Source organism: Bombina bombina, chromosome 7, assembly GCF_027579735.1.
Source record: "Bombina bombina isolate aBomBom1 chromosome 7, aBomBom1.pri, whole genome shotgun sequence".
NCBI classification, from domain to species: Eukaryota; Metazoa; Chordata; class Amphibia; order Anura; family Bombinatoridae; genus Bombina; species Bombina bombina.
The window spans coordinates 170,608,428-170,752,606 of NC_069505.1; the positions used below are offsets into that span (position 1 = coordinate 170,608,428).

Consider the following 144,179-nt stretch of genomic DNA (forward strand, 5'->3'; position numbering starts at 1 on the left):
TTACTAAAGTAAGGGCTGCAATTCTGATGTCAGGATTGATTCAGGGCCCCATGAGTTGAATACACATTTCAGGACTCAATTGCAGACAGGATGTCTCCAGAGACTTTGACACTAAAGCATTTGCTCTTTAGTTGGAAGTGCAAAAATTCAGAGCACTCTTTGCCCCATGCTGTGGTGAGAGAGACGCTGAGTCTGTAATCAGCAGTGGAAACGCTGGTCAAAATCAGAGGGAGATGGTAATTAGCACAGGCATGTTAATTGCCCCTAAACATCAAATACACGTCTGTATTGCTAGCTAAACAGAAAACATGTTGTATTGTGACTTTTACAACTACTCGTAAAATGATCTATGGTGTTTATGAAGTCTCCATGTACAAGAAACAGACAAATTGGCATTTGCAATTCCCTGTGTGATCTGCTGGATTTTGTATGGTTTTGAACACTGCATAAAAATTAATATATATGTGGGAGATGGATTAAAATTTTGTAATAGATTAAATGACAATTGAAATAAACCCATTGTTAAAAGACAGCATAGAAATTAATACATGTGTGTGTATTTATATATATATATATATATATATATATATATATATATATAGTCAGGAAAGGAATGTCCAGACAAAGGCTCAAAGCAGGGTGAGTTTATTAAAATTGAAAGCTCAGTGTAACTAGGCAGTAGAAAAAATGGCTATGAACAAGGCCGTGAGGGGAGAGAGGCTGGGGGGGGGGCGTCTGACGCGTTTCAGCTCCTATGGAGCCTTAATTATAGACAGTTAGTTGCCCTAATGCCCTATTCTAGTTTATATAGACACACCTCACTTGTAATTAGTAATTAAAGAGGGGCCTGGCTACATGTGCTAATGACCTTACTTTTAAAGTGAAACTCCCACAATAAGCTGTATACCTGCATAGAACCCAACTTTAACCCTATATGGTTGTTGCAAGAGAGAGAAAAACTCAATTGTAATAACTCTAAATTTGTCTATCTTGACCAGAGTGTATTATCATATTAAAGCATACCAACTAATGTTATTCAATTTACTCGATCATTTTAGTTTGTTCATGTCTGTATGAATATATATTAGTGGCTGTCAAATAGCTAACCTTATGTTTGGTACTTAGGTATTTACAGTGGAGAGTACTACTTGAAAAGTATGGGGCTAAGATACAATAGACCAAATGAAATGGATAAAGAGTTAGGATAAAGATCCTAAAGACAAGTGAATTTAAATACACAATGATATTATTACTGATTCAAAAAGGGGAGACTGCTGCATATTATTAGTAAGCTATTACAAGGGTTGTTGTTAACCTCTAATTATTAGTTTGAAAGGAATAATTCCTTATTGCCTTATTATCTTATCGATCCATCATTTTATGGCCAAAAAATGCCAACCTTACTAGATGGAGAGGATAACTAAGGAGCTTATTACAATAAAATTTGAACTCACTATACTAAAATATGTCTGTGAAGTGTCCTATCCCCCTATTTATCAAAGGATGAGAAGCTTGAGCAAATTAAGAACAATTGTTCTTGATATTGGTAAAGATATTGGTTTGGAATTCCAGAACCATTTATTATTCCCAATAGTTGATTAAGTCTGTCTCAATATTGAGACCAAGCGGTTGTCGACTACCTAGGGTAAAGATCCAAAAGACCTCCTTTTTAAAGAGGTCCTTTGATCTATCCCCTCCTCTTGGATTTTTGTTTATCTGATAAACCACCATCCATGAAAAGCCTCTTACGTCCTTACTGTGTTCCTCCACAAAGTGTTTGGAAGCTCCAGTTGTCACATTACCTTGTTCAATATCATTGAGGTGGGCTCTTATCCTCTCCCTGACTTCACGTGTGGTGCACCCTATGTATTGTTTCTGACATAGTGAACATGTAATCATATAGATTACATAGGTAGACCTACAGTTAGTACATTGTAGGAGTGAGTACACCTTCTGTGTGGCCAGGGATTGGAAAAACTTACCTGTAGTGACGACGTGTCCACACGCCTTACAAGTACTGTTGCCACATTTGTAATGTCCTTTTTGTGACAACCAACTACTTTGTGGTTTAGACTTTTTAATCATTGAGGGAGAAATTTGGTTACCAATAGTGGTATTTCGTCCTGCTACGCAAAAAACATAATTTATGCTTACCTGATAAATTCCTTTCTTCTGTAGTGTGATCAGTCCACGGGTCATCATTACTTCTGGGATATTACTCCTCCCCAACAGGAAGTGCAAGAGGATTCACCCAGCAGAGCTGCATATAGCTCCTCCCCTCTACGTCACTCCCAGTCATTCGACCAAGGACCAACGAGAAAGGAAAAGCCAAGGGTGAAGTGGTGACTGGAGTATAAATTAAAAAATATTTACCTGCCTTAAAAACAGGGCGGGCCGTGGACTGATCACACTACAGAAGAAAGGAATTTATCAGGTAAGCATAAATTATGTTTTCTTCTGTTAAGTGTGATCAGTCCACGGGTCATCATTACTTCTGGGATACCAATACCAAAGCAAAAGTACACGGATGACGGGAGGGATAGGCAGGCTCTTTATACAGAAGGAACCACTGCCTGAAGAACCTTTCTCCCAAAAATAGCCTCCGATGAAGCAAAAGTGTCAAATTTGTAAAATTTGGAAAAAGTATGAAGCGAAGACCAAGTTGCAGCCTTGCAAATCTGTTCAACAGAGGCCTCATTCTTGAAGGCCCAAGTGGAAGCCACAGCTCTAGTAGAATGAGCTGTAATTCTTTCAGGAGGCTGCTGTCCAGCAGTCTCATAAGCTAAACGAATTATGCTACGAAGCCAAAAAGAAAGAGAGGTAGCGGAAGCTTTTTGACCTCTCCTCTGCCCAGAGTAAATGACAAACAGAGAAGACGTTTGTCGAAATTCCTTAGTTGCCTGTAAGTAAAATTTTAGAGCACGGACTACATCCAGGTTGTGCAGTAGACGTTCCTTCTTTGAAGAAGGATTTGGGCATAAAGAGGGAACAACAATCTCTTGATTGATATTCCTGTTAGTAACTACCTTAGGTAAGAACCCAGGTTTAGTACGCAGGACTACCTTATCCGAATGAAAAATCAAATAAGGAGAATCACAATGTAAGGCTGATAATTCAGAGACTCTTCGAGCCGAGGAAATAGCCATTAAAAATAGAACTTTCCAAGATAACAACTTTATATCAATGGAATGAAGGGGTTCAAACGGAACGCCCTGTAAAACATTAAGAACAAGGTTTAAACTCCATGGTGGAGCAACAGTTTTAAACACAGGCTTAATTCTGGCCAAAGCCTGACAAAAAGCCTGGACGTCAGGAACTTCTGACAGACGTTTGTGTAACAGAATGGACAGAGCTGAGATCTGTCCCTTTAATGAACTAGCAGATAAACCCTTTTCTAAACCTTCTTGTAGAAAAGACAATATCCTAGGAATCCTAACCTTACTCCAAGAGTAACCTTTGGATTCACACCAATATAGGTATTTACGCCATATCTTATGGTAAATCTTTCTGGTAACAGGTTTCCTAGCCTGTATTAAGGTATCAATAACTGACTCAGAAAATCCACGTCTTGATAAAATCAAGCGTTCAATTTCCAAGCAGTCAGCTTCAGAGAAGTTAGATTTTGAAGTTTGAAGGGACCCTGTATCAGAAGGTCCTGTTTCAGAGGTAGAGACCAAGGTGGACAGGATGACATGTCCACCAGGTCTGCATACCAAGTCCTGCGTGGCCACGCAGGTGCTATTAGAATCACTGATGCTCTCTCTTGTTTGATTCTGGCAATCAATCGAGGAAGCAACGGGAAGGGTGGAAACACGCTTGTTTCCACCCTGGATCTGGACCCGTAACGAGGAAGCTTGGCGTTCTGTCGAGACGCCATGAGATCTATCTCTGGTTTGCCCCAACGTCGAAGTATTTGGGCAAAGACCTCCGGATGAAGTTCCCACTCCCCCGGATGAAAAGTCTGACGACTTAAGAAATCCGCCTCCCAGTTCTCCACTCCCGGGATGTGGATTGCTGACAGGTGGCAAGAGTGAGACTCTGCCCAGCAAATTATCTTTGATACTTCCATCATAGCTAGGGAGCTTCTTGTCCCTCCCTGATGGTTGATGTAAGCTACAGTCGTGATGTTGTCCGACTGAAACCTGATGAACCCCCGAGTTGTCAACTGGGGCCAAGCCAGGAGGGCATTGAGAACTGCTCTCAATTCCAGAATGTTTATTGGCAGGAGACTCTCCTCCTGACTCCATTGTCCCTGAGCCTTCAGAGAATTCCAGACGGCACCCCAACCTAGAAGGCTGGCGTCTGTTGTTACAATTGTCCAGTCTGGTCTGCTGAATGGCATCCCCCTGGACAGATGTGGCCGAGAAAGCCACCATAGAAGAGAATTTCTGGTCTCTTGATCCAGATTCAGAGAAGGGGATAAGTCTGAGTAATCCCCATTCCACTGACTTAGCATGCACAGTTGCAGTGGTCTGAGGTGTAAGCGTGCAAAGGGTACTATGTCCATTGCCGCTACCATTAAGCCGATTACCTCCATGCATTGAGCCACTGACGGGTGTTGAATGGAATGAAGGGTGCGGCAAGCACTTTGAAGTCTTGTTAGCCTGTCCTCTGTCAGGTAAATCTTCATTTCTACAGAATCTATAAGAGTCCCCAGGAAGGGAACTCTTGTGAGTGGAACGAGTGAACTTTTCTTTTCGTTCACCTTCCATCCATGTGACCTTAGAAATGCCAGCACTAACTCTGTATGAGACTTGGCAGTTTGAAAGCTTGAAGCTTGTATCAGAATGTCGTCTAGGTATGGAGCTACCGAGATTCCCCGCGGTCTTAGTACCGCCAGAAGAGCACCCAGAACCTTTGTGAAGATTCTTGGAGCTGTAGCCAATCCGAATGGAAGAGCCACAAACTGGTAATGCCTGTCTAGGAAGGCAAACCTTAGGTACCGATAATGATCTTTGTGAATCGGTATGTGAAGGTAAGCATCTTTTAAATCTACAGTGGTCATGTATTGACCCTCCTGGATCATAGGTAAAATTGTCCGAATAGTCTCCATCTTGAACGATGGAACTCTTAGGAATTTGTTTAGGATCTTTAAGTCCAGGATTGGTCTGAAAGTTCCCTCTTTTTTGGGAACCACAAACAGATTTGAGTAAAACCCCTGTCCCTGTTCCGATCGTGGAACTGGATGGATTACTCCCATTAACAAGAGCTCTTGTACGCAGCGTAGAAACGCCTCTTTCTTTGTCTGGATTGTTGACAATCTTGACAGATGAAATCTCTCTCTTGGAGGAGAGTATTTGAAGTCCAGAAGGTATCCCTGAGATATTATCTCTAGCGCCCAGGGATCCTGAACATCTCTTGCCCAAGCCTGGGCGAAGAGAGAAAGTCTGCCCCCCACTAGATCCGATCCCGGATCGGGGGCCCTCAATTCATGCTGTTTTAGGGGCAGCAGCAGGTTTCCTAGTCTGCTTGCCCTTGTTCCAGGACTGGTTAGGTTTCCAGCCTTGTCTGTAGCGAGCAACAGCTCCTTCCTGTTTTGGTGCAGAGGAAGTTGATGCTGCTCCTGCTTTGAAATTACGAAAGGAACGAAAATTAGACTGTCTAGTCTTGGCTTTGGCTTTGTCCTGAGGCAGGGCATGGCCTTTACCTCCTGTAATGTCAGCGATAATCTCTTTCAACCCGGGCCCGAATAAGGTCTGCCCTTTGAAAGGTATATTAAGCAATTTAGACTTAGAAGTAACATCAGCTGACCAGGATTTTAGCCACAGCGCCCTGCGTGCCTGAATGGCGAATCCTGAATTCTTCGCCGTAAGTTTAGTAAGATGTACTACGGCCTCCGAAATGAATGAATTAGCTAGTTTAAGGACTCTAAGCCTGTCCGTAATGTCGTCCAGAGTAGCTGAACCAATGTTCTCTTCCAGAGACTCAATCCAGAATGCCGCTGCAGCCGTGATCGGCGCAATGCATGCAAGGGGTTGCAATATAAAACCTTGTTGAACAAACATTTTCTTAAGGTAACCCTCTAACTTTTTATCCATTGGATCTGAAAAAGCACAGCTATCCTCCACCGGGATAGTGGTACGCTTAGCTAAGGTAGAAACTGCTCCCTCCACCTTAGGGACCGTTTGCCATAAGTCCCTTGTGGTGGCGTCTATTGGAAACATTTTTCTAAATATCGGAGGGGGTGAGAACGGCACACCGGGTCTATCCCACTCCTTAGTAACAATTTCAGTAAGTCTCTTAGGTATAGGAAAAACCTCAGTACTCGTCGGTACCGCAAAATATTTATCCAACCTACACATTTTCTCTGGTATTGCAACTGTGTTACAATCATTCAGAGCCGCTAACACCTCCCCTAGTAATACACGGAGGTTTTCCAGTTTAAATTTAAAATTTGAAATATCTGAATCCAGTCTGTTTGGATCAGAACCGTCACCCACAGAATGAAGTTCTCCGTCCTCATGTTCTGCCACCTGTGACGCAGTGTCTGACATGGCCCTAATATTATCAGCGCACTCTGTTCTCACCCCAGAGTGATCACGCTTACCTCTTAGTTCTGGTAATTTAGCCAAAACCTCAGTCATAACAGTAGCCATATCCTGTAATGTGATTTGTAATGGCCGCCCAGATGTACTCGGCGCTACAATATCACGCACCTCCCTCTGAGCGGGAGATGTAGGTACTGACACGTGAGGCGAGTTAGTCGGCATAACTCTCCCCTCGTTGTTTGGTGAAATTTGTTCAATTTGTACAGATTGACTTTTATTTAAAGTAGCATCAATACAGTTAGTACATAAATTTCTATTGGGCTCCACTTTGGCATTGCAACAAATGACACAGGTATCATCCTCTGAATCAGACATGTTTAACACACTAGCAAATAAACTTGCAACTTGGAAATACAATTCAATTAGAATAATATTAAAACGTACTGTGCCTTTAAGAAGCACAGAAGATCTATGACAGTTGAAAATTAATAAATTGAAACAGTTATAGCCTCAATCCTTGTAAACAACACAACTTTAGCAAAGGTTTAATCCCATTAGCAAAGATAACAAATTCTGAAAGCAGGAAACAAATTACAGAATAAACGTTTTTTATCTCAGTCAAACTATAATTCTCACAGCTCTGCTGAGAGAAATTACCTCCCTCAAAATAAGTTTTGAAGACCCCTGAGCTCTGTAGAGATGAACCGGATCATGCAGGGAATACAATGAGTTGCTGACTGAAATATTTGATGCATAGAAAAAGCGCCCCTCCCCCTCACACACAGCAGTGAGGGAGAACAGAAACTGTCAGAAAAACAGATTAAGCAACTGCCAAGTGGAAAAATAGTGCCCAAACATTTATTCACACAGTACCTCAGCAAATGAAAACGATTTTACATTCCAGCAAAAACGTTAAACATAATCTCTAGTTATTAAACAGCTTTATGTATTTCTTACAGTGTAATTCTAGTGAAGTACCATTCCCCAGAATACTGAAGTGTAAAGTATACATACATGACATTATATCGGTATGGCAGGATTTTCTCATCAATTCCATTGTCAGAAAATAAAAACTGCTACATACCTCTATGCAGATTCATCTGCCCGCTGTCCCCTGATCTGAAGTTTACCTCACTCCTCAGATGGCCGAGAACAGCAATATGATCTTAACTACTCCGGCTAAAATCATAGCAAAACTCTGGTAGATTCTTCTTCAAACTCTGCCAGAGAGGTAATAACACACTCCGGTGCTATTTTAAAATAACAAACTTTTGATTGAAGATATAAAACTAAGTATAATCACCATAGTCCTCTCACACATCCTATCTAGTCGTTGGGTGCAAGAGAATGACTGGGAGTGACGTAGAGGGGAGGAGCTATATGCAGCTCTGCTGGGTGAATCCTCTTGCACTTCCTGTTGGGGAGGAGTAATATCCCAGAAGTAATGATGACCCGTGGACTGATCACACTTAACAGAAGAAACAACCATCAATTACCTCACCCTTCAGTAGATCATCCGCCAATAGTATTGCCAAATTTCTACGCAGAATCTTACAGATAGAATAGTATTGCGGACTGTAAGTTGTCACAAATGTAGGTTTATGTCTGGTTTATTTAGGACTTCTCCTGACTCCCTGTTGTTGTAACTGGCATCATTCAGGGCTTTTTGTACCACTTCAATGTCATGGCCACATTCTAACAATTTGTTAGTAAGTTTTTTGCTTTCTACTAGGAAGGTATCATCCTCTGAGCAATTCCGTCTGAACCTTAGAAATTGCCCTTTTGCTATACCATAACTGGTATGCGGCGGATGATTGCTCTTCGCGTGTAGAAAGGTATTTGAGGATATGGGCTTAACATATAATGAGGTACTCACTCTGTTTTCCCCCGGGAGCCCTATAAGGATCAAGTCCAAATAGGGAATCTCAGTCTTCTCAAATTGAAAGGTGAATTTCAGTCCAATTTCATTATCGTTCAAATAATTAACGAAAGATTCACCATCAGTCTGTGTACCTGACCACACAACTAAGAGGTCATCAATGAAACGTTTATATCCAATAATGGAACCAAAGAAGGGGATGGAGTCAGTATAGATGTACTGATGCTCCCACCAGCCCATGAAAATATTTGCATAGGCTGGCGCAAACTTTGCCCCCATTGCCGTACCTCGTTTTTGTAAGTAAAAGTCTCCTAGAAACTCAAAATAGTTGTGTGTCAAGGAAAATTTTAAGACCTGGAGAATGTATTCTTTCAGATCTGTAGAGTAGTCACTAAACAAATCAAGCATACATTGAGTAGCCAGCAAACCCTTTTCGTGAGGGATTGCTGAGTACAGCCCTAAAACATCTATAGTGAGCCAGCCCATATTACTATCCCATGCACACTTACTTAGTATATTCAATAGGTGTTTTGTATCCCGTAGGAAGGATGGTAGTTGATATACCAGAGGTTGGAGTAGGGATTCTAGCCAGTTGCCCAGGTTCTCAAGGAGCGATCCTATTCCTAAGACTATAGGTCGTCCCTTCACCTCCTCCAAGCATTTGTGCACCTTGGGGAGGTGATGGAATATAGGTACCACAGGATTCTTAACATATAGAAATTCAAAGGTGTCATCATCAATTAGACCAAGATGCCCACCGTCGTCTAACAAATCCAAAAGAAGGGCCCCAAAGTGCCGTGTGGGATCGCCTGTCAATTTTTCATAGACTTCAGTGTCCCAGAGTTGCCTATGTGCTTCTTCGATATAATAAGATCGATCTAGCACCACTACAGAGCCCCCCTTATCAGATTGTTTGACTATGATGTCCTCTCTCTTTTGTAAATTTGTTAGGGCCAATCTCTGCTCCCTAGTGAGATTGTTCTTTGTTACCTTCTGTTCACGATCTAATTTAATAAGATCTTCCTCCATGCGTTTCTGAAATGATTCCAGAGCATGGCCCCTGTATTGTGTAGGGTAAAACACTGATTTGGGCTTAAAGTCATTATGTGAACCAGTGCCATATCGCTCGCTCAAGCCCTCCCTTTCCAATGCATAGAAGCTCAGAAAATCACTTGCTTCAGCAATATTAAAGTAATCGTGTTGTGGGGTTGTAACTAAATCAGGAATCATCACTTCTGTAGTGGGATTGTAGAATGTCTTCAAAGTTAAGCCACAAATTTAGAGCAGGGGACAAAGTTTAAGCCTAGACTGAGGACTTCTATCTCTGGTCTAGTCAGTATCACACTTGATAAATTAATTATGTTTGATCCCTGTACTTGTTGATCTGTTTTCCCCTCTGTAGCCTGTATTGCTCTCTCTGAGGCCCTTGCCTGAGTATGCCTCTTCCTCCTCCTTCTTCTTGGCCCTGTGCAATCTGAAAAACCTGCTGCCCTGTCTGAGAATCTTTTTTTATACTTGTTACCCCTAGGTGGTTTTGGGGGGTCTGGGTTTTTAGATAAAACAGGTAGGCCCTCTGGCTCATTCATTGATGTGGGGGGTATGGCATCTTGAGTTGACAGAATCGGGGGGGGGGGTTATGTGTGTTTCAGCTAATATAGCCATTTGGCTAGATGCACCTCCATCTTCGTCAGATATATACACATATATTCAGGGACATCTTATATTAAAGGGATAATTGCTGTGTTGGATATATATATGAAAAATAGATTCAAACCTGTAAATAATTGATTGGAAATTGTGATAATCCCATTGTTTAATTACATATAACATAATTTTTCTATATTTAGGGCTAGAGGATACCATGCAGGATTGCCTGCATGGGATATCTGAATCATGTCATATGATTATATACTAGATGTTTGTGAAAGTTTAAACACAGCTCTAAAAATATAACAGATGTATAAATGCTATTAATTTTGGAATAATTAGCAGTATAGTTTTTTTGATATGGTATGGTGTTGAGGGCATACTGTGTTTCATGTCAAATTGATCAGAATAAATAATGTGATATAATACAGTACATATAAACATATAACTTATTAATATAAGGAAATTATGGAATTTATTACACATTTTAAAGAAATATTTTCTTTCAATGTTGGATAGTAAATGATTGCTGTGTTTGTTTGTCATGCTGCCCCCCGGTGTTATGATGCGAGAACTACAGAAGGCTTTTTAGGCTGTTAAAAATAAGATATTTCAGATATCCAATCAGAAGGGACAAGGCTTCCGTTTGGGCGTTTCCAATCCTCACCAATGATTGAAACATATATAAGTAAGGCAAGAGAGAGGAACACAAAATATACTTATTGGTATTTCTGAGGTGAGATTAAAACCTGCTGAAAGATATTGGATATCAATTGGTGTTCATCCTGGTAAGTATTAAAAAATTGTGGTAGATTGAAAAGAGCAAATTGTGTTTTTAAACTATATGTCATAGCTTGTGTATTGTTAAACATATATAATTGATACTAAGTAAATTATCTGTGAACATTTTGATATTTTAAAGTAGAATTGTGTTAGAGTAAAGTGTGGGTAAATAGCTGAGTATTTTACTTAGAATTCCATTGTGTTAATTGAATGAAAGGCTATTTGTAAATAAGGCTGGTTTTAAAGGTAAACTTTTTTTGAGCTTTGTAAGAAGTATAGCATATCTTAATAGCTTTGAAAACGTGTATAATATTGTTTCATGTCCTGGTATTACAAATATATTCCAATAAGTTCATAGATATTAACTAATAAAAATAATTCAGATATTTATATTAATTTAATGGTTTCTAGTAGATGCATATTGATTAAGGATTTATATTTTAAAGGATAATTATTTAAATATATTGTGTTATAACCCTGCCATAGACTGATATATTATTTGGAGAGCACTACTGCTAAGATTCTTATAAATATACTGACATATTGTATGGAGGCACTTGCATGAGATTTATTAATATTTATCATATTGATATCATATATTTGTAGTAAATAGAAATTATTATAAAAGAGAAACAATTTCATATTTCGAAATTAATATTTTGAAAATAAAGATTTTTTTTTTTGAAGATTGAAATATTGATATTCATATTTCGAGATTGATATTGATATATTGAAATATTGTTAAAGATTAATTTTTGAAAAATTAATAAAAATATAAATTTTTCATATTTCAAAATTCATAAAAATATTGATTTTTCATATTTCAAAATTAATATTAATTTTTTTTTGAAAATATAATTTTTTTTTCTTCTCTCTTTTTATTGGTAAAAATTGTATTAGCGTTTTAATTTAACTAAATACTAAACCAATATAATAATGTCTATCACTAGGAGTGACTCAATTAATTCTGTACACAGCGTTGAAAACGGTCCCATCACAATTCCCATTACTAGAGGTCAGGTCCTTAAAAAAGACATTATAAGTCACATTAAAGAGAAGTTTAATATTGCGGGTGAATTAAATGATTTTATGGATATGCTTGAAATTAGGGCTAAAAATATTACCGTTAATAATAATATGTGGAATGAAAACAATGAATTTTTCCAAGAATTATTAATGATTAATCAATGCAAGACTCTCAAAAAGCGAGACAAACTAATACTAAAATCTTGGCTCCTTGTGATATGCATTATTGACGAAATGTCGCTTTGTGTCAGAGACAAACAATTGCAAATACAGGAGCTAGAAAGTAGTATTCGTTCCTCACGCAGATGCGAAGAGGATTTAAAAATAGCCAAAAATAAAATGGATGAATTTGCCCAAAACCTAACCGCCTTAGATAAGCATAACATAGACTTACTCGCACAGATACAAGAATTAAATAAACAGCTTGCGCAAAGCCAGAGATAATTAAGTGATTTAAAAAGGTCATATCGCCATAATGAAAACCCCTATATTAACAGTGAGAATAATGCAGATAATGCTAACTCCCTTAGAGAACGCGTCAGGGACGAGGTACAAAAGTATATGGAAGAGTATAGACAAATGACCCCTACTGGGTCAGAAATAGATTTCCCAAATAGACAACCACCTCATGATGTAAATCCAGAGAACTGCTGTAACTCGGCTGGTGCGGGTGAGGGAAAATCTAATAGAGAATCCCAAAGTAAATCTAATAAGGTCTATGATTCCCATAAAATAGTTACTTTCATACAGGGTGCAGTACCTATATTCTCCAATAAGGGAACAAAATCTGTAATTGATCACTTAGAGGCTTTTGAAAATGCATTAGCTATAATGAATGTTACAAGTGAGAAATTAAAAATTGAACTTCTGCCCTGGGTATTTGACGATAAGCATCACAAATTCTTTACTTCACTAAAGGATATGAATATTCATTCCTGGTGTGAAGTAAAACGACAATGCAGAAAAGAATTCAAGGCAACATCGCACTAAAATTGCAGAGAAAATAGCGGTATATGGTTTAAAATGTAGTGCGAATCAAAGTCCCATCGAGTTCCTTTCTGAATTGAAAAATGCATACAGTATGGCTGAAGATAATCCCAGGTTTGATTGCTCAGAATTTGTAAATTTATTTTTTGAAGCACTGCCTACACCCATCAAAATTAACTTAGCTAGAGATTGAGATGAGGACTGCTCATTGGAATGGCTGATCAAAGAGAGTACAAAATTATACTCTATTCAGCAGTCCAGTGAGCAGAGGGTTAAAAGGGAATCAAAACCCAAAATTGTGGCAGAAACTAGGGTGTCACCTGGGCCCCTCAATTTGGAGTCTAAAAAGAAAACCTACGCGGAGGTGGCCAGTCAAAACAGGCCATCTCCACAGAGGTTTAACTCTGCCCCTTCCCCTACATGGGCTGAGGCGCAGAGAGACTATAACCAAAGTGGAGGACACAATCAGGTGAATAATTACTCACAAAGAGAATACTCACCAAATAATTGGTATCCACGCAAGGGTAGATACAATAGATGGCGAAGATATTCTCAGGGTAACCAGACACCCCAAGTATATAATGCTCCCCAAAATCTAACTGAACCCCAGGGGCAACCACACCAGAATAGAAGTAGCGGCACTGATTCTGAGGGAACCCAATGGTCCAGGAATCATTATTATGGGGCACCAAGAGATAGGCCCAGGGGTAGAGGTATTTTGTACAATCAGGTAGATATGCTTTTTACCCAGTTAAATCGGTTGAGCAAACAATTCGCTAATATGAGTCAACCTTCTACGGCTCAGCAACCGAACAATACTTTATTAGGGGGTACAGCCAGTGGTCAGCAGTGGACCACAGGCACAGTCATAAATACTGCTGTATCACCTGAAAGGGAGGGGAGAGATATCCAAAATGTAATAATAAATATCAAAAATGAAACTAATCATGTTATCTCCCCACAGACCGGAAACTGACAATTTAGCTGTGATGACGAGCAACCTCGGCCTGAAAGCATTAACCAATTTTTCCCTTTGCAGTGTTCTCTTAACCTTATTTCCACAGATGCAGTACACAAGAATCCAGCCAACCCTGTCATAAAGGAGGCCAGTAGGTATGAAATTCCTTCTGCACGGGAAAACATTGCGGATACAGGTAACACGTGGCGAAGCCCACAGATGTACAATAATGCAAATTTTATGTGTGAAATGGTAGAAACTGCAGGGAGATATTATGTATTAGCTGAGCTGCAAGTCTCCAACCCTATCATGGGATTAATTGATACTGGATCTCAGGCAACTATTTTATCCCACAAGTACTACACACAGCTAAATGAGCGAACACCCCACAAACCTAAAATAAAAGAATTTGATGGTTCTCTAATAGGAGTTGGGGGTGACTCTCTAAAAGTCTACGGTACGGCCTGGCTAAAATTTAAACTAGGGAACAGGGTCATAAGACACCCTGTCATTATAGTGGATCTGCCAACTGATCGTTTAATTATTGGTAGTGATCTCCTGAAGCGACTAAGCACCATAATTAATTGCATAAATAATGTAATTTGGTCACAAGTAAAACGGCCAATAAATTATGAGCAATCCAGTATATCTCGCACCCGACATAGCTGTCACGTGGTGGAAGAGAAACTAGATGTTGTGGAGATTCATTTCAGGAATAACTCTGTACCTGAAATCACTATTTTACAAATAGATGATCAGACTCCTTTAAGTGGCTCTGATGGTAATACTTTTAAAATTTCGCCTGGAAAGATAGCGCATATTTCCTTAGATGGCGATGTATTAACCATATCTCTCCATAAGGGGGATCATAAAATCCCTAAAGGGGGGCCACGCTCAATACCTCACAGGGATTGAGAGAGTTAAAGAGGATCTATTTATCCCTATACAAGTGCATGACTTTGGCACAACAAAATATGCCAAATTAAACTTAAAACAGGAAGCTAGCTATATAAGCGAAGGCTTATTAGCGCAGATAGCTGAACCTAAAGTGATTAAATATCTTTCTCCCCAAGACCAATGTGTCCACAACCTGGATAACAGGTTTGAAAGCTATAACATCACAGCTAAGTGCTTATTATCTGTATCTAGAGGTAATAAATCAGTGAAGCACCTATTTTTAGTTTTAAATACTCCCCATAATCACATATACATTGGCAATGATATCTTAAATAGATATGCCATACAAATAGATTTGATTAACTCTTGCCTCTGGAGCAGGTTAAAGGGGGACCCTGAAATTTTTCAGGATGAAAATGCTGCCCTGAAATCAAACCAGCAATTGCCATATGCTGTGAATATGCAGGTGTCTAGCGATGTTGTAATTCCTGCAGGGGCTAATAAATTTCTTTTACCCTTGCAGGTAAAGAGAGGTCAGAAATTAAAAACTTCTGAAACACTAATTTGCCTCTCCCATAGAATACACAATCTGGGTGTTACTATGGCCCACACTCCTTTGGTGAATATTGAAACTATTCCAATACATGTTATTGTGCATAACATGACCCCACAGGATATAACATTATCTAAGGGAACCACTATAGGATATGCGCTGGAATCAAGTTATTACACTTTTGGATTCCAGAATAATGTAATTGGGCTAATACCTGAAGGATACTTAACTGAAGAAAAGTTAATAGAACAATCCTTTGCATCTATGTCAGAGGGTCTATTTAATATTCAGTCTATTTATCCCTTCAGCTCAGAGGAAGGTATCTGTAAAATTGAAGAAGCCTCTCTAGTGTTTGATCAGCCAATCAAACAGCAAGATTACCCCAATACCCAGAGTCATGTGGGCAATGTAAACTATAATCAAGGGGATCTCACCTCTAGATTGGAAGAAGCCTATGAGATAGGACAGTCTGAAATCTTTCCAGGATTTCAGCAAATAGTCGAAGAGCAAATATCCTTAGCTAATGGCTGTTCCAGGCGTGATGAACGCCAACTGCTGCGAGAACTCCTGATGGAGTACAAAGATATTTTTGCTAGGGATTCTTATGACTGTGGTACTACAGACTTGCACATTGTAAGAATACAAACAGATCCCAATGCACCACCTGTATTTGTTAAACAATACAGACTTCCTTTAGCCTCATATGATTCTCTTGCAGAAATCATAAGGAACTTGGAAGAAAGAGGTATTATCAGACAGGTACACAGCTCTTACAACAATCCTATTCTAGGTGTTCTTAAGCCCAATGGACAATGGCGTTTGTGTGCTGATTTAAGACAGCTAAACAAACGAGTGTACATGTCTGGCTGGCCTGTACCATACATTGACCAGTGCCTTGCACAGATGCATGGATCCAAAATATTCACTGCCATTGATTGTGCACAGGGATATTGGACCATAAAGGTACATGAGGAGGACCAGTATAAGCTGGCATTCTCCTTCCAAAAGATCCAGTATGCATTTCAGAGACTTCCCTTTGGTTACATAAATTCTGGACATGAATTTGCTGTATTCATGCATAAGGCTATGCCTGATGCACTGGAAAGGGGGACCTTATCTTATGTTGATGATGTTTTGATCAAAAGCACAGACTTTGAAAAACACATCGCAGAGCTTAAACACATTCTCAGCCAACTTAAAAGGGCAGGTGTCACATTATCCCTACAAAAAGCTCAATGGTGCCGCACTCGTGTAAACTTCTTGGGACATGAAGTTACTTCTGAAGGGATAAATCCTCAGAAGAAAAAGGTGGAAGCTATAGTAAATTCTAAAAACCCAACTAACTTAAAGGAATTGAGATCCTTCCTGGGTATGAAAAATTATTCTCGCAAATTCATTGATAATTATGCAGAATTAGCTAAACCACTACTACTTCTTCTAAAGAAGGATGTGAAATGGCACTGGAGTGAGTCTCAAGAGACAGCCATAAAAGAGCTGAAAAGAAAACTCACTCAAGCACCTTGCTTAACGTACCCTGAAGGTGATAAACCTTTCTTCTTAGAGACAGGTTACACGGATGTAAGCATGAGTGCTGTTTTATACCAGAAGCATGATAATTTAAGCAAAGCCATTGCTTATGTGAGCAAAACTCTATCCCCAGTAGAAATAAAATTTAGTGATTGTGAAAAAGCCCTCTTATCTACTGTATGGGCTCTACAAAATTTCCGCAGCTATATACAGGACGAGAAAATTATTGTAGAAACGGCCCACGAGCCTTTGCTATATTTGCAAAGTGAAAGAATAAGAGATGGGAATTTGTCAAATAGCCGCATAACAGCGTGGACTCTTTCCTTACAAGGCTGGCCTTTAGAAATTCGCTACAAGCAAAATAAAAAGAATCCAGTCACACAGGGGCTTGCTGAGCTCCACGACTGTACCGCTAGAGATCCTGGGGAAGAATTATCAGAAGATGATTTCCTGGAGGAACAACTGCTTTCCCCATATAAAATGTACACTGAGGACAATTGTCAAACATTACCCTGGGTATATGTTGATGGTTGTTCTTACCATGCCACTATTGATAATGAGCGCAGATAAGTCGCTGGCATTGGTATAACTTGGGCAAATGGATTCCCAAATATATCTATAGGTTTCAACATTGGACCAAGATCTAGTCAAGTTGCAGAACTCACTGCTGTTCTAAAAATCATTGAAATGGCTATTGAACATGGTATTCATGAATTTGTGATCATAGCTGACTCAAATTATGTGCGTGACAGTTTTGTTGAATACCTACCAACTAGGAAAAGTAATGGCATGCAGAAAAGCAATAACAAACCAGTCAAGCATGCCAAGTTGTTCTGCGAGATTGATAATCTGGTGGTATCCAATGATTTGACAATACACTGGAAAAAGACCAAGGGTCATTCCAGGATTCTAGGCTCAGATAAGGAAGGCAATGATCTTGCAGATTCATTAGCCAAACAAGGAGCCATAACTGGAGAACTCCTTAATATTGAACACTTAATGGGTGCAATTCAGGTAGAAGCCATTACCAGAAACCAAGCAAAACAACAGAGTGAGCCTAACCTGGTACAATGGAGTCAGGAGCGAGGACCTGATCACTAGTCAAAAAGAAGACCCCATTGTCGGCATCTTTTATAAACACATAGAAGATCCTGAAAGCAACCCCATCTCAAAAGATGATTGTATTGGTAAAGAAGATCTTAGAATCTTAACAAAGTCCAGATCACAATTCAAGTTACAGAATGGTTTGTTAATTAGAACCTCCAAAACTGGCATCCAGCAATGGGTAGTACCCACCAAGTTCAGAGGTCTAATGCTTCAACATGCCCATGATGCTCCCACATCTGGTCATCGTGGTGCCCAACTCACATATGAAATATTGCGTGATTACGCTTTTTGGCCACACATGTTGAAAGATGTTCAAACCTACTGCAAAGGGTGTTTAATCTGTCCACAGTTCCAACCCACTGCACCAACGCATAGAGCACCATTGCAGAAAAGGGGGATGGTCATGCCATGGTCAGATATACAAACTGATTTTATTGGTCCAGTAACAAGGTCATCAAGAGGTAACAAATACATGTTAACAGTGACATGCCTGTTCACTAAATAGGTAGAGTGCATCAGTGCACCTAACAATAGTGCTGAAACATGCGCAGCATTGCTCATCAACCACGTATTCTCCAGATTTGGTTTACCCCAAAGAATCAAATCAGATCGGGGAACCCACTTCACTAGCGAAGTGATGACAAAAATGTGGAAAATACTAGGGGTAAAAAGAAAGCTCCATATTGCTTATAGAGCTGCCTCAAGTGGTGGTGTAGAGCGTTACAACCAGTCCATTGTTAAAATCCTCAAAACGTTTGTGAGTGAATCGGGTAAAGACTGGGATGTAAAACTACCTCTAGTCCTAATGGCATTAAGAGCAACTCCAAGTAGTGCTACCAAGATGTCACCTTTTGAATTTATGACTGGTAGAAGAATGGTTCTACCTCAGCATCTGCTGTACCGTACATCAGACCAAAATTTGATAAACGCTGCCAATACACATCAATATGTGGAGAACCTAAGAAAGCACCTGCAATATGCCTTTGCATTTGCTCAAAGGAATTTAGAAAGAGCTGCAACTGCCACTAAAACCTATTATGATCTCAAAACGTCCAAAAAGGAATATGAAATAAATGATAAAGTTTATCTTTATAACTTTGGAAGATATCAGGTTAGGGAGAAGAAATTTCTTCCATCATGGAAAGGTCCTTTTGTCATTACTGACAAAATATCTCCAGTGGCCTATAAAATACGGATCCCCAAAAATGAAAGTTTCATAGATAAATGGGTCCATATCAATCAGCTGCGAGCATGTCATCCTAGGTCCCAACTACAAGTCATAGAGGGAGAATGAAGTGTCATATCCCTAAATGAAATAAAGACATATTGTAGCTTAAAGATGCCTAACTGATAAACATGAAGGCTCAAAAATGACGGACTCTCTGCATGAGAGACTGTCTGTGATGTATACGGCCAACATCCTCACCCAGTACCACTGACTTTGATCCAATTCAAATACATGTGTCCTACATATATTTGAATTTGAAAGGGGGAATTATGTCAGGGTACAGGTAAATGACATATATATTTTATATATATATATATATATATATATATATGTGTGTGTGTGTGTGTGTGTGTGTGTGTAAATAGGACAAGGGAATGTGTTTATGTATGAAACCATCTTTCTGTCAGATATTACTAAAGTAAGGGCTGCAATTCTGATGTCAGGATTGATTCAGGGCCCCATGAGTTGAATACACATTTCAGGACTCAATTGCAGACAGGATGTCCCTAGAGACTTTGACACTAAAGCATTTGCTCTTTAGTTGGAAGTGCAAAAATTCAGAGCACTCTTTGCCCCATGATGTGGTGAGAGAGACGCTGAGTCTGTAATCAGCAATGGAAACACTGGTCAAAATCAGAGGGAAATGGCAATTAGCACAGGCTTGTTAATTGCCCCTAAACATCAAATACACATCTCTATTGCTAGCTAAACAGAAAAAAAGTTGTATTGTGACTTTTACAACTACTCGTAAAATGATCTATGCTGTTTATAAAGTCTCCATGTACAAGAAAGGCATATTTACCGCCACTTCAACTCCCAATACCAGCGTTGCTTACGGTAGCGGCTAGCTGGAAAAACGTGCTTGTGCACGATTCCCCCATAGGAAACGCAGCCCCATTGTTTCCTATGGGGAAACACTTTCTAAGTCTGCACTTAACACCCTAACATGAACCCCGAGTCTAAACACCCCTAACCTTACACTTATTAACCCCTAATATGCCGCCCCCGCTATCGCTGACACCTGCATTATATTATTAACCCCTAATCTGCCAACGGGACCTCGCCGCTACTCTAATAAATGTATTAACCCCTAAAGCTAAGTCTAACCCTAACCCCCCCCTAAAGTTAAATATAATTTTAATCTAACAAAATAAATTAAATATTATTAACTAAAGTCTTCCTATTTAAAGCTAAATACTTACCTGTAAAATAAACCCTAATATAGCTACAATATAACGAATAATTATATTGTAGCTATTTTAGGATTTATATTTATTTTACAGGCAACTTTGTATTTATTTAAACTAGGTACAATAGCTATTAAATAGTTATTTACTATTTAATAGCTACCTAGTTAAAATAATTACAAAATTACCTGTAAAATAAATCCTAACCTAAGTTACAATTAAACCTAACACTACACTAACAATAAATTAATTAAATAAATTACCTACAATTAAATAAACTAAATTACAAAAAAAAACACTAAATTACAAAAAATAAAAAAAGATTACAAGAATTTTAAGCCAATTACACATACTCTAAGCCCCCTAATAAAATAACAAAGCCCCCCAAAATAAAAAAATGTCCCTACCCTAATCTAAATTAAAAAAGTTAACAGCTCTATTACCAGCCCTTAAAAGGGCTTTTTGCGGGGCATGCCCCAAAGAAATCAGCTCTTTTGCCTGTAAAAAAAACCACAATACCACCCCCCAACATTACAACCCACCACCCACATACCCCTACTCTAACCCAAACCCCCCTTAAATAAACCTAACACTACCCCCCTGAAGATCTCCCTACCTTGAGTCGTGTTCACCCACCCGAGCACCGATGGACCAAAAGAGGACATCCGGAGCAGCAGAAGTCTTCATCCTATCCGGGCAGAAGAGGACATCCGGACCGGTAGACATCTTCATCCAAGCGGCATCTTCTATCTTCATCCATCCGGAGCGGAGCCATCTTCTTCCAGGCAACGCGGATCCAATCAGATTGAGCTCAAATTCTATTGGCTGTTTCGATCAGCCAATAGAATGCGAGCTCAATCTGATTGGCTGATTGGATCAGCCAATCCAATTGAACTTGAATCTGATTGGCTGATTCAATCAGCCAATCATATTTTTCCTACCTTAATTCCGATTGGCTGATAGAATCCTATGAGCCAATCCTAATTCGAGGGACGCCATCTTGTATGATGTCATTTAAAGGAACCTTCATTCGGCGACTAGGCGTCGTGGAAGAAGGATGGATCAGCGTCGGCTGGAAGAAGATGGAAGATGCCACTTGGATGAAGATGTCTACCGGTCCGGATGTCCTCTTCTGCCCGGATAGGATGAAGACTTCTGCCGCTCCGGATGTCCTCTTTTGGTCCATCGGTGCCCAGCTGGGTGAACACGACTCAAGGTAGGGAGATCTTCAGGGGGGTAGTGTTAGGTTTATTTAAGGGGGGTTTGGGTTAGAGTAGGGGTATTGTGTGTTTTTTTACAGGCAAAAGAGCTGATTTCTTTGGGGCATGCCCCGCAAAAAGCCCTTTTAAGGGCTGGTAATAGAGCTGTTAACTTTTTTAATTTAGATTAGGGTAGGGATTTTTTTTTATTTTAGGGGGCTTTGTTATTTTATTAGGGGGCTTAGAGTAGGTGTAATTAGCTTAAAATTCTTGTAATCTTTTTTATTTTTTGTAATTTAGTTAAGTTTATTTAATTGTAGGTAATTGTAGGTACTTGTAGTTAATTGATTTAATTTATTTATTGATAGTGTAGTGTTAGGTTTAATTGTAACTTAGGTTAGGATTTATTTTACAGGTAATTTTGTAATTATTTTAACTAGGTAGCTATTAAATAGTAAATAACTATTTAATAGCTATTGTACCTAGTTAAAATAAATACAAAGTTGCCTGTAAAATAAATATAAATCCTAAAATAGCTACAATATAATTATTCGTTATATTGTAGCTATATTAGGGTTTATTTTACAGGTAAGTATTTAGCTTTAAATAGGAAGACTTTAGTTAATAATATTTAATTTATTTAGTTAGATTAAAATTATATTTAATTTAGGGGGGTGTTAGGGTTAGACTTAGCTTTAAGGGGTTAATACATTTATTAGAGTAGCGGCGAGGTCCGGTCGGCAGATTAGGGGTTAATAAGTGTAGGTAAGGTAGCGGCGACGTTGGGGGGGCAGATTAGGGGTTAATAAATATTATGTAGGTGTTGGCGATGTTAGGGGCAGCAGATTAGGGGTTCATAGGGATAATGTAGGTGGCGGCGGTGTGCAGTCGGCAGATTAGGGGTTAAAAATATTTATTATAGTGGCGGCGATGTGGGGGGACCTCGGTTTGGGGGTACATAGGTAGTTTATGGTTGTTAGTGTACTTTAGAGCACAGTAGTTAAGAGCTTTATAAACCAGCGTTAGCCCAGAAAGCTCTTAACTACTGACTTTTTTTGCGGCTGGAGTCTTGTCGGTAGAGGGTCTACTGCTCACTTCAGCCAAGACTCTAAATACCGGCATTAGGAAGATCCCATTGAAAAGATAGGATACGCAATTGGCGTAAGGGGATCTGTGGTATGTAAAAGTCGCGCCTGGAAAGTGAGCGTTAGACCCTTTCCTGCCTGACTCTAAATACCAGCGGGTGGCCAAAAGCAGCATTAGGAGCCCTTAACGCTGCTTTTGACGGCTACCGCAAAACTCTAAATCTAGGCGTAAGTAAATTATCTGTGAAATTTTTGATATTTTAAAGTAGAATTGTGTTAGAGTAAAGTGTGGGTAAATAGCTGAGTATTTTACTTAGAATCCCATGGCTATTTGTAAATAAGGCTGTTTTTAAAGGTAAACATTTTATGAGCTTTGTAAGAAGTATAGCATATCTTAATAGCTTTGAAAACGTGTATAATATTGTTTCATGTCCTGGTATTACAAATATATTCCAATATGTTCATAGATATTAAGTAATAAAAATAATTCAGATATTTATATTAATTTAATGGTTTGTAGTAGATGCATATTGATTAAGGGCTTATGTTTTAAAGGATAATTATTTAAATATATTGTGTTATAACCCTGCCATAGACTGATATATTATTTGGAGAGCACTACTGCTAAGATTCTTATAAATATACTGACAGCCGATAGGATTCTATCAGCCAATCGGAATTAAGGTAGGAAAAATCTGATTGGCTGATTCAATCAGCCAATCAGATTGAAGTTCAATCCGATTGGCCTCGCATTCTATTGGCTGTTCCGATCAGCCAATCGGATTGAACTTCAATCTGATTGGCTGATTGAATCAGCCAATCAGATTTTTCCTACCATAATTACGATTGGCTGATAGAATCTTATCAGTCAATCAGAATTCGAGGGACGCCATCTTGGATGACGTCATTTAAAGGAACCGTCATTCAACGTTAGTCCGTCGTGCTGGAAGGATGCTCTACGCCGGAGGTCTTCAGGATGCTGCCGCTCCGCTCCGGATGGATGAAGACTTCAATTGGATGGAGGACCTCTTCTGCCCCGCTTGGATGAGGAATTCGGCTCGGCTGAGTGAAGGCGACTCAAGGTGGGGAGATCTTCAGGGGTTAGTGTTAGTTTTTTTTAAGGGGGGTTTGGTGGGTTTTAGAGTAGGGGTATGTGGGTGGTGGGTTGTAATGTTGGGGGGGTATTGTATTTTTATTTACAGGTAAAAGAGCTGATTACTTTGGGGCAATGCCCCGCAAAAAGCCCTTTTAAGGGCTGGTAAAAGAGCTGATTACTTTGTAATTTAGGATAGGGTAGGGCATCTTATTATTTTGGGGGGGGCTTTTTTATTTTATGAGGGGGCTTAGATTAGGTGTAATTAGTTTAAACTTCTTGTAATTTTTTTTTCTTTCTGCAATTTAGGGTTTTTTTTTTTGTATTATAGTTTAGTTTATTTAATTGTATTTGAGTTTAGATAATTGTAGGTAATTTATTTAATTAATTTATTGATAGTGTAGTGTTAGGTGTATTTGTAACTTAGGTTAGGATTTATTTTACAGGTAATTTTGTAATTATTTTAACTAGATAGCTATTAAATAGTTATTAACTATTTAATAGCTATTGTACCTAGTTAAAATAAATACAAAGTTGCCTGTAAAATAAATATAAATCCTAAAATAGCTAAAATGTAACTATTAGTTATATTGTAGCTATATTAGGTTTTATTTTATAGGTAAGTATTTAGTTTTAAATAGGATTAATTTATTTAATTATAGTAAATTTATTTAGTTTAATTTAAATTATATTTAAGTTAGGGGGTGTTAGGGTTAGGGTTAGACTTAGGTTTAGGGGTTAAAAACTTTATTCTAGTAGCGGCGACATTGGGGGCGGGAGATTAGGGGTTAATAATTGTAGGTAGGTAGCGGCGATGTTAGGGAGGGCAGATTAGGGGTTAATACAATTTATTATAGTGTTTGCGAGGCGGGAGTGCGGCGGTTTAGGGGTTAATACATTTATTATAGTGGTGGCGAGGTCCGGTCGGCAGATTAGGGGTTAATAATTGTAGGTAGGTGGCGGCGACGTTGGGGGGGCAGATTAGGGGGTAATAAATATAATATAGGTGTCAGCGATGTTGGGGGCAGTAGATTAGGAGTTCATAGCTATAATATAGGTGGCAGCGATGTCCGGTTGAAAGATTAGGGGTTAAAAAAGTTTATTATAGGGTTTGCGATGTGGGGGGGACTCGGTTTAGGGGTTCATAGGTAGTTTATGGGTGTTAGTGTATTTATAGCACAGTAGTTAAGAGCTCTATGTTCACGCGTTAGCCCATAAAACTCTTAACTACTGACTTTTTTTTGCGGTTGGAGTCTTGTTAGTAGAGGGTCTACCGCTCACTACTTCCAAGACTCGTAATACCAGCGTTAGGCAAATCCCATAGAAAAGATAGGATACACAATTGACGTAAGGGGATCTGCAGTAGCCTCGAGTCGCAGAAAGAAAGTGAGCGGTAGACCCTTTCCTGCCTGACTCTAAATACCAGCGGGCGTTAAAAAGCAGCGTTAGGACCCCTTAACGCTGCTTTTTAACCCTAATGCAGAACTCTAAATCTAGGCAAAAGTATCTAATAGCATTGGAAGGTAGAAAATAGTAGTAATGCCATAAAACTACTAACTGTTAAACAATTAACGGACAAACCAGCCTATAAATTAATCAAATATTAAGGAGTTTGTACATTCAAACAATCAATATGCATTGAAGCCATGTGACAGAATTGTGCTTAAAATTGAATAGCATACCTAGGTGTTACAGGAGAAAATGAACCTAGTTTTTTTTTAGGTTTTTTTAGAGCTAAGATATAAATAACAACTGGCCAACAGAGAATATACAAATGTTTCATGATTATAAAACTTCTGATGGATTTAAATGAGGTGTGGGTTGTTAAAGAGCAGAATTAATAATAATGGCATATATTGCTCAATAAGGGGAGAGACAGAATGGGAATTAGCTGTCAATAAAATAACTGTCAAATTCCCTATTCAGGCCTAAAGGGACTCTGGTTTGTAATTTTAAAATCCAGAATAGATCTTTTTTGTCCAAGATATTATTTTTGTTACCTGCTCTTATTGGCACTCTTGCTAGATCTATAATTTGTGCTGAAAAATCAGCTACATTAGTAAAATGTGTTCCATTAAAATGATTTGCTACTGCTGACTCTTTTACATAATTTTTCACATCTCTGATGTGTTCCCCGATTCTTTTCCTGAACTCCCTAGAAGTTTGACCAGTATATTGACAATGACAGATATTGCACGCAAGCACCACCCACTGGGTTCCACAATTGGCGTAAAATTGGATTTCAAATTTTTGATTGGTTATACTCGAATTAAAAGAGTTACCTCTCAAGATAGTAGCACATGTATTACAATTTCTGCTACCACATTTATAATTGCCCTTATTTTTAAGCCAAGTGGGTTCCCTGTAATGACTAGTATAACTAACCATGCTAGGTGATAAAGTTTGACCTAAGGTTTTAGGTTTCTTACGGACAAACTTGCAATTTTTGACATATGGTTTCAAAATTTCGTCCCCAGTCAACAAATGGAGATGTCTTTTGAGTATTTTTACAATCTGATCATACTGTGTGGTTTACTCAGTTGTGAAAACTACAGAGTTACTGAAATCACTGCTACTTGTCTTATTGTTATGTCTCCTTATTGTACTTACATCACTGGTTTTATCTGACTGACGGCATTGTGAAAGAGATTTCCTATTGTACCCTCTTTGGACTAGTCTGTTTTCTAGATCCATAGCTTGCTCATCGTATACCATATCTGACTTAGTGTTTCTTCTTAGTCTTATAAATGACATTTGGGTATTGCTTTCACTAGATGTTTGGGGTGTTGTGAGCTGGCGTGTAGAATGGTGTTGCCAGCAGTGGGTTTTCTATATGTTTTTGTACATATTTGATGATTTTCTGCTTGTAAAGTAATGTCTAAGAAATCCACTGATGATCTGCTTAAAATACCTGTGAATTTTAGTCCCATGTGGTTATCATTAAGATAATTCATGAATTCACTGTGTGAGGACTCGTCCAAAGGCTTGTTGACTATTAAAATCAGGTCATCTATATATCGCGCGTAAAAGATGATGTCCTCACACCATGGATTCAAAGAAATATAAATGTACTTAAAGTTCCCACTTGGCAACAAACAAGTTGGCAAACGATGGGGCAAATTTTATCCCCATCGCCGTGCCGCATATTTGCTGGAAAAACTAATTGTTAAACATGAAGAAATTGTGGGATAAAAGATCTCAGAATGTCTCCAATATAATGTTTGGAAATATCATCCAACCCCAATTCTACTGTCAAGAACGATTCCACAGTTTGAACCCCCAATGTTTGGGGAATACAAGTGTACAGGGAAGACACGTCAACTACTAACCATGTGTAATGTTCCTGCCACTCCACATCCTCCAATTTATTAAGGAGGTGGGTACTATCCTCCAGGTAGCTCAACTGTCCCTTAGCAATGGGTTGTAAGATGGCATCCATCCATGCTCCCAGAGGTTCAAAAAGGGACCCAATGCCAGAGACTATTGGTCTACCCGGAGGGCACTCCATACTCTTATGTACTTTAGGTACATGATAGAAGATGGGAGTGACAGGAAATTGAGGGATGAGTGTGTCTAGGTCATTAGTGTTGAAAACACCCAGAGAAATACCCTCTTGAATCAACTGAATTAATTCTTTCTTAAAAATTGAAGTTGGATTTGAAGGTAATTTTCTATAGGTGTTGTCATCAGAAAGCTGTCTATAAGCTTCTTGGAAGTAAAAGCTTTTATCCATGACAACAATGCTGCCACCCTTATCTGAGTTTTTTATCACAATATTGTGATTATTCTGTAATGACTTGATTGCCATCCGTTGTTTAAATGTAAGATTAGGGGTAGCAGCATTGCCGCCAGTAGCAGCCTCCAAAGTCAAAATATCATCTTGTACCGCTTTTTGAAAAGCATTAAGAATAGCACCTCTATGTTGAATTGGGTAGAAATCAGATTTTACCCTTTGAGATCTTAGTATTTTTCTCAAGCAAGGAAAGTATAAGGTTTTCTATTATTTCTTCTTTTAATTTTAAAACAGTTTGCTTGTGTATAGTTCTATTTGTTAACATTTTTTTTAATAATAATAATGCACTGTGCATAATTTTTGGCATAATAAATCATTAAATTATTAAGTTTTTTGCATTTGTCTAATATTTGAACTTCGTTACTGAAAGAGACTAGTAGTTTTATTTTAGGTCATTTTTTTGCTAAATTGTATTCTGGGAGTTAAGATGTTAGTCTTGGTTTTTCCTTAGGATTTCCCATAAATAAAATCGTAAGTGGTGGCAGCTTAGAGATAGTTTTAGTTTAGTTTGGGTAGCAGTAAAAGGGGAATTTGGGAATTTTTTCTAAGTCTATGACAGACTAGAGAGTGTTGTCACCCCTTGAACCCACTTAACCAAGTCACAGGCTTGACAGATTAGTGAAAGTGGAAAGGGTCTGTTAACCGTTTATGTGCCAAACAAGTGACTGGCGCAGGGTTGGTTAAACCTGGTCGTCATATTTGGTGTGATAGACGCATGAGTGGGGTTAGAGAAGCAGAGAGAGAGAGGTAAGACGTCATGAAGGGATAGGGTCAAGTGGGCAGGTTTTGAGATGAGTATAAGATTGGAGTATTTATTTATTGGGTAGTTTTTGGGGGAGAGTGGGTTGAGAATTAGAATTTAGTGTCTCTAACCAGAATAAAGCATTGTTTTTTTTTATAAATGTATTGCACCTGAACAGAAAATGTTGGACTCTTTGTTTTTGCTTGTAAACCATTTGAAAGTTTGTATTTTGTCTTTGTTCAATCAGATTTATTATAAAATTATATTTCAAAATATATGTAAAGCGGTTTGATTTTGTGCTTCACTTATATGAACATATTGTTGCTGTAAAGTGCGTTGTATCACTGCAATAATATCTAGACAACCTGCACAGGTCTTAGGTGGGGTAACACAATGGCCCATCCCGGAAGCTCTACCTTGGGTTCTACACACACACACACCTATATATATATATATATATATATATATATACCCCTACAATATTATATAAATATATATATATATATATATATATATATATATACACTAGTGTTAAAGCCAGTGTACACGAGCCAAAATGTCCCCCTCCAAGATCCTTTCCCTAGCCTTTATTCCCCCTCTCCACTGGAGGTGTGGGTTTGGACCAGCGCCAACTTAGCCCCTGTGTGCCTAAGGGTGGTGGCACCTAGTAGCCACCGAGGTAGCAAACGATATATGTAAGAATATCCCTTTGGCGCCTATCAAAGGATGGCAGAGGGGAAATAACTGGTAGTTAGGACTGGAAAAACTTTGTGTTTGGGTCAATGTGAGAGTGTGGGCAAATCCCAAAGATTGGAACTAGTGTGGTCCAAAAATACAATTTTAATAGGTTGACAAATCTAAAACAATGTATCATAAAAACAGATCATATAAAAATAAAATACAAAATATAAAATATAGATATATCTCTATAAATCATGGATCCATGATAAACAACAGCTGTATAAAAACCAAAAAGAGTACACAAAAATGATGCAGGGATATATAACAATAAATCGTGCAAAGATATTTAAAAACAATTAAAACTCTATTCAGGTAATCTAGCAAAGATATTAAAAACAATAAATCTATTTCACAATGAATCTTATGATGTGTGTGTTGCACTGTGCATCAGATATGAGAAAAAATGAATCAATATGAGGAAGAAAAGATTGTCCTTAAGCTTCAATCAATCCTGGGATAATAGTTTATAAAGTGCTAGTGGTCCTGCGTGTAAATGTCACAAGGTGAAAGTGTCCAAATCCTACGTGTGAAAATTAAAAGTTCAAATGGTGTTCAATCCGGTGTTGATCAAAAAAATATAGGTATACAAAAATGAAAAATCAAAGGATAATATAATAAAAAATAAAAAATGTGTCCGTGGTTCCAAAAAAGGTACAAAAATTGGGTGAATAAAAAATGAGTGGTACTGGAAGGTATAAAAAGATGAAACTGTTTTAAAGTTTCAGATCCAAATAAATACTGTGCTCAAGAGTGAGACTGTGTGACAGCAAAGTGGTGCTGACAAGGCAGAATCCTAAAATCCTCAAACAGTGAGCTTTCTAAGAGACGAAAATCAACCTAAAAGGAAAACAGAAAACAACATAGTGCAATAACGTTTTTAGCATTAAAGAAATATGGAAATAGGCTTACCAATCGGTCAACACGTTTCGGCCCTGGAGCAGGCCTTTATCAAGACTGATTGTAAGGTGAATTTGGTAGCCTTTTAAAGCCCCTGTACCGGAAGTGTTACTTTGTTTCATTTCCGGTTTTCCGTTATTTGGGGCAACATTGTGTGTGTTAATTTGTGTTTATTAGCATATCAGATGATGTTGGTTCTGCTCTCAGATTAGTGTGCAGATTTATTCAATAGTTAATACATGTAAACCGAATACAAATCGGACTTCACGTCCGAAAAACGTTGTTGTTTACCCCCATGTTTTGTGACGTCACTTCCGGTGTCTTTTACGGAACATCAATCGTTCCCGATAACTATGTAGTTCTAATTGTTTAGCCCAATAATATCAGATGTGTAATTTGGATTTATATTGTACCCATATGGTCTATAGGCTTATAACTAATTTGCTTTTAAGATCGCATTATGTTGAGCCCGATATTCCTGGATTCTCATTGGTCGTGACGTCACAGAGGGCGTTACAGTGGGCATTAGATCATAATTTTTTGTCTAAATATGGACCACAGTGGTCCTAATTTCTTAGCCTGATATTAACCAATGTGAGGTTTGGATTTGTATTGGACCTGTGTGGTCTATTAGACTTGTAGCTAATTTGCTTTCTAGATGAACTATTTCGAGTCCGATATTGCTGGAGTCTCATTGGTCGTGACGTCACAATGGGCGTTGGATAATCAATTTTATGTGTAAATATAGAGCGGTGATCGCTGTAGTAGAAAATAAGTTTTCTAATATATATTGTATTTTGGAAAGAGAGAGGTGATCTTCTAGATGTATATGCATCTGGTTATTGTGTGCGCAAGTTATTTGTGATAGACGATTTTATTCTTAGTTTGTAAGTTATCCATTATTGTAAATATTGCAATAATTCAGGTCTAAATAACCCTGATTCTCTGTATGTTAGAGATTTGCCCTACATCTTTATCTTCAAGATTCCTGAGACTGTTATATGTAGTATTCATACTGTGTTCTTCTGATTTATATTATATAACTTGTTCTTAACTGTAAGGGGTTGAATCGGTACACTGGCGGTATATTCTTAATATATTGGAATAGGGGGGAATATTTAATAATTTGATATAGTATGTTTACTCAGCTAGTAGCTAGTGTATTTGTGGGAGGGTTTTCGGAAGGTTGGATGTATATCTCTCCAGGGGTTTTAAAATATATTCCCCTAGGGGTGTATACCATAAACTTTAATAAATCGACCATGTGGAGTAAATAGTATGGGGACTGTTTCTTTAATAGATGGGTGATAATAAATAAAAAATAGAAGATAATAAGGGTGTTAAAGCGTTGTATCAACTTTCTCGACTATCAGGCTGGGTTGGAAATCCCAAGTAAAAGAGGGTTGGGTATAATCCCCAGTGGTATATAACTGATTAGACCATTGGAAATATATAATTCGTAGACTAATTCTTGAGTGTATAAACATGCTGTATCTTCCAAAGCTCTAGGTTATTACGTAGTACGTGTATAATATAGAGAATTAGATGTAGATCTAAAGTCTAGAGTTGGGGGTAATCGCTTAACTCAATACAAGAGTTGGTTCTTCTGTAATCCTAAATATACTACAAAGACAATGTTGCTGACAGATAAAACAGGAATAAATAGTAATAATTTATCAAAGTGGGATTAATTGTTGAAGAGGCCATTATTTAATTCATAATGCCATCTTGTTGACTATTCAAACAACAACATCCATTTTTCGGGCTGTATGATTGGGTATCAGAACAGACAGTCATATTTGAAGCTTATATATAGATGGATCTTATCGCCCAATGTTGCTTTTGATGATAAATTTCTAAATAAGGCTATCACAATTGGGTGACAGTGGATCGAAAATGAGATTTTCTGGTGTGGGTGAATCAATTCACCAGACTGATCTATAGTTAAAAAAGATCACCAAGCTTATCTTTATACCTTTCCGAAAGTGGACATTGGGCGTACCAATATGAGGTTTAGAGAAGAGTAACTATTTGTAGATTAATCCAATAGTTTCCGTATTATGTCATATTTAGGAGGTGGGATAGATCTTCCTTATTATTTAGCCCTTTAGGGTAGAGACAGTCTAAATTGAAGATCCATTTAGATTCAGTAATTAATAGGTTCTTTTCAGAATCACCTCCACTCCATTTTTTGTCCACCTTCTGTATGGCGAGAAATTTCAAATCTTTCACATTCCCATTGTGTTTCGTTGTAAAGTGTTTATACAATGGAGTATCCATACTGCCCTTCTCGATTGATAATAAATGTTCACGTACCCTGTCCCTAAGGTATCGTGATGTTTGGCCTACATACTGTAGTCCGCAAGAGCATTGTAACAGATATATGACACCTTTATCATGGCACCTGATTAAATCATAGATCTTGAAAGTTTCTCCAGTATTGTGACATTTAAATGTTGAAGATTTAATTCCATGTTTACATGCCTTACAGGATGGGCATGGATAGAAACCCTTAATCTTTTTTCCAAAGACATCTGTCACTCCTGGTTTTCTTTTTTTCTGTATGCTTGGTGCTATTATACTTTTAAGGTTTTTTGTTCTCCTGTAAATAAACCTAGGTTTTGAAGGTAATCTTTCTCCAATAATCTCATCTTCTTTAAGAATTTACCAGTGCTTGTTGAAAATATTCTCGATGATGTTTTTATTTGCACTATACTCAGTGATCATTGGTATATTGAGTGGTCCATTCAATGTGTCTTCAGTTGGTCCAGCTTTGATCTTGTATTTTGTCAGCTCTGTCCGTTCTATATTGCCCACTTCTTCAATTTTTTCTTCAAGTAGACTTTCCGAATATCCTCTTTCTAAGAACTTTGTTTTAATTATTTTGGATTGTTTCTCCCAACCTTCTTTAGTGGAGCAGTTCTTCCTTATTCTTAGCAGCTGTCCTTTTGGAATATTGTTCTTCCATTGATCATGGTGACAGCTTGTTTTATGGATATAGCTGTTACTGTCTACTGTCTTAAAATGTGTGGAAGTTTCTATCTTTCCTTTATTTACAGCGATCTTTAGATCCAAAAATACTATCTCTGTAGTACTTGTTTCATATGTAAACTTCAAGTTATTTTCGTTCTTATTCATAACTTCAAACGTGAAGTCCAGGTCCGCCTTTGTCCCCTTCCAGATGATTAAAATATCATCGATATAGCGGCGGTAGAGGACCAGGTCCGCGCCAGCTGGGCAAGATTCCCAGAAAATGCGTTCCCATTTCCCCATATATAGGTTCGCATAACTTGGCGCGAACCTGGTCCCCATTGCTGTACCACAAATTTGTTTATAGTATGTTCCATTATTACAAAAATAGTTATGTTCCAGAATGTATCTGATACTTTCCAAAATGAATTCCATCTGTTCCATGGGGATTTCTGTGTCTCTTTCCAGAAAGAATTCCACCGCCTCAATTCCTTGCTCATGTGGGATACATGTGTACAACGATGTGACATCACATGTTGCCAAGATGAAACCTTCTTCCCAATCGATTGGTTCTAATAAGTTGAGTACTTGGGTCGAGTCCTTAAGATAGGACGGAAGTTGTTTGACATATTTTTGTAATTTTAGGTCTACATATTCTGATAGGTTACTGCTCAGGGAGCCTATTCCTGATATTATTGGTCTCCCTGGCGGATTCTGCAGAGATTTGTGGATTTTTGGTAAATGGTAAATGATTGGAGTTATAGGATGGCGTACGTTAATGTAGCTGAACTCCTTTTCATTTAGGATCCCCATATCCTTAGCTTCTTTTAAGTTTTGTTGAAGCTTGTGTCTGTACACATCTATTGGATTAGATGGTAGTTTCTGGTACGTATTTCTGTCTCCGAGAATTCTTTCATTTTCGAGTTTGTAGTCTTTTTCGTTCATAATGACGATTCCTCCCCCTTTGTCCGCTGGCTTGATTATCACCTCATGGTTTCTTTCCAATTTCTTAATAGTATTTATCTTTCGATTAGTTAGATTATGTTTCTGAATTTTCAGTTTCTTCTGTTGTAAATCTTTTATCTCTTTACAGACAATGGTTTCGAATGCCTCGATAGCCGCCCCCTTACTTTGTGTTGGATAGAAGCTTGACTTGGGTTTCAAGTTTGTATGGGCGTATTTATCTGTTTTCTCCATGTTTGTTGTCCCGCTCTGTCCATCTGCTGTTGCTTTTGAGAAGAACCGTTTTAGGGTTAATTTCCGGACAAATTCTTTCGTATTCACGAAGGTTTTGAATTTGTCCAAACTCCTACTCGGGGCGAATGATAGACCAAAGTTCAGAACTGAGGTTTCCTCTTTTGTCAACTCATATGTGCTCAGATTAAAGATGCCATTGGATTTCTTTATGGCTCCTTGATCCTCGTTTTCTGAGTCGCCTGTTCCCTTGGTCTCCTTGTCAGAGTTGTTAATCTTCCTTATGTTATTTACTTTGTTCCCCCCTCTCTTTCCTCTATGGGTTTTCTTCCTGATTTTGATGTTGCTGGCTCTTCCCATTCCACATTCTTTGGTTGTCTTGGAAACCTTTCCCCGTTGTGTGGCTGGTCCCGCCCTAAAAAAGATGGCGACTCGGTGCCATCTGTACTAGGGTAATGGTGGAACCCTGTCTCCATCCTTTTGTTATGGTGCTGGGTATTTATCCCTTCTCTTTCAGTCTGTATCTGTGATGGTTTTATTGGTCGTTCAATATTATTCCTTATCCCCATCTCTTTCTATACTGGTGTTCTGTATGGTTCTCTGTGATCCCAATCGTAATTTCGATTGGTCTTTTCATATTCCTCTGTAGCTTGATTTTTTCTATGTTGATGATAAGGTCTCTCATAGAATTCCCTTTGATAGGGACTTTCTCCATAATATGGTCTCCTTGGTGGGTCATAGTAGTTGCTTTGTCTATAGCCATTTCGGGCTCCTCCTCCTTGGGTATAATTCCTCCTATTATACCAGTGGCCTCTTCTTCTGTCTGGTGAATACTCATCTCTCCACCTCATATTTCTGCCGTATTCTCTATACTCAGAATTTTGGAGATTATAGTTGTCTCTCGGTAGTCTCCTTTCATCTCTTTTCAAATATGGCTGTCTATTATAGTTTTTGTCATACTGTTGTGTGTAGTGGTCTTTGCGTGGGTAATAATTATTTCCTTTATGCTGACCATCTCTCATTGAGTTGTTGAAATATCTTGGTTTAGGAGTGTTTGGCCCATCCCTATAGTTAGATATTGGTGTATCGACTGTAGCTGGATTCCCAGCATTTGAGTTTACATTATCAATTTTTTCTTCAGTCCCCTCATCTATTTCCTTACTGGCTCTATTAGTTAGTTCCCTTTGTAGTTTCTTAGTTTTCTTTAATATAACATCCTCTCTAGTTTTTGTTACTTTCTTTATCAGAAGATCTTTCTTTTCTGTGATTTCTTTAGATTCCTGTCCTAGACTACCTAGATTTAGTAGGATCTCTTCATTTTCTTTGATCTCTTTATCCATTTCTGAAGCCAGAGATTCCCTGTATTCTATAATTAATTTCATTAATTGTCTAGATGTGTTCACAAGAACTAGTCTCCATTTTTCGGAAATTGATTCCGATAAAGGGAAGGCACATTCCTTATGGGTTATTAGGCCCTTGGGTATGATATCTAACTCAAGGCATTTTTTAAGAAAGGATATCTCGGCTTTAGATTTCACCTCAGATATCAGTAATTTCTCTAGATCTTTGAATAGGGTTTGGATATCCACTGTATCCTCTGTGTCATCATCTGGATACTTGGGTTTTGTGTTAATATTGACATCTATAAGAATATCTTGTCGAATGGCCATTAGGGAATCCATTTTGAATGGTTATCGCTAGATATATAGATGTATAGATAAAATGGTATAATCGAACTAGGTGTAATAAATGTAATTAATACACTAATGGAAGAGGTATATAAAAATGAAATGATTCAATAAATAAAATGAAATAAGTTGGCTGCTAGGTACCTACTAGGAACTAGACAGTGTTCACTGTCTAGTTCCTAGTAGGTACCTAGCAGCCAACTTATTTCATTTTATTCATTGAATCATTTCATTTTTATATACCTCTTCCATTAGTGTATTAATTACATTTATTACACCTAGTTCGATTATACCATTTTATCTATACATCTATATATCTAGCGATAACCATTCGAAATGGATTCCCTAATGGCCATTCGACAAGATATTCTTATAGATGTCAATATTAACACAAAACCCAAGTATCCAGATGATGACACAGAGGATACAGTGGATATCCAAACCCTATTCAAAGATCTAGAGAAATTACTGATATCTGAGGTGAAATTTAAAGCCGAGATATCCTTTCTTAAAAAATGCCTTGAGTTAGACATCATACCCAAGGGCCTAATAACCCATAAGGAATGTGCCTTCCCTTTATCGGAATCAATTTCCGAAAAATGGAGACTAGTTCTTGTGAACACATCTAGACAATTAATGAAATTAATTATAGAATACAGGGAATCTCTGGCTTCAGAAATGGATAAAGAGATCCTACTAAATCTAGGTAGTCTAGGACAGGAATCTAAAGAAATCACAGAAAAGAAAGATCTTCTGATAAAGAAAGAAACAAAAACTAGAGAGGATGTTATATGAAAGAAAACTAAGAAACTACAAAGGGAACTAACTAATAGAGCCAGTAAGGAAATAGATGAGGGGACTGAAGAAAAAATTGATAATGTAAACTCAAATGCTGGGAATCCAGCTACAGTCGATACACCAATATCTAACTATAGGGATGGGCCAAACACTCCTAAACCAAGATATTTCAACAACTCAATGAGAGATGGTCAACATAAAGGAAATAATTATTACCCACGCAAAGACCACTACACACAACAGTATGACAAAAACTATAATAGACAGCCATATTTGAAAAGAGATGAAAGGAGACTACCGAGAGACAACTATAATCTCCAAAATTCTGAGTATAGAGAATACGGCAGAAATATAAGGTGGAGAGATGAGTATTCACCAGACAGAAGAAGAGGCCACTGGTATAATAGGAGGAATTATACCCAAGGAGGAGGAGCCCGAAATGGCTATAGACAAAGCAACTACTATGACCCACCAAGGAGACCATATTATGGAGAAAGTCCCTATCAAAGGGAATTCTATGAGAGACCTTATCATCAACATAGAAGAAATCAAGCTACAGAGGAATATGAAAAGACCAATCGAAATTACGATTGGGATCACAGAGAACCATACAGAACACCAGTATGGAAAGAGATGGGGATAAGGAATAATATTGAACGACCAATAAAACCATCACAGATACAGACTGAAAGAGAAGGGATAAATACCCAGCACCATAACAAAAGGATGGAGACAGGGTTCCACCATTACCCTAGTACAGATGGCACCGAGTCGCCATCTTTTTTAGGGCGGGACCAGCCACACAACGGGGAAAGGTTTCCAAGACAACCAAAGAATGTGGAATGGGAAGAGCCAGCAACATCAAAATCAGGAAGAAAACCCATAGAGGAAAGAGAGGGGGAAACAAAGTAAATAACATAAGGAAGATTAACAACTCTGACAAGGAGACCAAGGGAACAGGCGACTCAGAAAACGAGGATCAAGGAGCCATAAAGAAATCCAATGGCATCTTTAATCTGAGCACATATGAGTTGACAAAAGAGGAAACCTCAGTTCTGAACTTTGGTCTATCATTCGCCCCGAGTAGGAGTTTGGACAAATTCAAAACCTTTGTGAATACGAAAGAATTTGTCCGGAAATTAACCCTAAAACGGTTCTTCTCAAAAGCAACAGCAGATGGACAGAGCGGGACAACAAACATGGAGAAAACAGATAAATACGCCCATACAAACTTGAAACCCAAGTCAAGCTTCTATCCAACACAAAGTAAGGGGGCAGCTATCGAGGCATTCGAAACCATTGTCTGTAAAGAGATAAAAGATTTACAACAGAAGAAACTGAAAATTCAGAAACATAATCTAACTAATCGACAGATAAATACTATTAAGAAATTGGAAAGAAACCATGAGGTGATAATCAAGCCAGCGGACAAAGGGGGAGGAATCGTCATTATGAACGAAAAAGACTACAAACTCGAAAATGAAAGAATTCTCGGAGACAGAAATACGTACCAGAAACTACCATCTAATCCAATAGATGTGTACAGACACAAGCTTCAACAAAACTTAAAAGAAGCTAAGGATATGGGGATCCTAAATGAAAAGGAGTTCAGCTACATTAACGTACGCCATCCTATAACTCCAATCATTTACCATTTACCAAAAATCCACAAATCTCTGCAGAATCCGCCAGGGAGACCAATAATATCAGGAATAGGCTCCCTGAGCAGTAACCTATCAGAATATGTAGACCTAAAATTACAAAAATATGTCAAACAACTTCCGTCCTATCTTAAGGACTCGACCCAAGTACTCAACTTATTAGAACAAATCGATTGGGAAGAAGGTTTCATCTTGGCAACATGTGATGTCACATCGTTGTACACATGTGTTACAAACTGCTATTTGTGACTGGCCCTTTAAATGGAAGGTTGCCCTGCTTCCCTGGATTTTGGAGAAGCCTATTTGCCAGCCTCCTTCCTCATGACTATGGCCCCTGGAAGATTGTGCCCCTGAGAGTATATTGACTTTTGTGGGGTGTGTGTGGCCCTTTGGGAAACGTCTGGGGACATATTGTGACTCTGGTGAACAATGCCCCCTTTAAGACTATGTCCCCAGACCTGTGAAATGACTTGTCCCTGGCTTTCTCCCACTTGGTTCAGTTTCATTGTGTGCCATTAAGAGTTAAATTTTGTTCAGCTTCAAGAAACCTATTCTACATACAAGTCTGCTGGGATTAGCTCTAATTAGGTTTAGTGATCAACTTTCCCATTGTCTAATCAGACTAGTATTGATAAGGTGGACTGCATTGTTTTATTGTGTGTAATGTTATCTGCTGAAGTAATGTTGTGGCCTGTCAAAGGGAGTGTCTCTCTATCTAATATCAAATGTGTGATGGGGGATTTTATGCCTCCCCCTGAGAGTGTCCTGTTTGCATGTAACCTCAATAAAAAGGAGGCTGTGTGCTCCAGCACATCAGACCTATTTTCTGTCCCTCTAACTTGCAGCTTTGACTCATGTTTGTAGGGGACAGCTTCAGCTAATATCACTACAGGGATTGCTGACTATGGTGCTGATGATTCTTTGGTGAGCGCTAGGAGCATCCTTTTCTACGGTCCAACTTCCAGCCAGCCTGGAGGCAACCGTAACAACATGTATCCCACATGAGCAAGGAATTGAGGCGGTGGAATTCTTTCTGGAAAGAGACACAGAAATCCCCATGGAACAGATGGAATTCATTTTGGAAAGTATCAGATACATTCTGGAACATAACTATTTTTGTAATAATGGAACATACTATAATTAAATTTGTGGTACAGCAATGGGGACCAGGTTCGCGCCAAGTTATGCGAACCTATATATGGGGAAATGGGAACGCATTTTCTGGGAATCTTGCCCAGCTGGCGCGGACCTGGTCCTCTACCGCCGCTATATCGATGATATTTTAATCATCTGGAAGGGGACAAAGGCGGACCTGGACTTCACGTTTGAAGTTATGAATAAGAACGAAAATAACTTGAAGTTTACATATGAAACAAGTACTACAGAGATAGTATTTTTGGATCTAAAGATCGCTGTAAATAAAGGAAAGATAGAAACTTCCACACATTTTAAGACAGTAGACAGTAACAGCTATATCCATAAAACAAGCTGTCACCATGATCAATGGAAGAACAATATTCCAAAAGGACAGCTGCTAAGAATAAGGAAGAACTGCTCCACTAAAGAAGGTTGGGAGAAACAATCCAAAATAATTAAAACAAAGTTCTTAGAAAGAGGATATTCGGAAAGTCTACTTGAAGAAAAAATTGAAGAAGTGGGCAATATAGAACGGACAGAGCTGACAAAATACAAGATCAAAGCTGGACCAACTGAAGACACATTGAATGGACCACTCAATATACCAATGATCACTGAGTATAGTGCAAATAAAAACATCATCGAGAATATTTTCAACAAGCACTGGTCAATTCTTAAAGAAGATGAGATTATTGGAGAAAGATTACCTTCAAAACCTAGGTTTATTTACAGGAGAACAAAAAACCTTAAAAGTATAATAGCACCAAGCATACAGAAAAAAAGAAAACCAGGAGTGACAGATGTCTTTGGAAAAAAGATTAAGGGTTTCTATCCATGCCCATCCTGTAAGGCCTGTAAACATGGAATTAAATCTTCAACATTTAAATGTCACAATACTGGAGAAACTTTCAAGATCTATGATTTCATCAGGTGCCATGATAAAGGTGTCATATCTGTTACAATGCTCTTGCGGACTACAGTATGTAGGCCAAACATCACGATACCTTAGGGACAGGGTACGTGAACATTTATTATCAATCGAGAAGGGCAGTATGGATACTCCATTGTATAAACACTTTACAACGAAACACAATGGGAATGTGAAAGATTTGAAATTTCTCGCCATACAGAAGGTGGACAAAAAATGGAGAGGAGGTGATTCTGAAAAGAACCTATTAATTACTGAATCTAAATGGATCTTCAATTTAGACTGTCTCTACCCTAAAGGGCTAAATAATAAGGAAGATCTATCCCACCTCCTAAATATGACATAATACGGAAACTATTGGATTAATCTACAAATAGTTACTCTTCTCTAAACCTCATATTGGTACGCCCGATGTCCACTTTCGGAAAGGTATAAAGATAAGCTTGGTGATCTTTTTTAACTATAGATCAGTCTGGTGAATTGATTCACCCACACCAGAAAATCTCATTTTCGATCCACTGTCACCCAATTGTGATAGCCTTATTTAGAAATTTATCATCAAAAGCAACATTGGGCGATAAGATCCATCTATATATAAGCTTCAAATATGACTGTCTGTTCTGATACCCAATCATACAGCCCGAAAAATGGATGTTGTTGTTTGAATAGTCAACAAGATGGCATTATGAATTAAATAATGGCCTCTTCAACAATTAATCCCACTTTGATAAATTATTACTATTTATTCCTGTTTTATCTGTCAGCAACATTGTCTTTGTAGTATATTTAGGATTACAGAAGAACCAACTCTTGTATTGAGTTAAGCGATTACCCCCAACTCTAGACTTTAGATCTACATCTGATTCTCTATATTATACACGTACTACGTAATAACCTAGAGCTTTGGAAGATACAGCATGTTTATACACTCAAGAATTAGTCTACGAATTATATATTTCCAATGGTCTAATCAGTTATATACCATTGGGGATTATACCCAACCCTCTTTTACTTGGGATTTCCAACCCAGCCTGATAGTCGAGAAAGTTGATACGACGCTTTAACACCCTTATTATCTTCTATTTTTTATTTATTATCACCCATCTATTAAAGAAACAGTCCCCATACTATTTACTCCACATGGTCGATTTATTAAAGTTTATGGTATACACCCCTAGGGGAATATATTTTAAAACCCCTGGAGAGATATACATCCAACCTTCCGAAAACCCTCCCACAAATACACTAGCTACTAGCTGAGTAAACATACTATATCAAATTATTAAATATCCCCCCCTATTCCAATATATTAAGAATATACCGCCAGTGTACCGATTCAACCCCTTACAGTTAAGAACAAGTTATATAATATAAATCAGAAGAACACAGTATGAATACTACATATAACAGTCTCAGGAATCTTGAAGATAAAGATGTAGGGCAAATCTCTAACATACAGAGAATCAGGGTTATTTAGACCTGAATTATTGCAATATTTACAATAATGGATAACTTACAAACTAAGAATAAAATCGTCTATCACAAATAACTTGCGCACACAATAACCAGATGCATATACATCTAGAAGATCACCTCTCTCTTTCCAAAATACAATATATATTAGAAAACTTATTTTCTACTACAGCGATCACCGCTGTGATCTTAGTCTATATTTACACATAAAATTGATTATCCAACGCCCATTGTGACGTCACGACCAATGAGACTCCAGCAATATCGGACTCAAAATAGTGCATCTAGAAAGCAAATTAGCTACAAGTCTAATAGACCACACAGGTCCAATACAAATCCAAACCTCGCATTGGTTAATATCAGGCTAAGAAATTAGGACCGCTGTGGTCTTAGTCCATATTTAGACAAAAAATGATGATCTAATGCCCACTGTAATGCCCTCTGTGACGTCACGACCAATGAGAATCCAGGAATATCGGGCTCAACATAATGCGATCTTAAAAGCAAATTAGTTATAAGCCTATAGACCATATGGGTACAATATAAATCCAAATTACACATCTGATATTATTGGGCTAAACAATTAGAACTACATAGTTATCGGGAACGATTGATGTTCCGTAAAAGACACCGGAAGTGACGTCACAAAACATGGGGGTAAACAACGTTTTTCGGACGTGAAGTCCGATTTGTATTCGGTTTACATGTATTAACTATTGAATAAATCTGCACACTAATCTGAGAGCAGAACCAACATCATCTGATATGCTAATAAACACAAATTAACACACACAATGTTGCCCCAAATAACGGAAAACCGGAAATGAAACAAAGTAACACTTCCGGTACAGGGGCTTTAAAAGGCTACCAAATTCACCTTACAATCAGTCTTGATAAAGGCCTGCTCCAGGGCCGAAACGCGTTGACCGATTGGTAAGCCTATTTCCATATTTCTTTAATGCTAAAAACGTTATTGCACTATGTTGTTTTCTGTTTTCCTTTTAGGTTGATTTTCGTCTCTTAGAAAGCTCACTGTTTGAGGATTTTAGGATTCTGCCTTGTCAGCACCACTTTGCTGTCACACAGTCTCACTCTTGAGCACAGTATTTATTTGGATCTCAAACTTTAAAACAGTTTCATCTTTTTATACCTTCCAGTACCACTCATTTTTTATTCACCCAATTTTTGTACCTTTTTTGGAACCACAGACACATTTTTTATTATATTATCCATTGATTTTTCATTTTTGTATACATGTATTTTTTTGATCAACACCGGATTGAACACCATTTGAACTTTTAATTTTCACACGTATGATTTGGACACTTTCACCTTGTGACATTTACACGCAGGACCACTAGCACTTTATAAACTATTATCCCAGGATTGATTGAAGCTTAAGGACAATCTTTTCTTCCTCATATTGATTCATTTTTTCTCATATCTGATGCACAGTGCAACACACACATCATAAGATTCATTGTGAAATAGATTTATTGTTTTTAATATCTTTGCTAGATTACCTGAATAGAGTTTTAATTGTTTTTAAATATCTTTGCACGATTTATTGTTATATATCCCTGCATCATTTTTGTGTACTCTTTTTGTTTTTTATACAGCTGTTGTTTATCATGGATCCATGATTTATAGAGATATATCTATATTTTATATTTATATGATCTGTTTTTATGATACATTGTTTTAGATTTGTCAACCTATTAAAATTGTATTTTTGGACCACACTAGTTCCAATCTTTGGGATTTGCCCACACTCTCACATTGACCCAAACACAAAGTTTTTCCAGTCCTAACTACCAGTTATTTCCCCTCTGCCATCCTTTGATAGGCGCCAAAGGGATATTCTTACATATATCGTTTTCCCCCTCTCCACTCTAGGATCCCCCTGTACCTCCTTCTCCCTCCCTGCTACTCTTAGCATACGTTTTTTCTGTAGTGTAGTGGCCCCACCTATTTCCACCCCTGTCCAGCGATGGCCCGTCCACCCCCCTCCCTCCTAACCCTCCCACGCCATCAATAATCGGTACCACCATTGCCCGATATTGCTTTGGTACCTCTGCAAGACTATTGCTGAACTGCCCCACTGCAGGGGGGAGGGAGCGGGTGGGACCTCTACGGTACGGAAATAAAAAAAAATCTGAGAGCGGGAGAGAGGGGGGAAGGTGGTAGAGGGGGATCCTATGGTGTAGGGGTAGATTAGAGGGTAGGGAAAGGATCTTGGAGGGAGCTACAGAATTTTTTTTTATTAAAATAAATTAAAAATAGAAAACTGGGTACTGGCAGACAGCTGCCAGTACCTAAGATGGAGGGAATTGGTTAGAAGGGGGAGGGTTAGAGAGCTTTTCTTGGGGGATCAGAAATATATAAATAAATGTATATATTAAAATAAAAGTATTATATTTTCATACTGGCAGAATTGAGATGACCATTGGGGGGTGGGGGAGGGAAGAGAGCTGTTTGAGAGGGATGAGAGGGTGGGAAGTAGTTTTGACAAGTAAATAAAAAAAAGACTATTTCTGTTTAACTGGAGTGATGGCAAAAATGCTAAAAATGCTCTGGTCTTTTGGGAAGTTTTAGTTTAAAATGCCAGATCCATAAGGGGTAAAAAAAAAATGGATATTGAAGTGTCCAGTACTTTTGCATATATTTTACTGAACATCCTGGCAACCATACATGCGTATGAGGTAACGTATTCCTGTTTTACTTCTTCGGATGATTTGAAAGGGGTTTACGTCAGATTTGACAGTACGCTTGAATTTGAAGTGACGTTAGAGAGCCAATTATAACCCCGCTTAAAAAAAAGTTTCCCAAAAAAAAAAAATATTATTAGATTATACGAGTTTACATTTAACGGTTTCTATTAAAATAACACCCCCTTCAGACAGTGCAACCAGACGTTCGTGAAAAACTTAGTAGAGCTAATATATCACGTGATCTCCCGTGTCACATGACGTCAGATCATGACCCGGAAGTACTTACCGGCTCTCTCTTCTTTTCCGGCGCAGCGCGGCGCGTGTGGTTTTCAGGGTTTTTGTCGCCATGAGTGTCCCGGCATTTATTGACGTAACGGAGGAGGACCAGGTGAGAATGTCTCCTTGGCGACAGTGTAGAAGAGTCGTAATAGAGTCGGTGCCTACGTATAGACCGGATGACAAAAGCTATAGGTGCCTGTAACTTATTAGCTGCTACACATTGCACCGCAGCTTGTAATCTACTGTACCTGCAATCATTTAAGTTCTCTCCAGTAACCAATGTGTTAAAAGTACGTTTCTAGGGGCAATTAAATCACTTCCAACAATGTGCCCAGCCCAGCCATATGCTTACTGGTCATATAGTGGGGGTAGGTGTAAGTAAGTGAATGAAAACGTCATTTGTATATGTATCTGGTTCATTAGGTATGTCACTGCAATATTACAGGGAGACGATACTAAATAAAGTCAGACAGACACAATAACTTGATGAATCCATCTCTAGCCTTGAGTCATCAAAGGCGTGGTTTGTCTTAAAGGGTCAATAAACATACACTTTCATTATTCGGATAGCAAATGCATTTTTAAGCCACTTTCTAGTCTACTTCTGTTATCTAATTTGCTGAAAAGCATTCCTAGGTATGCTAGGAGCAGCAGCGCACAACTAGGATCTAGCTGCTGATCTGTGCCTGCACATGGCTCTTGTCATGGGTTCACCTGGAGTTCTGCTACTTCTGCATTGCTGCAATAAAGAATAGCAAGATAATTAAAGTGAAGGTAAAGTTTTACAAATATGTATACTCTAATAAGTTACTCATAGTCTAAATAACTTAGTCGCTAACTAATTTTCCCCAAAGGATTATATAAATATATAATAAATGAATTTTATTTTTCCCTACCGTTTGGTCCCTGACTCCTGCCAACAGCCATTTCCTTGTTTTACTGTGTCGATGGCATAGAGAACCAACAATGCGTATTCACGAGTATCCCTCGCACTGCGCATGCGCATATGTGTTAACACATTCACAAATCCCCAGCCACTTGTCTCTAAATTCCCCGGGCTTATAATTGTTAGCCGCTTTCCCCTTAGCTCACTGCGGCTCCTACTTTTATTTTTAATTCACTTGTTGCCTCTCCGTGCCCTCGGCATAGTGCTGAGCAGCTGTCAGCGTGTATTTCTGAGGTCAGCTCAGAGGCTCTGCAACCGCACAGACTTCTGGGGCATGAAGTCCAAAAGATGAGTAACGCATGCGCATACCATATGAGGCGGATGACGTTATTTGACGGCCGCCTAACGGCCAGCATTTCAATAGGCTTGCAAAAAAACGTGACCATAGGGGAAAAAATATATATTTTACAGGTTGAATTTCAATAGCAAAAAATTGTGATTAAAAACGGCAATAACTTGATTTATAATGAAGATGTAAAAAATTGATGAATGAAACTCATATTAAATGTGGGTGATAAGTGTTAGTATATTGTGAGATATACTTAACTTTACCTTCACTTTAAGTAAATTTGATGATAGAAGTAAATTGGAAAGTTGTTTAAAAAGTTGTTTAAAATTGTGCTGTTTGAATTCTGAAAGAAAACAATTTGGGTCTTGTGTCCCTTTAAAAGGATACTAACCCAATTTTTTTCTTTACTGAATCAGATAGAGCATGTCATTTTAAGCAACTTTCTAATTTACTCCTAATATCAAATTTTCTTCATTCTCATGCTATCTTTATTTGAAAAAGCAGGAATGTAAACTTAAGAGCCAGCCCATTTTTGGTTCAGCGCCTTGGTGTAGTGCTTTCTGATTAGTGGCTAAATGTAGCAAACCAATCAGCAAGCTCTACCCAGGTGCTGAACCAAAAATGGCCCGGCTGCTTACATTACATTCCTGCATTTTCAACTTTAAATAGCAAGAGAACGAAGAAAAATTGATAATAGGAGCAAATTAGAAAGTTCCTTTAAATTGCATGTTCTATCTGAATCATGAAAGAAAATATTTGGGTTTAATATCCCTTTAAGTGGGTGTGCTTGTGAAAAATGAGTGAGTGCATGTTTGTATTCTATATATTTATAAACATAAATTACATTCAGAAAATGTGTATGTCACATATTCTATATGGGGTACAGAAGGACTTTTACCATTTTTACGCTATGAGGTATTCATGAAGTAGCTAATTTACAGTTGGGCAACCCAGCAACATTTAAATTGGCATTATAATGATATTTGAAATACATAGCAAAATATTGCATTTCAAATACCATTAGAACGATTTTGTAATATGTGTGCCAATTTTTTTTTTAACACAACATCTATGCAGAACGTTGTAAAAGCTCTGTTATGTGATATTGGTTGCTAGTACACTTTAAAGTAAGAGCGGGCAACAATGAGTCTGATGCTGTCGATTTTAAAATTTACCACACTTAAATGTGGGAGAAGACTCTTGAGTTGTATTTCCTTACTGTCTGGTTTGTAGAGATAAGGATAAGCACTCTAGTTTCTTTCACTTGATTTTGGTGTTGTACTGTTGTTGACCTCGGCTGATTAAAAAATAGGACCAATATGCAGTATAAATGGTAAAATATGTTTTAAACTTTGCAATTATCTATTACTATTCCAGGAACACTTACATATTTTGATTTATCATCCTTGCTGAATGCTGGAAGTACATTTTAAACGGTTAGACAAATGTATTGAAGTCTACATAACATATTTGTACTTGCTGCATATTTGTTCACATAGCAACAAAGATATTTACTACAAAATGTTATTGAGACTTCTAGATTCCATGCACAATATACTTGTTTGATACGCTGTAACATGATTTGACAATTTCCAAAAGCTGGGGAATGCTGTGGTTAATAAAATTTCACTTTTTACCTTTTTGCTGCTCTAATTTCTTAAAAAAAAAAAAAAAATCATGGCACAAATTTGAAATACATGGGATGCCCATGATTTTAATATATAACATTTGTTGGGAAAAAAAAATAAGGTGCTTAATTAAAGGCACAATAAAATAAGGTGCTTAATTAAAGGCACAATAAAATCAAAGTGAAATATTCATGAATCAGAGCTTTCAAATGTACTTCTAGTATCTAATTTGTGGTGTTCTCTTTGTATCCATTGTTGAAAAGCATACTTAGGTAGGTGCAGGAACCGTAGTGTACTGCTGGGAGATAGCTGCTGATTGGTGGCTGCATATATATGGCTCTTGTCATTGACTCCTCTGTGTTCAGCTAGCACCCAGTAATGCATTGCTTTTTCTTCAACAATTGATACCCATAAAATGTAGCGCATTGGATAATATAAATAAATTGGAAAGTTGTTTTAAATTGTTTGGTCTAACCAAATTATCAAAGAAAATATTTGGGTTTTATGTCTTTATTAAAATAATACCATTATATAAACAAAACGGTAGAACTAAGAGAAATACAGACAGGCATATTTTGGCCTAAGTCAACTAGGACTTTAAATATCGATATATACACTATATGGCCAGTAGTATGTGGACACCTGACCAGCACACCTATACCAACTTGTTGGATATCCTGTTCCAAAACCCATAACAGCCACCTCCTTTCCTGGCAAGGCTTTCCACAAGAGTTTGCAGTGCGTCTGACAGAAAAGAGTTTGTGAGGTCTGGCTCTCAGCATTTCAATTCTTGCCAAAGGTGTTAAAGGGATAGTAAAGTCATAAATAGACATTCAATATTTAGACAGAACCTACAATTTTAAACAACTTTCCAATTCACTTCTATTATTTGATTTCCTTCTCTTGTTATACTTTGCTGAGAGGTTTATCTAGGCAAGCTTAGGAATACACACACACTCACACAAAATTGAGTACACCCCTCACATTTTTGTAAATATTTTATTATATCTTTTCATGTGACAACACTGAACAAATGACACTTTGCTACAATGTAAAGTAGTGAGTGTACAGCCTGTATAACAGTGTACATGTGCTGCCCCCTCAAAATAACTCAACACACAGCCATTAATGTCTAAACCGTTGGCAACAAAAGTAAATACACCCCTAAGTGTAACTGTCCAAATTGGGCCCAAAGTGTCTATTTTATGTGGCCACAATTATTTTCCAGCACTACCTTAACCCTCTTGGGCATGGTGTTCACCAGAGCTTCACAGGTTGCCACTGAAATCCTTTTCCACTCCTCCATGACAACATCACAGACTTGGTGTATGTTAGAGACCTTGCGCTCACCCACCTTCCATATGAGGATGCTTAATAGGATTTAGGTTTGGAGACATGCTTGGCCAGTCCATCACCTTTACCCTCAGCTTCTTTAGCAAGGCAGTGGTAGTCTTGGAGGTGTGTTTGGGGTCGTTATCATGTTAGAATACTGCCTACGGCCCAGTCTCCGAAGGTAGGGGATTATGCTGTGCTTCAGTATGTCACAGTACATGTTGGCATTCACGGTTCCCTCAATGAACTGTAGCTCCCCAGTGCCGGCAGCACTCATGCAGGCCCAGACCCTGACACTCCCACCACCATGCTTGACTGTAGGTAAGACACACTTGTCTTTGTACTCCTCACCTGGTTGCTGCCACGCAAGCTTGACACCATCTGAACCAAATAAGTTTTATCTTGGTCTCATCGGACCACAGGTCATGGTTCCAGTAATCCATGTCCTTAGTCTGCTTGTCTTTAGCAAACTATTTACAGGCTTTCTTGTGCATCATTTTTAGAAGAGGCTTCCTTCTGCGACGACAGCCACGCAGATCAATTTGATGCAGTGTGCGGCGTATGGCCTGAGCACTGACAGGCTGACCCCCCCACCCCTTCAACCTCTGTAGCAATGCTGACAGCACTCATACGTCTATTTCCCAAAAGAAGCCTCTGGCTATGACGCTGAGCACATGCACTCAACTTCTTTGGCGAGGCCTGTCCTGAGTGGAACCTGTCCTGTGAAACCGCTGTATGATCTTGCCCACCGTGCTGCAGCTCAGTTTCAGGGTCTTGTCAATCTTTATGTAGAGCAACAATTCTTTTTTTTTTTTTTTTTTTTTTAGATTGTCCAGAGAGTTCTTTACCATGAGGGGCCATGTTGAACTTCCAGTGACCAGTATGAGAGAGTGTGCGAGCGATAACACCAAATTTAACACACCTGCTCCTCATTCACACCTGAGACCTTGTAACACTAACGAGTCACATGACACTGGGGAGGGAAAATGGCTAATTGTGCCCAATTTGTACATTTCCACTTAGGGGTGTACTCACTTTTGTTGCCAACGGTTTAGACATTAATGGCTGTGTGTTGTTATTTTGAGGGGACAGCAAATTTACACTGTTATACAGGCTGTACACTCACTACTTTACATTGTAGCAAAGTGTCATTTCTTCAGTGTTGTCACATGAAAAGATATAATAAAATATTTACAAAAATGTGAGGGGTCTACGCACTGTTGGGAGATAGTGTGTGTGTGTGTGTGTATGTATATATATATATATACATTCTATCATTTGCTCACACCATGGGGCTGATTTATTAAGATGCGGGTGGACATGATTCACTGTAGAGGATCATGTCTGCCCGACATTGCTAAATGCAAACAGCATGCGCTGTCAGCATTTAACATAGCACAAGCATTTCTAGTGAAATGCTTGTGCAATGCCATCCCCTGCAGATTTGCAGCCAATCGGGATGATTGCTGTCCACCGCCTCAGAGGTGGCAGATAAGTTAAGGAGCAGCTGTCTTAAGACCGCTGCTTCTTAACTTATGTTTCCGGTGAGCCTGACGGCTCACATGGAAACTGCTGCATTCGCAGTATGTTAAATCGGCCCCCATGTGTTCAGTCAGAAACCAGTAGTGGAATGTTGATCATTCAACAAATGATACCAAGAGAATTAAACAAAATTATATAATAGAAGTAAATTAGAAAGTTGTTTAAAAATGGTATTCTCTGAGTCATGAAAGAGAATTTTTGGGTCTCATGCCCCTTTAAGTGGGGTTGAAGAAAGTCGGGGCTCTTTGCCGGCCGCTTGAGTTGCTCCACGCTAAACTCATCAAGCCATGTGTTCATGGACCTCACTTAGGGCACGGTTATGCTGTAACAGGATAGGACCTTTCCGAAACTTGTTACAAAATTGAAAGCACCCATCATACTGCCATATAGTGAAGTGTGATTCATCATTCCAGAGAGCACATTTTCCCTGCTGCAGGGACCAGCGGCAGCTTTCTTGATTCCATTCCAGCCAACGCTTGGCATTGCATATATTGATATAAGGCTTATGTATGGCTGCTCGGCCATGGAAACCCATATCATGAAGCTCCCAATGCACAGTTCTTGTGCTGATGTTGTTTTCAGGGACAGTTTTTACACACTTCAGCACTCATTGGCCCCACTTTGTGCGGTTTACCTCTTATTTGCTGGCATGATGTGAAGTGGAAGCATCTAGGAGCAACAATAGGTGGCAAAGGTATCATCCTTTAGAGTTATTGAGCTCTTCAGTGCGACCCATTGTTTGTCTATGGATATCTCATGGCTATTTGTTGTATTCTGTGCACCTGTTAGCAGTGTGTGTGGCTATAACACCTAAACTTAATAATTAGGCTATTCATATACTTTTGGTCATATAGTGTGTGTTTATAATTTTTTTCTTTTCTCCTCAATTAGGCTGCAGAACTGCGGGCCTACCTGAAGTCTAAAGGTGCTGAAATCTCAGAAGAGAACTCAGAGGGTGGACTGCATATAGATTTGGCTCAAATTATTGAAGCATCTGATGTCTGTCTGAAGGAAGATGATAAAGGTTGGTTCTTTCCGTTTATACCTACATTTTTTTTATATATTTTGATATTCCCCTTCAGCTTCCTGATGGTCCATTTCATGTGTTAAAGTGTTCTTGTGCAAACCAAAATTCAGCGTTCAGCTTGATGAACAAAGTATATGTAGAATGTAAGCTCACAAATCCATATTTTCTTTTAATCTACCTATTAGCCAATAGCCGTGCGGGAAATCCGGATAAGTGCCGTAGCCTGATTTCCCGCTATTGGCTAATAGGTGGAAAGTCACCTCTCAACCAAATAGCGTTTTGCCGTGGGCTGCCTTAGCAGCTCAGTGCAGTGAATGCTGCAAAGAAATAAAGGAGCTTTCAGCATAAAGTATTTTATACTTCATGAATGAAAGTCCCCTTTATTTGTTCCAATGGAAAATACTTTACATAATTAAACATCATTGATTTCAGTGACCTCCCCAGGACCCGGCTGATTTTACTGACCACCAGACTACAATTTTAGCCAATATTAAAGGGACACTCATGTCAAAATTAAACTTTCATGATTCAGAGCAGCAATTTTAATCATCCTTTCCAATTTACTTCCATTAACAACATTTGCACAGTCTTTTTATATTTACACTTTTTGAGTCACCAGCTCCTACTGAGCATGTGCAAGAATTGACAGAATATGTATATGCATTTGTGATTGGCTGATGGCTGTCACATGATACAGGGTGAGTGGAAATAGACATAAGTTTAAAATTTGTTAGAAAAAAAATCTACTCCTCTTTGAATTTCAGATTAAAGTGCTATTAAATTGTCTTTTGTTATGTATTTGTTTATGCAAATCTACTGTATTTACTGGTCCTTAAAGCTAAAATGATCTAATATTAAAAATGGTTAATTTGTATTGCACAGATTATCATTAAATACATTTTGTTAAATTATGCAATTCATTTGTGCTTTACATAGCAAAAAATTATATAATAGGAAATATTACACTGCCCCCACCAGGCTAATGCCACCCGGCAGGCAAAATTTTCTGCAGAGAGCACTGGATTTAATAATTTGTGCACAAACCATTGAAAAATAAATTTGTAAATTTTACAATAATATCGGTTTAAATTTTACCTGGGGTAGATAGATGGTTTATAGATGATAAACCTGTATTAATATCAACAAACATGGGTCTAAGTGAAATGACCGTTTTGTAATGTCACACACTTCAAACTAATCTTGACTTCCCCAGATGTTGAGAGCATCATGAATAGTGTGGTCTCCCTTCTTTTGATCTTGGAACCTGATAAGCAGGAAGCATTAATTGAGAGCCTGTGTGAGAAACTGGTGAAGTTCCGGGAGGGTGAAAGACCATCATTAAGGCTTCAGCTGTAAGTATTTTATACTGAATGCTATAATATCTCCTGATTGTATTAAGATGGTTTTTGCCTATATATAGATGTGGTATGTAGCCACACTAAATCATTGTTAATCTGAAAATAATACAATCAGTAAATGTACCATAGACAAATACATTGTAGAGCCTTTGGTTTGTTTAAGTCTTTATCTTTGGCAGGTATGATCACAAAAGTGTAAATAGATCACTTTTTGATACAGCCTTAAAGTAACATTCCAACTAAAATTGCAATACACATGGATGCATTTCAGTTTTGAATAGAATCATCTATGTAATATTCATGTGTTGGCAAAAATGCTTGTAATAAAAGCTATAGCAGTTTGAATGTGTTTTTAAGTATGCCCCTTGTTTCCAGCATTCTAAACCCAGCACTTGTTTAGAGAGCCTAAGGTGCTTGTACCATCTGGTAATGACTGAATTTATTAATTGCTGACATCATACAAGCCCCACTGGCACTCTAAGTATCTGCAGTATTTATTTAAAATGCTGGTGCACTGAGAATATCTAGTTATGCTTCACGTGCACGTGTAGAGAAAAATGTTAACACTAAAGCAGTGATAACTTTTACTAGAAGCATTTTTGCTAATACATGTATGTTTCTATTCAAAGATGTAATTCATCTATGTGCATTTAAATTTTGCCCTGAATGCCCCTCTAATTTAAACTCATTGTTATAGAACATGAGTCAAAACCATAGATAATATAATGGAATTCATTATATATATTTTTTACTATGACTTCAGTATTGATATAGTGCTTGTCAGCTAAATATGTAGAAACTGATGTACAGTATGTTGGTAATAATATTGTTATGTAACCAATTTTGACAAGTACTTTTCTCTGATATATTTGTATTAGGTTAAGTAACCTTTTCCATGGCATGGATAAGACCGCCCCTGTTAGGTACACTGTATACTGCGCCCTCATCAAAGTAGCAGCTACATGTGGAGGAATCGTTTACATTCCTACTGATCTCGATCAGGTTCGTAAATTGCCTTTATTCCGCACCTGGAGTATGCCACCTAGCTTTTGACTATCCATATAAACTTTAACCCATTGTGACATATATGTCATGCGCTACTTTGTTAATCGTACCGCGCAGCGTATATATACGTCGGAGCTGCAGGAAGCTCCAGCAGTCTTGGCTGTTAAGTTGCAGCCGAGAGCTAGAGTTCCTGAGCTCATGGCATCTGCCTGTGTATGGAAACGGATTGCAAACAGCGCTCCTGTTCCATATAAAGGCAGATGCCAGATCGTTAGCTGGTGACATACTGTGGGGGGATCCCTAACTAATGATCTCGGGAGGTGGGGGGAAAAGACTACTCTACACTACAGAAAATAAAAAAATAAATAAAAATTATGTATATATTGCACAAATTAGGAGGAAAAAAAAGCCTTACACATTTTCATATTGGCAGACTTTCTGTCAGTATCTACAATGGTGGGGTGTGAGGGAGGGAAGAGAGCTGTTTGGGAGGGATCAAGGGTTGTCAGGTGGAAGGGTTATCTCTACACTAAAACTAAATTTAACCTTACAATGTACCTGATAACCCTTTCACTGCTGGGAATAATAGAAGTGTGATGCGCAGCTGCAATTGGAGGCATTCTAATTGCCAAAAAGCAGTGGCTATATATTATTCTCCACCCTCACTAAAATGCTACACTTAGAGTTACTGGTGACCTATATTTTTCAACAGTTATGCAAGTTAAATCATTGCTAACCCACGAGCAGTGCTTGAAAGCTGATGCACAGGGCATATGTCCTGTGAACAGTAAAAGCAACTTTTTGCTAATACACATGTATTACAAAAATGCTTCTATTCATACTTCTTGTTTTGCTTGTCAGATCTGTCATATCTACTGAGAGCAGAACTATTTTTATGCATATATTTTTTTATTATTTTTTTTTAAAATTGAAAGTTAAAAAAAGTCCTCTTTTAATGTTAATATGCCATTGACTTATCCAGGTGTTGCCATCTTTGATATCCTAATTCTGAATATTAATTATTCAGAAATGCATAAAAACCTAATTGTGGAGGATCCTGATAAATGGGTGCAGTGTATAGTATTGGTTCCTCATCCAGTGTGCCCTGATATCATCTGTCTGTACTATAAGCTGGAGACCTATTGAGGACTCACAAAATTAACTTTCATCATTGGCAAATAATGTTTGCACTGTTACTGAAATACATGTGCAGTTCACGTAATGTTTGGTGAGATTAATTCATGGAGCCGTTTTCTCGCTTTGATGTTTGCCATGGTTGAAACTAGATGAGCATTTTGAATACATATTCTTGAAATCTATGTAAAATATAAAAAATACAGCTTGTTGTGTTTGAGTAACACAATAAAGTCCTTGTACTCACAACATTTTCTTAATAGAGAGACTATTTTTCCATAGAGGTGAGCTGTGATAAAACCAGCCAAGCCCTTGCCTTATGGTAAGTTAAAAAAGTAAACGTTTACAATAAGGCAAGGGCTTATGGTAGCCTGTAATGGATTATGCCTATAGTGAACCAAGGGTTGTAAACACCAAGACATAAGGTGGGACACCATTTGTGTATTGTCTATGGGGGTAGGACAGGCATACACCCTTATCTCCAGTCCTCAGGGATGTCCTGTTGCCAAGAGAAGTCTGTCTCTAAGGAGAGGGTCTGGCAACAATGGAGTTCATAATTGGCTCATAATGGCTCCCTGAGGTGTTTTACACACACAGTAGTAATGGACTTGGCTATTGGGACTAAAATAAGCAAATCCCTTTAACTAGCTGTGCTGAACAAGACTGTGTGTGGAGTCAGAGCAGAGGAAACAAAGTCTTGTGATTGCTCTGCAAAAGTACCCTGGCTGTAGCCCCTCCTACTACGCCAGCAGCTGATCCGTGCTCCCGGATAACACATGGACAATTAAGAGACTGTAAGTTTAGTTTGTTTAATTTCTTTTTGTTTTATACTTGTAATTGTGTTCCCTGTATTGTTACTTTTTCTATTAAATGCCAATTTAATAACTCTTCTTGGCAGTTTGATTGTGTACTCGCGTGATTAGAGACTGTGTATATTTGTTTTGTTTTTTTAACCAGTGGGTTTTATTTTTAAATTAAATATAATTGGGGCAGGTACATGCGAAGGCGTCAGTCACATGAGCACTAAAAAGGACTCATGTTTGATACTGAAATTTAAGTTTCTCTCACAAAATTGTTATTAACTCATACTAAAGGTATAGTACCTTAACACAAAATTATGTTAAAGGAATTTTACAAAGCAGCCTTTTTGTGCGGAGGTCATCAGTTTACACATCAGTTAGCATTCTGTATTTTAGAACGTTTTCTGTAATTTCTTTTCCATCATATTTTGTGCAATCTTTTCAGGTTCGAAAATGGATTTCAGACTGGAACCTCAGCACAGAAAAGAAGCATGTTCTCCTCCGTCTGCTTTATGAAGCACTTGTTGACTGCAAAAAAAGGTGCTTTTTCTTACTGTTACTGCAAAAAAGGGTGTTTTTTCGTACTGTTACTGCCTTTTCTCTGCTAGAGCACTCTTAAATTAGCATATATTCTAGAGCACTGGGCCTCCCTAACAGGACAGATTTTAAGGATATCTGACCTGGAGCACAGGTGAAATAATCAGATGATTACCTGCTCTCACCCAAGGTAATCCTGAAAATATGGCCTGTTAGGGAGGGCTGAGAACAGGTTTGAAACCCAGTGTTTTAGAGGTAGCGGAAGTGCTAACATTCAGTTAACATGAATAGTTTTAAAGGGACGTGAAACCAATTTTTTTTTTTTTGTTTTTCATGATTTAGAGTGTACCGTTGTAAACCACTTTTCTAATAACTTCTATTTTTAATTTGCTTTGTTCTCTTGGTATCCTGTGTTGAAAAGCATACCGAAGGTAAGCATAGGAGCAGCTGATTGGCAGCTGCACCTATATGCCTCTTGTCATTGGCTCACCCAGTGTGTTCATCTAGCTCCCAGTAATGCATGGTTGCTGCTTCAACAAAAATTCCAAGAGAATGAAGCAAATTTGATAATGGAAGCAAATTGGAAATTTTGTTTAAAATTATATATTCCATCTGAATTATGAAAGAACAATTTTTTTTTTTTATTTTTTTTCATCTTTAAGCTCGTCAACAGTTGTAATGAACTGCAAAGTGACATAAACCTTAAATCGTTTCTGCAACATACTGTTTCACTGTTTGTCCCTTTAAAGATACATTGTGAATATTATTTTTTTTTTTATTGTTGCTTGTGGCTGGAATGAAACAGAACCTACATATACATTGATTTACTGGGAATGTATCTTCTGTGAAAGGCGTGGGCAACAACGTCTAGAACAAGTCACTGAGTTGTATTCCCAATTGTGAATTTATCTGTAGCGATCAGTTTCTTCATTAAACAGAATTCAATTTAAAAAAAAAAAAAATACAGCTTCCCATAACACGTATAGTGCTTTTGTTTTGTTTGTAGCACAAATATTTTTCTTTTGTAATATTTCCTCAAAGATTTAACACTGCACCAGAACCCATCAACCTCCAGATACAAGATACCAGCAACGGCCTGCAGACATGGTATATGCAACATTTATACACCTGTGCAAAGTAAAAGCTATCACTGAAATACAGACACTTTTTTTATTTTTACTTGAAGTATTATTGGTAATACATAGGTAATGCAAAAAAAACTGCTAACATTTAAATGCAATCACGACTTACGTCCCTTTTTAAGAGAAGGAAGTTTTTTTCTTAAAGGTTCATGATACCCAAATGTTGAAATACTTGAAACTGATGCAGCATAGCTGTAAAAGCTGACTAGAAAATATCACCTGACATCTCTTCGTGAACACTCATATTATTTCCCTATTCAGTTTAAGGAACTTTACCATGAAATCTCATTAGTTAAGTCAAATCTCATAAGATCACAGTAAAAGAGTTCATGATCTCAGCACTGTTAATGCTGATTGGCTGCTGTTCATTTCTTTATTTTTTATTTTTACCTGCTGCTGGGCAGCAGCTGAGTATAACTTTTTACACAGCACTTACTCTGCTGAGCTGAGGAAATTGTGAGGTAAAATATCTTCCTTTTTTACATAGAGATGCTCGGGTGATATTTTCCTGTCCGCTTTTTAGTTATACTGCATCAGTTTCAAGTGATTTAGTATATGGGTATTATGTCCCTTTAAATGCAAATTTTAATTTTAACTAAAGGGTAAGAGATTTTGCATAAGTCATTTTGTATAAATAAGGATATGTTTAAAAGGCTATAAATACCACACTTGTGTATACAAGAGGTAAATTGTGAAACTGCAATCGCCACTTGCGATGTTTCACCATGTGATTTAAACAATTTAAGGTTTATGCCCCTTCATAGTAATCGGGATAATCCTTTTCTAATGTTAATATTTGTTCTAGTTAGTCTTTCTTTTACAAGATATGACGAGTCCACGGATTTCATCCTTACTTATGGGATATCGCCTCCTGGTCAGCAGGAGGAGGCAAAGAGCACCACTGCAGAGCTGTATATATATATATATAGCTCCTCCCTTCCCTCCCACTCCAGTCATTCTCTTTGCCTGCGTTAGTGATAGGAAGAGGCAGAGTGAGGTGTTATAGATTCTTCAATCAAGATTTTATTATTTTTTAAGTGGTGCCAAAGTGTGCTACTTTGTTCTGGGGTGTAGCTTAGACCAGATCAGTCTCTTCAGTACAAAAAGAAAAGCATTTGGTGGCTTTAGAGCAATGGGAACTTATGGGGCATTATTCTCACTGCGCCTCCCATACATGGTTTTTGCTACCCTATCTGCAAAAGTGTGAGGGAAGAGAGAGACTCAGTACTTTTTTTGTTATTTCCACAGGCCACTGAGGAGATCTTGAGGGCCTCACAAGCCAGGTGGACTGCCTTACTGCTGGACAGGGTTATCAAGTAAGTGCTGAATTTTTGTTTCTGCAGTATGTACACAGAAATATTTGGCACTATAGATATATATCTATGTTTATGGATACCTGTATCCCTAAGAGGGGGTAAGTTTTTTTTTTTTTTGGGCAGTTACTGCTTGGATGTACGGGGTGGCTCTGTTTTACACTTTCGCCATGCTCCCTGATCCCTTCGGCTTGTGTTACTACAGAAGGCAGCCGTCAGGGCGGGTGAGCCTTTTTTCAGCAGTTTTACATGTCCCTGCTCCTAATGCTTGGCGATACTGCAGGTAACAGCCATAGGGGAGATTTAGGTGAATACAGAAGTATAGCGCTAATAACTGAAGGAGAACTATGCCACTCTAAAACAGTCACCCCAGGACTGTCACAATTAGAACAAGATAGAAGGAATAAGAGGGCCCTAAGAGCTAAGTTCCCACCACACTTAGTCAAATAATAAATAAATACAACAATGTTCAAGTGAATAACTTTACTTCACAATATTAAAATACAATTTATTATAACAATAAAAATATAGAGTCTGATAGAAGGGACGTCTCCCTTAATAAATAAAAAATGAAAAATGGAGAAACTGGATTACCACCTTAAAAACACGTGAAAAATTGCTGGAAAAAAATTGCTTAAAAAATGTATATTTTAGGTGAGCGTTGTTTTATGATTCAGCGAATGTAGGTTACAATGTTAATATCAATCTTAGAGTTTAATCGGTCACAATTTATGTAACAAAGTTCCTTATGTTGGCTGATCAAAAAGTGTTACAGTTCATCAGATAGTTTCAGCATGAAAAAGTTGTAATTCTGTTGTTAATATGACCCCCTAGGAAGTGGTTAAACGATCATATTAAACACCTTAAAGTCAGGTTTTATTTGTACTCACACTTTCTTATCCAAAATGACTTTGGTAACGATCTTTAGGCTCACACTGTTGGAGATTTACACAGGTAAGCGATATCTTCCAATGTTTTTGCACTCTTGCTTGTATCGGCTGAACCCGGTCAGCGTAATTGGAGACTGCTTGTTTACTCCGAACTCCTTGTGCACCAGATAATTCAAGATTCCAAGGGGAGAAATGATGTCCACAGACCCGCAATTGGCGTGGAACACGCGCGGGCTAGAATGTTAAAACTAGGTACCTAGATTTAAAAGTAGAATAAAGTCCTTGGCAGGAAACACAAAGTCGATCTACGCGTTTCATCCGTTAGGGCTTTTTCAAGATCTTGAAAGCCCTATCTAACGGGTGAAACGCGTAGATTGACTTTGTGTTGTTTCCTGCTAAGGACTTTATTCTACTTTTTAAATCTAGGTACCTAGTTTAAACATTCTAGCCCGCGCGTGTTCCACGCTAAGTGCGGGTCTGTGGACATCATTTCTCCCCTTGGAATCTTGAATTATCTGGTGCACAAGGAGTTCGGAGTAAACAAGCAGTCTCCAATTACGCTGACCGGGTTCAGCCGATACAAGCAAGAGTGCAAAAACATTGGAAGATATCGCTTACCTGTGTAAATCTCCAACAGTGTGAGCCTAAAGATCGTTACCAAAGTCATTTTGGATAAGAAAGTGTGAGTACAAATAAAACCTGACTTTAAGGTGTTTAATATGATCGTTTAACCACTTCCTAGGGTGTCATATTAACAACAGAATTACAACTTTTTCATGCTGAAACTATCTGATGAACTGTAACACTTTTTGATCAGCCAACATAAGGAACTTTGTTACATAAATTGTGACTGATTAAACTCTAAGATTGATATTAACATTGTAACCTACATTCGCTGAATCATAAAACAACGCTCACCTAATATATACATTTTTTAAGCAATTTTTTTCAAGCAATTTTTCACGTGTTTTTAAGGTGGTAATCCAGTTTCTTCATTTTTTATTTATTAAGGGAGACGTCCCTTCTATCAGACTCAATATTTTTATTGTTATTAACTTGAACATTGTTGTATTTATTTATTATTTGACTAAGTGTGGTGGGAACTTAACTCTTAGCGCCCTCTTATTCCTTCTATCTTATAGGGGAGATTTAGGTTTGTGCGGCATGACAAGGTACAACATGCGTGCTGCGTGTCCCTTCTTCAGTCAGCGTTTTTTCTAAGTTAAGGGCTGACAGGGAGGTTTTTTATTTTCAGTATGGGTGTTAAGTTGGAAAGTCCCTACTTGCAAGGGCTTATGGTCCTAGATACTGAGAGATTTGCACGACTGCTTGAAAGGGGTATTTTTTGTTTAGTATGCACATTTTCTGGAGGTTTTTTGTTCCCGGCGGCTTACAATGTTAAAGGTTGCAGCCGTCAGGGAGGCTATGCTACTTCAGCTCGAGTTTGTGAGGCTGAATGCATGTTTCTTCTTCCTTCGGGTATAATGCTAAATCAGTAGCCTACAGAAATGTTACGTTCTACGATGTGCATGACTGAATGGATGTTCGGCGCATGTTTGATTCCTACGGCTTACAGAAAGTAACAGCCGATTGGGAGTTTTTATACTATCTTCACATGAGTTGACTTCGCTCCCTATGCCTTCTAATACTAAGTTTAGCAGCTGCACTGGGAGGTTTTTGTTGTCTCTGCATGAGTATGCTTAAACGGGGTATATCACTGCTCCTCACGGCTTTCATTAATAAACTAGTAGCCGATGGGAGGGCTCTTCACTTCGGACTCCTCTTTGGTAGTTTTCAGGGAGAATTTTTATAATGTATGCTGACTGTGTAATTGCACATGCAAGGTTCCCAACGGCTTGTTTTTACTTTGGAGCCTACTGGGAGATTTGTTACTGCTATTTTATGCCCTTGAGGGCTGTTCTCCCGGCGGTTTCATTTTCTTGTACTTGAGCCGCCCAAGAGATTTAGTGACATACGCCCACAATGGGCGGGGCTAAGATCTGCGTCTTGGTTTACGCCCCTTTTTGGACTAGGAAGTTAGTCCTCAGATGTCTTCGCTGTGTATACAGCAGAGAGGTTTTTGTCTAGGCTGGAACATTTTTCTTAGGTGGGATACGCCCATGATGGGCGGGACTACGATCCGCTCCTTTTGTTTAAACACCTTTTGACTTCGGCTGACAATCGCCAGCTGTCTTCTCTGCTTGTTCAGCAGAGAGGCTCTTGGCACTGTTTGGAAGTTATTTTTTAGATGCTTGGTTTAGCAACATCGCAAACAGCTCTACTGTGGGATGCCTTCTTGCTGCGTTAGATTAAAATATGCAGCAGAAAAGTTTGCACAAACACACAGAAATTGAGTGTTCTTTCCTAATTAGGACTGATTATTGTTCCATCCGGTGGCAGACAGACTTCTCTAGGATTGGTTGAAGTCTTGAGTTTTATTACTATGTTTAATACAGTAGTGCATGCTAAGTCAAATATTAACCAGCTCACAGAGCCTGTAATTTAATATTCTCAGATACCAGCTCATATATTTTGATATATCATTTTTAGTCACAGTAATTCACTTTGTTTTGGCAATGAGGGAATTGGAGGTGACTGGATGGTTATGTCTTTATTCTAATGTGGAGTATGCAAGGAATTTTTCTGTTCCACATGTTTTTAGAGAGATTTTTTTTTTTTTTTTTTTCAGGTCCATTCTTGTCTCAGCAGTTACAAGAAGTGTTCTGACATTGTTTAATATTTTAAGCAGGTTTATTAGCTGCACTTGTCTTAAGCACTTGGCATCCTTTTCCAGGGGCCTTGCTTTCTACTGGTCATCGCTGCCCCTTTTTTTTGAGTAAGCGTTGTCGGTTCTCCCTTACTGCAGGAAGCGCAAGGGGAACTATAAGAGTTTTGTGAGTGAGGTTTCTTTCACAACAGCCTTTCCTCCTTCCGAGGTAGAAAATGAGCCGCGCCTTGAGACCCTTATGGGCCCTTAGCCGTGCTTTACAAGTACCCATTACGTACATGCATGTAGTTTAAGTGGTTGCTATTACAGGATATAAGTTACCAACAGAAACTGTCTAGCTCACTTGGAGTCCCAGCCCATTTTTGATCAGGGGTAAACACTCCAAGAAGTTTGCTGCTGTTTCCAAGTCAGCATGGAGGGGTTACTACCGGCTCCGGTCCGGATAGGAAGTGAGGCGTTCTTACCTAGTGTATGAGTCCTCTTTTACATGAGATACTTGGCTCCGTCCCCATACTGGAACAGGGGCGGGGGAGAGGCTTCTTTGCATCTGTTTTTGTATTTCTAGAGAGGAGGGAGCCCTCAGACCTATTTTTGGCTTCCAGAGTATCATCAAGTTTCTCGCAGTTCCATCATTCTGGATGGACACTATCGCACTATCCTTCCATTGATCCAGGAGACTCAATTTCTGACGACATTGGATCTAAAAGATGCATATCTGTTTGTGTCAATCACAGGGTTCTTCACTAGTTCCTGAGATTTACCTTCCTAGACAAACATTTGTTTGTGGCTCGTCCTTTTGGTCTAGCCACGGCTCCCAGAATTTCCTTGAAGATTCTGGGGTCTCTGCTGGCGGTTCTGAGACCGCGTAACATTGCAGTGGCGCCTTATCTGGACGATATTCTGATCCAGGCGTCGTCCTATCTTCTAGCAAAGTCTCATACCGACATGGTTCTATCCTTTCTAAGGACTCACGGGTGGAAGGTGAATCTAGATAAGAGTTCACTAATTCCACAGACAAGGGTTCCTTTCCTGGGAACTTTAATAGACTCTCTATCCATGAAAATGTTTTTGACGGAAGTCAGAAAGTCAAAGATTCTGAATACATGCCGATCCCTTCAGTCCAATCCTCGGCCATCAGTGGCTCAGTGCATGGAGTTAATTGGATTGATGGTGGCTGCAATGGACATCATTCCGTTTGCTCGTTTTCATCAGACCTCTACAAGTGAGCATGCTCAGACAATGGAATGGCGATTTTGCAAATTTGTCTCCTCAAATAGGTCTGGATCAGGAGACAAAGGACTCTCTTCTTTGGTGGTTGTCGCCGGATCATCTGTCCCAAGGGACGTGCTTCCACAGACCCTCATAGGTGATAGTGACAACTGACGCTGGCCTACTAGGATGGGGTGCAGTTTGGAATTCCCTGAAAGCTCAGGGTGTGTGGACTCGGTCAGAGTCTCTACTTCCCATAAATATTCTGGAATTGAGAGCAAAATTCAATGCGTTTTGGGCTTGGCCTCAGTTGGCCTCGGCCAAATTCATCCGATTTCAGTTGGACAACATCACAACTGTGGCTTACATCAATCATCAGGGAGGAACAAGGAGTTCCTTAGCGATGATAGAAGTATCCGAGATAATTCGGTGGGCGGAAGCTCACTCTTGTTATCTGTCAGTAATCTACATCCCAGGAGTGGACAACTGAACTGAAGCGGATTTTTTGAGCAGACAGACGTTTCATCCGGGGGAATGGGAACTCCATCCGGAGGTCTTTGCCAACCTGATTCTCAGATGGGGCAGACCGGAGCTGGATTTTATGGCATCTTGTTAGAATGCCAAGCTCCCGAGATAAGGATCCAGGTCCAGGGATCCTCAGTCCGAACTGATAGATGCCTTGGTCGTTCAACCTAGTTTATGTGTTTCCACCGTTTGCTCTCCTGCCCTGCGTGATTGCTCGAATCAAACAGGAGAGGGCTTCGGTGATTCTCATCGCTCCTGCGTGGCCTTGCAGGACTTGGTATGCCGATCTGGTGGACATGTCCTCTCTGCCACTGTGGAAGCTTCCATTGAGGCAGGACCTTCTCATTCAGGGACCCTTTCATCATCCAAATCTAATTTCTCTGCAGCTGACTGCTTGGAGATTGAACGCTTGATTTTATCTAAGCGAGGGTTTTCTGATTTGGTCATAGATACTTTGATCCAGGCACGTAAGCCTGTTACTAGAAAGATTTACCATAATATATGGCGTAAATATCTTTATTGGTTTGAATCCAAGGGCTACTCATGGAGTAAGATTAGGATTCCTAGGATTTTATCTATTTTGCTACACAAACGTCTGGCAGATATTCTGGATGTTCAATCTGTTTGTCAGGCTCTGACTAGGATCATACCTGTGTTTAGCTCCTCCTTGGAGTTTGAATTCAGTTCTTAAGGTTCTTCAAGGGGTTCCGTTTGAACCTATGCATTCCATAGATATTAAGTTGTTATCTTGGAAAGTTTTTATTTTTGGTTGCTATTTCTTCTGCTCGCAGAGTTTCTGAGCTTTCGGCTCTAAAATGTGATTCTCCTTGCCTTAATTTTCATTCCGATAGGGTAGTGTTACATACCAAACCTGGTTTTCTTCCTAAGGTTGTTTGTTTCCAACAAAAATATTAATCAGAAAATTATTGTTCCTTCATTGTGTCCCAATCCTCCTAAGAAGGAGCGTCTGTTACATAACTTGGACGTGGTCTGTGCCCTGAAGTTTTACTTGCAGGCGACTAAAGAATTTCGTCAATCATCTTCATTTGTTGTTTTTTCTGGAAAACGTAGGGGTCAGTAAGCTACGGCTACTTCCCTTTCTTTTCTTTTTGGCTGAAGAGTATCCTCCGTTTTGCATATGAGACTGCTGGACAGCAGCCTCCTGAAAGAATAACGGCTCATTCTACTTGGGCATTTAAAAATGATGCTTCTGTTGAACAGATTTTCAAGGCTGCAACTTGGTCGTCTCTTCACACTTTTTCCAAATTTGATACTTTTGCCTCGTTTTTGGGAGAAAGGGTCTTCAAGCCGTGGTGCCTTCCGTTTGGGTTCCTGTCTTGTCCCTCCTTTTCATCCGTGTCCTATAGCTTTGGTATTGTATCCTATAAGTAAGGATGAAATCCGTGGACTCGTCATATCTTGTAAAAGAAGAGGAAATTTATGCTTACCTGATAAATTTATTTATTTTAAGATATGACGAGTCCACGGCCCACCCTGTCATTTTCTAAGACAGGTCTTTATTTTTTGTTAAACTTCAGTCACCTCTGCACCTTGGCTTTTCCTTTCTCTTCCTAACTTCGGTCTAATCACTGGAGTGGGAAGGAAGGGAGGAGCTATATATACAGCTCTGCTGTGGTGCTCTTTGCCTCCTCCTGCTTACCAGGAGGCGATATCCCATAAGTAAGGATGAAATCCGTGGACTTGTCATATCGTAAAAGAAATACATTTATCAGGTAAGCATAAATTTCCTTTTCTAAGATAGTTCTATCAATTGATTAAAGGGGGCAGTAAAGTAAAAAAAAAAACTTTTCAATCTTACATTCTCAATTTTGCTTAGTTCTCTTGGTATACATAGTTCCAAACACTGCGGCCATAGACTGTAAAATACATGTGCATGCTCCTAACTAGCATTACTCTTCAAGAACACTAAGCAAATCTGATAATAGAAGTAAATTGGAATGATGTTTAAAATTGTAAAAATTCCTAAGATGAGTTTTAGGTTTACCTTTTATACTGAATATATAAATCTAAATCTGTTTTCCCCAACAGTGACGAAGCTGCTAAAGTGATGGTGGAGCTGTTAGGAAGCTACACTGATGACAACGCATCTCAGGCCCGTTTAGACGCTCACAAGTAAGTGTAATAGACTGTTCTTCCTCTATTAAAGGGACATAAAACGCAAATGTTTTCTTTCATGAATCGGATAAAGAATACAGATTTTAATTAAGTTTTCAATTTACTATTAGCAATGTTCTCATCTTTATTCTTTGTTGAAGAGATCTGGATAGGTAGTGTGCACATGTCTGGAGCACTCTATGACAGGAAATAGTGTTGTCATCTGGTGCTCTTGCTAATGTAAAACATTGTTGCAGAACCTGCTGCCATATAGTGCTGCAGACACGTGCACACTCCTGAGCTTACCTTCTGCTTTTCAACAAAGGATAACCAGAAAATGTGATAATAGAAGTAAATTGCAAAGTTGTTTAAAATTGTAGGTTCTATCTGAATCATGGAGAAAAAAAAAAATGTATGCTAACCTGATAAATTTCTTTCTTTCCGGACATGGAGAGTCCACAACGTCATTCCAATTACTAGTGGGATATTCAACTCCTGGCCAGCAGGAGGCAAAGAGCACCCCAGCAAAGCTGTTAAGTGTAACTTCCCTTAACCATAATCCCCAGTCATTCGGCCGAAGGAAAATGGAAAAAGAAGAAAACGCAAGGATGAAAAAGGTGCCTGAGATTTAATCTAAAATACCTGCCGAATTATAATAAAAAAGAGGGCGGGGTCGTAGACTCTCCATGTCCGGAAAAAAAGAAAACCATTTTACATCATTATGCATCGGCTCAAATGGAGCCTGCTGCAAAACTTTAAGAACTAGATAAGGAATAAAATATGGGAGTTTTTTTCTTAGACCCTTATCTGATCCTCTCAGCACACTCAAAAATATACTGTGATTCTCTCTTAACACGCTTAAAACGGTTTAAAAAGGAAGATATGAGTGGTGCTCTGGTGGGAGCTGGAGAATATGTAATAGAGTGAGACAATTCCAAGTAAGATATATTAAAAAATTGCAATAATTAATAAGCAGATAAAAAAAAATCACCTTAAAATAAAAACAAATATGTAAATCAGATCAAATGAAACAAATAAATATAACTCAAAAATTACCTTAAAAGATGTTGTGGCCACAACGTATAAGCAAACTACCTTAAACCACTACTAAAAAAGTCGGTGTTTTATCTAAAAGGTACTATGTTAAAAAATGTGTTTGAGTCTTATATCAAGGGTTAATAAACACAACCTTATTTATTGTAAGATGTTATACGAACATAAAATCTGTAAATTGAAGTATGAAATTCACACTATTACAATATTTAAAATCAATCCTTCAGACCTAAATTCTGATTTAAATGTTTTATTGCAAACATCAACCTCAAAGCATATATTTCGATCGTTCTAGACACTAGGATTAGGCAAAGGTAGAGAAAGGTGAAGAAAAGCAGTATGTGTGTGTGTAGTACTGACCCGTCAGTTTCAACAGCAAATCCAACACCTAATGCTTCTTACCTCTGATGTGGTATACCAATCGGGTATCTGGAGTCTCGGTTTTGGCTCCAAATTCAAAAGTTGGTAGTAGTGGTTATAGACTTACTCTCTGTTGATTTCAGTGTCTATTTTGACAAGTCTCCTTTCTACGCATTTCGTTAAGTTCTGCCTTTAACAATCTTTTCTTTTTTTTTTTTAAGGAATAGATTAAGGCTCCACTGGAGAGCAACAGTTTTAAACACAGGCCTGATTCTAACCAGAGCCTGAACAAAGGTTTAAACATCTGGTAAGTCTGCCAGACGTTTGTGCAAAAGGATAGATAGGGCAGAAATCTGACCCTTTAGAGTACTGACCGATAAACCCTTCTCCAGGCCATCCTAAAGAAAAGACAAAATCCGGGAAATCCTCACCCAGCTCCAGGACAGATTTGCACTAATAGATATTTTACACCATACTTTATGGTAAATCTTGCGAGTAACAGGTTTGCGAGCCTGGATCATAGTTTCCATGACCGCTTCAGAAAAACCACGTCTAGACAGAACTAGGTGTTCAATCTCCAAGCAGTCAGCTTCAGAGAATCTAGGTTTGGATGGAGGAAAGGACCGTGATTTTTAAGGTCCTTCCTCAGAGGTATCCTCCGGGGAGGTGGAGCCAACATCCTTACCAGATCTGTGAACCAGATCCTGCGAGGCTATGCAGGAGCTATTAGGATTACCAATGCTCTCTCCTGTTTGATATGAGCAATGATTCGTGGAAGGAGAGCAAACGGAGGAAACAGGTGAGCCAGAGAAAACATCCAAGGAATTGCTAGAGCATCTAGCAGAACAGCCTGAGGATCTCTTGACCTTAAACCGTACATTGGAACCTTGGCGTTTTTTGGCAGGACGCCATCAAATCCAACTCTGGAACCCCCCAGCTGAGGGTTATCTGAGAGAACACTTCCGGATGGAGAGCCCAATCCCCGGGATGAAAATCCGCCTCCCTATTGTCAACTCCTGGAATGTGGATGGCAGAAGACAATTGTGAATTTCCGCCCACTGCAGAATGCGAGTCACCTCCTTCATGGCCAAAGAACTCTGAGTTCCTCCCTGGTGGTTGATTTAAGCCACTGAGGTGATGTTGTCCAGATGGAATCTGGATAATTGAGGCCAAGCTGTCAAGGCATTGAAGATTGCTCTCAACTCCAAGATGTTTATGGGAAGAGAAGACTCTTCCCGAGACCACAGGCCCTGAGCCTTCAGAGAACCCCAAACAGCTTCCCGGCGTAACAGGCTGTCGACCGTTGTCACAATAACCCAGGAAGGTCTCAGGAAGCAAGTGCCCCGAGACAGGTGATCCAGAGACATCCACCACAAGAGAGATTCTCTTGTCAGAGGGTCCAGATTTTAACCTCTGCGATAAATCAAAATGGTCTCCGTTCCATTGACTAAGCATGCAGTGTTGCAGTGGACGCAGATGGAACCGAGCAAATAGAATTTTGTCCATGGAAACTACTATCAGACCAATCGCCTCCATGCATTGAGCCACTGATGGGCGAAAAGCAGCATGGAGAGAAAAGCAGGAAACAAGAAGCTTGGATTTTCTGACCTCCGTCAGGAAAATCTTCATGGACAGGGAATCTATTATTGTCCCTAGGAAACACTGTTGTAGATGGAACTAGAGAACTTTCTTCTTAAAGACATGATGAGTCCACGGATCATCTTCATTACTCATGGGATATTCACTTCCTGGTCAGCAGGAAGAGGCAAAGAGCACCACAGCAGAGCTGTTAAATAGCTCCTCCCTTCCCTCCCACTCCAGTCATTCTCTTTGCCTACGTTAGTGATAGGAAGCAGGTAAAGTGAAGTGTTAGTTTAGATTCTTCAATCAAGAGTTTTTTGAGTAGTGCCAGAGTGTGCTACTTTGTTCTGTGGTGTAGCCTAGTCCATATCAGTCTGTACAGTAGAGCTCTGGTGGCTTTAGAGCTATGGGAACTTGGTGGGACCTCCCATTTTCAGTTGCCCCATATCCTTCAGCCTAAGATTATTACTGACTCAGCATTGCTTATCTCTCAGGCCAATGTGAGGGAGAGGACCTCTCAAGCTTGGGAACTGCCCTACTGCCAGGCAGTGTTTGAGGTAAGTGCTGCCTTTTTCTGGGATCTAAGGAGTCTCAGTACTACGGAACATAAGGGGTTAATGGTAAACCTTACTTATGTGGGGACAGTTTCAGACTTTCAGAAAAGAAGTCTTACTTGGGCAGTGATTAGGTGCAGGCACTGGGGCTGGAGTTATGTTGCTAAGTTTATTTTCACTAAAATGGAGGGCTCTGGTGGTTTCACTTTAATTTTTTCCCTGAGAGGAAAGCAAAGACTTGCAGCACGCCCACGAAGGGCGGGACTTCCTGTTTAGTGGAGCCTCTGCTTGTAGCACTATTTCCAAGCAGTTGCAGGTCTTCAGATGTGCAGTACTGGGGTTTATCTGGGCTAGAGCAGCATGTAGAACACTTTTCATGCGCTTTTAACACAGATGCGGTCCTAGTTTGTTTTTTCGGGCAGGTTGCAGTAACGGTTTGTTTCTACAAGGGATCCGGTAGCATTGGTTAAGGTAGGAGCACCTCAGCCGGTTGCTGTGGTGCAGAGGTTTAATTATTGCTTACATTTTCTAACCATTTTGTAACTACAGCAAAATTAGCAGTTTGTCAAGAGAAAGAAAAACCGTTTAAATTTAAAGAGACCGTAACGTTTTTTTGATAATTGTATTGTTATTCCCAGTATTTTTTCTGCTCAATACCAATATTTTATGTGAAAAAATGGAACAAGATGAGTTGCAAGCTGTTACATGTGCTTTATGTCTTGATGCAAATGTGGAACCACCAATCCCTTTCTGTCCTACATGTATTGAAAGGACTGTGAATTTTAGGGATAACATTTTTGCTGAGCCAATCTCCTCTCAGACAGATGTTGTCCAAGAGTCCTCTGATGAGGGTCAATTTCTGCAGCAACTTTCTCCCCAAGTGTCCTAAAAATTATCTCTCACCAGCAGTGCCCTGCACGTCTACTGTAGTTCATTCTGGAATTTCACTACAGGACATAGCTTCTCTTATGTCTACTACTATCTCTGATGCTCTGTCTGCCTTTCCAGTGTTGCAGGGCCATCGCAAGAGAGAGTCCATTTCTGCAGTTAGCAAGGTCTCTGATGCTGTGGTAGCTATCTCAGAAGTCTCTTCTCACAGATCTGAGGAAGAGGTTCCTGCTCTGGCATCTGAAGGAGAAATCTGATTCGGAGGAGGTGTTAACTTTGACCGACTCAGAAGTCGTATCTTTCAGGTTTAAACTGGAACATCTTCGTCTCTTACTTAGAGAGGTTTTAATTACCCTAGATGATAGTGACTCCACAGTGATGGTTGTCCCCCCAAAATCTAGCAAATAAGACAGATATTATGAGGTACCTTCCTTTACAAATGTTTTTCCAGTTCCTAAGAAGGCCTCTGGAATTATTAATAGAGAATGGGAGAGACCTGGTATTCCTTTCTTTCCTTCTCCTATTTTCAAGAAGATGTTTCCTATAGCTGACTCGGTTATCCCTATAGAGGATAGCTGTGCTTTTATAGATCCGATGGACAAAAAATTAGAGGGTCTACTCAAGAAAACTTATGTTCACCAGGGTATGCAGTGGCATCCGGCGGTCTGTATAACTACCGTCACGAGTGCGGCAGCCTGCTGGTTTAATGCTCTGGCTGATGCCCTCAGACGAGAAACGCCCTTGGATGAGATCCAGGACAGGATAAAGGCTCTTAAGCTAGCTAATGCCTTTATCTTGGATGCCACCCTTCAAGTTATTTATTTGGGGGCCAAAATTTCAAGCTTCTCTATCTTGGCTCGCAGGGCCTTATGGCTGAAACCTTGGTCTGCGGACGTTTCATCTAAGTCAAAGCTTCTAGCTGTCCCTTACAAGGAGGAAGACCCTGTGTGGTCCTGAGCTGAAAGAGCTTATTTCTGACATTACAGGAGGTAAGGGTCACCTTCTCCCTCAGGAAAAAAAGATTAGGCAGAAAGGAAGACAAAGTAGTTTCCGTTCCCTTCGCAACTTCAAGAAATTCTCTTCTTCTTCTCCCTCAACTAAGCAGGAACAAGCTAAATCTAATTGGAGACCCGCCCAATCTTGGAATAAGGGTAAGCAATCCAAGAAGGCGGCCAATGACTCCAAGACAGCATGAAGGTTTTGCCCCCGATCCGGAACAAATGGATCTGGTAGGGGGCAGACTTTCTTTTTTCGTTCTAGCCTGGGTTCGGGACGTTCAGGATCCCTGGGCTATAGAAATAGTGTCTCAGGGATACAAGCTGGATTTCAAAATTTGTCCTCCCAGGGGCAGGTTTCTAATTTCAAGGTTATCTGCAGACCAGACAAAAAGAGAGGCGTCCTTACATTGTGAGAAGACCTCTTAGCTCTGGGAGTGATCGTTCAAGATCAAGGTATAGGATTCTATTCCCAATCTGTTTTTTGGTTCCCATGAAGGAAGGAACCTTCAGACCAATTTTAGACCTCAAGAGTCTAAACAAGTTTCTCAGAATGCCATCCTTCAGGGTGGAAACTATTCGTTCCATCCTTCCCTTGATGCAGGAGGGTCAGTTTATGACAACAGTAGATTTAAAGGACGCGTACCTGCATGTTCCCATTCACAGGGATCATCACAGGTTCTTAAGGTTTGCCTTTCTAGACAAGCATTTCCAGTTTCTTGCTCTTTCGATCTTGCCACGGCTTCCAGAATCTTCACAAAGGTTCTGGGGTCTCTTCTTGCAGTGCTTCGTTCAAGAGGCATTGCGGTGGTGCCGTATCTAGACGATATCCTAGTTCAGGCGCCATCCTTTCAGCTAGCAAAATCACACACGGACCTGGTAGTGGCTTTCCTAAGGTCACACGGGTGGAAGGTGAATCTAGAAAAGAGCTCTTTTGTTCCTCATACAAGGGTGACCTTTCTAGGGACCATCATAGACTCTCTGTCTATGAAGATTTTTCTGACAGAAGTCAGGAAATGAAATATTGATACTTGTCGAGCTCTGCAATCTTCTCCTCGTCCTTCTGTGGCCCAGTGCATGGAGTTAATAGGTCTGATGGTAGAGGCAATGGACATCGTCCTGTTTGCTCACTTTCATCTCAGAGCTCTGCAGTTGGACATGCTCAAACAATGGAACGGAGCTTATTTGGACTCGACTTCTATTGGCACAGGAGACAAGGGAGTCTCTTCTTTGGTGGTTGTCTCTAGATCATCTCTCCCAGGGAGCATGTTTATGCAGACCATCCTGGGAGATTGTGACAACAGATGCCAACCTTCAGGGGTGGGGTGCAGTTTGGGGCTCCCTAAGGGCTCAGGGGATATGGTCTCAGACAGTCTTTTTTGTATAAGTCAAAGAGAAACCCAGAATCTGTATATGTAATCCAAGGTATAAGATCCTTCTTAATATAATGTGTGCTGTGGCGTGTAATGCAAACAAAGCAACAAGTGCAGCAATATCGGATATCCACGAGCAGATAAGCAGCAAGAAAAACGCCAATCAGCACATTAACATTGCAAACTTCACTCATCACAAGAGGGTACGTGCTGGGTTTCCAATCAGTGTTGGTACATATGCCCGTCTCACTGGCTCCATCAGGAGAGCTGCCACTCTGGGGAAAGAAAACTGCCTAGGACGAAGCGGAGGAAACACCACCCGCCTCAACTTATCCCGGCTACGATCCTCGTGGCTAGTGAAAAACACTCCTCCCCTCTCCTACGTCCCTTGGTGAGACTTACAATGCTGGGTATTGGTTGAGAATGCTGCTCAGTAAACACGCCCAGCACACATGCTCCTGAACAGTCCAATGGCAACAGAGCGTCAGCTGGAAAACTGGAAAGGCAAATTTTTCAAAAGAAGACGGCTCCAGCTGAGATTAAAACGAAAGTCCTTTATTGAGAAGTTTTAAAACATGGGAAACACAGCAAGCGGGTGAAAGGTGCTGAGGGCGCAGCACTGTCTGGCTTACATGTTTCGGAAATGATCCGTAGTCATAGGCTATGACTACGGATAAACATTCTGGAACTGAGAGAGATCTACAATGCTCTCCTGGCCTCAGCTAGCTTTGGTTCAGTTTCAGGTTCCAGACAGACAACATAACGTCAGTGGCCTACATCAATCATCAGGGAGGAACAAGGAGTTCCTTGGTGATGACAGAGGTTTTCAAAATAATTCAGTGGGCGTAGGCCCATTCTTGTTGTCTGTCGGCAATCCACGTCCCATGGGTGGACAACTGGGAGGCGGATTTTTTGAGTAGACGGACCTTTCATCCGGGGGAGTGGGAACTTCATCCGGACGTGTTCTCCAGTCTGGTCCTCAAATGGGGTCAGCCGGAGTTGGATCTCATGGCATCCAGGCAGAATGCCAAATTTGCCAGGTACGGGTCGAGATCCTCAGGTGGAGCTGATAGATGCTCTGGCAGCCCCTTGGTCCTTCAATCGAACATATCTATTTCCTCCATTTGCTGTCCTTCTGCAAGTGATTGCCCAGATCAAACAGGAAAGGACTTCAGTGATTCTCATAGCACCGGCCTGGCCTCGCAGGATCTGGTATGCAGACCTTGTGGAGATGTCGTCTCTACCTCCTTGGAGGCTTCCGCTTTGAAAGGACCTTCTGATTCAGGGACCCTTCCATCATTCAAATCTAGATTCTCTGAAGCTGACTGCTTGCAGATTGAACAGTTGATTCTATCCAAGCGAGATTTTTCTGACTCATAGACACTTTGATTCAGGCTCGTAAGCCTGTCACTAGAAAGATTTCACAAGATTTGGCGTAAATACCTTTTTATTGGTGTGAATCCAAGGGCTACTCCTGGAGTAGAGTTAGGATTCCTAGGATTTTATCTTTTCTCCAGGAAGGATTGGAGAAAGGATTATCTACAAGTTCTTTTAAAGAGTCAAATTTCAGCATTATCTATCCTGTTACACAAGCGTCTAGCTGATGTCGCTGATGTTCAGTCTTTTTGTCAGGCCTTAACCAGAATTAGGCCTGTGTTTAGACCAGTTACTCCTCCATGGAGTCTTAATTTAGTTCTCAAGGTTCTTCAAGGGGTTCTGTTTGAACCTATGCATTCCTTAGATAGCGAGTTGTTATCTTGGAAGGTTTTATTTTTGGTAGCTATTTCTTCTGCTCGTAGAGTGTCTGAGCTTTCAGCATTACAATGTGAGCCCCCTTACCTTATTTTTCATGCGGCTAAGGTTGTCTTGCATACAAAATTTGGATTTCTTCCCAAGGTTGTTTCTGATCGGAACATTAATCAGGAAATTGTTGTACCTTCCTTGTGTCCTAATCCTCCTAAGAAGGAGAGCCTCTTACACAATTTGGATGTAGTTCGTGCTTTAAAGTTTTATTTACAGGCGACTAAAGACTTTCGCCAGTTTTCCTCTTTGTGGTATTTTCAGGCAAACATAGGGGACAGAAAGCTACGTCTGTTTCTCTTTCTTTTTGGCCGAAGAGTATTATACGTTTGGCTTATGAAACTGCTGGACAGCAGCCTCCTGAGAGGATTACGGCTCATTCCACTAGGGCTGTTGCTTCCTCATGGGCATTCAAAAATTAAGCTTCTGGGGAACTGATTTGCAAGGCTGCAACTTGGTCTTCTCTTCACACTTTTACAAAATTTTACAAATTTGATACTTTTGCTTCAGCTGAGGCGGCTTTTGAGAGAGAGGTTCTTCATGCAGTGGTGCCTTCCGTTTAGGTATCCTGTCTTGTCCCTCCCATATCATCCGTGTACTCTAGCTTGGGTATTGGATCCCATGAGTAATGAAGATGATCCGTGGACTCATTGTGTCTTTAAGAAGAAAAGAAAATTTATGGTTACCTGATAAATTTATTTCTTCTTAGACACGATGAGTCCACGGCCCGCTCTGTCATTTTTAGACAGGTTATTTTTTATTGTACACTTCAGTCACCTCTGCACCTTGGCTTTTCCTTTCTCTTCCTAACTTCGGTTGAATGACGGGAGTGAGAGGGAAGGGAGGAGCTATTTAACAGCTCTGCTGTGGTGCTCTCTGCCTCTTCCTGCTGACCAGGAAGTGAATATCCAATGAGTAATGAAGATGATCAGTGGGCTCATCGTGTCTAAGAAGAAATAAATTTATCAGCTAAGCATAAATTTTCTTTTTACAGATTCACCTTCAACTCGTGGGAACAAAGTAAAGACAACAACATCTCTGTATGAGATTGCCTGAACCAAAATGTAGTCTAGATAAGGCGCCACAGCAATTCTCTGGTATCTGATTACTGCCAATAGCGTTCCTAGAACCTTTGTGAATATTCTGGGAGCCCTGGCCAGACCAAATGGAAGGGCAACAAACTGGAAATGCTTGTCCAGAAAAGTAAATCTGAGAAACTGGCGATGATCCCTGTGAATGGGAACATGTAGATACGCGTCCTTCAGATCTGTGGTCGTCATGAACTGACCCTCCTGGACCAATGGAAGAATGGAGCGAATAGTTTCCATCTTGAAGGACAGAACCCTGAGGAATTTGTTGAGACACTTGAGATCTAGGATGGGTTGAAAAGTTCCTTCCTTTTTGGGAACCACAAATAGATTTGAATAGAATTCTAGACCCTGTTCCCTTAGAGGGACTGGTACAATGACACCCAGGGAGGATAGGTCCTTTACGCAATTTAAGACGACCTCCTCTTTTACCTGGTTTGAGAATAATCTTGACAAGAGAAATCTGCCCCTTGGAGGGCAAGACTTGAATCCAATCCTGTAACCCTGGTATACTATGTCCACAGCCCATGGGTCTGGGAAATCTTGTATCCAAGCCTGTTGAAGGCCTGCGGAAGGCTTCTTGTTTTGTTTTCCCTTATTCCAGGGCTGACTGGATTTCCAAGTGGACCTGGATTGGTCAGGTTTGGAAGAGGAAGGTGAGGACTTCTGTCCCTTTTTACGTTAGCGAAAGGAACAAAAATTAGAAGACTGTTGACCCCTAGGTCTATTCTTCTTGTCCTAAGGAAGGAAAGATCCCTTTCCATCCGTAATTTCAGAAATTATTTCCACTAGACCAGGTCCAAACAGAGTTTTACCTTTATAAGGTAAAGCCAAGAGCTTGGCCTTTGAATAAACATCAGCCGACCAAGATTTTAACCACAGAGCTCTGCGAGCTAATACAGTGAAGCTAGACATCTTAGCTCCCAGTCTAATTGTCTGCATGTTTGCATCAAAGATAAAGGTATTGGCCAATTTAAAGGGCCACTGTAAGTAAATATTTTCTATGCCTGTTACTAACTACCCCAAATCCGTTTTTTTCAATAGCATTTCATTAACATATCTCTACCGTATATCAGAAATCTTGTCTGCAAATTTAATTGTTTTCCAAACCCACTCCGTGGGTATCCTTTGCTCTGTACCAATCCGTTTACAATACCTAGGTTTCAAAATGGCGCTTTAAACACAAAGTTATTGGTTTAAGTATTTTGAACATGCATTGCTGAAAATAGTGGGCAGGATAACGTGACATCATCAGCGAATAAAAGATATAACTTTTAGAACGTTATGAAACTTTGTTTTGGAGAAAATATAGGTCAGTAGGTTTTAATGAATGTTTATTAACTTTAATATGTTAGTTGTTTAGCTTAAAAATTATAACAGAAAGTAATCCTTTAAGGGCTTTAAACCTATCTTGGATATCCTCTACCGTAGTTTCCTCTGAAATCAGATCGGACAAGGCATTGCACCAATAAGGTGATGAAATACCAAATGTAAGAAAGTGGTAATAGAGTGCGCCTAAAACAATTCAAAAGCAAGTGAATAGTGAACTCAAAATAATTAGTTAATCCCCATTGGGTGTTGGGAAGTGCAAATGGCAAAATAAACGTGAAGTATTTAATTAATGTGTACTACTAAATATGGGACAAGGTAAAGATGTGTGTTTTGTAATGTGTGTGCTATGACCATAGGTAAGATTAAAAGCTAAAACAATATAACCCTTGTATGTAATGGCACTACTTGTGTAGTATTGATAAATAATAATGGAGGGTTGCTGTATCAATAAAACATGTGCATACAATTGGAAAAAGCAAAATACCAAAATGACCTAAAATAGTGCAAAATATAACCAATAAAATTAAAGGAGCTTATCGTAATAAGAGTCCCAGAAGTGGTGTTGGAGATTGGTGACTAAGGCCGTCAGTGTCTCTGAAATAGAGTTGCAGAAATCTTTATCATCCCAATGGAAATGTTCAAATGAGAATAATCAAAGTGCAGTTGGCAGCTGGTCTTGGAGATGTCTGATCAGGACACAGTATCTAGAAATGGTGCAAAAAAAGACAGCGCCTCATTGTGCAAGTAGGTTTTGAAAACAGGAATCACAGTGAGAAAGAAACAGATGGAAATATACTCACAAGAGTATTGGCACCCTTATTAAAAGTGGTGCGAATAAGCAGACTGACGTTTTAGCAGCAGTCAGTACGCTGTAACCGGATAATATCAGAGTTCTTGAACAAGCGGCTGTGGGCTCTCCTCTGTAAATCAGATCTGAATCCTCTGAAGCCGTGCTGTAGAAAAACGGCAGCGTGCAGCTGCTCTCTGTGTGTGATCAACACTGGAAGCTAGTATTTTGCAATGACAGTCCTCGGCAAGACAAAATAAGTAAAAATCTCTACCTGTGGTAGAGAAAACTTGGCAAGCAAAAGTAGAAAGCCAAAACAAATGAGGCTTGGTATATGAAAGTATATGTTGCAACTATGTAGATACTTGACACAGTTTGTTTTCTATTATACTATTTGTATTACCAATTGTACTTCATTCGTTTAGATAATGCTTCTTTCTGATTAATCACAGTTTGTGATTGGTCTGATATCGACCAATCAATCTTCTTGGCAGGCTTTTTAAATGTGTTTTACTATTGCATGTGTTATATATCTTACTTGATGAAACGGCCAGGAGCTTGTGGCCGAGAAACGTGTCTAAAGCTCACCTAATAAATTGTTTTTATTCTTTCATATACCAAGCCTCACTTGTTTTGGCTTTCTACTTTTGCTTGCCAAGTTGACTCTACCACAGGTAGAGATTTTTACTTATTTTGTCTTGCCGAGGACTGTCAATGCAAAATACTAGCTTCCAGTGTTGATCACACACAGAGAGCAGCTGCACGCTGCCGTTTTTCTACAGCACGGCTTCAGAGGATTCAGATCTGATTTACAGAGGAGAGCCCACAGCCGCTTGTTCAAGAACTCTGATATTATCCGGTTACAGCGTACGGACTGCTGCTAAAACGTCAGCCTGCTTATTCGCACCACTTTTAATAAGGGTGCCAATACTCTTGTGAGTATATTTCCATCTGTTTCTTTCTCACTGTGATTCCTGTTTTCGAAACCTACTTGCACAATGAGGCGCTATCTTTTTTTGCACCATTGCACCAATAAGATGCTGCACCTGCAAATGTGGCAATACACGCCACAGGTTGCCACTGTAATCCTTGATATATGTACATCTTTTTTAAGTAAGCCTCTAGCTTCTTATCCGTTGGATCCTTAAAAAGGCAACTTTCCTTTATAGGACTGGTAGTTCTCTTAGCAAGAGTAGAAATAGCTCTTTCTACTTTAGACACAGTGCGCCATAAATCACGAATAGTCAGCAACAGGAAACCTATTTTTAAAAACAGGTGAAACATCATGCATATGTTCTCTGAATCATTTGTGCCCCCCCCCCCCTTCTGAAAAGAGAATTTTGCTTACTAATGTTATAACTGATTGTTGGATATTTCAGTTTTTAACTAATTTTGTGCATAAAGTGTAAGACAATGCAAAATGTTAAAATGCACCTGTTGGAAATAATTAGCCATGGCAACAGCCAAAAGTAGCAATTGGGTATATGATTTCGGTGGTGGATATTTAGTAGGTACCTGGATGTGCAATTAAGGAAATATATAAATGCACACCTGCAGCAATTCAGCAATACCTGTAGAATCAGGGTTAACCTACTGAAAATTGTATAATTTCATTGCAAAATTTTTTATGTTTTTTTTTGTTTGTTTTTTCTTCAAAGTCATGCATAATTTTTATTTGACTAATATTACTTTAAATAACCTTACTTGCTTGTTTTAGGTGCATCGTTAGGGCACTCAAGGATCCCAAAACTTTTCTGCTTGACCATCTTCTAGCTTTAAAGCCGGTGAAATTCTTGGAAGGAGAACTAATTCACGATGTGAGTAGGAATTATATTCCCCACAGTTTTTCTTTCTTTTTACCCTTTTTTAGTGCTTAGCTATTTTCCACCCCCCTTTGCTGAACAGTTTGTAGGCTTCTTTACTAATTAAATGTATACATCTTTCAGTGTTTTTCCTTTGTGGTGCACTCCCAAATTATAAACTTTGATTCCACACCCCTCAAACTCAGCTCCTTTTAATGTAATAAAGCCTAGTGTTTAAAAAACGCTAGGATTTACCATAACTAAAAAAGGCCACTTTCATAAGTATAAAAAAAGAAAACGGCTGAAAAGGTGCCTTTATTTTGCCTTGGCTTCACTGCTTAGCTAAGCTGCTCTCACTGCTTATGGCACAGTTTATTTTTAAATGAGGCGTTTCCACCTCCTTAGCCAATAGTCGTGGGGACCAATCAGCATTATGACAGTGTATGCAAGATCTTACCTGCTTATTCTCTTAATGTACCACTCATTTACCAATTTATGAGGATAACAAGTATGTATTTACTTGAAAAATAACAATCTATATGCATTGACACAAACAACATAAAAGGCGAATGCCAGTAAAGCTATGAAACACTATTTGAAAGAGGGTGGTCCCTAACATTCAAATAAGAGATCTGATATATTGATGTATTGAAGGAGGTGAACGTTGCAAAACCAACCAAAATAGGCCTCCCATTGTTAGTCAATCAGGTGTTTGTCATAAGACCATTCATGAAATAGGATTGCCTTTTCATATAAGGGTCTCATGGCCCAAGCCGTATTGAGTGGTTGCAGAAATGGGCTATCTACGATTTGCTTAATATGCACTTGGTTCTATTAAGTCAACCATATTGCCATACTGTACTGATAACTTGCTTGGATGTGTGACCCCCACACAAACACACACACACACATACTTGAAGGAGGTGTTTCTTCTCTTTTGAAGGAATACTTGCTTACCTCCCCTTTTTTTTTTTTTTTTTTCTTCATACAGGTGGGTGGTGAGAGTCCACGATCCATTACTCCTGGGAATTGCTCTTTCCTGCCACTAGGAGGAGGCAAAGATTTACAAACCCCATGAGCTGTATAAAACTCCTCCCACCTCCCAGAAAACTTAGTTTTCTTTGCTTCCCCTGGAGGAAGGTTACAAACGAATATGTCCATTTGATTCTTTAGTGAGAGGGGTTCTCTGATTTAGTTGAGGCCTATTTCCCCTCAGTGTAGTTTTTGACAGAGGGATGCATTTGGAGTATGCGTAGTGGCATATTTTTTACCTGTTAGGTTTTAGCCACAAGCCTTGGTTCTACTTTATTTTTTTCTTTTAGCAGAATTTCTCAGACTGTTGTGGTTTCTTTTTCAATATCGTTAGAAAATCAATTTTCAATGGAGTTTCTTAGGTTTCTCAGACAAGGATTGTTTTTCAGATAGTTTCCATTAATATTTTTTTGACAGCGAGTGTTAGCTTGTTAAAATCATCTCTCTTCTTTTCTCTCAGTTGCTCTTTTGCATTGAGGTATTGGGTCTCATGTTTGCTGCATTGGATGCTTTTCCGTTTGCTAATTTTTACTTGAGTCCTCTTTTTAGCTTTGCATGCTTCAGCAATGGTGCAGGGACCATACTCGGCTGCCTCTAAACATTTATCTAGATCACAGGAAAAGTTATTGCTTGTCTGGGTGGTTGAATCATCTGCTTTTTTACAGGGGGCTTCTTTTTCCATCCTATTTGGACTGTGATCACTTCGAATGCAAATCTTTCAGGTTGGGGGGCCATCTGGGGGACTCTGAGGGCACAAGGGAGGGGTTTGGTTTCTTCAGGAGGCGAGGTTGCCATTTAATGTCAGAACTCGGTTCAGTTTTCAGTCTTTCAGAGTTGGCCTCTTATCTCCGTTTTCAGACAGACAATTTTAAAAAATTTTTTTTTTGCAGTGGCTTTCATCAGGAGGGAACTCTTAGTACCATAGCTATGAAGGAAGTCTCTCAAACTCTTTCCTGGGCTTAAGCCAATTGTTCGATTTCTTCAGTTTTTATTCCAGGAGTAAACAACTGGGGAGCAGTCTCTCATTCGTTAGTCACTGCATCCAGTGGAATAATATCTTTCTCCAACATTGGTGTGTCCGGTCCACGGCGTCATCCATTACTTGTGGGAAATATTCTCCCCCACAGGGAAAGGCAAGGAGAGCACACAGCAAGAGCTGTCCATATAGCTCCCCCTCTGGCTCCGCCCCCCAGTCATTCTCCTTGCCGCTCTGAACAAGTAGCATCTACCACGGGGATGGCGAGGAGTTTGTGGTGTTAGTTCTTTCAGTTCTTCAAGGGGTTCCGTTTGAACCTTTACATTCCATAGATATTAAGTTATTATCTTGGAAAGTTCTGTTTTTGGTTGCTATTTCTTCTGCTAGAAGAGTTTCTGAATTATCTGCTTTGCAGTGTAATCCACCATATCTGGTTTTTCATTCAGATAAGGTTGTTTTGCGTACTAAGCCTGGTTTTCTTCCAAAAGTTGTTTCCAACAAGAACATCAACCAGGAAATAGTTGTTCCTTCTTTGTGTCCGAATCCAGTTTCAAAGAAGGAACGTTTATTACACAATTTAGATGTTGTTCGTGCTTTAAAGTTCTATTTAGAAGCAACAAAAGATTTTAGACAAACCTCATCTTTGTTTGTCGTTTACTCTGGTAAGAGGAGAGGTCAAAAAGCTACTGCTACCTCTCTCTCTTTCTGACTGAAAAGCATTATCCGCTTGGCTTATGAGACTGCCGGACGGCAGCCTCCTGACCGTATCACAGCTCACTCTACTAGGGCTGTGGCTTCCACATGGGCCTACAAGAACGAGGCTTCTGTTGACCAGATATGTAAGGCAGCGACTTGGTCTTCTCTGCACACTTTTGCCAAATTCTACAAATTTGATACTTTTGCTTCTTCGGAGGCTATTTTTGGGAGAGGTTTTGCAAGCCGTGGTGCCTTCCGTTTAGGTAACCTGATTTGCTCCCTCCCTTCATCCGTGTCCTAAAGCTTTGGTATTGGTTCCCACAAGTAATGGATGACGTCGTGGACCGGACACACCAATGTTGGAGAAAACAGAATTTATGCTTACCTGATAAATTACTTTCTCCAACGGTGGGTCCGGTCCACGGCCCGCCCTGGTTTTTTAATCAGGTTGAAAAATTTTTCTTTATACACTACAGTCACCACGGCACCCTATAGTTTCTCCTTTTTCTCCTAACCGTCGGTCGAATGACTGGGGGGCGGAGCCAGAGGGGGAGCTATATGGACAGCCCTTGCTGTGTGCTCTCCTTGCCTTTCCCTGTGGGGGAGAATATTTCCCACAAGTAATGGATGACGCCGTGGACCGGACACACCGTTGGAGAAAGTAATTTATCAGGTAAGCATAAATTCTGTTTATGTGGATGTTTTTAAGCAGATAGTGAATCTTTGGGGTCTCCCAGAGATGGATCTGATGACCTTTCGATTTCATTATATTTTTCTCAGTTACTATGTGAGGTTCAGGGACCCTCAGAAGAGTTTGTGGACACTCTGGTAGCACCATGGTAATTTTTGTCTGGCTTATGTCTTTTTCCTCCTTGTTCCCTGAGTGGTTACAAAGATCAGGCTAGTATCCTGATTACTTCACTTTGGCTTTGCAGGGTCTGTTATGCAGATCTGATTCAGATATTAAATTGCCCTCCTTGGTCTCTTCCTGAGTCTGGGCTCTTCTGTCTTTAGGTCAGTTTTTCCATTGGGATCTTGATTCTCTAAGCTTAATTGCATAGAGATTGAACAGTTAGTTCTCAGGCAGAGAAGTTGTTGAAACTTTGATACAGGCCCGCAAGCCTTTGACTAGGAAGATTTATCATAAGGACTGGAAGTCCTTTATTTTCTTATATTCAGAATTCTTTGGGTTTTGCATTTTTTGCAGGATAGTTTAGGTAAGGCTTTATCTGCCAGCTACTTGAAAGGTCAGATGTTTGCTCTTTCAGTTTTGTTCCACCTGAAGTTTGTTAATCTTTCTCACATTCTTGGTTTTATAAGTTTAAGACAATTTTTGTTTTCTTTTAGCTATCTCTTCTGCTAGAAGAGTCTCTTGAGTTACCTGCTATTTCATTTGATTCTCCTTACCTTATTTTTCATCAGCATAAGGTAGTTTTGTGAACTATATTTGACTTTTTTTCCCAAAGGTTGTGTCCCTCCTTTGTCTTAATCCTTGAATTCTTCAGACATGCTTCTTCATATCTTAGATGTTGTAAGAACCTTTAAAGGGACACTGGACACACATTTTTTCTTTTGTGATTCAGATAGAGCATGCAATTTTAAGCAACTTTCTAATTTACTCCTATTACAAAATTTTCTTCATTCTCTTGGTATCTTTATTTAAAATGCAAGAATGTAAGTTTAGATGCCGGCCCATTTTTGGTGAACAACCTGGGTTGTCCTTGCTGATTGGTGGATAAATTGCATCCACCAATAAAAAAAGTGCTATCCAGAGTCCTGAACGAAAAAAAGCTTAGATGCCTTTTTCAAATAAAGATAGCAAGAGAACGAAGAAAAATTGATAATAGGAGTAAATTAGAAAGTTGCTTAAAATTGCCTGCTCTATCTGAATCACAAAAGAAAAAAAATGGGTTCAGTGTCCCTTTAAGGTATTATAGGATTTCAGACAAACTTCTAGTTTTGTTTGTTTACTTTTCTGGTTCCAGGAATGGTCAGAAAGCTTCTGCTGTTTGGCTTCTTGGTTAAAATATTTGATCGATTAAGCTTCCTTGGGAGGTGTGTCAGCCTATATATATGCCCAATATATATCAGATCAGTTTCCACATAGTGTTTTAGTATAAGGCTTATGTTGACCAATTTTTGCAAGGTAACTTCTTGGTGTTTTTTTGCATACTTTTGGTAAACAACTCCATCATTACCCCTACCCGCATGCCCGATGGATCGGGGTCACATTTGACTCAGATATTTATTTCACTCCTCACATTCAGTCATTGGCTAAAGCCTGCCGCTTCCACCTTAAAAACATCTCTAAAATTAGACACTTCCTTACACAAGACACAACTAAGATTTTAATCCACTCTCTCATTCTCTCCCGCCTCGATTACTGCAACTCTGTCCTCTCTGGTCTCCCCACCTACCGCCTAGCTCCTTTACAATCCATAATGAATGCCTCTGCCAGACTCGTCTTCCGTACACGTCACTCTTCATCTGCTGCACCTTTCTGCCAATCTCTTCACTGGCTTCCTCTTGCCTCTAGGATCAAACACAAAATTCTGACTCTGACATAGAAAGCCGTCAACTGCACTGCTCCCCCTTATATCTCAGACCTTGTCTCCAGATGCTCTCCCTCCCATCCCCTTCGCTCTGCTCACGACCTCCTACTCTCCTCCTCTCTTGTCACCTCATCACACTCCCGTTTTCAGGACTTCTCCAGACTGGCTCCCATCTTGTGGAACTCTCTGCCTCGCTCCACAAGACTCTCTTCTAGTTTTAAAAGCTTCAAGTTCTCCCTAAAGACTCTACTGTTCAGGGATGTATACAACCTACGCTAAGCTTTCTTTATACCAGTTGCTCTCCTCCATTGCTATCCCCTGAACCCCCTTAGCATGTAAGCCTAAGAGTCCAGCTGTTTGTTGATCACCTTCTCAAGTGCGGACTACAACAGTGCAACTCTTGGCAGGGCCCTCTACCCATTTGATCCCTATAATTGTTTTGTTGTACTCCGTCTTTGTTAATAGCGCTGCAGAATCTGTTGGCGCTCTACAAATAACCGATAATAATAAAAAAAAAAAATATTAATAATAAATTCTATCATTTTTACGTTTTTTTGCTTTTTCTGAAGCAGCCTTTGGTAGTCCTTCAGGCAGTTGTCTCAGGATAATTTTGATTTTGCCTGTTGGTCAATTTATTTGCATATTACCCTGTTTTTATTCTTTGGGTTCTATTTGGTTTGTGGACTATTTTATTTTTTTATTATTATTTTTTTTACTCTGAAAAAAGATGTTTCTCTTGTTAAGTGTATCCAGTCCACGGATCATCCATTACTTATGGGATATTCTCCTTCCCAACAGGAAGTTGCAAGAGGATCACCCACAGCAGAGCTGCTACATAGCTCCTCCCCTAACTGTCATATCCAGTCATTCTCTTGCAAGCCTCAACCAAGATGGAGGTCGTAAGAGGAGTGTGGTGTTTTATACTTTATTCTTCAATCAAAAGTTTATTTTTAAATGGTGCCGGAGTGTACTGTTTATCTCAGGCAGTATTTAGAAGAAGAATCTGCCTGCGTTTTCTATGATCTTAGCAGAAGTAACTAAGATCCATGGCTGTTCTCACATATTCTGAGGAGTGAGGTAACTTCAGAGAGAGAATGGCGTGCAGGTTTTCCTGCAATAAGGTATGTGCAGCTAATATTTTTCTAGGGATGGAATTTGCTAGAAAATGCTGCTGATACCGAACTAATGTAAGTAAAGCCTTAAATGCAGTGATAGCTACTGGTATCAGGCTTATTAATAGAGATGCATACTCTTATAAAAATGTAATATAAAACGTTTGCTGGCATGTTTAATCGTTTTTATATGTATTTGGTGATAAAACTTATTGGGGCCTAGTTTTTTTTCCACATGGCTGGCTTGAATTTGGCCTAGAAACAGTTTCCTTAGGCTTTCCACTGTTGTAATATGAGTGGGAGGGGCCTATTTTGCCATTTTTTTGCACAGCAAAAATTACAGACACAGACATCCAGCTTCATCCTGCATGATCCAGGACATCTCTGGAGGACTCAAAAGGCTTCAAAGTCGTTTTTGAGGGAGGTAAAAAGCCACAGTAGAGCTGTGGCAGTTGTTGTGACTGTTTAAAAAAAAAAGTTTTTGTCTTATTATTTTTTGGGTATTAAGGGGTTAATCATCCATTTGCAAGTGGGTGCAATGCTCTGCTAACTTGTTACATACACTGTAAAAATTTTGTTAGTGTAACTGCCTTTTCACTGTGATTTCAAATTTTGACAAAATTTGTGTTTCTTAAAGGTGCAGTAACGTTTTTTATATTGCTTGTAAACTTGTTTAAAGTGTTTTCCAAGCTTGCTAGTCTCATTGCTAGTCTGTTTAAACATGTCTGACACAGAGGAAACTACTTGTTCATTATGTTTGAAAGCCATGGTGGAGCCCCATAGGAGAATGTGTACTAAATGTATTGATTTCACCTTAAACAGTAAAGATCAGTCTTTAACTATAAAAGAAATATCACCAGAAGATTCTGACGAGGGGGAAGTTATGCCGACTAACTCTCCCCACATGTCAGACCCTTCGCCTCCCGCTCAGGGGATGCACGCTAATATGGCGCCAATTACATCAGGGACGACCATAGCGATTACCTTGCAGGACATGGCTGCAATCATGAATAATACCCTGTCAGAGGTATTATCCAGGTTGCCTTAATTAAGAGGCAAGCGCGATTGCTCTGGGGTTAGGAGAAATACAGAGCGCGCAGATGCTGTAAGGGCCATGTCTGATACTGCGTCACAATATGCAGATCATGAGGACGGAGAGCTTCAGTCTGTGGGTGACATCTCTGATTCGGGGAATCCTGATTCAGAGATTTCTAAATTTAAGCTTGAGAACCTCCGTGTGTTGCTTGGGGAGGTATTAGCTGCTCTGAATGACTGTAACACAGTTGCAGTACCAGAGAAATTGTCTAGGCTGGATAAATACTATGCGGTACCGGTGTGTACTGATGTTTTTTCCTATACCTAAAAGGCTTACAGAAATTATTAGCAAGGAGTGGGATAGACCGGGTGTGCCTTTTTCCCCACCTCCTATATTTAGAAAAATGTTTCCAATAGACGCCACTACACAGGACTTATGGCAGACGGTCCCTAAGGTGGAGGGAGCAGTTTCTACTTTAGCAAAGCGTACTAATATCCCGGTTGAGGACAGTTGTGCTTTTTCAGATCCAATGGATAAAAAATTGGAGGGTTACCTTAAGAAAATGTTTATTCAACAGGGTTTTATTTTACAGCCCCATGCATGCATTGCGCCTGTCACGGCCGCGGCGGCATTCTGGTTTGAGGCCCTGGAAGAGGCCATCCATACAGCTCCATTGACTGAAATTATTGACAAGCTTAGAACGCTTAAGCTAGCTAACTCATTTGTTTCTGATGCCATTGTTCATTTGACTAAACTAACGGCTAAGAATTCCGGATTCGCCATCCAAGCGCGTAGGGCGCTATGGCTTAAATCCTGGTCAGCTGACGTGACTTTGAAGTCTAAATTACTCAACATTCCTTTCAAGGGGCAGACCTTATTCGGGCCTGGTTTGAAGAAAATTATTGCTGACATTACTGGAGGTAAGGGTCACACCCTTCCTCAGGAATTTTCGTGCCTTTCGAAATTTCAAGGCAGGTGCAGCATCAACTTCCTCCGCTTCAAAACAAGAGGGAACTTTTGCTCAATCTAAGCAGGCCTGGAAACCTAACCAGTCCTGGAACAAAGGCAAGCAGGTCAGAAAGCCTGCTGCTGCCTCTAAGACAGCATGAAGGAACGGCCCCCTATCCGGCGACGGATCTAGTAGGGGGCAGACTTTCTCTCTTCGCCCAGGCATGGGCAAGAGATGTTCAGGATCCCTGGGCGTTGGCGATCATATCTCAGGGATATCTTCTGGACTTCAAAGCTTCCCCTCCACATGGGAGATTTCATCTTTCAAGGTTATCTGCAAATCAGATAGAGGCATTCCTACGCTGTGTGCAAGACCTCCCAGTTATGGGAGTGATCCATCCAGTTCTGCGGACGGAACAAGGACAGGGTTTTTATTCGAATCTGTGGTTCCCAAAAAAGAGGGAACCTTCAGACCAATTTTGGATCTAAAGATCTTAAACAAATTCCTCAGAGTTCCATCTTTCAAAATGGAAACTATTCGGACCATCCTACCCATGATCCAAGAAGGTCAGTACATGACCACAGTGGACTTAAAGGATGCCTACCTTCACATACCGATTCACAAAGATCATCATCGGTTTCTAAGGTTTGCCTTTCTAGACAGGCATTACCAATTTGTAGCTCTTCCCTTCGGGTTGGCTACAGCCCCGAGAATCTTTACAAAGGTTCTGGGCTCACTTCTGGCGGTTCTAAGACCGCGAGGCATAGCGGTGGCTCCGTGTCTAGACGACATCCTGATACAGGCGTCAAGCTTTCAAGTTGCCAAGTCTCATACAGAGATAGTTCTGGCATTTCTGAGGTCGCACGGGTGGAAAGTGAACGAGGAAAAGAGTTCTCTATCCCCACTCGCAAGAGTCTCCTTCTTAGGGACTCTTATAGATTCTGTAGAAATGAAAATTTACCTGACGGAGTCCAGGTTATCAAAACTTCTAAATGCTTGCCGTGTTCTTCACTCCATTCCGCGCCCTTCGGTAGCTCAGTGTATGGAGGTAATCTGCTTAATGGTAGCGGCAATGGACATAGTGCCATTTGCGCGCCTTAATCTCAGACCGCTGCAATTATGCATGCTGAGTCAGTGGAATGGGGATTACACAGATTTGTCCCCTCTGCTAAATCTGGATCAAGAGACCAGAGATTCTCTTCTCTGGTGGTTGTCTCGGGTACACCTGTCCAAGGATATGACCTTTCGCAGGCCAGATTGGGCAATTGTAACAACAGATGCCAGCCTTCTAGGTTGGGGTGCAGTCTGGAATTCCCTGAAGGCACAGGGATCGTGGACTCAGGAGGAGAAACTCCTTCCAATAAATATTCTGGAGTTAAGAGCGTTATTCAATGCTCTTCTGGCTTGGCCTCAGTTAGCAACACTGAGGTTCATCAGATTTCAGTCGGACAACATCACGACTGTTGCTTACATCAACCATCAAGGGGGAACCAGGAGTTCCCTAGCGATGTTAGAAGTCTCAAATATAATTCGCTGGGCAGAGTACCACTCTTGCCACCTGTCAGCAATCCATATCCCAGGCGTGGAGAACTGGGAGGCGGATTTTCTAAGTCGTCAGACTTTCCATCCGGGGGAGTGGGAACTCCATCCGGAGGTGTTTGCTCAGTTGATTCATCGTTGGGGCAAACCAGAGTTGGATCTCATGACGTCTCGCCAGAACGCCAAGCTTCCTTGTTACGGATCCAGGTCCAGGGACCCAGAAGCGACGCTGATAGATGCTCTAGCAGCGCCTTGGTTCTTCAACCTGGCTTATGTGTTTCCACCGTTTCCTCTGCTCCCTCGACTGATAGCCAAAATCAAACAGGCGAGAGCATCAGTGATTCTGATAGCACCTGCGTGGCCACGCAGGACTTGGTATGCAGACCTAGTGGACATGTCATCCTTTCCACCATGGACTCTGCCTCTAAGACAGGACCTTCTGATACAAGGTCCTTTCAATCATCCAAATCTAATTTCTCTGAGACTGACTGCATGGAGATTGAACGCTTGATTCTATCAAAGCGTGGCTTCTCCGAGTCAGTCATTGATACTTTAATACAGGCACGAAAGCCTGTTACCAGGAAAATCTACCACAAGATATGGAGTAAATATCTTTATTGGTTTGAATCCAAGAATTACTCATGGAGTAAGGTTAGGATTCCTAGAATATTGTCTTTTCTCCAAGAGGGCTTGGACAAAGGATTATCAGCTAGTTCCTTAAAGGGACAGATTTCTGCTCTGTCTATTCTTTTGCACAAGCGTCTGGCAGAGGTTCCAGACGTCCAGGCATTTTGCCAGGCTTTGCTTAGAATTAAGCCTGTGTTTAAACCTGTTGCTCCCCTGTGGAGCTTAAACTTGGTTCTTAAAGTTCTTCAAGGAGTTCCGTTGGAACCCCTTCATTCCATTGATATTAAACTTTTATCTTGGAAAGTTCTGTTTTTGATGGCTATTTCCTAGGCTCGGAGAGTCTCTGAGCTATCTGCCTTACAATGTGATTCTCCTTATCTGATTTTTCATGCAGATAAGGTAGTCCTGTGTACCAAACCTGGATTTTTACCTAAGGTGGTTTCTAACAAGAATATCAATCAAGAGATTGTTGTTCCATCATTGTGTCCTAATCCTTCTTCAAAGAAGGAACGTCTTTTACATAATCTGGACGTAGTCCGTGCCTTGAAGTTTTACTTACAAGCTACTAAAGATTTTCGTCAAACATCTACCCTGTTTGTCGTTTACTCTGGACAGAGGAGAGGTCAAAAAGCTTCGGCAACCTCTCTTTCCTTTTGGCTTCGGAGCATAATACGCCTAGCCTATGAGACTGCTGGACAGCAGCCCCCTGAAAGGATTACAGCTCATGCTACTAGAGCTGTGGCTTCCACCTGGGCCTTTAAAAATGAGGCCTCTGTTGAACAGATTTGCAAGGCCGCGACTTGGTCTTCGCTTCACACTTTTTCCAAATTTTACAAATTTGATACTTTTGCTTCTTCGGAGGCTGTTTTTGGGAGAAAGGTTCTTCAGGCAGTGGTTCCTTCCGCTTAATCCTGCCTTGTCCCTCCCATCATCCGTGTACTTTAGCATTGGTATTGGTATCCCATAAGTAATGGATTATCCGTGGACTGGATACACTTAACAAGAGAAAACATAATTTATGCTTACCTGATAAATTTATTTCTCTTGTAGTGTATCCAGTCCACGGCCCGCCCTGTCCTTTTAAGGCAGGTCTAAATTTTAATTAAACTACAGTCACCACTGCACCCTATGGTTTCTCCTTTCTCTGTTTGTTTTCGGTCGAATGACTGGATATGACAGTTAGGGGAGGAGCTATGTAGCAGCTCTGCTGTGGGTGATCCTCTTGCAACTTCCTGTTGGGAAGGAGAATATCCCATAAGTAATGGATGATCCGTGGACTGGATACACTACAAGAGAAATAAATTTATCAGGTAAGCATAAATTATGTTTTTTATCCTGTCCTTATTTTTATTTATTTTTTATTTATTACTCGTGGACACCACAGCTTTACTATTAGTTCCCAGGAGTAATGGATCGCAGACTTTCATTTCCTGTATGAAAGAAAATATAATTTAGGATTACCAGATAAATACATTTTTAATGGTGATGAGAGTCCAAGAGAACCCACCCTGTTTTTTGGGGGTTGGTTTTATTTTTGCTCACATCTTCTTTCCTTGTTCCTATTTCTTTTCCTACCTCTTTGGCATGGCTATACGTGAGACGTGAGCATTTCCACTGCGGCGAGAGGAGTTTTATAGAGCTCTGGGTTTGGGAATCTTTGCTTCTTCCTGGTGGCAGGGAAGAGTAATTCCCATGAATTAAATGAAAATGGATTGTGGACTCTCCACCATGAACGTAATTAATTTATCAGGTAAATATAAATGTATATTTTTTTGTTGCTTTTATGGAGGAGCTACAGTGTTTTTTTTTTGTTTTGTTTTTTAAAGTCCAGAGCATCCTATAGGTCAGTGCAAATCCTAATGCAAAGCCCTACATATGAAGTATGTTTTTAGTGGTGTGTACTGTCTTTATGGGGTAGAAACACCTTTTGGAGCCACTAGCCCCTCTTAAATACTTGCAATCAGCAACTATGCACTAATACAGTCATGCCCTTCTATAATGCGTGTGGGCAAGATATGAACTCTGTGGGCAAGTAAAGCCTATGGAATGCATGAACATTAGAGCAGCATGTAAAACCTTATTTAAAGGTGGGCATTACTTATTGGGGTAATTAACCCCGCAGCTGCAACACATTTGTCACAGCCAAGCTACTCCAGGTGGGCAAGTGACTTAGTTCAGTGAGTGCAAGGATTAAAAAGAAAACGCTTGTCTGTGCTAGATTTAGAGTGACCAAAAACATGCGCCCCCCCTGTGCACTCCCATACAATATGCAAAGTTCAGTTTGAACACCAACTTTCCATTTTGCTCCATTTTCTCGTTATCCTTTGTTGAAGGAACAGCAATGTACTACTGGGGGTAGCGGAACACATTGCTAAGCCAATGACAAGAGGAATTTGTGTGCACCCACCAATCAGCAGCTAGCTCCAAATTTGTGAGCTTATTTTAATACTTTGAAAAAAAATCTCCATTTAAAATATTTTAAGATTGTTATGCAACTGTTTTTAAGATGTTACATTTTTATAGGATAATTTAAACATTTAATGGACTTAAAATTGATAAGGGTTTATTGTTAAAGGTATATCAAACTCAAAATGAAATCCTCAATAAAATATTTGCTTGTAATATAAAATAATAATCATTATCAATTTATTATTTTTCTTCTAGCTTTTGACAATATTTGTTAGTGCCAAATTGTCTGCTTACGTCAGATTTTACCAGAATAACAAAGACTTCATTGATTCATTGGGTAAGCAACATCATAATACTAAGTATATAATCATTTGTGCGTGATAGTCCTAGTTTAAGCATACCTATTAAAGGGACAGTAAAGTCAAAATTAAACTTTCATGATTCAGACAGAGCTTGCAATTTTAAATAACTTTCCAATTTACTTTTACCATCAAATTTGCTTTGTTTCTTGGTATCTTTTATTGAAGAGTAAAACTAGGTAGGCTCATAAGAGCTTAGGAGTGTGCACGTGTCTTATTACTCTATGGCAGCAGTGCTTTGCAATATTATTTGTAGCTTTGTCATACAATGTTGCAAAACACGTGCACACTCCTAAGCTCTTATGAGCCTACCTTGTTTTACTCTTCAATAAAAGATACCAAGACAACGAGGCAAATTTGATAACAGAAGTAAATTGGAAAGTTGTTTAAAATTGCATGCTCTGTCCGAATCATGAGTTTTAATTTTGACTTTACTGTCCCTTTAATTCAGCCACTAAATTACACTAGTTTTATTTTACAACAGTTTTATATATGTGGTTATATTGTATTTCATACTCTCTCCCTTTCTAATCCTAAAACTTGCTAAATCCCTTTGAGATCATCTAAGGAACATCGGACATATTTAGCCCTTCCTTACATGTGATACAACTAAAGCACACGTCCACTCATTCATTTTTTTTATTTTTATTTTCACCTTTGTATACTACAATCTTTATCTTCCTTCACACGATCTGTATTGTGCCTCTGCCAGACTCACTCTCCACTTATGTGTTGTCCTATGCTGTCCATTTGTATACTTATGTGTCCTTCACAATCCAATTCAAAATCCTTATTTGAACTCAAAGGGGCAGTAAACACCTTGAGATTTTTAGTTATGTCTAATGACACAACTGTGCAATATACATTCATTATTTAACATTCTATTAATTTAACTCTAATGCTTTTTATGCAGTTCTGGTGCCTTTTAATAAGAGTGGCTATGAGTACCGCTGAGTCAGAGTTAAAACCAATAGAGAGAGTACTATAATTCAGAGCTTGGGAAATTCTGGAGCCAGTGAGCAACGACTGCTAGTACTTTTCCTTCATTGCTAAATATTTGGATTATTTTATACATATATTTTAGCAAAACCCTTGCTTCACTCCTTGTTTTTTTAAGTTATATAGCTAGCTTGTCATTTTTCGAACTGGCTATTAAATTTTTAAAATCCTTTTATATGTGTACTTCAGCCTATGCAAAAGATCAGAAATGCTAATTCGAAGGAGTAAATTTCACAGCAACGTTGTGAAATGAGTTCTGTTAAATTGCTGAGTGTGAGATTAAGTAGGGGCCTGTGTATTTATGCTGTGCGTATAGTGTGGGAGAGTAAACTCTATGTCAACAGAGAAAAATATATAACAAGTAGCTTAAACTGCAACTACATGTGACCATATTATAAACTTTGTAATCCAGTCTGTTCCTGTTAATTTGTTTCATCGCATGACTCCGTGTGATGGAATGTTAATGTCAGCATCCCCTTTATTTACACACGCAGGATAAGGGAGTAGTCATTAACACTCCGACACTCCCCCAATCATGTGTAATTGACTGTTTCAAAGGAGCATAGGTCTATAAGCTATTGCATGCATTAAAATTACATTTTCCATATTGCATTTTTTCCCTTTAGTCTGGGGGTCAGAGTCAATGCCAGGCATGTTCAATGATGCATTTCTTCTATTTTGTCATACAGCTCTGAGTGCTACAAAAGTACATACGCTTTCGTAAAGATAAAGGAAAAGTACATTAGAAAATGTAACTGCAATATTGAATAATAATGTAGACTAACTCCCATAGTTATCTCTTGCAGTAATATTGTCTAAACAATTATGTAACTAGAACTATTCTAAAAAAAAACCAGCAAAACCCTCTTTGATAAGACATATTGACTGGCATCCACTCCTCCTCTTAAAGTCAAATGATCTATTGTGCATAAGAAAGATCAGTAATTAAACTTTTTAAAATATGCTGTTGTACATCAAACGGTTTGCTTAATGCAGTGTGGATTGGTATTTAATCTTAGTATTGCTCACCGATTGATAAGGACAATTCAGTTGCCTTATGCAGTATTGTAGAAACCAGAAGTAACATTTTAGGAACCTTGGCTCCCTGGCACCTGAATTTATGCAAGTCCTTCTCCGCTTTTAGACTCTGTGACTTATTAATGTGCTATTGGCCTTTATCAACCTTTAAGTCACCTAAAATGTTTAGTTCCAAACACTACAGTGGCACAGAAGATCCGTAGGATGATTGCTTGTTTAGGAAGAGGCAGCACAAAAGCAAGGCTTTACTAGTTAGGCCTCATCTTGAATAGTTGTGCAGAAACTATTTCTAGAATGACCAATATTAACTGAACACTGTTTAAAGCAGGAAACATTCCGTGACACAAACATATTGGAGCATAGAACAGGGAGAGGCAATTATTATTATAAAATAAGTATATTAAGGCATTTTTCAAAGGTTTTGGTAAGGTTTAGTGAAATTTAGGGAGAACGTTTTCACATACCGCACAATACCAGGACAAAATGTTATTGTTACACAAATTACTCTTCAGCTTGTAACACTCCAACTTAAAGGTACAGTCTACAATAGAATTTTTATTGTTTTAAAAGATAGATAATCCCTTTATTACCCATTCCCCAGTTTTGCATAACCAACACCGTTATATTAATAGTTTTTTTACCTCTGTGATTGCCTTGTATCTAAGTCTCTTCTGATAGCCCCCTGATCACATGACTTATTTATTGATTTGCATTTAGTACTATGTTGTGCTAAATCTTAAATAACTCCCCAGGCTTGAACACAATGTTATTACATGAACTAGCAGTCTCCTGTTGTGAAAAGCAAATACAAAAGCATGTGATTAAGAGGCTGTCAATAGTGGCGTAGCAACAGGCAGAAACTTAGAGGTTTAAAGGTTATAAAGTATATTAATCTAGCAACGTTGGTTGTGCAAAGCTGGGGAATGGGTAGTAAAGATGTTATCTATCTTTTTAAACAATAACAATTTTTGTGTAGGCTGTCCCTTTAAGACCATGTTAAAAAAAATTATTCATGAAATAGATTCCCTACAGTGGTGGTAAATATAAATGCTTAAAGGGGCATGAGACGCATACTAAGTGAATGTGAGAATGTTTTGAATGCATTAACTCTCCTCCTACTGCAATTGTTAGGCAAGCAGCTGATAAGAGTTTATAGAAGCGCCCTTTCAAATGAGTTAGTCTCTGTCACCATTCCCTGGGAGGTTGATTTATGTTACTTAAATATCAGGCAAGTATAAATGGTTTTTAAAACTAACAGCATCTTTGCTGCAGTTGTCTTTTATAGGCAAAATCCACCAACCATTTGCCTTATTTGGAGAAAAAAATTTGGACTTTAGTCTGCAGGCAACAAGGCTACACATTGGCCTATATTTAACAAGGTCTGGCGGACCTGATCCAGATCAGGTCCGCCAGACCTCGCTGAATATGGAGAGCTATACGCTCTCCGTATTCAGCATTGCACCAGCAGTTCACAAGAGCTGCTGGTGCAACGCTGCCCCCTGCTGACTCGCGGCCAATCAGCCGCCAGCAGGGAGCTGTCAATCAACCCAATCGTACTCAATCGGGTTGAATTGCGGCGATGTCTGTCCGCCTGCTCAGAGCAGGCGGACAGGGTTATGGAGCAGCGGTCTTTATTTAACTACGGAGCTAGTTAAATGGGCCCCATAGTCTTAATGTTATCATCAGTTAAATCCAATTAGGGAAAGATATGCAGCAGTGTTAGCTTTGAGAAGTCAGTGCATTTCAAGTTCTAAAAATTACAAAACCCTCAATAAAAATACAGTTGTTTCATTATGTATAACTTAAAGGGACATGCATCCCAATGTTTTTCTTTCATGATTCAGCTAGAGCATATGATTTTAAACAACTTTCCAATTTATTTTTTCTATTTCATTTGTTTTGTACTCTTGATATCCTTTATTGAAAAGGATACCTAGGTAGACGTAGGAGCTGCTGATTGGTGCCTGCACATATACTCCTCATCTTATTGGCTAACTCAGAGTTCAGCTAGATCCCAGTAGTGCGTTGCTGCTGCTTCAACAAAGGATACCAAGAGAATTAAGCAAATTAGATAATAGAATTCAATTGGAAAGCAGTTTAAAATGTTATGCTCTGTCTGAATCGCAAAAGAAAAATTTGGGGTTTTGTGTCCCTTTAACATCTATAAAAAAAGTTTTTTTGTTGTTTTTTTTTTCCCTGTCCCTTTTAAAGAGAACATTTTTATAGTATTATGCTTACACTTCAGAAGGAAATATGGCTGGTTTTATCTGCCTTCAGCAACTGTTTCTGTGCAGTCAGGAAATGTAAGTTTTCAACACTTCAGTATCCATTATCTTATTTGCTAAATAGCTCACACAGCTGTATTACCTGATACAGGTACATATTCCCAAATCCGGTATTCCAATATCCATACTTTCATGCATTCTGAAATCCAACCCTTTTCCGGTCCCAATCAGTTTGGATAAAGTAGTAACACGCCTGATAAAAGTTCAGCACAGGGATATAATTTAAAGGGTCAGTCTACTCCAAAATTATTGTTGTTAAAATAGATATAGATATAGATAGATATAGATGGAGAGATAGATAGATCATTGATTTTTGGGGTGTGGAGCTGCACTCTGTTTGTTTTCTTGTTACTGACATTGACAAAGGCACAATGTAGTGCCGAAACGTTTGTCTTTTTGAAATAAATTCATATGTTTTATTATAAAGTCCAGTGAGTGCCTGCTGTTTGGAAGTACTTAGATAGATATATATAGATATATATAGATATATAGATAGATAATCCCTTTATAACCTATTCTCAGTTTTGTATAACACTTTTATATTAATACACTTTTTTTTTTAACTCTGTGATTACCTTTTATCTAAGCCTCTGCTTACTGCCCCTTATCTAAGGGCTTTTTACAGACTTTCAGTTTAGATAATTAGGGCTGCCTCGCGAATAACTCCACAGGATTGAGCACAATGTTATATATATGGCATGCACAAACTAGCATTGTCTAGCTGTCAAAAGCTAAAAAAAATACTGAGATAATAGGCAGCCTGTAGTGGCTTAGAAACAGACAGAAATTTAGAGGTTTAAATATTATAAAGTATATTAATATAGCAAAGCTATGGAATGGGTAGTAAAGGTGTTCTCTATATGTTTAAACAATACACATTTTTGAGTAGACTGTCCCTTTAAAGCATAACTGTTTCTAATAGTACAGGGAAACTGCCTTTTTCTCTTGTAAGGTGTATCCAGTCCACGGATCATCCATTACTTGTGGGATATTCTCATTCCCAACAGGAAGTTGCAAGAGGACACCCACAGCAGAGCTGCTATATAGCTCCTCCCCTAACTGCCATACCCAGTCATTCTCTTGCAACTCTCAACATGCATGGAGGTAGTAAGAGAGAGTGGTGAAATATAGTTAGTTTTTTATCTTCAATCAAAAGTTTATTTTAAATGGTACCGGAGTTGTACTATTTTATCCCAGGCAGTAAATAGAAGAAGAATCTGCCTGAGTTTTCTATGATCTTAGCAGGTTGTAACTAAGATCCATTGCTGTTCTCACATATGTCTGAGGAGAGAGGTAACTTCAGCGGGAGAATGGCGTGCAGGTTACTCTGCTGTGAGGTATGTGCAGTTACAATTTTTTCTAGAAATGGAAAATGCTAGAAAATGCTGCTGATAACGGATTAATGTAAGTTAAGCCTGAATACAGTGATTTAATAGCGACTGGTATCATGCTTACTCTCAGGGGTAATACCCTTATAAAATTGCAATATAAAACGTTTGCTGGCATGTTTAATCATTTTTATATATGCTTTGGTGATAAAACTTTATTGGGGCTTAGTTTTTTCCACATGGCTGGCTTAAATTTTGCCTAGAAACAGTTTCCTGAGGCTTTCCACTGTTGTAGTATAAAAGTTACAGTTGTTGCAGTTAAAATTACAAACTGTGACATCCAGCTTCCCTCAGGAGTCCCCTGTATGCTATAGGACATCTCTAAAGGGCTCAAAGGCTTTCCAAAGTCGTTTATTGGAGAAGGTAGGGCCACAGCAGGCTGTGGTAGTTTGTTGTGTCTGTTAAAAAACGTCTATCGTTTTTTTTTTTTTTGGGAGGCAAAGGTCATGCCCTTCCTCAGGACAGGTCCAAATCAAGGGCCAAACAGTCTAATTTTCGTGCCTTTCGAAACTTCAAGGCAAGTGCGGCATCAACTTCCTCTAATGCAAACAAGAGGGAACTTTTGCTCAGTCCAAGACGGTCTGGAGACCAAACCAGACCTTGGACAAAGGTAAGCAGGCCAAAAAGCCTGCTGCTGCCTCTAAGACGGCATGAAGGAACAGCACCCTATCCGGTAACAGATCTAGTAGGGGGCAGACTTTCGCTCTTCACCCAGGCGTGGGCAAGAGATGTCCAGGATCCCTGGGTGTTGGAAATTATATCACGGGGATATCTTCTGGACTTCAAAGCTTCCCCCCCAAAAGGGAGATTTCACCTTTCACAATTATCTGCAAACCAGATAAAGAGAGGCATTCTTACACTGTGTACGAGACCTCCTAGTTATGGGAGTGATCCATCCAGTTCCAAAGGAGGAACAGGGACAGGGTTTTTACTCAAATCTGTTTGTGGTTCCCAAAAAAGAGGGAACCTTCAGACCAATTTTGGATCTAAAGATCTTAAACAAATTCCTCAGAGTTCCATCATTCAAGATGGAAACTATTCGTACCATCCTACCTATGATCCAGGAGGGTCAATATATGACTACAGTGGATTTAAAGGATGCTTATCTTCACATTCCGATAACAAAGATCATCATCGGTTTATCAGGTTTGCCTTTCTAGACAGGCATTACCAGTTTGTAGCTCTTCCCTTTGGATTAGCTACAGCCCCAAGAATCTTTACGAAGGTTCTAGGGTCGCTTCTGGCGGTCCTAAGGCTGCGGGGCATAGCTGTGGCCCCTTATTTAGACGACATCCTGATACAGGCGTCAAACTTCCAAATTGCCAAGTCTCATACGGACATAGTACTGGCATTTCTGAGATCGCATGGGTGGAAAGTGAACGAGGAAAAGAGTTCTCTATCCCCACTCACAAGAGTTTCCTTCCCAGGGACTCTGATAGATTCTGTAGAAATGAAAATTTACCTGACGGAGTCCAGGTTATCAAAGCTTCTAAATTCCTGCCGTGTTCTTTATTCCATTCCGCGCCCTTCGGTGGCTCAGTGCGTGGAAGTAATCGGCTTAATGGTAGCGGCAATGGACATAGTGCCGTTTGCACGCCTACATCTCAGACCGCTGCAACTATGCATGCTCAGTCAGTGGAACGGGGATTACACAGATTTGTCCCCTCTACTAAATCTGGATCAAGAGACCAGGGATTCTCTTCTCTGGTGGCTATCTAGGGTCCATTTGTCCAAAGGTGTATGACCTTTCGTAGGCCAGATTGGACAATTGTAACAGATGCCAGCCTTCTAGGTTGGGGTGCAGTCTGGAACTCCCTGAAGGCTCAGGGATCGTGGACTCAGGAGGAGACACTCCTTCCAATAAATATTCTGGAAGAGCGATATTCAATGCTCTTCAGGCTTGGCCTCAGTTAGCAACTCTGAGGTACATCAGATTTCAGTCGGACAACATCACGACTGTGGCTTACATCAACCATCAAGGGGGAACAAGAAGTTCCCTAGCGATGTTAGAAGTCTCATGGATAATTCGCTGGGCAAAGACTCACTCTTGCCACCTATTAGCTATCCATATTCCAGGTGTAGAGAACTGGGAGGCAGATTTTTTAAGTAGTCAGACTTTTCATCCGGGAGAGTGGGAACTCCATCCGGAGGTGTTTGCACAATTGATTCATCGTTGGGGCAAACCAGAACTGGATCTCATGGCGTCTCGCTAGAACGCCAAGCTTCCTTGTTACGGATACAGGTCCAGGGATCCCAATGCGACGCTAATAGATGCTCTAGCAGCACCCTGGTCTTTCAACCTGGCTTATGTATTTCCACTGTTTCCTCTGCTCCCTCGACTGATTGCCAAGGTCAAGCAGGAGAGAGCATCAGTGATTTTGATGGCGCCTGCATGGCCACGCAGGACCTGGTATGCAGATCTGGTGGACATGTCATCCTTTCCACCATGGACTCTGCCTCGGAGACAGGACCTTCTACTTTAGGGTCATTTCAACCATCCAAATCTAATTTCTCTGAGACTGACTGCCTGGAGATTGAACGGTTGATTTTTATCAAAGCGTGGCTTCTCCGAGTCAGTCATTGATACCTTAATACAGGCACGAAAGCCTGTCACCAGGAAAATTTACCATAAAATATGGCGTACATATCTTTATTGGTGTGAATCCAAGGGTTAGGATTCCCAGGATATTATCTTTTCTCCAAGATGGTTTGGAAAAAGGATTGTCAGCTAGTTCCTTAAAAGGACAGATTTCTGCTCTGTCTATTCTTTTGCACAAGCGTCTGGCAGATGTTCCAGACGTTCAGGCATTTTGTCAGGCTTTGGTTAGAATCAAGCCTGTGTTTAAACCTGTTGCTCCCCCATGGAGCTTAAATTTGGTTCTTAAGGTTCTTCAAAGAGTTCCGTTTGAACCTCTTCATTCCATTAATATCAAACTTTTATCTTGGAAAGTTCTGTTTTTGGTAGCTATTTCCTCGGCTCGTAGAGTCTCAGAGTTATCTGCTTTACAATGTGATTCTCCTTATCTGATCTTCCATACGGATAAGGTAGTCCTGCATACCAAACCTGGGTTTTTACCTAAGGTGGTATCTAACAAGAATATCAATCAAGAGATTGTTGTTCCATCCTTGTGTCCTAATCCTCCTTCAAAGAAGGAACGTCTATTACACAATCTGGACGTGGTTCATGCTTTAAAGTTTTACTTACAAGCTACTAAAGATTTTTGTCAAAAATCTGCTTTGTTTGTTGTCTACTCTGGACAGAGGAGAGGTCAAAAGGCTTCGGCAACCTCTCTTTCTTTTTGGCTAACGAGCATAATCCGCTTAGCCTATGAGACTGCTGGCCAGCAGCCTCCTGAAATGATTAAGGCTCATTCTACTAGAGCTGTGGCTTCCACTTGGGCCTTTAAAAATGAGGCTTCTGTTGAACAGATTTGCAAGGCGGCGACTTGGTCTTCGCTTCATACTTTTTCAAAATTCTACAAATTTGATACTTTTGCTTCTTCGGAGGCTGTTTTTGGGAGAGAGGTTTTACAGGCAGTGGTACCTTCCGTTTAAGTACCTGCCTTGTCCCTCCCTTCATCCGTGTACTTTAGCTTTGGTATTGGTATCCCACAAGTAATGGATGATCCGTGGACTGGATACACCTTACAAGAGAAAACACAATTTATGCTTACCTGATAAGTGTATTTCTCTTGTGGTGTATCCAGTCCACGGCCCGCCCTGTCATTTTAAGGCAGGTAATTTTTTCATTTAAACTACAGTCACCACTGCACCCTATGGTTTCTCCTTTCTCTGCTTGTTTTCGGTCGAATGACTGGATATGGCAGTCAGGGGAGGAGCTATATAGCAGCTCTGCTGTGGGTGTCCTCTTGCAACTTCCTGTTGGGAATGAGAATATCCCACAAGTAATGGATGATCCGTGGACTGGATACACCACAAGAGAAATACATTTATCAGGTAAGCATAAATTGTGTTTTTTTTTTGTTACATATACTTGTTTATCTCCTCACTGTACATTTAGTAAGGGAATCTTGTGTTTATTTTTCATTACTTTTATGAAGTGTTTTTGGTTTTCTATAAGAATACTTGTTTTTTCCTTATTTATAAAGGTGAGATGTCAAGCTGAGGGTTAGAGGTATTGCTAGAGTTGATGGGGAAAACCTATTAAACAATAAGTAACTTTTTTATCTTTATAAATAACCTGCATACCACCACTTCCTTGTATAGCATAAATTAGTACTTAACAGCCTTCTTTCTTAATTACCAATTAGAACCAGAGTAATGCCATTTTTGTCACCCACATCGCCCTCACGTGTTCTTGTTTTCGGGATACCTTTTATGAAAGTTAATTAGCCTCTTATTTGCTTTTGTTAACTAGGATAGTGTGTTAATTGATCTTAAGATAATTAGAAATATTTTAGGCTATTGACTATAGTACTTTTGACCACATATATTTGAATTGCAATTAGCATTTTAATTAAGTCATAATTAATGCAAATTAATTACCAGTGGAGTTGTAAATCCTTAAATGTTACCCTGTGAAAATGTGTTTCAAATAATGGCCTACATAGGCCAAGCAACAAGCATGAGCTGTGGCTCAGTAAAACTTGGTTTCGTATTCGAAATCCACCTTTTACACCATTCATTCATTCATTTATTTTTGTAATAGCTTATTTATCTTTTACTGGAAAACAGAAAGCAGTAGTGTATTCTAGTAATAATTTAAAGGTAGTTAAAAAAAAAAAATGTTTTAATTTGAACCTGTTCTTAAAATGGTCTAATTTTGATATGGTTGAACTGGAATACTTTATTTAGTAGCAGCTGAACCTTGTGCGTGTTTGTGGGGGGTTTTCGGTGTACTTTTTTACCATGTACGTCGCCAGTTGTTAAGGGTTTCCTTTTTTATAATAATGTGAACTGTGCTATTACACCCTCCCTTCTGGTCACTGGAAATAGCGCAGTCTCGCCACTTGCGCAAACCTCATAGGGTACATCGCTGGTCTTTAAGGGGTTAATACCATCTATGATTTTTATTTTCCCAACGTTCTGAAGTTAAAGGTGCTTCTGTCCTTGTGCAAGCAGAATATATATATTTTTTTAAGTAAGTGAATTAAAGAAATGATGTGGATCACATAACGTTTGATCATCTAAAACTTAAGGACTTATGTGGATTTCAGGTTTGTCCCATGAACAGAATATGGAGAAAATGAGACTTCTAACCTTCATGGGTATGGCAGTAGAAAACAAGGAAATTTTATTTGATACTATGCAACAAGAACTACAGATTGGGGCTGACGACGTGGAAGCATTTGTAATTGATGGTAAGTGTCTCTTACATGGTCATTAATCTGTACCTTACACATTTTAATTTGGAACAATCAATAGACCATGAAATGTAATTGTATGTATTTACTTGTGAATTTAAATGCGAATAGCACTAGAACATTTTGACTCTGACACAATTTTACATTAGATATTTTAGCAACAAAATATTTAATAGCACTTTATTTTTTTAAACTTTTTACTGTGCTTAACCCATTCAAAAGGTTTTAAATACATAGTTAAAGTTGTACCCCTCCGACACCCCAGTTGAGGATACAGATGAGCAAATTAAGTAAACATACATTTACTCCAACCCCTGACCATATGCTCATCTGCAGCTGTATTGGTGCAATTTAGCAGTAAACTGACTACATGGTTAACCCTTTTGAAGGCACTAAACACACAATAAAAGAAGGGAAATTATTTAAAAAGCAAATGCTGTAACAAAATAGAGCATTTTCCTTTTTACACTTGAATGCTCCTTTAAATAAATTGTTATGCAAATACAGTGCACTAAAACAGAACGTCTTTGCAGTTTTATTAGTCTGCATTAGTTTGTCTTAGCATATATATGAACTTTATTTTGCGAGTATTTTAATATATAACCTACCCTATATTTTGTTTGTGACCGTAATTTCATTTCTGTCTTTAATATCTGTTCCGGTAATTATGCTAATATATTTTAATTGCAGCTGTAAAAACAAAAATGATCAACTGCAAAATCGATCAGACACAAAAGAAAGTTGTTGTAAGGTAAGGCATTTAAAATTTCCAGAACACCTTGCAAAATAGTTTAGTGAATTGTTTTCATTAATTATTTTGTATAATATATATGCTTAATACTTTAGGGAGAATAAACAGTGGTTCCATCATCAGCCTGTAGTTAAATGCTCGCTATTTATCATAATTTTATTAAAGCCCAGACCTGAATGTGATTATCTTATTTAATGAAAGTGTCCTATTTTCCAGCACATTTCACTTAATGGCCCTAGTAGTGGCTTGAATGATAATTACATGCACGCTTGCAACTAATTCCAGAGAATGCTATTACCAAATGGGAATTCTGCTATACAAGTGAATAATCTTTTTATTTATTTATTTTTTCTTTTTACTTAGTGCTTCTATTTTTAAAGAAATGTATGTCGATGATTTTTTTTTCACTTAAAACATTTTATTTTATAGCCACAGCACACACAGAACCTTTGGTAAGCAGCAATGGCAACAGTTATATGACATTCTGAACACTTGGAAACAGAACTTAAACAAAGTGAAAAACAGTCTCCATAGTATTTCTGAAGCTTGAACATTTCACCAAACAGAAGACACAATCTGGACTCTTCACAACTATTGTCAGTTCTTCCCCCCAAACACTTCTATTAAGTTCATCAAAAAATCTATCTTAATTTGAAGAGGTTTGAAATTTTTGTATACCATCTAATATAAATAAGAAAATAAATAATGGTCTGAGTGTGTTCTTTTCTCTACTGCATAGTAAACAACGGAGCGTTCTGTTACAAAAAGACCTTTCCATGTGTTACTTTGCATATTGTAATAAAAGGACAACAATTGTTTGTTTGTAAATATGAAATACTCTGCTAATGTTGGAAACAAATGTAGCAGTGTTGCAGAACATTCATTGATACAACAATTCCTCTACCTATGTAGGGGCGTATTCCTCAACAACATTACTCTGTCCTGATTCAGATTTGCCTACCCTTAAAGGGACATGAAAACCCCAAGTTTTTCTTTCATTATTCAGATAGATAATATCATTTTTAAAAAGCTTCCAATTTACATTAGCAAATTTGCTTCATTGTCATGTTGTTCTTTGTTGAAGATATATCTAGATAGGTAGCGTGCACATCTGAAGCACTACAGGACAGGAAATAGTGCTGCCATCTAGTGCTCTTGCTTATGTATAACATTGTTGCAAAACTGCTGCCATATAGTGCTGCAGACACGTGCACACTCCTGAGCTTACATCCTTGCTTTTCAACAAAGAATAACAAGAACATTAAAGGGACGCTGAACCCAAATGTTTTTCTTTCATGATTCAGATAGTGCATGAAATTTTAAGCAACTTTCTAATTTACTCCTATTAAATTCTCTTCATTCTCTTTGTATCTTTATTTGAAATGCAAGAATGTAAGTTTAGATGCCGGCTCATTGTTGGTGAACAACCTGGGTTGTTCTTGCTGATTGTTGGATAAATTCATCCACCAATAAAAAAGTGCTGTCCAGAGTGCTGAACCAAAAAACCTTAAATGCCTTCTTTTTCAAATAAAGATAGCAAGAGAACAAAGGAAAATTGAAAATAGGAGTAAATTAGAAAGTTTCTCAAAATTGCTGCTCTATCTGAATCATGAAAGAAAAAAATGGGGTTCAGTGTCCCTTTAAGAAAATTTGATAATAGAAGTAAATTAGAAAGTTGTTTAAAATTGTATGTTCTATCTGAAGCGTGAAAGAAACATTTTGGGTGTTATGTCCCTTTAACTTACTGTGGGCTCATCACTTCCCCCTGTTTATAGTTTTCATCCAGTTTCCTTTTCTTTGACGGTTTCAATTTTTGGCCACTTAAAAACTTTTCAATTTTGTTTATCTGATCCTGAATCCGGCAGTGGGCAAAACCACTGCTTTCTTCCTGAAGTGTTGCGTCTGCTAATATGTTAGCGCGCTTCTCCCTGGGAGCCTGGTCAATCGGTTCTTGATAACCGGATGTACTCGGTATGGATAAAAGATTTGTGCTTGACAGAGATGAAGTGTTTAATTTTTCTTTCAAATCTGACTGTAAGAAAAATTTATAAAGATGAAAAGGAAAATAATTTTAGGTAACTTTGGCGGCAGTTATACTTTTCCATGTATAATTCTTGCAAATATGGTCTTATATATCTGGACAGTTTCCCAACAAATAAATTCAGCTTTTTTTTTTTTTACTACACACTAGTTTTGTGTTTTAATTTGTTTCTATAAACCATTGATTAGGCTTATGCATCTTTATCCTAAATAAATCATGCCATATATTATCTAGACTCTTGTTTCATTCAAATGCATTTTTATGTATAGTATGACCTATATATGTTGAAAGTGTTTATTTAAAACATTTTAAGGATAAAGACACTGAAAGGTTTAGGTCAGGGGTGTCCAAACTTTGCTCTCCAGAGGTTTTGGAACTACATTTCCGATGATGCTCAGCCAGCATTTTATCTAGCTGAGCATCATGGGAAATGTAGTTCCAAAACCTCTGGAGAGCAAAGTTTGGACACCCCTGGTTTAGGTGTTTGTGTTTTGTTATCTATTTAGACACTGAATTTTGTATAGTTTTTGAGTAGCAACATTATTGTGCTGTTGGCCCTTGTATTTAAACTTTTACACACTCCAAACCATTAATTATAAAGATTAAGGGGCTGAATTATCCAGATCCGAATGGAGCTTGATGGCCCCCCCCCCGGTTTCCGCGCGAGCCTTCAGGCTTGCCTCAAACAGCAGTTATGAAGCAGCGGTCTAAAGACTGCTGCTCCATAACTGGTCCACTGCCTCTGAGGCTGCGGTCTTTAATCCGCCCGATCCTATACAATAGGACTGATTGACACCCCCTGCTAGCGGCGAATCTGCAGGGGGTGGCATTGCACAAGCAGTTCTGGTAAACTGCTTGTGCAATGTTAAATGGCATTCAGCGATGTCTGTCGGACACGATACACTATAGCGTATCATGTTGGGACAGACATTGATAAATCAGCCCCTAAGACTTTTTCTGGCAATCTGTAGAGATTGGGAGGTAAAAATTAGAGATGAGCTTGCTACAATGCTGTGTGCATTACATATTGCTCTGTATCCAGTAGGTCTAAACCAGTGGTTTTCAAACTTTGAGGTTGGACTCCCCAGGTGGCACTAGAGCATATAAGGTGAAGGCACAGGAACAGTTTCTATACACACTATCCTGTGGAAACTGCAAACAGCAGATGACTTTGGAAAAACATAAAACATTTTTTAAAGGCCGACATTTACACTTGGTATGTCATGGTAGAATATGGCAAATGCTGTGATGTAGGTGGAAGAAAGGCACTGAAGTTGAAATTCTTCAGAGAAGCGCACTCTCAGGAATGAACAACCAGCTCAATCACTTGTTAGCTTGTTCTATAGCGATTTATCACCTGGGTGCTGCTTCTTTTTAGCCTATAATGTTTTTCACAGAGTAGAATTTTTTTAAGTATATCAGACTGCTCTCGCCTAATAAGGTCAGTCCAGCTCCGAAAATTCCAGGCAACCTCAAATCAAGAGGCTAGTGTCAGTAGAAAATATTGACCAAAAAGATGATTAAAAAAAAAACACCTCCAAACTGTAGTGTAGACAAAAATCACTAGAACAAATATTGTTTTACAAAGGAGTCCAAAATAATTACTTAGAAAACAGCAAGCCAGATTGATGAAGCCGATGTAGAGCTTGAATAGGGACTTGGATATGCATTGATCTTTAAGAGAAAATCGCATGGTGCAGTCTGCAAAGACTCGGAAATAAAACTCATAATTGAGAGAGAACTTTTTGAAAATTTGATTCTCCTGCCAAGCCTGTGAAAGATAAAGGTAATCTTTTAAAATACAGCTAAATGGGAAAATAGTTTCCATAAATGGGACCACTGAAATACCTTGAAGTCTTAAAATGGACAACGAAGTTCACAGAACCTATGCAAAAAGTCTGGGAGCTATAGTAAGTTCCAAGGAAAAGCCACAAACAGAGTTTTAGGAACTGCTGGAGGTCCTTGACGATAGGAATATGAAGGGAACCAACCTTCAAATTTGTCATGAACATAAATGAACCATGATGAGGGTACAATTGACCAAACAGAATCCATCTTAAAAGCAGGTACTCTGAGAAGCCTGTTAAAGTTTTGAGATTCAAAATAGGCCATGAAGTTTACCTCTCTCCTGGGACCTAAGAACTAATAAATTGTTGCTGCTTTAATAAAATCATATAGAGATTCCCCGTTCTTGTTATGAAGCACACCTACCTCCTCCCTGTTAACGCAGAAACCAGAATCAAGAAAAATAACTTCTGAATAGAAATAATGGCTGCTGCGGATTGAGAAAGAAAGCAGAGTGAGCACGCTGTGCATTGTTACCAATAGCGCACTAAAACAAGTAATAAAAACAAAGTTAAAGGGACAGTCAAGTAAAAAAAACTTTCATGATTTAAATAGGTAATGTCATTTTAAACAACTTTCCAGTTTACTTTTATCACCAATTTTGCTTTGTTCTCTTGGTATTAGTTGAAAGCTAAACCTAGGAGGTTCATATGCTAATTTCGTAGACCTTGAAGATTGCCTCTAATCTGAATGCAGTTTGACCACTAGAGGGCATTAGTTTGTGTGTTTCATATAGATAACATTGAGCTCAGGCACGGGAAGTTACCCTGGAGTGAGCACTGATTGGCTAAAATGCAAGTCTGTCAAAAGAACTGAAATAAGGGGGCAAATTGCAGAAGCATAGATACAAAGTAATCACAGAGGTAAAAAGTGTATTTCTGTAACAGTGTTGGTTATGCAAAACTGGGGAATGGGTAATAAAGGGATTATCTTTCTTTTTAAATAAAAATTCTGGTGTTGACTGTCCCTTTAAGTCCCCAAATTAAAGGTAATGCAGCACTTTCAGTTGGTCCATTAACAATAAAACTTAACTTGTCCCTTTCACCCCTCTTAAAGTGACATAAGCAAATACATGTTGCAGGCACCCAGCTCCTGACATGACACTGTAATAAATAAAAAATATATTATTAATGTAATGATAAGAAAAAAAAATATATACATTTAGTGTACATATATTCAAAGGATATGTATCCACATTGGCTTATCGGTCTATAATATTCTTCCTTGTGGTCAGATAGTTCAAAGTTATCTCCAGGAACCATGAAACAAAGGAAAAAATATAGTGCGATATTGCTACAATATACTTTATTTGCAAGGATGGAGTAGTAGTGTCACCCTTATGAGTTGTAAACCCATCTCTTATGTATAGCGTTGGTTACAGATGTCACAAGCCTCTAGTTATCTATTATCACAGCCCAGGTAAGTAAATAGAAACTTTAACCTCTAAGTTCCGATGTAAACAAGTAAAAATTGAAATCACATGAGCGTTCATGCCTTCCAGTTCGTGATCCCATTTAGGAAGCGGCTATGGCTTCAGGACAGCTAAACGGCTACAATGTTCCATGCGGTCCTAACGTTGCGAAAGCCCAGCACAGTTAGGACGGTATGGAACATCATAATGGCGGGAAGGGGTTAATTAAAACAAAACAATAATAAAAACAGAGACAGGGTACCGATCACATAAAAGAAGTGACACAATGGAAATTTCAGACTCCACTAAGAACAAAACTGGTAAGGTTTTCCAAGAAAGTCCCTATAAAAGCCCAAACACAGTACTGTAATCCTCCTCCTACTCATGATTGTTTTCCCTGAGTTGCATCCGGCGTACATTTCTCCAAATCACTTTGGCTTTTTCAAGGATGATCCTTGATTGAAGATGATTTGTATTAAGAATTTTGCTGTAACAAACTGTATGAAACTGTAATATAGTGTGTGTGTCCAGTAATTGGTATACCTGCTGCAGTTCCTTTAGGTTTATTTTGTATATGAAATAGCTGTTTCTTGTAACTGGAACCGCAATCCAATACAGTGGGCTGATCTTGTAGGGAGAGAATACCTCATTATGTTATGTATCTAATTATTTTCGCAAAGTATTCCTTATCTTTATTACTGTTTACTCAAAGACCAATACATAGGGCCTGATGATCAAAAACTTGCCAACATGGAGAGGAATCTCGCCAAATCTTTGGTCGCTTATTTTTTAGCATTATCTGTCTACTTCCTCCTCCCATTTTTCAATTTCACTAGGGGAGTGGATATTTGTTTTTTTAACAATGTTTTTCGATTTGCTTACTCATTTTTATAAAAATGTATTTTTGTATTTATAGATTTGGCAGGAATGTCACAATGTAAATAGTGTCGGCTCAATGGGATAGAATACCAAATATATTCTAGAACTTTTCATTCCTGAACAAAATGCTGAATGGGGTGGTCAAAATAGTCTGTTATGGTGGCAGGTACAGGTAGCAAGAACATTTTTGTACAGCCTCACTTTTGAATATCTGAGGCAATTAATCTGTGAAAGAGAAATCACAAAACAGAGGGCGCCTCCTACTGTAACACTGTGAGCCTACTGGGATCTCTTAATGTCCCAGGTCCCACAGATAACCGGTGTCAACTCTAGATCCAAACAAAAGCTCAGACTTCCAATAAGTACAATGTTTATTTATTTAAAAAGCAACTTAAAAACTGAGGGTGCAAACTCTCACCCAAAGTGTATAAAACAATATAAAATACAGATTGCAACGCAATTCTCAGCTGTGCTAGCTGTTTCATCAAACATCTGTTACAGAACTGGAAGCACTGGCTTTTAAATTTGAACTGAACAATCATGGCCCCATCTCAGACCCGTCCCTCCTCTTTCAATCAGATGTAATTAATTGCTAGATTGAACATTCCATTCTATGTTTTAAAGTAATGTACACAAAACCCTGGCAATAACTTGCACTATTGTGATCATAAGGAACTACAAATATGTGAATGAACAATAAAATCTTGCATCATAGTATAAAACATATCAAATGTCTATAGAACATCAGCGGTCTGATTCTTATATGCATCTTACATTTGAGCATGTTAACAATGATCCGTGGTCTAAATTGTCCGACCCACTAACATTTGTCAAAAACTGTATTGATCACTTTAAAAAATTCTCATTCAGGACGAGCGTATAAACATATATACAACTTACCTTCTCGAGCTCACAATGAGAACCTGCCTGCCCCCCATATGATCCCAACTTAGGTCGACTCAATCTCAATGCCCTGCCGTGGAACAATAGTTTATATACATTCTTATATGTGTAGGTATAAGTTAGGTTACCCTAAATTAACTGTGATAATCTGAACAATAACACAGCAGGCATAAAATTGACCCATGAATTTGGTAATACACAGATTAATTTTTTGGATGTGACATTGATGGGTGTACAAGATAAGGTTCAGACGAAAGTATACAGAAAACCCATCTCTGGAAATTCTCTCCTTCATGCGAAAAGCAGTCATCCAAAGGAGGGTTTTTTATTCTGTAATGAAAGGACAGTTCATACGACTTAAAAGAAATTGTTCAACACAATCTGAATATGAAAGGCAAGCTCTAGATTTAGAGGATCGCTTATGTAGAAGAGGTTATAATAGAAAGGATGTTGCACATGTTAGAACATCCATAGCAGCCAGAGAGAGAAAGGAATTTCTCACCACAACAAGTGCACAAAGCATAGGAAAGAATTTTGAGGGTGTAACATTTATTACCAAACACAGTTCACAGTACCATCAGGTTTGCAATATCATACGCAAACACTTCCGTATGTTAACAGCTGATGAGCATTTGACCAATATAGTATCAAAAGGCTGCAGATATGATTTCAAGAAAGGCTTGACATTAGGCAACATAGTTGCCCCTACTCAGTTAAGCTCTGGACAAGCCTGTAATTCATCATGGCTTAAGTTCAATGGGGTTTATAAATGCAGCTACCCATCGTGCATAGCCTGTGGGCACTTACAGCAAAGGGAGGGTTTTTCTAGTGCAGTGACAGGAGAAAATTTCAAACAGTATTCCTGTTTAAATTGTAGAGCCACTTATGTGGTTTATCTTTTAACCTGTGATCTATGTGGGGTGCAATACATTGGTTTCACCACCAGAGAAGCCTGTGACAGGATTCGGGAACACATAACCAATATTAAGGCAGGCAAACTAACGAGACCCCTTTGTACAACATTTCAAAATAAAACATAACAAAAGTGTAGGTTCACTTAGATGGACTATTATTGAGCAAGTGAAGTGCAAGAAGAGAGGAGGGGACAGAGATAGATTGCTAGCCAAAAGAGAGGCTTTTTGGATACATAAATTAAAAACTAGGATCCCCACAGGGTTACATTTTGAATTTGATTTAATACATTTCTGGGAATAATGTTTTCAGTGTGTACTAAAAACCCTATTTCTCCAACATAGGTGTGTCCGGTCCACGGCGTCATCCTTACTTGTGGGATATTCTCTTCCCCAACAGGAAATGGCAAAGAGCCCAGCAAAGCTGGTCACATGATCCCTCCTAGGCTCCGCCTACCCCAGTCATTCTCTTTGCCGTTGTACAGGCAACATCTCCACGGAGATGGCTTAGAGTTTTTTAGTGTTTAACTGTAGTTTTTCATTATTCAATCAAGAGTTTGTTATTTTCAAATAGTGCTGGTACGTACTATTTACTCAGAAACAGAAAAGAGATGAAGAATTCTGTTTGTATGAGGAAAATGATTTTAGCAACCGTAACTAAAATCCATGGCTGTTCCACACAGGACTGTTGAGAGCATTAACTTCAGTTGGGGGAACAGTTTGCAGTCCTTTGCTGCTTGAGGTATGACACATTCTAACAAGACGATGTAATGCTGGAAGCTGTCATTTTCCCTATGGGATCCGGTAAGCCATGTTTATTACGATTGTAAATAAGGGCTTCACAAGGGCTTATTTAGACTGTAGACATTTTTTGGGCTAAATCGATTGATATTAACACCTATTTAGCCTTGAGGAATCATTTATTCTGGGTATTTTGATATAATTATATCGGCAGGCACTGTTTTAGACACCTTATTCTTTAGGGGCTTTCCCAAAGCATAGGCAGAGTCTCATTTTCGCGCCGGTGTTGCGCACTTGTTTTTGAGAGGCATGGCATGCAGTCGCATGTGAGAGGAGCTCTGATACTGATAAAAGACTTCTGAAGGCATCATTTGGTATCGTATTCCCCTTGGGTTTGGTTGGGTCTCAGCAAAGCAGATACCAGGGACTGTAAAGGGGTTAAAGCTTAAAACGGCTCCGGTTCCGTTATTTTAAGGGTTAAAGCTTCCAAAATTGGTGTGCAATATTTTCAAGGCTTTAAGACACTGTGGTGAAAGTTTGGTGAATTTTGAACAATTCCTTCATGTTTTTTCGCAATTGCAGTAATAAAGTGTGTTCAGTTTAAAATTTAAAGTGACAGTAACGGTTTTATTTCAAAACGTTTTTTGTACTTTCTTATCAAGTTTATGCCTGTTTAACATGTCTGAACTACCAGATAGACTGTGTTCTGAATGTGGGGAAGCCAGAATTCCTATTCATTTAAATAAATGTGATTTATGTGATAATGACAATGATGCCCAAGATGATTCCTCAAGTGAGGGGAGTAAGCATGGTACTGCATCATTCCCTCCTTCGTCTACACGAGTCTTGCCCACTCAGGAGGCCCCTAGTACATCTAGCGCGCCAATACTCCTTACTATGCAACAATTAACGGCTGTAATGGATAATTCTGTCAAAAACATTTTAGCCAAAATGAACCCTTGTCAGCGTAAGCGTGGATGCTCTGTTTTAGTTACTGAAGAGCATGACGACGCTGATATTAATATCTCTGAAGGGCCCCTAACCCAATCTGAGGGAGCCAGGGAGGTTTTGTCTGAGGGAGAAATTACTGATTTAGGGAACATTTCTCAGCAGGCTGAATCTGATGTGATTACTTTTAAATTTAAATTGGAACATCTCCGCATTTTGCTTAAGGAGGTATTATCCACTCTGGATGATTGTGAAAATTTGGTCATCCCAGAGAAACTATGTAAAATGGACAAGTTCCTAGAGGTGCCGGGGCTCCCAGAAGCTTTTCCTATACCCAAGCGGGTGGCGGACATTGTTAATAAAGAATGGGAAAGGCCCGGTATTCCTTTCGTCCCTCCCCCCATATTTAAAAAATTGTTTCCTATGGTCGACCCCAGAAAGGACTTATGGCAGTCAGTCCCCAAGGTCGAGGGAGCGGTTTCTACTTTAAACAAACGCACCACTATTCCCATAGAGGATAGTTGTGCTTTCAAAGATCCTATGGATAAAAAATTAGAAGGTTTGCTTAAAAAGATGTTTGTTCAGCAGGGTTACCTTCTACAACCCATTTCATGCATTGTCCCTGTCACTACAGCCGCATATTTCTGGTTTGATGAACTGATTAAGGTGCTCGATAGTGACTCTCCTCCTTATGAGGAGATTATGGACAGAGTCAATGCTCTCAAATTGGCTAATTCTTTCACTCTAGACGCCTCTTTGCAATTGGCTAAGTTAGCGGCTAAGAATTCTGGGTTTGCTATTGTGGCGCGCAGAGCGCTTTGGTTGAAATCTTGGTCGGCTGATGCGTCTTCCAAGAACAAGCTACTAAACATTCCTTTCAAGGGGAAAACGCTGTTTGGTCCTGACTTGAAAGAGATTATCTCTGATATCACTGGGGGTAAGGGCCATGCCCTTCCTCAGGATCGGCCTTTCAAGGCAAAAAATAGACCTAATTTTCGTCCCTTTCGTAAAAACGGACCAGCCCAAGGTGCTACGTCCTCTAAGCAAGAGGGTAATACTTCTCAGGCCAAGCCAGCTTGGAGACCAATGCAAGGCTGGAACAAGGGAAAGCAGGCAAAGAAACCTGCCACTGCTACCAAGACAGCATGAAATATCGGCCCCCGATCCGGGACCGGATCTGGTGGGGGGCAGACTCTCTCTCTTCGCTCAGGCTTGGGCAAGAGATGTTCTGGATCCTTGGGCGCTAGAAATAGTCTCCCAGGGTTATCTTCTGGAATTCAAGGGACTTCCCCCAAGGGGAAGGTTCCACAGGTCTCAGTTGTCTTCAGACCACATAAAAAGACAGGCGTTCTTACATTGTGTAGAAGACCTGTTAAAAATGGGAGTGATTCATCCTGTTCCATTGAGAGAACAAGGGATGGGGTTCTACTCCAATCTGTTCATAGTTCCCAAAAAAGAGGGAACGTTCAGACCAATCCTAGATCTCAAGATCTTAAACAAATTTCTCAAGGTCCCATCTTTCAAGATGGAAACCATTCGAACTATCCTTCCTTCCATCCAGGAAGGTCAATTCATGACCACGGTGGATTTAAAGGATGCGTATCTACATATTCCTATCCACAAGGAACATCATCGGTTCCTAAGGTTTGCATTCCTGGACAAACATTACCAGTTCGTGGCGCTTCCTTTCGGATTAGCCACTGCTCCAAGGATTTTCACAAAGGTACTAGGGTCCCTTCTAGCTGTGCTAAGACCAAGGGGCATTGCAGTTGTACCTTACCTGGACGACATTCTGATTCAAGCGTCGTCCCTCCCTCGAGCAAAGGCTCACACGGACATCGTCCTGGCCTTTCTCAGATCGCACGGCTGGAAAGTGAACGTGGAAAAGAGTTCTCTATCCCCGTCAACAAGGGTTCCCTTCTTGGGAACAATTATAGACTCCTCAGAAATGAGGATTTTTCTAACAGAGGCCAGAAAGACAAAGCTTCTGGACTCTTGTCGAATACTTCATTCCGTTCCTCTTCCTTCCGTAGCTCAGTGCATGGAAGTGATCGGGTTGATGGTAGCGACAATGGACATAGTTCCTTTTGCGCGCATTCATCTAAGACCATTACAACTGTGCATGCTCAGTCAGTGGAATGGGGACTATACAGACTTGTCTCCAAAGATACAAGTAAATCAGAGGACCAGAGACTCACTCCGTTGGTGGCTGTCCCTGGACAACCTGTCACGAGGGATGACATTCCACAGACCAGAGTGGGTCATTGTCACGACCGACGCCAGTCTGATGGGCTGGGGCGCGGTCTGGGGATCCCTGAAAGCTCAGGGTCTTTGGTCTCGGGAAGAATCTCTTCTACCGATAAATATTCTGGAACTGAGAGCGATATTCAATGCTCTCAAGGCTTGGCCTCAGCTAGCGAGGACCAAGTTCATACGGTTTCAATCAGACAACATGACGACTGTTGCGTACATCAACCATCAGGGGGGAACAAGGAGTTCCCTAGCGATGGAAGAAGTGACCAAGATTATTCTATGGGCGGAGTCTCACTCCTGCCACCTGTCTGCTATCCACATCCCGGGAGTGGAAAATTGGGAAGCGGATTTTCTGAGTCGTCAGACATTGCATCCGGGGGAGTGGGAACTCCATCCGGAAATCTTTGCCCAAGTCACTCAACTTTGGGGCATTCCAGACATGGATCTGATGGCCTCTCGTCAGAACTTCAAAGTTCCTTGCTACGGGTCCAGATCCAGGGATCCCAAGGCGGCTCTAGTGGATGCACTAGTAGCACCTTGGACCTTCAAACTAGCTTATGTGTTCCCGCCGTTTCCTCTCATCCCCAGGCTGGTAGCCAGGATCAATCAGGAGAGGGCGTCGGTGATCTTGATAGCTCCTGCGTGGCCACGCAGGACTTGGTATGCAGATCTGGTGAATATGTCATCGGCTCCACCTTGGAAGCTACCTTTGAGACGAGACCTTCTTGTTCAGGGTCCGTTCGAACATCCGAATCTGGTTTCACTCCAGCTGACTGCTTGGAGATTGAACGCTTGATTTTATCGAAGCGAGGTTTCTCAGATTCTGTTATCGATACTCTTGTTCAGGCCAGAAAGCCTGTAACTAGAAAGATTTACCGCAAAATTTGGAAAAAATATATCTGTTGGTGTGAATCTAAAGGATTCCCTTGGGACAAGGTTAAGATTCCTAGGATTCTATCCTTCCTTCAAGAAGGATTGGAAAAAGGATTATCGGCAAGTTCCCTGAAGGGACAGATTTCTGCCTTGTCGGTGTTACTTCACAAAAAACTGGCAGCTGTGCCAGATGTTCAAGCCTTTGTTCAGGCTCTGGTTAGAATCAAGCCTGTTTACAAACCTTTGACTCCTCCTTGGAGTCTCAATCTAGTTCTTTCAGTTCTTCAGGGGGTTCCGTTTGAACCCTTACATTCCGTTGATATTAAGTTATTATCTTGGAAAGTTTTGTTTTTAGTTGCAATTTCTTCTGCTAGAAGAGTTTCAGAATTATCTGCTCTGCAGTGTTCTCCTCCTTATCTGGTGTTCCATGCAGATAAGGTGGTTTTACGTACTAAACCTGGTTTTCTTCCAAAAGTTGTTTCTAACAAAAACATTAACCAGGAGATTATCGTACCTTCTCTGTGTCCGAAACCAGTTTCAAAGAAGGAACGCTTGTTTCACAATTTGGATGTTGTTCGCGCTCTAAAATTCTATTTAGATGCTACAAAGGATTTTAGACAAACATCTTCCCTGTTTGTTGTTTATTCAGGTAAAAGGAGAGGTCAAAAAGCAACTTCTACCTCTCTCTCTTTTTGGATTAAAAGCATCATCAGATTGGCTTACGAGACTGCCGGACGGCAGCCTCCCGAAAGAATCACGGCTCATTCCACTAGGGCTGTGGCTTCCACATGGGCCTTCAAGAACGAGGCTTCTGTTGATCAGATATGTAGGGCAGCGACTTGGTCTTCACTGCACACTTTTACCAAATTTTACAAGTTTGATACTTTTGCTTCTTCTGAGGCTATTTTTGGGAGAAAGGTTTTGCAAGCCGTGGTGCCTTCCATTTAGGTGACCTGATTTGCTCCCTCCCTTCATCCGTGTCCTAAAGCTTTGGTATTGGTTCCCACAAGTAAGGATGACGCCGTGGACCGGACACACCTATGTTGGAGAAAACAGAATTTATGTTTACCTGATAAATTTCTTTCTCCAACGGTGTGTCCGGTCCACGGCCCGCCCTGGTTTTTTAATCAGGTCTGATAATTTATTTTCTTTAACTACAGTCACCACGGTACCATATGGTTTCTCCTATGCTATTATTCCTCCTTAACGTCGGTCGAATGACTGGGGTAGGCGGAGCCTAGGAGGGATCATGTGACCAGCTTTGCTGGGCTCTTTGCCATTTCCTGTTGGGGAAGAGAATATCCCACAAGTAAGGATGACGCCGTGGACCGGACACACCGTTGGAGAAAGAAATTTATCAGGTAAACATAAATTCTGTTTTCTCTTGTTAAGTGTATCCAGTCCACGGATCATCCATTACTTATGGGATATTCTCCTTCCCAACAGGAAGTTGCAAGAGGATCACCCACAGCAGAGCTGCTATATAGCTCCTCCCCTCACTGCCATATCCAGTCATTCTCTTGTAACTCTCAACTAAGATGGAGGTTGTAAGAGGACTGTGGTGTTTTATACTTAGTTTATTTCTTCAATCAAAAGTTTGTTATTTTTAAATGGTACCGGAGTGTACTGTTTATCTCAGGCAGTATTTGGAAGAAGAATCTGCCTGCGTTTTCTATGATCTTAGCAGAAGTAACTAAGATCCTTTGCTGTTCTCACATATTAGTGAGGTAACTTCAGAGGGGGAATAGCGTGCAGGTTTTCCTGCAATAAGGTATGTGCGGATGGAATTTGCTAGAAAATGCTGCTGATACCGAAGTAATGTAAGTAAAGCCTTAAATGCAGTGATAGCGACTGGTATCAGGCTTATTAATTAAAACGTTTGCTGGCATGTTTAATCGTTTTTCTCCAACATTGGTGTGTCCGGTCCACGGCGTCATCCATAACTTGTGGGAATATTCTCTTCCCCAACAGGAAATGGCAAAGAGCACAGCAAAAGCTGTCCATATAGCCCCTTCCAGGCTCCGCCCCCCCAGTCATTCTCTTTGCCGCTCTGAACAAGTAGCATCTCCACGGAGATGGTGAAGAGTATGTGGTGTTTATTTGTAGTTTTTTATTCTTCTATCAAGAGTTTGTTATTTTAAAATAGTGCTGGTATGTACTATATGTACTAGCCATTTTTCTAACAAGACTGTGTAATGCTGGAAGGTTGTCATTTTCCCTCATGGGGATCGGTAAGCCATTTTCTTAGACTTAGAAAGAATAAAGGGCTTATTATGGGCTATTAACTGGTGGACACTCTTAAGGGCTAAATCGATTGTTTATTTAAGTTATTTTGGAAAGTTTGAAGTAATTTTCACACTTTTATTGTTTGGGGAACGTTTTTATCGCCAGGCACTAGTTTAGACACCTTCCCAGTCAGGAAGGGCCTTTCACTATAGTAGGCAGAGCCTCATTTTCGCGCCATTATTGCACAGTTACTTTTGAGTACAGTGCATGCAGCTGCATGTGTGAGGGTCTGGTATCCACTGAAAACGTTCCTAGAAGGCTTGAATTGGTATCGTATACCCCCTTGGGATTGGTGAAGTCGCAACAAAGGCTGTGGCTGGGACTGTAGTGGGGTTAAAATTGCAAACGGCTCCGGTTTCCACATTTTAAGGGTTAACAGCTTGAAAATTGGGGTGCAATACCTTGAATGCATTAAGACACTGTGGTGAAAATTTGGTAAAGATTGGATAATTCCTTCATAGTTTTTCACATATTCAGTAATAAAGTGTGCCCTGTTTAACATTTAAAGAGACAGTAACGGTTTTCTTTTAAAACGGTTTTTGTGCTTTATTAACCAGTTTAAGCCTGTTTAACATGTCTGTACCTTCAGATAGATCATATTCTGTATGTATGGAAGCCAATGTGGTTCCCCCTTCAAATATATGTGATAATTGTGCCATAACGTCCAAACATAGTAAGGACAGTACTGTCACAAATAGTAAGGTTGCCCAGGATGATTCCTCAGATGAAGGAAGTAAAGATAGTTCTACATCATCTCCTTCTGTGTCTATACCAGTTATGCCCGCGCAGGCGACCCCTGGTACTTCTAGCGCGCCAATGCTTGTTACTATGCAACAATTGATGGCAGTAATGGATAACTCCATAGCTAATATTTTATCCAAAATGCCAGCATTTCAGAGAAAGCGCAATTGCTCTGTTTTAAACACTGTAGAGCAGGAGGGCGCTGATGATAATTTTTCTGTCATACCCTCACACCAGTCTGAAGTGGCAGTGAGGGAGGGTTTGTCAGATGGAGAAATTTCTGATACAGGAAGAATTTCTCAGCAGGCAGAACCTGATGTTGTGACATTTAAATTTAAGTTAGAGCATCTCCGCGCATTACTAAAGGAGGTGCTATCTACTCTAGATGATTGTGACAATCTGGTCATCCCAGAAAAAATTGTGCAAGATGGACAAGTTCCTAGAGGTCCCGGTGCACCCTGATTCCTTTCCGATACCTAAACGGGTGGCGAACATAGTGAATATGGAGTTGGAGAAGCCAGGCATACCTTTTGTCCCTCCTCTTATATTTAAGAAATTGTTCCCTATGGTCGACCCCAGGAAGGACTTATGGCAAACAGTCCCTAAGGTTGAGGGGGCGATTTCTACACTAGCCAAGCGCACGACCATTCCTATTGAGGACAATTGTGCTTTCAAAGATCCTATGGATAAAAAATTGGAGGGTTTGCTTAAAAAGATTTTTGTACAGCAAGGTTACCTCCTTCAACCTATTTTGTGCATTATTCCTATCACTACAGCGGCGTGGTTCTGGTTCGAGGAACTGGAAAAGTCGCTCAGTAGGGAGACTCCGTATGAGGAAGTCATGGACAGAATTCACGCACTTAAGTTAGCTAATTCCTTTATTTTAGACGCCGCTTTGCAGTTAGCGAGGTTAGCGGCGAAAAATTCAGGGTTTGCAATTGTGGCGCGCAGAGCGCTCTGGCTAAAGTCTTGGTCGGTGGATGTATCTTCCAAGACAAAATTGCTTAATATCCCTTTCAAGGGTAAGACCCTTTTTGGGCCAGAATTGAAAGAGATTATTTCAGACATCACTGGGGGAAAGGGCCATGCCCTCCCACAAGATAGACCTTTCAAGGCTAAGAATAAGTCCAATTTTCGTTCCTTTCGCAATTTCAGGAACGGACCGGCTTCCAACATTGCAGCCTCTAGACAAGAGGGTAACGCTTCCCAGACTAAACCAGCTTGGAAACCAATGCAAGGCTGGAACAAGGGTAAACAGGCCAAGAAGCCTGCTGCTGCTACCAAAACAGCATGACGGGGTAGCCCCCGATCCGGGACCGGATCTAGTAGGGGGCAGACTCTCTATCTTTGCTCAGGCTTGGGCAAGAGATGTTCAGGATCCCTGGGCACTAGAAATAGTCTCTCAGGGTTATCTTCTAGAATTCAAGGAACTACCCCCAAGGGGAAGGTTCCACATGTCTCACTTATCTTCAAACCAAATAAAGAGACAGGCATTCTTACATTGTGTAGAAGACCTGTTAAAGATGGGAGTGATACACCCAGTTCCAACTGTGGAACAAGGTCAGGGGTTTTACTCAAATCTGTTTGTAGTTCCCAAAAAAGAGGGAACTTTCAGACCAATTCTGGATTTAAAAATTCTAAACAAATTTCTCAGAGTTCCATCGTTCAAAATGGAAACCATTCGAACAATTTTACCTACAATCCAGGAGGGTCAATTTATGACTACCATGGATTTAAAGGATGCGTATCTACATATTCCTATCCACAAAGATCATCATCAGTTCCTAAGGTTCGCCTTTCTGGACAAACATTATCAGTTCGTGGCTCTCCCATTCGGGCTAGCCACTGCTCCATGAATTTTAACAAAGGTGCTCGGGTCCCTTCTAGCGGTTCTAAGACCAAGGGGTATTGTAGTGGCACCTTATCTGGACGACATTCTAATCCAAGCGTCGTCTCTTTCCAAAGCAAAGGCTCATACAGACATTGTTCTAGCCTTTCTCAGATCTCACGGGTGGAAGGTGAACGTAGAAAAGAGTTCCCTGTCTCCGTCGACAAGAGTTCCCTTTTTGGGAACAATAATAGATTCTTTAAAAATGAAGATCTTCCTGACAGAAGTCAGAAAGTCAAAGCTTCTAAACGCTTGTCAAGTTCTTCACTCTATTCTGCAGCCTTCCATAGCTCAGTGCATGGAAGTAGTAGGGTTGATGGTTGCAGCAATGGACATAGTTCCTTTTGCTCGAATTCATCTAAGACCATTACAACTGTGCATGCTCAAGCAGTGGAATGGGGACTATACAGACTTGTCTCCAAAGATTCAAGTAGACCAGATGACCAGAGACTCACTCCGTTGGTGGTTGTCCCAGGATCACCTGTCTCAGGGAATGAGTTTCCGCAGACCAGAGTGGGTCATTGTCACGACCGACGCCAGTCTATTAGGCTGGGGCACGGTCTGGGATTCCCTGAAAGCTCAGGGTTTATGGTCTCGGGAAGAGTCTCTTCTCCCGATCAACATCCTGGAACTGAGAGCGATATTCAATGCTCTCCGGGCTTGGCCTCAAATAGCGAAGGCCGGATTCATAAGATTCCAGTCAGACAACATGACGACTGTAGCTTACATCAACCATCAGGGGGGAACAAGGAGTTCCTTGGCGATGAGAGAGGTATCCAAAATCATCAAATGGGTGGAGGATCACTCCTGCCACCTATCTGCTATCCACATCCCAGGAGTAGACAACTGGGAGGCGGATTATCTGAGTCGTCAGACTTTCCATCCGGGGGAGTGGGAACTCCACCCGGAGGTGTTTGCCCAGTTGACTCAATTATGGGGCATTCCAGACATGGATCTGATGGCGTTTCGTCAGAACTTCAAGGTTCCTTGCTACGGGTCCAGATCCAGGGATCCCAAGGCGGCTCTAGTGGATGCATTAGTGGCGCCTTGGTCGTTCAACCTAGCTTATGCGTTTCCACCGTTCCCTCTCCTTCCCAGGCTTGTAGCCAGGATCAAACAGGAGAAGGCCTCAGTGATTCTGATAGCTCCTGCGTGGCCGCGCAGGACTTGGTATGCAGACCTGGTGAATATGTCATCGGCTCCACCATGGAAGCTACCTTTGAGACAGGATCTTCTAGTACAAGGTCCATTCGAACATCCAAATCTAGTTTCTCTGCAGCTGACTGCTTGGAAATTGAACGTTTGATTTTATCCAAGCGTGGGTTTTCAGATTCAGTGATAGATACTCTGGTCCAAGCCAGAAAACCTGTGACTAGAAAGATTTACCATAAAATATGGAAAAGACATATCTGTTGGTGTGAATCCAAGGGATTCTCCTGGAGTAAGATTAAAATTCCTAAGATCCTCTCCTTTCTCCAAGAAGGATTGGATAAGGGATTGTCAGCAAGTTCTCTAAAAGGACAGATTTCTGCTTTATCTGTCTTGTTACACAAACGACTGGCAGCTGTGCCAGATGTACAAGCTTTTGTACAGGCTTTGGTCAGAATCAAGCCTGTTTACAGACCCTTGACTCCTCCCTGGAGTCTAAATTTAGTTCTTTCAGTTCTTCAAGGGGTTCCGTTTGAACCCTTACATTCCATAGATATCAAGTTACTATCTTGGAAAGTTCTGTTTTTGGTTGCTATTTCTTCTGCTAGAAGAGTTTCTGAATTATCTGCTTTGCAGTGTAATCCACCCTATCTGGTGTTCCATTCAGATAAGGTTGTTTTGCGTACCAAGCCTGGTTTTCTTCCAAAAGTTGTTTCCAACAAGAATATTAACCAGGAAATAGTTGTTCCTTCTTTGTGTCTGAATCCAGTTTCAAAGAAGGAACATTTGTTACACAATTTAGATGTAGTCCGTGCTTTAAAGTTCTATTTAGAAGCAACAAAGGATTTCAGACAAACTTCTTCTTTGTTTGTCGTTTATTCTGGTAAGAGGAGAGGACAAAAAGCTACTGCTACCTCTCTTTCTTTCTGGCTGAAAAGCATCATCCGATTGGCTTATGAGACTGCCGGACGGCAGCCTTCTGAACGAATCACAGCTCACTCTACTAGGGCTGTGGCTTCCACATGGGCCTTCAAGAACGAGGCTTCTGTTGATCAGATATGTAAGGCAGCGACTTGGTCTTCTCTGCACACTTTTGCCAAATTCTACAAATTTGATACTTATGCTTCTTCGGAGGCTATTTTTGGGAGAAAGGTTTTGCAAGCCGTGGTGCCTTCTGTTTAGGTAACCTGATTTGCTCCCTCCCTTCATCCGTGTCCTAAAGCTTTGGTATTGGTTCCCACAAGTTATGGATGACGCCGTGGACCGGACACACCAATGTTGGAGAAAACAGAATTTATGCTTACCTGATAAATTACTTTCTCCAACGGTGTGTCCGGTCCACGGCCCGCCCTGGTTTTTTAATCAGGTTTGAAAAATTTCTTTCTCTATACACTGCAGTCACCACGGCACCCTATAGTTTCTCCTTTTTTTCTCCTAACAGTCGGTCGAATGACTGGGGGGGCGGAGCCTGGGAGGGGCTATATGGACAGCTTTTGCTGTGCTCCTTGCCATTTCCTGTTGGGGAAGAGAATATTCCCACAAGTTATGAATGACGCCGTGGACCGGACACACCGTTAGAGAAAGTAATTTATCAGGTAAGCATAAATTCTGTTTTTTTTTTTTTTTTTTTTTTTTTTTTTTTAGAGGTGATAAGGATGTAATTTTTTTTTTTTTTTTAAATATTTTTATTGAGGTACTAAAGGCAGTAATACAAATAATATAAAAGTACATGACAACTTAGAATACTGTACAAGCAAGGAAATGTACAATCCAAACATTGCAGCTTGTCAACTAATCTCATACATAGTAAACAATTTTAAACATCAGAGTTAATGCTGGTTGCCTAGACAGTTAAACACCTTCCATGCAAAACCAAGAAGGCCACTCTTGGACCTAAATTAATAGAGTGTGTAATGGAAGGTTTAATGAAGCAAGGAGACCACTTATGGGTCTCATTATGTGGACCTCAGATTTTATTTTTATATTCCTATAATATAGCCGTTAGGATAAACATCTTGAAAAAGTTATAGATGGCGCCAAATAGCTTATAGACTAATTTGTTTTAGCAGCTTAGTATCCAGTAGATATTACATCAACAAACTAGGCGTACATATACATATGTGAATATCAAATATATAAGCTGCGGTGGGAGTCTAAACTATAGAGGCATGAGAAACCCCCTAAGCAGTGGGAGCAGGCATGGATAGCAATCAGCTCTAAATAATTAAATACGTTTATCAACTCATAGGGCTGAATGAGCAGGGTCATAATTAGATACCTATAAGTATACGAGTACTTTATGAGCATTGTAACCTTCTTAAGCTTAATACTATAGAACTTTAACCAGCGATCAACCACACATCCAACAATCATGCGTCAAATATGGGTTAAAATACAGAAATACATAACATTCCAGCTAAGATGAAAGTGATCTATAGGGCATTAGGCTATCTATTTAAATATTACCTATATTACACATAATCATTGTGTCTGGGGCACATATATTTTCATAACATTTCTATATTCTCAATTTACCCATGGTATAGGGTTGGTCATATATCTGTACATATGGATCTAAATCCCAACAGCTCTAGATCAAAACTATAGTCTAAATAGCTATGCTCTGTGAATTGCGTAATGTTGTTCCTATATTTACTGCCCTGTTAACTGAAGAGCTGTTCTAGACAAATTAGGAGGCTTGGAATATTATGGCTACATTTACTGTACATAACTGAGCATAACAAACATTGAGAGCGTAAGATTAGGGAACCCTTCAGAGCAAGTACAACCCACATGATAGTCAATCAGGGCCGCCATAAAACAAGGTGTTCTCTGCAAACCCGTGTAATAGTTTGTGGGCAGCAAAGCATCTGTGACAATTCACCACTCACCTCCGGCCACTGTCCAAAGGTACAAATAACAAATAGAACAGTGCAACCACAGCAAAAATAAATAAAAGTAGATGTCCAAAAAAGTTGCGATGTGGCTCAGTGTTGGCAGTGGCTAGATGGATACAAACAGACAGAGATTTTAAACCGCACAGCAACTTTTAGTTTCCAACGTCAAGAAGTCCCTCGCTTGCATTTCTTTTTCATAACCCATCCTCTTTCAAAGTCACACTTGTCGCCTCCACTCTGGTAATCCATTTAGAAAATAATCATGATTTTTATTTCTTCAGATGGGCTCCACGGCAATTTCCTTGGGAACCATTAGTAACCCACAGATTTTAGCCGATTCCGGTGCGGTAGAAAGGCGATGTCTCGGCTGCCTGTAGTCCCTGTTTCAGCCATCTGGGTCCAAGACAGTGCCGCCGACACATGTACCCATTAAATGAACTTACATGTAACGCTAGTATAGGTGTCACATCCATATGAGCCATACTCCGGTAATGTAAGGGAACGTTTTTCTCAAACTCTGCCAGAGTAGTTAGGTCTGCAAACAACGCAGGAGTGTCTGTATCTCTCGGGTTTTCAGCCTTAGGGTCAAGTTTAGTGAGGGCTTCCTTAATGTGTATATCACTCCCTCTCCTGGGTTCCGATGCAGCTCGATGCAAATAGCGCAAGTTTACAGGGTTACTGTGTGGCCCGTCTGAGAAGGGATTAGTGATCACGCAGGGGGCTGGAGTTTTAGTCATCTTCCCTGGCAGATCCACACATAGGTCTATCCTCTCCCTGTAGTCCCTCTCTGGGACATAATCATTTCCCTCAATGTGAAATATGGCTGTACTCACATGGCGTACCATAAGCTCCGAAAGGCAATGCTCAAGAGCTGTAAAATGTTCAGTAATCAGCTCCGTTACTGCCCTCTCCCATTTTTCAGCCGTCTCCATTGTAGGCTTGATTATTTGTTTAGGCTCAAACGTAGTGGTTCTTGTTTTACTATAAAACAGACTGTGCTTCGCTATGAGCTTGTAACCCAGAAGTCTGGGGGGGGGTACTGTGCGGCTGCCCCAACTCTGCTGTTCCTCTTCAAAAGAGTAGGCCTTTCAGGCCACGCTGCTTATAGGTTATTTAGGTGGTTAAGAAGTTGAGCCGAAGAGCATAGGTCAGGCACAGAGTTTAGGAATATTTTCCTGAGTCTTTCTAACTTGCTGTGATATAAAGTTACTAAGGGAATAATAACTTAATATTGAAAATATAATATAAAGTCAGGAGCTCTTCAAAAACATGTCCTGCCGCTTCGGCTGTAGGCACCGCCCCCCCATAAATTCTGTTTTTATATATGTTTGGTGATAAAACTTATTGGGGCCTAGTTTTTTCCACATGGCTGGCTTGAATTTTGCCTAGAAACAGTTCCTGGAGGCTTTACACTGTTGTAATATGAGTGGGAGGGGCCTATTTTAGCGCTTTTTTGCACAGCAAAAATTACAGACACAGACATCCAGCTTCTTCCTGCATGTTCTAGGACTTCTCTGAAGGGCTTAAAAGGCTTCAAAAGTCGTATTGAGGGAGGTAAAAAGCCACAGTAGAGCTGTGGCAGTTGTTGTGACTGTTTAAAAAACTTTTTGTCATTTGTTATTCCGTTTTTGGTATTAAGGGGTTAATCATCCATTTGCAAGTGGGTGCAATGCTCTGCTAACTTGTTACATACACTGTAAAAATTTCGTTAGTGTAACTGCCTTTTTTCACTGTTATTTCAAATTTGGACAAAATTTGTGTTTCTTAAAGGCGCAGTAACGTTTTTTATATTGCTTGTAAACTTGTTTTAAGTGTTTTCCAAGCTTGCTAGTCTCATTGCTAGTCTGTTTAAACATGTCTGATACAGAGGAACCTACTTGTTCATTATGTTTGAAAGCCATGGTGGAGCCCCATAGGAGAATGTGTACTAAATGTATTGATTTCACCTTAAACAGTAAAGATCAGTCTTTATCTATAAAAGAATTATCACCAGAGGGTTCTGTCGAGGGGGAAGTTATGCCGACTAACTCTCCCCACATGTCAGACCCTTTGCTTCCCGCTCAGGGGACGCGCGCTAATATGGCGCCAATTACATCAGGGACGCCCATAGCGATTACCTTGCAGGACATGGCTGCAATCATGAATAATACCCTGTCAGAGGTATTATCTAGATTGCCTGAATTAAGAGGCAAGCTCGATAGCTCTGGGGTTAGGAGAGATACAGAGCGCGCAAATGCTGTAAGAGCCATGTCTGATACTGCGTCACAGTTTGCAGAGCATGAGGACGGAGAGCTTCATTCTGTGGGTGACATCTCTGACTCGGGGAAACCTGATTCAGAGATTTCTAATTTTAAATTTAAGCTTGAGAACCTCCGTCTATTGCTTGGGGAGGTATTAGCTGCTCTGAATGACTGTAACACAGTTGCAATTCCAGAGAAATTGTGTAGGCTGGATAGATACTATGCGGTGCCGGTGTGTACTGACGTTTTTCCTATACCTAAAAGGCTTACAGAAATTATTAGCAAGGAGTGGGATAGACCCGGTGTGCCCTTTTCCAATGTTTCCAATAGACGCCACTACACGGGACTTATGGCAGACGGTCCCTAAGGTGGAGGGAGCAGTTTCTACTTTAGCAAAGCGTACCACTATCCCGGTTGAGGACAGTTGTGCTTTTTCAGATCCAATGTATAAGAAATTAGAGGGTTACCTTAAGAAAATGTTTATTCAACAAGGTTTTATTTTGCAGCCCCTTGCATGCATTGCGCCTGTCACTGCTGCGGCAGCATTCTGGTTTGAGGCCCTGGAAGAGGCCATCCATACAGCTCCATTGGAGATAATTATTGACAAGCTTAGAACGCTTAAGCTAGCTAACTCATTTGTTTCTGATGCCATTGTTCATTTGATTAAACTAATGGCTAAGAATTCTGGATTCGCCATCCAGGCGCGTAGGGCGCTATGGCTTAAATCCTGGTCAGCGGACGTGACTTCAAAGTCTAAGTTACTCAACATTCCTTTTAAGGGGCAGACCTTATTCGGGCCTGGCTTGAAGGAAATTATTGCTGACATTATTGGAGGCAAGGGTCATACCCTTCCTCAGGACAGGGCCAAATCAAAGGCCAAACAGTCTAATTTTCATGCCTTTCGAAATTTCAAGGCAGGAGCAGCATCAACTTCCTCCGCTTCAAAACAAGAGGGAACTGTTGCTCATTCCAGACAGGCCTGGAAACCTAACCAGTCCTGGAACAAGGGCAAGCAGGCCAGAAAACCTGCTGCTGCCCCCAAGACAGCATGAAGGAACGGCCCCCTATCCGGAAATGGATCTAGTGGGGGGCAGACTTTCTCTCTTCGCCCAGGCGTGGGCAAGAGATGTTCAGGATCCCTGGGCGTTGGAGATCATATGTCAGGGATATCTTCTGGACTTCAAAGCTTCTCCTCCACAAGGGAGATTTCATCTTTCAAGGTTATCAGCAAACCAGATAAAGAAAGAGGCATTCCTAAGCTGTGTGCAAGACCTCCTAGTAATGGGAGTGATCCATCCAGTTCCGCGGACAGAACAGGGACAGGAGTTTTATTCAAATCTATTTGTGGTTCCCAAGAAAGAGGGAACCTTCAGACCAATCTTGGATCTAAAGATCTTAAACAAATTCCTCAGAGTTCCATCATTCAAAATGGAAACTATTCTGACCATCCTACCCATGATCCAAGAGGGTGGACATGACCACAGTGGACTTAAAGGATGCCTACCTTCACATACCGATTCACAAAGATCATCATCGGTTCCTAAGGTTTGCCTTTCTAGACAGGCATTACCAATTTGTAGCTCTTCCCTTCGGGTTGGCCACAGCCCCGAGAATCTTTACAAAGGTTCTGGGCTCACTTCTGGCGGTTCTAAGACCGCGAGGCATAGCGGTGGCTCCGTATCTAGACGACATCCTGATTCAGGCGTCAAGCTTTCAAATTGCCATGTCTCATACAGAGATAGTTCTGGCATTTCTGAGGTTGCATGGGTGGAAAGTGAACGTGGAAAAGAGTTCTCTATCCCCACTCACAAGAGTCACCTTCCTAGGGACTCTTATAGATTCTGTAGAGATGAAAATTTACCTGACGGAGTCCAGGTTATCAAAGCTTCTAAATGCTTGCCGTGTCCTTCATTCCATTCCACGTCCGTCAGTGGCTCAGTGCATGGAAGTAATCGGCTTAATGGTAGCGGCAATGGACATAGTGCCATTTGCGCGCCTGCATCTCAGACCGCTGCAATTATGCATGCTAAGTCAGTGGAATGGGGATTACTCAGATTTGTCCCCTCTACTAAATCTGGATCAAGAGACCAGAGATTCTCTTCTCTGGTGGCTATCTCGGGTCCATCTGTCCAAGGGTATGACCTTTCGCAGGCCAGATTGGACGATTGTAACAACAGATGCCAGCCTTCTAGGTTGGGGTGCAGTCTGGAACTCCCTGAAGGCTCAGGGATCGTGGACTCAGGAGGAGAAACTCCTCCCAATAAATATTCTGGAGTTAAGAGCAGTATTCAATGCTCTTCTAGCTTGGCCTCAGTTACCAACCCTGAGGTTCATCAGATTTCAGTCGGACAACATCACGACTGTGGCTTATATCAACCATCAAGGGGGAACCAGGAGTTCCCTAGCGATGTTAGAAGTCTCAAAGATAATTCGCTGGGCAGAGTCTCACTCTTGCCATCTGTCAGCGATCCACATCCCAGGCGTAGAGAACTGGGAGGCGGATTTTCTAAGTCGTCAGACTTTTCATCCGGGGGAGTGGGAACTCCATCCGGAGGTGTTTGCTCAACTGATCCATCATTGGGGCAAACCAGAACTGGATCTCATGGCGTCTCGCCAGAACGCCAAGCTTCCTTGTTACGGATCCAGGTCCAGGGACCCGGGAGCGACGCTGATAGATGCTCTAGCAGCTCCTTGGTTCTTCAACCTGGCTTATGTGTTTCCACCATTTCCTCTGCTCCCTCGACTGATTGCCGAAATCAAGCAGGAGAGAGCATCGGTGATTCTGATAGCGCCTGCGTGGCCACGCAGGACCTGGTATGCAGACCTAGTAGACATGTCATCCTTTCCACCATGGACTCTGCCTCTGAGGCAGGACCTTCTAATACAAGGTCCTTTCAATCATCCAAATCTAATTTCTCTAAGACTGACTGCATGGAGATTGAACGCTTGATCCTATCAAGGCGTGGCTTCTTCGAGTCAGTCATTGATACCTTAATACAGGCACGAAAGCCTGTCACCAGGAAAATCTACCATAAGATATGGCGTAAATATCTTTATTGGTGTGAATCCAAGAATTACTCATGGAGTAAGGTTAGGATTCCTAGGATATTGTCCTTTCTCCAAGAGGGTTTGGACAAAGGATTATCAGCTAGTTCTTTAAAAGGACAGATTTCTGCTCTGTCTATTCTTTTGCACAAGCGTCTGGCAGAGGTTCCAGACGTCCAGGCATTTTGTCAGGCTTTGGTTAGAATTAAGCCTGTGTTTAAAACTGTGGCTCCCCCGTGGAGCTTAAACTTGGTTCTTAAAGTTCTTCAAGGAGTTCCGTTTGAACCCCTTCATTCCATTGATATTAAACTTTTATCTTGGAAAGTTCTGTTTTTGATGGCTATTTCCTCGGCTCGAAGAGTCTCTGAGCTATCTGCCTTACAATGTGATCCTCCTTATCTGATTTTTCATGAAGATAAGGTAGTTCTGCGTACCAAACCTGGGTTTTTACCTAAGGTAGTTTCTAACAAGAATATCAATCAAGAGATTGTTGTTCCATCATTGTGTCCTAATCCTTCTTCAAAGAAGGAACGTCTCTTACATAATCTGGACGTAGTCCGTGCCTTGAAGTTTTACTTACAAGCTACTAAAGATTTTCACCAAACATCTTCCCTGTTTGTCGTTTACTCTGGACAGAGGAGAGGTCAAAAAGCTTTGGCAACCTCTCTTTCCTTTTGGCTTCGGAGCATAATTCGCTTAGCCTATGAGTCTGCTGGACAGCAGCCTCCTGAAAGGATTACAGCTCATGCTACTAGAGCTGTGGCTTCCACCTGGGCCTTTAAAAATGAGGCCTCTGTTGAACAGATTTGCAAGGCTGCGACTTGGTCTTCTCTTCACACCTTTTCAAAATTTTACAAATTTGATACTTTTGCTTCTTCGGAGGCTGTTTTTGGGAGAAAGGTTCTTCAGGCAGTGGTTCCTTCCGTTTAATCCTGCCTTGTCCCTACCATCATCCGTGTACTTTAGCTTTGGTATTGGTATCCCATAAGTAATGGATGATCCGTGGACTGGATACACTTAACAAGAGAAAACATAATTTATGCTTACCTGATAAATTTATTTCTCTTGTAGTGTATCCAGTCCACGGCCCGCCCTGTCCTTTTAAGGCAGGTCTAAATTTTAATTAAACTACAGTCACCACTGCACCCTATGGTTTCTCCTTTCTCGTCTTGTTTCGGTCGAATGACTGGATATGGCAGTGAGGGGAGGAGCTATATAGCAGCTCTGCTGTGGGTGATCCTCTTGCAACTTCCTGTTGGGAAGGAGAATATCCCATAAGTAATGGATGATCCGTGGCCTGGATACACTACAAGAGAAATAAATTTATCAGGTAAGCATAAATTATGTTTTTTTGGACATGTTAAGTTATAATATCATGTGGGGTTTATCTCTGAATGTGTGTGTTCACTTATTTATCTCTTATTTATCTTTGTTTTTAAAAACTACTGTGTGCTAGCATTTTCGCATATGTCAGAAATAGTAATTGTCTACCTTTCAATAAGGGCTTAACCAGTGTTAGAGGTGAAAGGTTAATTATTATAGTGGTAGAGACTATTCATGTAAATATTTAAGAATATAAATGTAGTGTTCATTAGAATATTGGAGTGTTTGACATTTGCAAGTTGTTAAGAAACTTTATTTTGCTAAGGTGCTTGTAATAGGAATACGCCCAGGATAAAGGTTTTATCCAATCACAATTTCACAATTTTGCACAGGTGTATATAAAGGCAATTGGGATTATGAACTTTAGCTACGATTACGGCCAGGAGGGCTGAAACGCGTCAGTAGTTAGTTCTTTGTGTGTATTCTTAAGGCACCCAACTTGTCACTCATTGTTATTCGCTTCTTATTGAAGTTGATATGAACTGTCAATAAAAGCCGTTTTAATTGCAAGGATCGCTGGTGCAACTTATTTCACTTGTTGTTTACCCTAAATTAACAGCTGATCGTCTCTAATTGTCTCTTCTACAGTGGATGAACTACTCTGTGTCAGCAATTTGTTTACCGCTTACAGTGGGAGTGTTCTAAAACTGCCAATGACTAAGAGATATGGTGTTGTCGAATTGATCCGTTCAAATAAGCTTGTCCGTATACTTCACTGCTGACGTTATGTGTGTATAATCATAAGGGGTTTCCCCACATAGCCAATCGTGGCGAGATGTGTTATCTTTACCTTTCTACGACTGAAAACTGCCTTCTTACGACTGAAAACTGCCTTCTTACATCCTCACTATAATGTGAAGCATGTTAAATGAAATAAAAAAGGATAACAAAGAGATGTTGTTGTGCTTGTGATATATTACATTTACTAATATTTCTAATATGTGAAACTTACAAGGGAACCTACTATGTGGAACCTAAAGAGAAAAACTAGTGTGGTGTTAAATGTGTATATTTTTATTTATACTCTGTAATGTGAAATAAAAAATAAAACATTGATTTAAATGTGCAATATATGAATGAATGGTTATGAAGTAATAAAACATAGACTATTAGTGATGTGATTCTTCCCAAACACAGGAAAATATGTTATATCTATTTTTACTCCTAATTATAATAAAATGAGGGGGTTTTATCACTAGTGTGATGTGGCCGTGTATGCGCCTAAAATTACGGTTTACCTGAACACATAAATAGTGAAAAATTGTTTTCATGATGTGAAAGGGTATGAAATGATTGTGAGAAGAAAGACTGGGGTTTGAGATAGCTGTACTAATACTAATGGTGACCATAAGTTGTACTATTTGTGAGTGAATATTATTTATTGAAAAATCTATTAGGATATGTCTGACATATCCCAATAGATTTTTCAATAAATAATATTCACTTTGAAAAGAGCAGCCCTGATCCAAGATCTTGATCACACCATTTTTGGTTTGGGATTTACCCTTCCTTCCATTCCAACTATTGAGATGGTTCCTATATGGATTCAGATAAGACTTTGAACCTATGTCTTATTATCTAAGTTTGATTAATTGATGTCATATTGATAGATATTGTATTATTCATTTTTCTTTTCAAATGTCTCTTTTTATAACACTTATGGTTTTTTTGTGCCCCCTAGAGTTGAACACGATTGTGGAATCAACAGTGATCACTTAGGAATATCTGCTCTATTACTTGCATGCATACTATTCTATAAGCAATGGCTGTAGGCTCACACAGCTAACACAGGGTGGTCTAAGGCTATTAGCTTTATATTTTCCCCATGCTGTTGTTGTGTTAGTGCTAATAAAGGTTCCAATACATTTTCACCCCTTCACTGCTGAGTCATTTCAGACCTGTGTCCTGAAGCAGTTTTTAGTCTCTTGCCTTCATTCCATTTAAACATTATTATCATGTGCTTTTTGACTTATACACAATGTTAGTTTAAGGTCTCAATTTGATTTTGATCTGTGAACCTTAAAGGGACAGTCTAGTCAAAATTAAACTTTTATGATCCAGATAGGGTATGTAATTTTAAACAACTTTCAAATTTACTTTTATCATTAAATTTGCTTTGTTCCCTTGTTGGTATTTTTGAAAAGCTAAACCTAGCTAGGCTCAAACTGATTTCTAAACCGTTGAAAACCGCCTCTTAGCTCAGAGCATTTTGAAAGTTTTTCACAGTTAGACAGTGTTAGTTCATGCTTGTCATATAGATAACATTGTGCTTACTCTCGTGGAGTTATTTAGGAGTCTGCACTGATTGGCTAAACTGCATGTCTGTCAAAAGACCTGAGATAAGGGGGCAGTCTGCAGAGGCTTAGATATAAGGTAATCACAGAGGTAAAAAGTATATTAATATAACTGTGTTGGTTATGCAAAACTGGGGAATGGGTAATAAAGGGAATATCTATCTTTTTAAACAATAAAAATTGTGGTGTAAACTGTCCCTTTAAACTTTCATGATTCAGATAGCGTATGTCATTTTAAACAACTTTCCAATTTACTTTTATCATCTAATTTGCTGATATACTCATATGCTTATTTATAAGCCCTTGAAGTCCGCCTCTTATCTCAGTGCATTTTGACAGTTCTTCACAGCTAAACAGCGCAAGATCATGTATGCCATATAGATAACATTGTACGCACTCCTGTGGAGTTATTTATGAGTCAGCACTGATTGGCTAAAATGCATCTCCTACTGTATTTAGCATATCGAGGACAAATCCGGCTTCCTCCAATCGTTGCGTGTCCCCTTTGGTGTCCAGCTCGAGGGGCACGCAACGATTGGAGGAAGCCGGATTCATCATCGATTTGCTAAATACTATAGGAGATGCATAACGCAATAGTAAATATTTTAAAAAAGAAACGTCTTTGTAAAATTTAATGAATTAAAGTGCCCCTGTTTTTAAGATTATTTTTAGATACTGGGCAGTAATTCATTAAACTTTACAATCACTTTCGTGGGGAAGCTTTCATTATCAATATAAAATAACTATGGGGTAGATTATAAGTGGAGCCCAAAATAGCACTTCCGCAAAATCAATATTTGCGCTGAACTTACTAATACCAGTGCATGCAAATGTGCGCTGGTATTATAAGTTAGGTGCAATGCGAAAGGGGTAGGTTGCGCAGCGATAGCCAGCAAATTTAAATATATAGGTATATGAATACATACATATACATTTATGTGTTCATATGTGTATATATACATATTAACAGATAAATATATATGTATATAAGCATATACATATATATTTATAGGGAGCACACAGTCCCCATGCATCGCAAAGAAAACATACTTTTCAGTGCCTTTTTTTTTTCTAACACCCCTTTCCATTTATTAACCTCTAAAAACTGCTTAGTGCAGTGTTTTTAATAAAAATAAAATAAAACTGCTACACATTTATTTTTTTTTGGGGGGGGCAATAGGACACGTTTTAAAAATTAAATTAATTAAGGTCTGACCTCTGGTTAATTTTTTGAGCGCTAATTGCTACCGCAAGCTGTTAATAGGCGACTTTGATTGTTTACGGGTGTGCAATAAATAAGCGCTACACTAATCTAGCCCTATATGTTTTGTGTTCATAAGCATATTCTATTTATCTACCTCCTAGAAGTTTTTTTTTTTTTGTATATTTAACTAAAAAAATATTTGCTGCAGCACACACGTTTATTAACCTAAAGCAACAGTTTCAGTATCATTTTAAGGTTAATAAGGACGATAAAAAACAGAATTTATGCTTACCTGATAAATTTCTTTTCTTTCATGTAATTAGCAAGAGTCCATGAGCTAGTGACGTATGGGATATACATTCCTACCAGGAGGGGCAAAGTTTCCCAAACCTCAAAATGCCTATAAATACACCCCTCACCACACCCACAAATCAGTTTTACAAACTTTGCCTCCCATGGAGGTGGTGAAGTAAGTTTGTGCTAGATTCTACGTTGATATGCGCTTCGCAGCAGGCTGGAGCCCGGTTTTCCTCTCAGTGTGCAGTGAATGTCAGAGGGATGTGAAGAGTGTATTGCCTATTTGAATTCAATGATCTCCTTCTACGGGGTCTATTTCATAGGTTCTCTGTTATCGGTCGTAGAGATTCATCTCTTACCTCCCTTTTCAGATCGACGATATACTCATATATACCATTACCTCTACTGATTCTCATTTCAGTACTGGTTTGGCTTTCTACTACATGTAGATGAGTGTCCTGGGGTAAGTAAGTCTTATTTTGTGACACTCTAAGCTATGGTTGGGCACTTTTTTATAAAGTTCTAAATATATGTGTTTAAACATTTATTTACCTTGATTCAGGATGTTCAACGTTCCTTATTTCAGACAGTCAGTTTCATATTTGGGATAATGCATATGAATAAATCAATTTTTTTCTTACCTTAAAATTTGACTTTTTTTCTGTGGGCTGTTAGGCTCGCGGGGGCTGAAAATGCTTCATTTTATTGCGTCATTCTTGGCGCTGACTTTTTTGGAGCAAAAATTTTCTGTGTCATTTCCGGCGTCATACTTGACGTTTTTGCGCCAAAAGTGTCGGCGTTACCGGATGTGGCGTCATTATTGTCTCCACATTATTTAAGTCTCATTGTTTATTTGCTTCTGGTTGCTAGAAGCTTGTTCATTGGCATTTTTTTCCCATTCCTGAAACTGTCATTTAAGGAATTTGATAATTTTGCTTTATATGTTGTTTTTTCTATTACATATTGCAAGATGTCTCAGATTGACCCTGAGTCAGAAGCTACTTCTGAAAAATCGCTGCCTGATGCTGGATCTACCAAAGTTAAGTGTATTTGTTGTAAACTTGTGGTAACTGTTCCTCCGGCTGTTGTTTGTAATGAATGTCATGACAAACTTTCTAATGCAGATAATATTTCCTTTAGTAATGTTCCATTACCTGTTGCTGTTCCATCAACATCTAATATTCAGGGTGTTCCTGTTAACATAAGAGATTTTGTTTCTCAATCTATTAAGAAGGCTATGTCTGTTATTCCTCCTTCCAGTAAACGTAAAAGGTCTTTTAAAACTTCTCATGTTTCAGATAACTTTTTAAACGAACATCATCATTCTGATTCTGTTTCTGATACTGATTTTTCTGGTTCAGAGGATTCAGTTTCAGAGGTTGATGCTGATAAATCTTCTTATTTATTTAAAATGGAATTTATTTGTTCTTTACTTAAAGAAGTCTTAATTGCATTAGAAATAGAGGAGTCTGGTCCTCTTGATACTAAATCTAAACGTTTGAATACGGTTTTTAAACCCCCTGTATTTATTCCGGAGGTTTTTCCCGTCCCTGATGCTATTTCTGAAGTAATTTCCAGGGAATGGAATAATCTGGGTAATTCATTTACTCCTTCTAAACGTTTTAAGCAATTATATCCTGTGCCATCTGACAGATTAGAGTTTTGGGACAAAATCCCTAAGGTTGATGGGGCTATCTCTACTCTTGCTAAACGTACTACTATTCCTACGGCAGATAGTACTTCCTTTAAGGATCCTTTAGATAGGAAAATTGAATCCTTTCTAAGAAAAGCTTACTTATGTTCAGGTAATCTTCTTAGACCTGCTATATCTTTGGCGGATATTGCTGCAGCTTCAACTTTCTGGTTAGAAGCTTTAGCTCAACAAGTAACAGATCATAATACTCATAGCATTGTTAATCTTCTTCAACATGCTAATAACTTTATTTGTGATGCCATCTTTGATATCATTAGGGTTGATGTCAGGTATATGTCTTTAGCTATTTTAGCTAGAAGAGCTTTATGGCTTAAAACTTGGAATGCTGATATGTCTTCTAAGTCAACTTTGCTTTCCCTTTCTTTCCAGGGTAATAAATTGTTTGGTTCACAGTTGGATTCTATTATTTCAACTGTTACTGGGGGGAAAGGAACTTTTTTACCACAGGATAAAAAATCTAAAGGTAAATTTAGGTCCGCTAATCGTTTTCGTTCCTTTCGTCATAATAAGGAACGAAAGCCTGATCCTTCCCCTACAGGAACAGTTTCAGTTTGGAAACCATCTCAAGTCTGGAATAAATCCAAGCCCTTTAGAAAGCCAAAGCCAGCTCCCAAGTCCACATGAAGGTGCGGCCCTCATTCCAGCCCAGCTGCTAGGGGGCAGATTACGTTTTTTCAAAGAAATTTGGATCAATTTGATTCACAATCTTTGGATTCAGAACATTGTTTCTCAAGGGTACAGAATAGGCTTCAAGATAAGGCCTCCTGCAAGAAGATTTTTTCTTTCCCGTGTCCCAATAAATCCAGTGAAGGCTCAAGCATTTCTGAAATGTGTTTCAGATCTAGAGTTGGCTGGAGTAATTGTGCCAGTTCTGGAACAAGGGCTGGGGTTTTACTCAAATCTCTGCATTGTACCAAAGAAGGAGAATTCCTTCAGACCAGTTCTGGATTTAATAATATTGAATCGTTATGTAAGGATACCAACATTCAAAATGGTAACTATAAGGACTATTCTGCCTTTTGTTCAGCAAGGGCATTATATGTCCACAATAGATTTACAAGATGCATATCTGCATATTCCGATTCATCAAGATCACTATCAGTTTCTGAGATTCTCTTTCCTAGACAAGCATTACCAGTTTGTGGCTCTGCCGTTTGGCCTAGCAACAGCTCCAAGGATTTTTTCAAAGGTTCTCGGTGCCCTTCTGTCTGTAATCAGAGAACAGGGTATTGTGGTATTTCCTTATTTGGACGATATCTTGGTACTTGCTCAGTCTTCACTTTTAGCAGAATCTCATACGAATCAACTTGTATCGTCTCTTCGAGAACATGGTTGGAGGATCAATTTACCAAAGAGTTCGTTGATTCCTCAGACAAGGGTAACCTTTTTAGGTTTCCAGATAGATTCAGTGTCCATGACTGTCGCTGACGGACAAAAGACGTCTGAAATTGGTTTCAGCTTGTCGAAACCTTCAGTCTCAATCATTCCCTTCGATAGCCTTATGCATGGAAATTCTAGGTCTTATGACTGCTGCATCGGACGCGATCCCCTTTGCTCGTTTTCACATGCGACCTCTTCAGCTCTGTATGCTGAACCAGTGGTGCAGGGATTATACAAAGATATCACAATTAATATCTTTAAAACCGATTGTACGACACTCTCTGATGTGGTGGACAGACCACCATCGTTTAGTTCAGGGGGCTTCTTTTGTTCTTCCGACCTGGACTGTGATCTCAACAGATGCAAGTCTGACAGGTTGGGGAGCTGTATGGGGATCTCTGACAGCACAAGGGGTTTGGGAATCTCAGGAGGCGAGATTACCAATCAACATTTTGGAACTCCGTGCGATTTTCAGAGCTCTTCAGTCGTGGCCTCTTCTAAAGAGAGAGTCATTCATTTGTTTTCAGACGGACAATGTCACAACCGTGGCATATGTCAATCATCAAGGAGGGACTCACAGTCCTCTGGCTATGAAAGAAGTATCTCAAATACTTGTTTGGGCGGAATCCAGCTCCTGTCTAATTTCTGCGGTTTATATCCCAGGTATAGACAATTGGGATTATCTCAGTCGCCAAACGTTACATCTGGGCGAGTGGTCTCTTCACCCAGAGGTATTTCTTCAGATTTTTCAAATGTGGGGACTTCCAGAAATAGATCTGATGGCTTCTCATATAAACAAGAAACTTCCCATGTATCTGTCCAGATCCAGGGATCCTCAGGTGGAAGCAGTGGATGCATTGTCACTTCCTTGGAAGTATCATCCTGCCTATATCTTTCCGCCTCTAGTTCTTCTTCCAAAAGTGATTTCCAAGATTCTAAAGGAGCGTTCGTTTGTTCTGCTGGTGGCTCCAGCATGGCCTCACAGGTTTTGGTATGCGGATCTTGTCCGGATGGCTACTTGCCAACCATGGACTCTTCCGTTAAGACCAGACCTTCTATCGCAAGGTCCTTTTTTCCATCAGGATCTCAAATCCTTAAATTTGAAGGTATGGAGATTGAACGCTTGATTCTCAGTCATAGAGGTTTCTCTGACTCTGTAATTAATACTATGTTACAGGCTCGTAAATCTGTATCTAGGAAGATATATTATCGAGTCTGGAAGACTTACATTTCTTGGTGTTCTAATCATTTTTACAGTTTCTTCAGGATGGTTTGGATAAAGGTTTGTCTGCAAGTTCCATGAAAGGACAAATCTCTGCTCTTTCTGTTCTTTTTCACAGAAAGATTGCTAATCTTCCTGATATTCATTGTTTTGTACAGGCTTTGGCTCGTATAAAACCTGTCATTAAGTCAATCTCTCCTCCTTGGAGTTTGAATTTGGTTCTGGGGGCTCTTCAAGCTCCTCCGTTTGAACCTATGCATTCGCTGGATATTAAATTACTTTCTTGGAAAGTTTTGTTTCTTTTGGCCATCTCTTCTGATAGAAGAGTTTCTGAATTATCTGCTCTTTCTTGTGAGTCTCCTTTTCTGATTTTTCATCAGGATAAGGCGGTTTTGCGAACTTCATTTAAATTTTTACCTAAGGTTGTGAATTCTAACAACATTAGTAGAGAAATTGTAGTTCCTTCATTGTGTCCTAATCCTAAGAACTCTAAGGAAAGATCGTTGCATTCTTTGGATGTAGTTAGAGCTTTGAAATATTATGTTGAAGCTACTAAAGATTTCCTAAAGACTTCTAGTCTATTTGTTATCTTTTCTGGTTCTAGGAAAGGTCAGAAGGCTTCTGCCATTTCTTTGGCATCGTGGTTAAAGTCTTTGATTCATCATGCTTATGTTGAGTCGGGTAGAACTCCGCGTCAAAGGATTACAGCTCATTCGACTAGGTCAGTCTCTACTTCCTGGGCATTTAGGAATGAAGCTTCGGTTGATCAGATTTGCAAAGCAGCAACTTGGTCTTCTTTGCATACTTTTACTAAATTCTACCATTTTGATGTGTTTTCTTCTTCAGAAGCAGTCTTTGGTAGAAAAGTACTTCAGGCAGCTGTTTCAGTTTGATTCTTCTGCTTATATAATTTCAGTTTTTTTCATTATAAGATTAAGACTTTGTTTGGGTGTGGATTATTTTTCAGCGGAATTGGCTGTCTTTATTTTATCCCTCCCTCTCTAGTGACTCTTGCGTGGAAGATCCACATCTTGGGTATTCATTATCCCATACGTCACTAGCTCATGGACTCTTGCTAATTACATGAAAGAAAACATAATTTATGTAAGAACTTACCTGATAAATTAATTTCTTTCATATTAGCAAGAGTCCATGAGGCCCACCGTTTTTTATGGTGGTTATGATTTTTTTGTATAAAGCACAATTATTCCAATTCCTTATTTTTTATGCTTTCGCACTTTTTTCTTATCACCCCACTTCTTGGCTATTCGTTAAACTGATTTGTGGGTGTGGTGAGGGGTGTATTTATAGGCATTTTGAGGTTTGGGAAACTTTGCCCCTCCTGGTAGGAATGTATATCCCATACGTCACTAGCTCATGGACTCTTGCTAATATGAAAGAAATGAATTTATCAGGTAAGTTCTTACATAAATTATGTTTCTTTTGCGATGTACCGAGTCCACGGTTTCATCCTTACTTGTGGGATATTATCCTTCTTAACAGGAAGTGGCAAAGAGAGCACCCACAGCAGAGCTGTCTATATAGCTCCCCCCTTAACTGCACCCCCCAGTCATTCGACCGAAGGCTAAGGAAGAAAAAGGAGAAACTATAAGGTGCAGAGGTGACTGAAGTTTTCAATAAAAAATACTATCTGTCTTGAATAGACAGGGCGGGCCGTGGACTCTGTACATCGCAAAAGAAAGAAATTTATCAGGTAAGCATAAATTCGTTTTTCTTTTGCAAGATGTACCGAGTCCACGGTTTCATCCTTACTTGTGGGATACCAATACAAAAGCTTTAGGACATGGATGAAGGGAGGGACAAGACAGGAACTGAAACGGAAGGCACCACTGCTTGCAGAACCTTTCTCCCAAAAATAGCCTCTGAAGAAGCAAAAGTATCAAATTTGGAAAATTTGGAAAAGGTATGAAGCGAAGACCAAGTCTCAGCCTTACAAATTTGTTCAACAGAATCATCATTTCTTTCATGTAATTAGCAAGAGTCCATGAGCTAGTGACGTATGGGATATACATTCCTACCAGGAGGGGCAAAGTTTCCCAAACCTTAAAATGCCTATAAATACACCCCTCGCCACACCCACAATTCAGTTTTACAAACTTTGCCTCCTATGGAGGTGGTGAAGTAAGTTTGTGCTAGATTCTACGTTGATATGCGCTCCGCAGCAGGTTGGAGCCCGGTTTTCCTCTCAGCGTGCATTGAATGTCAGAGGGATGTGAGGAGAGTATTGCCTATTTGAATGCAATGATCTCCTTCTACGGGGTCTATTTCATAGGTTCTCTGTTATCGGTCGTAGAGATTCATCTCTTACCTCCCTTTTCAGATCGACAATATACTCTTATATATATACCATTACCTCTGCTGATTTTCGTTTCAGTACTGGTTTGGCTTTCTACAACATGTAGATGAGTGTCCTGGGGTAAGTAAGTAAGCTTATTTTCTGTGACACTCTAAGCTATGGTTAGGCACTTTTTTTATAAAGTTCTAAATATATGTATTCAAACATTTATTTGCCTTGACTCAGGATGTTCAACATTCCTTATTTTCAGACAGTCAGTTTCATACTTGGGATAATGCATTTGTTTCAATCATTTTTTCTTACCTTAAAAAATTTGATTTTTTCCCTGTGGGCTGTTAGGCTCGCGGGGGCTGAAAATGCTTCATTTTATTGCGTCATTCTTGGCGCGGACTTTTTTGGCGCAAAATTTTTTTTCTGTTTCCGGCGTTATACGTGTCGCCGGAAGTTGCGTCATTT

General features: G+C 39.7%; 1 protein-coding gene across 2 annotated transcripts; it reads left to right on the plus strand.

Annotated features, from left to right (window-relative positions):
* Nucleotides 1-44,654: 44,654 nt before the first annotated feature.
* On the plus strand, nt 44,655-107,131 carry EIF3M (eukaryotic translation initiation factor 3 subunit M). 2 transcript variants are annotated; one of them, XM_053720403.1, is made up of 12 exons: nt 44,655-44,765; nt 51,285-51,417; nt 52,634-52,772; nt 53,657-53,780; nt 56,163-56,257; nt 57,296-57,361; nt 66,111-66,194; nt 79,705-79,804; nt 92,973-93,054; nt 103,964-104,107; nt 104,801-104,861; nt 105,291-107,131. In XM_053720403.1, exons 1-12 carry the CDS (start codon nt 44,724-44,726, stop codon nt 105,409-105,411), a joined length of 1,191 nt encoding a protein of 396 aa, XP_053576378.1. In that variant the 5' UTR covers nt 44,655-44,723; the 3' UTR covers nt 105,412-107,131. The 2 variants fall into 2 exon arrangements, with proteins under 2 accessions (XP_053576378.1, XP_053576379.1); XM_053720404.1 differs by lacking the exon at nt 57,296-57,361.
* The last annotated feature ends 37,048 nt before the right edge of the window (nt 107,132-144,179 follow it).

What these genes read in the sequence shown, in the direction of transcription:
- EIF3M (XM_053720403.1), top strand. Translation starts at nt 44,724, where the DNA reads ATGAGTGTCCCGGCATTTATTGACGTAACGGAGGAGGACCAG. An exon ending in ACGTAACGGAGGAGGACCAG is followed by an intron (nt 44,766 to 51,284) that starts GTGAGAATGTCT and finishes CTCCTCAATTAG; the next exon opens with GCTGCAGAACTGCGGGCCTA. An exon ending in AAGGAGAACTAATTCACGAT is followed by an intron (nt 79,805 to 92,972) that starts GTGAGTAGGAAT and finishes TTTTTCTTCTAG; the next exon opens with CTTTTGACAATATTTGTTAG.